Here is a 144,179-nt window from a genome sequence, read left to right on the forward strand (position 1 = left end):
AATGGCATAAGAGAAGGTATATAGAGGAAATACAGAAGAGAGTCTTAAGTTCTATTCAAATAGTGCTTCATTTCACTGGATCCATGGGGGAAATTTAACAACTCTGGCTCTCAGAGTTTTCAAGGCTAAAGTCCATGCCCAAATATTATATGGTGAACAAATTTGGCGCTGGAAAGACCTGAGGGAGTTAGAATGCAAAACAAATTTTTAAGGAGAATATTCACCCTCCCAAATAGCTGCTTTATTTAAGGAAGAGACAGGGGAGAGTGCTATTTCAACTAAAGCTCACTACCTTTATATTGATTATTGGCTGCATATTCAGCATATGAATCTACAGCATCTTCCAAGGTTATGTCTGGAGGAACAGCTTAACAAGACACTCCCTACCATTCCCCTTGCTTTTGCAAATCCGTTGTTCTTCATATTCCTTGGGCTTCTTAGAACTTGACCTGGCTTGGGTGTGAAATCTCTAATCAAGCTTAGAGCAGTAGATATTTGCAAACAACCAGTCATGACAGTTGTCCATACAATAAATATGTCCCCTTGGCTTTCTCATTTAAAGGGTATTCATAATTACAATAAATATTTTGAATAATATTTTAAGGAGGGCTTATGTAAACAGCCCATTTGGAAGGGAGTTATGCTGGTATTGAGAGACATAAAACAAGAAAAAAGTATGTGAAAGAGACTTCTTATGACCTAGATGAAATATTGTCATTTAACCCTTGTTACTTTATTTTTGTATATAGTTTCAGAGGGGCAGAAGGGTGATTTTAGGAGACAAGTTAATCTCATGTTTTTAGTATTTGTATTTTTAAAATTTGTATCCATTTTTTTAGCCGTGTTGATTTTAAAACATGGATTTATCTTTTATGTTATGACCTAAGGCTAAGAAATTTAATTCCCATATTAGTTTATATGGGAATATGGCTTTGAAATGAGACTACCTTATTTAGCAATTATCTCCAGGCTGATTTGCAAGCTGCCATCCCTCCTATAAACAGATTCCATTTAGTTGCATAACTGGCCTGAATTATAACAGATCAATTAGCTGCTGCAATAAAGGTGCTTTGTCTGGGACAAATGGTTTCTGGGGAGGGAGTTTTATGGGTTGAGAAAATTACTGCACTATTTTGTTTAATTTGTTTGAACATTTAATGGGACATCAAAGGTGCCTGAAGATTTTGGAAAAAGACATTTAAGATTAAAAAACAACAACAATCCAAATAAATAAGAATACCACTTTGGAACACGGCTGCTATTCACAGAGCTTTTGGACCTGTGGTGACCATGACATACAAGGATTAATTTTCAGGCTTTTATTGCTTTGTCAAAATCTTAAAATTTCTCAGCTGTTCTTATTTAATATTTAAAGTAGGGAATTTTTTAAAAAGTCTGATACCTCCTGCAAAGTAAATTCCTGATTGTGAATGTAAAAAATATCTGCTGTTGAGATTGCATTCTTGTTGCCTCTGTTATGTACTGACCTAAAGAGAATTTTATTGTATTAATATCAGTGTACCATAAATAAGGAGGAAAAAATCCCTCCTTTTAAATGTTATGGGGTTGATGGAAATACACAATACCACACATGACCTTACACACCATGTGCACAATTAACATAGAGCTTATATTGTGTTTAGATCCTTGTGCTGACCCTTTACACTGGGATGAATGTCAGTCAAAGGTATTCTGTGTTTCTCAGCATTTCTGTGAACATACAAAAACTCTATTCCAGATTTTATTGCAACAATTTGCCCAACTAACTCCTCAGTAACCCAGATGTAACATTTTCCAGTTTATTATCTGAACAGGTAACATTCTTATCTCAGAACTTCAGAACAAAAACAAAAAAGCAAATGAGACACCCAACAATAAATAAAAGTAATCTTAATAGTGATGAAATCATCATTTCAAATTGTATGAAAACATGTTTTTCAACCCTTAAGTGGACACTTGGACTCCTTTTTTTAAAACTGGAATATGTTCACACCTATAAATCAATTTTTATAGTATGAACACCTATAAACCCTTAACTACAGTATAACAGAGTAGTAGTATAACATGAAAATATGTTCATATATTTCACATTGTATTTTTGCATTAGGTATATTATTATTAAGTGTACTATACATTTAAATATCCAGTACCTTACAGTGGTGGCATGAACTGATGTTTTTCTATCATTGCAAGATATTATCCCATTCTCACAAAGCCATAACTGTAAATGCTTTTGGCTCCTACTTTCAGACAGAAACATCATGCCTGTTTATTGCACACAGCGAAGAACTGCATACTGCATCATACCAACCAAGCTGAACGTTAATGTAGTTGGGTGAAAAGTTTAGCACTGATTCAGCACATGCTGTTCTTGTCCAGCTTTTTTCCAAATATTACAGTGATCAAATCAATATTTTATCATTAGAATATGATTAACTAGCACCTGAAAACAGTATTGCGGGTTTCCATTATTTTCCCCAATATAACCATCTCCACTTGTACAACTTAAAAGATTCCCCCTTCCTCTGCCCAATAAGCTTTCACAACTTCTGTTGCAAATATTAAAGATTTTCAGTCCATTTAAATTTGAAATGTGTTTTATAATTTATATTCTGGCTTTTCTTTACATAAAACAGTTTTTTAAAAAAATTATATACAGTACAGCAAAGCACTTCTAGTATCTAGTTCTGCAGTTGTTATTTAATCTTGAAGTCTTCTATCATTCAGAAACCTCTAGTACTATGATCTTATAGTTTATGATGCCAGCTGAGCTTTCTTGATTATTTCCTTGAGATGGTTTTATTCTAATGTGATTAAATTTAGAATTCCCTAACTCTCCCTGGTGTTTTTATACTATCTGTTCTTTTATAATGCCTGCCTAAATATATCTTCAAACATCTCAGTATAAAACAAACAACTTTTACCCTCTTGACTTAATATCAGCAATAGCAAACAGTAACTTTTTGTTTTAATTTAAAACAAATTAAATTATCTTTGTGATGTCCTCTGGAATAAGTATTTATGAGGTATTAAAAGTACAAAATGAAAAAATCAGTAATCAAACTGGATATAGTCATATAAAGAAAATGAACCCTGAGAAGCCTTTGTTTGAAATGGGATGCGCGGTCCTTGTGATGGATGTGTCTGACTACTTAAGTTGCATAGATGTTACCCGAAATGCTTAAATGTTAAAATTTTCAAGAATATAGAGTCTAACTTAAGGTCTAGATTAAAGTTCAAAGCCCTCAACAGAGGAGGCCCAAGCAGCCTGAGAAATGTTGTAACTTGATTGTTCCCACTAGTATGACTAACACAACATGCATCTAAACAACAAAGTCCCTCAACAGAATGAAGTTCATATACAGGTCACACTATATAAGCTAGTCTTCCTTCTGAGGATCAATCATATCACTGCTAGTGTGGGCATAAGGCTATATAGACTATGATTAATCTACCATTGCAATCTCAAACTTCCCTGTATACCAGGGATTGGCAACCTATGGAATGCATGCCAAAGGCGGCATGCAATATGATTTTGAGTGGCACTCACACTGCCCGGGTCCAGGCTGCTGGCCTCGGAGCTCTGCTGCCGGCCTGGGGTCCTACCACCAGCCCCCTGCCACCTGGGGTCCCGTCTGCCAGCCCCGCTCATCATGTTGCCAGCCCCGGGTCTGGACACTAGTCCTGGGGGCTCTGCTGCCATCCTGGGTTCCTGGCTGCTGGCTTGGGGCTCTGCTCCTGGCCTTGGCCCGGGGCTCTGCAGCCGCCCCCAGTGAGGGGGCAGTGAGGGGTACAGACAGGGGCAAGAGGGGGCACAGCTCAGCACCCCCACCTTAAAAATTGTTCCAGCACCACTATACTGGGATATTTTTAAGTCCTGATTTGCTGCTTACATCACTATCACATCACGTGGAACAACACATGTTTGACATTGTGCGTGCCGTCTGTCACAATTTTTTTTTCCACTGTAAATTGAGGGGTACATTTGACAAAATGTCAGCTCCTAAGAAAGCAAAGTTAGATGTCCATTTATTTCAGCCTTCTTGGACAGACATATTTGGATTTATTCAAAAGAAGGACTGTGCTGTTTGTGCTTTCTGTTGTGAAAGTGTTTTTTGTCGCACATCAAGTGTTCAACGACATTTTCAAATGAAGCATGAGAAAACCTTTCTGGACGAAGCAGACAAGACTGAATTGATCAAAAAGGCAGTAGCAGGATATGAGAAGCAAAGCAGGTTTTTTTAAATGCTTAAGTGTAAGTAAAAATCAAGCCACAGAAGGAAGTTACAAGATTGCACAGTGCATTGCAAAAAACAGAAAGCTGTTTACAGATGGGGAATATATAAAAAGCTTTTCTCAGCAGTTCGGTGGTTTTGTTCAATGATTTGCCAAATAAAGATGAAATCGTATCTAGAATAAAAGAACTGCCTGTCTCTGCCAAAACAGGTGAGAGACACATAAGCAAAATGGCAGAAAACATTAATGACAAGCAGACAATTGCATTAAAAGACACAGCAGTGTTTGGCATTGCAGTTGATGAGAGCGTGGATATAAACGAAGTTCCATGTTTGGCAGTTGTTGCAAGATATTGTGCTCCCAATTAAATCCAAGAGGATTTGTGCATGGCACAACAAAAGGGGAAGATTAGCAGAAACTTTTGTAAACCATTTTGAAGAATGAGGAGTTGACATCAGAAAAATATTTTGTGTGACAACAGATGGTGCTCCTGCCATGGTTGGAAAACAGAAGGGATTTGTAAAGTTACTTGAAGATCAAATTGGCCATCTGACAGTCAAATTTCACTTTCTCATCCATCAAGAAAACTTGTGTGCTAAAATTTCTAATTCAGAGCTTAATAATGTGATGAATACAGTGGTGCAAATTGTGCATTTCCTTGCTGCTTGATCTGCTTTGACTCATAGACAGTTTCAAGCACTGCTAGAAGAGATGGACAGTGCTTATAACTACATTCCACTTCATAGCAACATTTGATGGCTAAGTTGTGGCAAGGCTTTGGTGCGCTTTGTAACCTGTTTTGATGCAATCAAGGCCTTTTTGTTGGAAAAAGGACAAAACTACCCTGAACTGGATGATGACAAATGTAAGTGACTGTGTAAGCTCATGTTTCTAACTGACATTACCGCTCACCTAAACAAACTCAACCTCCGTCTCCAGAGTGCAGGGCAAATGGTCTGGAGCTTTATGAAACCTGGAGGGCATTTGTTGTAATACTAGCAGTTTTTTCTCGAGCTATTCGAACTTTGACTTTCCGCTACTTCTAACACATAAAACAGCTATTGACATGTTGCACTGTCAGTGTCGATAAGATTGGAATGTACATGCAAGAACTGGAATCAGAATTTTCTGACTGATTTCAAGATTTCCAGCGATTTGGCCCAGTGCTTTCTTTTCTAATTAAACCTGAAAAGTTCAATGAAAGTGACTTGGATTTGTCAGTATTTCAGTGGATGGGTGTTGAAGATTTTGAAATGAAGCTCATTCAGTTAAAAAACTCAGGATTGTGGGTATCGAAGTTTGGAGATGTGTGGAGCGCACTTGAAGCTACCAATAGAGATCCTGGGGCCTCTATTCTGGGAGGGGAGACCCAGAGTGAGGGGTACTGTGGTGGGCAAAACGCCTGGGCAAAGAGCACCATGGTCTGGGAAGGACACAGGGCCAGCAGCAGGCGAGATACTGGCCTGTATAGGGCACTCTGGGCTGGAAGAGCTAATTCCCAGGACAACCAGCAGGAGGCGCTGCACCTGTGAGTCATTGCCCTGCCACAAGGTCATCTAGTCAAATCCCCTGCTCAAAGCAGGACCAACACCAACTAAATCATCCCAGCCAAGGCTTTGTCAAGCCGAACCTTAAAAACCTCTAAGGATGAAGATTCCACCACCTCCCAAGGTAACCCATTCCAGTGCTTCACCACTCTCCCAGTGAAATAGTGTTTCCTAATGTCCAACCTAGATCTCCCCCACTGCAACTTGAGACCATTGCTTCTTCTTCTGTCATCTGCCACCACTGAGAACAACCTAGCTCCATCCTCTTTGGAACCCCCCTCCGGTAGTTAAAGGCTGCTATAAAATCCCCTCTGACTATTTTACCTCTCCCCACACCTTAGTGTCATCTGCGAACTTGCTGAGGGTGCAATTAATCCCATCATCCACATCATTAATAAAGATGTTGAACAAAACCTGCCCCAGCACCAAGCGCTGGGGCACTCCGCTTGATACCGGCTGCCAACTAGACATCGAGCTGTTGATCTCTACCTGTTGAGCTCGACAATCTAGCCAGCTTTCTATCCACCTTATAGTTCATTCATCCAATCCATACTTTTTTAACTTGCTGGCAAGAATACTGTGGGAGACCGTATCAAAAGCTTTGCTAAAATCAAGATATATCACATCCACCTCTTTCCCCATATCCACAGAGCCAGTTATCTCATCATAGAAGGCAATCAGGTTGGTCAGGCATGACTTGCCCTTGGTGAATCAATGTTGACTGTTCCTGGTCACCTTCCTCTCCTCCAAGTGCTCCTTGAGGACCTGCTCCATGATTTTGCCAGGGACTGAAATGAGGCTGACTGGTCTGTAGTTCCCCAAGTTCTCTTTCTTCCCTTTTTAAAATATGGGCACTATATTTGCCTTTTTCCAGTTGTCTGGGACCTGCCCCAATCGCTACCAATTTTCAAAGATAATGGCGAATGGCTCTGCAATCACATTAGTCAACTCCCTCAGCACCCTTGGCTGCATTAGATCTGGACCCATGGACTTGTGAATGTCCATCTTTTCTAAATAGTCCTTAACCTGTTATTTCACAACTGAGGGCTGCTCATCTCCCCATACTGTGTGCCCAGCACAGCAGTCTGGGAGCTGACCTTGTCTGTGAAGACTGAGGCAAAAAACGAATTGAGTACTTCAGCTTTTTCCACATCATCTGTCACTAGGTTGCCTCTCCCATTCAGTAAGGGTCCCTCACTTTCCCTGACCTTCTTCTTGTTGCTAACATACCTGTAGAACCCCTGCTTGTTACCCTTCATATCCCTTGCTAGCTGCAACTCCAATTGTGCCTTGGCCTTCCTGATTACACCCCTGCATGCTCTAGCAATATTTTTATACTCCTCCCTAGACATCATCCAAATTTCCACTTCCTGTAAGCTTCCTTTTTGAGTTTAAGCTCACTGAAGATTTCACTGTTAAGCCAAGTTGGTCGCCTGCCAAATTTGCTAATCTCTCTGCACAATTTTATTGTAACCTCTCACTTCTAAATAAATATTATTTTTGTTTTTGAGGAATTTACTGCTTGCTGCCTATTATTGATCAGAGGGCTGTATCCGTGTCCTTCAAGGGGAAAGTTAGCTGACCTTGGTTAGTGGCTTTTCTCTGGAAAATCCACAGGGCGGGCCACAGTCTTTACTTTAATACTGGAAGAGGCAAACTGAAAATAGAGTTTTAAATTAAAAAGATAGTTGGGTTCAAATCTTCTGATAACAGTACTATCTCTGAAAAACAGCATTGACCTACACAAATCCATAAGTATGGTGAGAAAGAGAATGCATGCACCTCTGGAAAACGTTTCCTTCCCCAAAATTATTTCATCCCCTGGACAAATCAAAATGGTCAGGTGTATTTCCTGTAGTTTGAAAGAAGTTATGAGAAAGTTACAGCATATAAAATAGCAAACGGTATGATGATAGCAATGTAAATACAAAATAAAAAAGATTACCAATTATCACACTTTAGGGCATAAACTGATCACTGTGAGTGGTCAGGAAGAAACTATGGCATAGCACAATTTGGTGTATTATGAGAGGATAGGTCTTCCTCAGAAATATTTAGCATTAGCCATAGCAGAGACATTACTGTACTACAGTAGGTTATTATTTGTACTGCGGTAGCATGTAGGAGCCCCATCAGAGATAAGGAATCCAAATGTGCTAGTCACTGTATAAACATAAAAAAAGAGCACCGTTGCCCCGAAAGGTGTACAATATAATGGAAATACTAGTTTAATTCCAGTATGGCAGTGCACATGTTCACATCACATCCCTGCTTCTCAGATAGTATTGTCGATCTTTTTAAAATTCTGTTAAATTACTTACACCTGTCATAATAAAAATCTCCCTGACTTGACATACTTTCATATAAAAGTACAATGAAATTGAATTATTTTACCATTAAATAGATTAACCTTTTGAATGTAGTGATTTACAAGCTTACATAAAATTTTATCGTTACTCATCTTCACTATACCATTCTCTTTTAGGTGAAAAAATCCCCTACAGTAATGTAGAGAAAGTGACAAAGCATAGTCCAGGGGATATGGTGCAGAAGTTTGAAGATGTGTAGACTCATGTTTTATTGCTGCTTATGCCACAGATTGGTGAGCTCTTTATCTTGGGCCCAAGTTGATGAAACTGTTGATAATTCACATGGACAATACCTATTTTTAAAAAGGGTCCAGCATCTGCCTAAGGAAACATAGCAGAAATGATCATTTTAAGTGTTTTCTTGGAGGAATAGGTAACCCTTTAGAATATACCACCATACTGTACTATTTGGGGAGACTTTTTGTTATATATCCAATCTGGCAGTACTGTGGTTCCACTCTGTCCATCAGGGATTAATGGTAATGTAGCAAGAGATTTTTGCCTCTAGCTGATTGAATTACCTTATAAACACCTTAAATAAAAGCTTGCAGAAAAATCTCAGAAGGGGTTTCCAATTTGGCAAAATTATAACTTTTAATTAGACAATTAAAGAGTGGGGATAATATCAGGACCCTTTGAAATGCATGAAACAGTAATTAATTTTAAGATTAAAGTTTTAATTAAAAAAGAATTAATAGTTTAAAATGAGAAAATCCAGTAATGGCAGCTACAGGGATGATGCAATGGAGGTACATTGTTGCATCATTTCCAGATGATGCAATAGAGATACACTATTGCATCACTTCCGTTGGGGAACGACTCAGCAGAAAAGCCCTTCCATAGGGATACATGAACGTTCCTGTCACATGTAGGTACACATGACTGGTTGGGGCTAGTGGGTGGAGAAAAGAAAATCTGGAAGCTGATTGCCTGAGCCTGGGAGGCCAAGCAGTATATAAGGCTGACCTTGTAGTGGGATTGGAACCTTGAAGGAGAGCAGAAGCTGTGAGATACCTGCAAGGAAGAAGCCCCACCTGAGAAGTAGCAGCAGCAGCAGCAATATAACTCTACAGAAGAGGACCTACCTGCAAAGGAGCAACAGAAGCAGCAGCAGCAGCAACCATAGAATTCCAAGGCTGCCACAGACAACGGCTGCTCCAGCAACCCAGCCAGCAGAGGGCTGCAGCAGCAGCTACTCCAACAGCCAAGCGGGCTTCTGTCTCTGCCACTGAAGGACAACTTTTACCTCAGCAGCACTGAGAGGCTACCTCAGCAGCAGTGAGGGAAGGAGCAGACTGAAGGGGACATTGACCCTACTGAAAGAACAGACGGCTAGTTTGTTCTGGGGAGCCTTCTGTATAACAGAGACAAGCACCCTAGTAATATCCTGGAAATTCCTTTAGGGTGGGCCACTACCTTAGTGACCGTGTTGGATAACTTGTAAATTAAGGTTTTAAATTAAAAGCATTATTTTTAGGTAGCATCATGGGCTTAATATAATTGGATCTAAATCTTTCAGTAACAGTAAAGTTAAAGGAAGAAGAAAATGGAAAAGAAAGTAAGAGGGAACTAGGACAGAAACTTGCATTTCATGTGCATTTAAGTATCTCAAACTCCCACTCTCTTCCAGAATACTGCACACATTAGAAAAGTATTATTCCAGAGCAGTCAGTCAAATTGTATTGGTGTTCAGGTGACAGTGTTTAAAGAGGATGCACAAGAGACATCAACTGTTAAGAAGAAATCAAAACAAGAATTTCCTTTCAAGATTGGGGTTATCAGATCCTGAATTAAAAAATCAGATTGCAAAAATAATGAGTAAGGGATTGGGGGGAGGGAATGAAGGTGCTGGTACAATCAGAAAGCACATAGAAGAACAAATTGCTGCTTAGTGAAAACCTCAGAAGTGAAAATATATACCATTCCAATTTCTAAGGGTCCTCCTGAGACATATGTTGATTTACACAAACACTGAAACACACACCCAGAAACGAGCATGAGAGAATTCTTTGAAATAGCAAACATCCCATCAGTACTGGAATCAATTGATAATGGGTGTTGACACAGGAATTCAAGAGAAGATGCATATGCCTACATGAATAGAAGTGGATCTATTCATTGAACATGATGGCTGTCTGCAATGCATGCCTGATAATCACAGACATGGTGGCCAGGTGCCCAGGATTATATCATGTCTCCTACACCTAGTCAATATTCAGCCTTGTTGTCTAGGCACTTCATTGCTAGCATAATGATTGTGGGGACTGGCTGATGGTATGAAATGCTTCCTCTCCCTATTCTGAAACAACGTTGCCTCTGGATCCCCATATATCTCATCATATATCCCTCTTTGAGGACGCTAGAGTGCTTCCCAGAGATGAAGAGGTTGAAGATGATATGGACGAGGCAGCTGTACCTGGGCCTGTGGATACACATTGGTCCTTGGACATGAAGGCACATGTGGTGGAGACTTTCTTCATGTAGGGAACTGCATGCACCTGATCCATGCTCAGTTCCCTATAATATAATTTTGCCTGGGCATAGATTGGCTCTGTTACATTTGTGCTCACACACAGGATACCACCAACTGTTGGGAAGGAAGGCAGTGCAAGTCATGGATCTGATCACAGTAAAACACCAAAATATCCTCAATTTGAGAGAGCAGGGAGAACAGTCACTGTAGGCTCTGGCCAGCACTATGACAGATTATAAAGACATATTTCAAGGAGATGGACACCCAGATGGCAAACTAAAGTTAGAAATAGACTCCAATGTGAAGCCTGTGAGTCTACCAAAATGTAGAGTTTCATTAGCCTTGGCGGAGCCACTGAAGAAGGAACTGGCAAGCTTGCAAAGAAGATGCATCATTAAACCTGTTGAAACTAGCCAAGAGTGGATCAGCAGCCTTGCAGTGGCAAGAAAACCTTCAGGTAAACTGAGGATCTCCAGTGAACAAGGCACTGAATAAAAGTCCCTACCCTTTACCAACAACTGGGGACATATAGCCCTATTTTCCAGGGCAGACGTGTTCACTCTTTGTGATGTCAAGAATGGGATCTAACTTCTGATAGATTGAGCCAGATAAGTCATCCAGCCATTTGACAACCTTTGCTACACCTTTTGGCAGGTACTTCTGGATACAAATGCCTATGGGCATCAGCCTGGCCCCAGAGGTGTTTTGGTGTAAACTGAACCAGGTACTAAAGGACTTCCAGGCATTAAGACTGAGGCTAATGACATTCTTATTGTAGGCGAAGGAGATATCAAGGAAGAGACAATCCAAGGCTATATACCAAGCTGCAACAACGCCTAAACGGGTGCCAGAAGCAGGATATGAGGATGAATGCAGATAAGCTGAAGAGAACTGAGGTCCACTAAATCAGACATCTGTTGACCTCCAAGGGATTCCAGTCTGATCCTGAAAAATAGAGCCATTACGCAAAGCAAAGGATGTGAAGGAAGTCCAGCAATTTGTAGGAATCTTTCCAGATTCTGCTCACATCTATCAGAAACCTGTGAACCTTTGAGACTTTCAATATACCATGATGCAGCCGTGGAATGGCCAGAGACCCAAGAATAGGCATTTGAAAGAGTAAAGAAAATCATTAATGAGGCACCGGTCCTAAAGTACTATAACTCTGCAGAGCAGCTAGAGCTACAGTGTGTTGCTTCAGGAGGAAGAACAGGAGCAGCACTGATGCAAAGCCTGTAGCTCACAGCCTTTGGTAACAGAGCCCTGACAAACACAAAGTGGATATGCTCATAGAGAAAAGAAGCCACTTACTCACTGGGCTTTTTGCAACAGACTGATTCTATCAGTTCACCTTTGGGCATCTTGGGTGCAGTCTGATCAAACTCTGAGACATCATCATAAAGAAGATACTGCTAAGTACAGCCAACTGACTGCAATGTATGTTATTGAGACTCTAGTGCTATGATTGGAGGATAAAGTACTGGTGGCAGATAACCTGCCAGAGTATAACACAGATAGCTCTGTGAAACAGGAGACAAGAGTCTATCAACATGCTACCATACCTTCACATCTTTGATGGGAGGCTCCAGGCAATCCAACAAAGGACCAACCAGGATGAAGTGCTACAGGCAGCAAAACGACGAACTCCAGGGTTGGCCATAACACAAAGCGCAAGTGCTACAGGAAGTTACCCTATACTATCAGGCAAGATACAAACTGTGGGTGCAATACAGAATTTTGTTTAAAGGGTAACAATCCCAACAGATTTAAGACCCAACATGAGACAGATACACACTTCACACCAGGCCTGAGATGAGCCAGTAAGTGTATTATGATGTTGGAAGGTATTAATGGCTATCATCAATCACAGACCTGTTAAAGCTGATGGCTGTACTGAGCATTCTTTAACCAGGCTAAATGGAAGGAGCAATTAAATGTCCCTTTGTCTAGTGACAGTTGAAACTATACAAGCCACTGCCCAATGCGCTACCTAGAATAGCAAGGCCTGAACAGAAGCTAAGCCATGTGGGCTGAGGGGTTTCCCTGGGAACTGATTGTAAACACAGGTGTTGGGGCATTGATTGGTTACAGCTGTGTGTGAGACAGAGGGCAATCAGAAAGCTAAAAGAAAACCAGCAGTCAGGGAGAGAAACAGTGGTGAGCATGTCTCTGTGAGGAAGCCAATTATACAGAGGATTTTTCAGCTGCTTTCTGTATGCCGAAAAGGCTGTTCAGCACTAGGTGCTGGCCAACATCAATGGTGCTGATCTGTCACCATTAACTGAAGCAGAGAAAAGATTGAGATTTGGGCTTATGTAAATTAGCAAAATGGGAGTGGTGACAGTGAAACATAATAAGGTGTATATAAGTATGTAATTTGTTTGGTAATTATAAGAATTTAAATAATTAATAAAGATAGTTTTAAGCAGTCACAGTGGGGAAAACAAAATGGTGAGCACAAGGAATCAGAGTGGTGAAAACCAAAATAGTGACCTTAGACTGTTCAGCCAGTGACAGGCAGGCAGACTGGGTGAAACAAGGGTCACTCCTGAAGGGAGGGGTCAGTCAGGTAGAAGACAAGTCTTCAAACAGGTCTAGTTCTAAAGGTGCAGGTTTTCAATCAGGGCTTTAGAACCACATTCTAAAGGGCTCAATGCTGATTAGTGGATCAACTGTATATAAGCCAGAGTGCTGACAGCTTTCTAAGTCAGCCTAAAGCAAGTGGAAATTGGCTTATTTCTGGAAGTAATTGGCTTATCATTTCTTTAAGTAGCTTGTTGCTTGTTTGGGGGATTTTCTGGGAGGTGGCTGCTGCCTCTTTTTTTTTTTTTTGATTTCCTGCAGTACAGTGTGATTGGCTCGTGGCTTATTAGCTTTTTTAAAAAAAAAGCTTTAATAGCTAAGTGCTTCTGTTTTGGGTTTTTTCCTTTTGCTTTTGGGCAGTTTGGAATTTGTTCCTCCTGAGTGTCAGATTGCTGCATGTGCTTGCTTCTTGCATACCCTGCAGTGCCTGCTCTCTCTCTCTCCACTGACCTCCTGCCTCGACTACTATGTAAAGGGGGGTTGGCTGGTTTGGTACAGGGAGGGTTGTGATTTGAGGGGGGTACGGATAGCTGTTGCATGTGCTTGCTTGCTACTCACTGCGTGCTGCATGCCCCCCTGACTACTCCATGTGGCTGGCTGCCATGGCCACCTGTACTAGTGGGTACAGGGTGGTTGGTTGGTCTGGTACAGGGGGGTTGTAGTACTGAAAAAATACTTTTATTTCTATCTACTGTAACAATGGCCAATATTGTTTGTTGGTACGTGGATTGGCTTGTTTGGGGCTTGTTTTGAAGGCAGTACAGCTTTATTATCTTGTGAGACTTGGCAACCACTCATTGGAATGAGAGGAAGGTGCACTGGAGTGAAAGGAATAAACAGATCAGAAGAAGAAAAGCAACTAAAAGAGCTAAAAATCAGAGAAGGCAGAAGTAGCAGCAACACCAGGTTTTGACAGATCAAAAGACCCTTTCAGAGAGAGTCAAGATATCAGAAGAAGTAAGCCTAATGATTTTTAGCCTTCAATTGAAGCATGTATTTGTATGCATATGCCTGAGTTAATAAAGCTAGATGGCCATGTGTATATGTTTAATGCAGAATGCTGATAGCAAGGCATGTGACTGTCCATTGCATGCAGAATGTAACCAATCAAAACTTTGTTAATTGTATAGTATCATAGTATCGGGTATTTGAGTATTATAATACTGAATATTTGAATATGTATATGTTGATAGAGTTTGTTGGTATTCTAATTAATGCTGTTATGTTTAGTTTATTCTTTCAGTATATGGATTAGACTTATTGTATTAGGGAATATTGTGTTAAATAAATATTATTTTGTTTTTGAAGAAATTACTCCCTGAGTGTTAAACCTTTGAGAGGAAGACTGAATCCATGTCCTCTCAATTGGGTCGTTAGAGTAGAAAGGCCATTGTGGGGTAATACCAAGGGAGAGCTTCTTTTGTGTGCAAAGGGTATTGTGATCAACAGGAGACTCTACAGCCTTATAAAATCCCAACCCAACCCTGGGAAAAGGTTGGAACAGGCCTGTTCACTTTCAATGACAGGAAATACATTGTTTCCTGTTTCTCATTTGTCAGATGCTTTCACAATAAACCTTTTAAAAATTATCAAAGAACAGAAATTCAAGGGATAGCGAATATTGGAATCAAATGGTTACATATAAAACAATCATAACACACTTTCTCTAGACTAATGTTAACTAACTTGGCATTCCCCATCTCCTACAAGGTAGCTTACCCTAAGTTCTTTCCTCTGCATTTTCAAACAAAGTCTGGTTTAGGGATGCCAAGCAATTAAAAAAAATTAATCGCACTATTAAACAATAATAGAATACCATTTATTTAAATATTTTTGGATGTGTTCTACATTTTCAAATATTGATTTCAATTACAACACAGAATACAAAGTGTACAGTGCTCACTTTATTTTTGATTACAAGTATTTGCACTGTAAAAAAGAAAAGTAATCAATTCACCTAATACAAGTACTGTAATGCAATCTCTTTATCATGAAAGTTGAATTACAAATGTAGAATTATGTACAAAAAACTGAATTCAAAAATAAAACAATGTAAAATTTTAGATCCTGCAAGTTCACTCAGTCCTACATCTTGTTCAGCCAATTACTCAGCCAAACAAGTTTGTTTATTTGCAGGAGATAATGCTGCCTGCTTCTTGTTTACGTCACCTGAAAGTGAAAACAGGCGTTCACATGGCACTGTTGTAGCCAACTTTGCAAGATATTTACATGTCAGATGTGCTAAAGATTCCTATGTCCCTTCATGCTTCAACCACCATTCCAGGGGACATGCGTCCAAGCTGATGATTGGTTCTGCTCAATAACCATCCAAAGCAGTGCGGACCAACACATGTTCATTTTCATTATCTGAGTCAGATGCCACCAGCAGAAGGTTGATTTTCTTTTTTTGGTGCTTTGGGTTCTGTAGTTTCCGCATCAGACTGTTGCTCTTTTAAAACTTCTGAAAACATGCTCCACACTTCATCCTTCTCAGATTTTGGAAGGCACTTCAGAGTCTTAAACCTTGGGTTGAGTGCAGTAACTCTCTTTAGAAATCTCATATCAGTACTGTCTTTGCATTTTGTTAAATCTGCAGTGAAAGTGTTTTTAAAATGATCAACATGTGCTGGGTCATCACCCTAGACTTCTATAACATTAAATATATGGCAGAATACGGGTAAAACAGAGCAGGGGACATACAGTTCTCCCCCAAGGAGTTCAGTCACAAATTTAATTAACACATTTTTTTAACAAGCATCATCAGGATGGAAGCATTTACTCTAGAATGGTAGCCGAAGCATGCAGGGGCATATGAATGTTTAGCATATCTGGCATGTAAATACCTTGCAATGCTGGCTACAAAAGTGCCATGTTCTCACTTTCTGGTGACATTGTAAATAAGAAGAGGGCAGCATTATCTCTTGTAAATGTAAACAAACGTATTTGTCTTAGCGATTGGCTGAACAAGAAGTAGGACTAAGTGGACTTGTAGGCTCTAAAGTTTTACATGGTTTTGTTTTTGAGTGCAGTTATGTAACAAAAAAAATGGACATTTGTATGTTGCACTTTCATGACAAAGAGATTGCACTACAGTACTTGCATGAGGTGAATTGAAAAATGCTATTTCTTTTATCATTTTTTAAGTGCAAATATTTGTAATCAAAATATATACACCTCTACCTCAATATAACATGACCCAATATAACAGAAATTCGGATATAACACAGTAAAGCAGCGCTCCAGGGTGGGGGGGCTGCGCACTCCGGTGGATCAAAGCAAGTTCGATATAACGAAGTTTCACCTATAACGCAGTAAGATTTTTTGCCTCCCGAGGACAGCGTTATATCGAGGTAGAGGGATATATATATATATATATAATTTCAATTACAACATAAAATACAATATATATGAAAATGTAGAAAAACATCCAAAATATTTAATAAATTTCAATTGGTATTCTGTTAACAGTGCAATTAAAACTGTGATTAATCACAATTAATTTTTTTGAGTTAATCATGTGAGTGAACTGCCATTAATCGACAGTCCTAGTTTGATACCCCTTTCATAATTACAAGCCTGCCAGAAGCCTGTCCTCAAAGATTGAAGAAATAATTGGGAGTTCAACCTGCACCCCCTAGTAATAATCCCCAAATCCTTGTTTTAGTTTGGAAACAGGATAAACCTCCAGCAGCTTGTTTCTGCTTGTGTGTTTCCTTCAAGTTGATTTCATATCCTTCTATTAGCATTTGATTCAATATTTAAATGTGCCTCCGTTGTAAATTTTAGAATACTTCATTCACATGTACTTCCTGTTTAGTGAAACCATTCTGAGGCATGTCACTTTACATGCTTTAAAAACATAATTTATGTAGGGATACATAACTCCTTAAATATCATCCATACGTCTTGTAGAGATTAAGAGGGTGGACCCATATGACACATGCTTTCATGAGACCTTGTATGATATTCTTTTGGTGAAACCAGGAAAGCCCTGTACCCTTATATATTCCAGTTCCTTCTAAGAATTGACATCCAGAGGTTCTTGGGGTGTCAGGAGATATTTAGACACTTTGTGACCCAAATATCTCCTGACACCCCAACAGCCATCTCTTAAAAAAAGAGACATGATAGTGTTTTGGGGTATCTGCACATTATAAACCAACCATCTCATATGCTCAGCAACATGGGCATTTTCCATGTATACAGACCAAATGAAGTCTCTAGATCTACAACAGCCATTGTGCAAACTGGTGCCACCCATCAACTATTTTCTTCTCTTCCACTGAGCTGCACCAGCAAATTCAACTTCTTTTGACAGCTCTGAATCACCACCTCTTAGCTCATGCTGCCATCCTCAGAGGGAGAAACACACTTTCTGGAACCTCCCCAGTAGTGGAAATATTTAAACTCCCCAGACAGAAGAAAGATCTATTGGCCCCTGCAGACTATGTGTATGGATGGCACAAAGCTGCATCCTGTTAATGTGCATCTAGCAGGAAGTACATTGCAGAAGTCAGGAGTGCACAACAAATTGCATGCATAGATATGAAACTACACTTGTCAGTTATGCTGGTAATGTATCTAAAATTCTAACCAAAGGTAACAAAATTGCCAGTCTGGTTTAATATGTAGAAGTATTTTCCTATCTTTTTTGAGATCAGAACTGCAAAATTATACTCATGTTGTAGAGTATTGTGAATTACATTTTATATTTTCAAAGAGATATTTGACATGCATCTTCTAAATGAATGAAATAAGGTGGGTGAGGCAGTATCTTATATTGGACCAACTTGTGGTGAAAGAGACACACTTTTGAGCTAACACAGAGCTCTTCAGGTCTGGAAAAGGTATTTAGACCCTCACCTATAAAGGCAAGGTGGAAAAGACTGTTTAGCATAAGGCATTAACTGGTTTTAAAAGATCATGCAAGGTGAAGTGGGCAGTTAACACATCTGCAGTCAAAGGAAGGTTAGCATGTTTCAGATTGTTGTAATGAGCCATAAACTCAATCTCTTTATTAAAGTTCATTATTTTTAGTGTCTAATGGTGAATTTATGCTCCCAAGATCATCTTTTGAAGGAACTGTGCAGGGGTTTTTTTTTGAGGATGAGGACAACATAATCAGACCTAGAGTGATCATTCTGTGAAAACTCTTCACCCAAGGGGGATATGGTGCTTGCGTCTTTTATCAGTGATTGACTGAAGAGTTCTATGTACCTCAAAAGCTTGTCTTACTCACCAACATAAATTGGTCCAATACAAGATATGACCTTACCCACTTTGTCTAATATCCTGGGGCCAACAGGCCTCCCACAATACTGCAAATCTCTAAACCTGTGTTTCCCTGCCCGGCATCCTGACAGAACGGCTGGCTGGGAGCAGTGACACGCACACCCCTTAGCTGGTTTCCTTCCCCAGCGCAGGGCTCCCCCGGGCCGCGCCCGGACCTCCAGCCGTAGCTTATTTGGGAGGGTTTTTCCTACGGCTCAGGTCTACCCCCAAGACACGGCCCCCGCCCGTCCCGATCTCGGCTATAAGGACCCAGCCTGCTCCCCTCTGCAGCCGCGCCCCGAGGCAGCCGGCCGGCCCGCTCCAGAGCTCGCAGGGAGCGCTCAGCTCGGGGTAGCGGCTACCACCGCCCCCTACGCTGCGGCTACAAGGACCCGGCCCACATCAGCCCGGCCGCACACGCTCTACATTGACCTCTCTCCCCGCTCTACTAAACCGAAATGCCTGTGCAGGCGCGGGTCTCCCTTGATATAGTCACTTCAGCGCATGCGCGTCGCTGCTCTCTCAGTCACTTCCGGTCCTTCCCATATGTTTCCGGGTCACGCTGCCGCTTCAGCTTGAACTGGAATCGATTCGGTTTCACTGTCAGATCGGTTAGTTTTGTCCCCGGGGGCCCCTTCTTGTCACCTTGGTGACGGGGTTCCTGTTCCCCGTGGGTGCTGCCCCCGTGGCTGGGCCTGGGCCTGGGCCGGGTGATGGGGTCAGAGGGGAGGCAGTAGGTGGCTTGGGCTGTGGGGGAGAGAAGGAGGAAGGATCAGTCTGAGATCGAGCCGTGCTGGGGTGGGTAATGGAAGGAGTTATGGGGGGGGGGCGCGGTGGGTAAGGGCGGTAACTTTGGTCGCGGGGGGGGGAATTGTGGTGGGTCACAGGGGACATGGGGGTGTTGGTCTGGGACTGAGGGAAGTGTGGGTGTAGTTGGGTAATGGGGGGATATTGGTCGGTGGAGGAGGGCTGTAGTTGGGGTGTGAGGCTGTGGTGCCATTGGAGTATAGGCCTAGATACCCAGCTCAGGTTGCTGAATGAGGCAATGTGCCTTTCTTTGAGGCTAAAGATTCCAGAATAGACTTTTAAAATTTAAATCAGGTTTTTTATTTAAATAACTAATTTTTTCTTGTTAAAAATCTGTTTAAAATGAAATCTGAATTTAATGTAAAATATGTTATGGCCTAAACTTCTCATGATCTCTTAAAACGCTTAAATAAAAAAATAGTCTGAATTCACAAGTTTCTATCAAAAACTTAGAGTTAAAGGCTTCCTGTCTGTATAAAAGAAGAGTGAGGGATGAAAACATTTTATTTTGAGGTCAAACTTCATAAATATGGCACAGTAGGCCATGTACTGTATAAAGGGCTTCATCCTGTAGTAGAGGACCCGGGAACTGTACTACTGGGTGCAAGAGACCTGCAACGGCATCACAGGCATTGGAACCTGTTCTGTGACTCCAGAGACCATTTTGTATCTCATCAGGGTCATTCACTGAGCTCACCTTGGCGTTTTCATACTCCCATTTTATAGCTTCTCACTACCTGAGCTCTGATTGACTCAATTATCAAGTTATGAATATTTATAATTCCACCCATCATGGAAAGTTTCCAGCTCATGGAAAAACACTGATTTTCCCGGTAACTGCAGCCCTTGCTTTTGAGTGGTTCTGGGCATTCAAGTAAATGTCCTTCCTCTGTCTTCTTGCATACATGCACAGTGATACAAACAGAAATTCACTAATTTGTCAACCACCTCCTTCTGTCTCTACACAAATAAATCACTGCAGTGAAAAAGCAGAATTTGTGGAAGTGCTAAACCAGCTTTTGACAGAAGTAGCCTCTTCTCCAGGCATAGAATAAATTAATTAGTCCAAATGAAGAAAAGACTCAAGTTGAAAAATCAGTTGGGAGTTTGAAAAAGCAGGGAGATATATCTTTCTCTTCCAGTCTATGAATAAAAACAAGGAGAGGGGGAGGGGGGCGAGAGCTATTAGTTTTAAAAGTTTAAAGGACAGCTTAAGTAATTTAGGATACTGTTTCATTTTCAAGAGACTTAGGCGTCTAGGAACTTAAGCTCAAGTAACTTTCAATTAGGCCAGTGGTTTTCAAATTGTGGTCCGTGGATCTCCTGGGGTCTGCAGGCTATGTCTAAGATTTCCAAAGGGTTCTGCATCTCCATTCAAAAATTCTTAGGGGTTTGCAAATGAAAAAATAATGCCTGGTAGGGTGTTTGTCCTTACCTCTCTATATAAGGAACAGTTGCTTACTCAGAAGGGGGAACTATACAAAAATGAGGGGGTTAGTTAAACAGAAGTTAAAAGGTACAGTGACTAAAGTGAAATCCCTGCAAGCTGCATGGGCGCTTTTTAAAGACACCATAATAGAGGCCCAACTTCAATGTCTACCCCAAATTAAGAAACACAGTAAAAGAACTATAAAAGAGCCACCGTGGCTTAACAACCATGTAAAAGAAGCAGTGAGAGATAAAAAGACTTCCTTTAGAAAGTGGAAGTCAAATCCTAGTGAGGCAAATAGAAAGGAGCATAAACATTGCCAGCTTAAGTGCAAGAGTGTAATAAGAAAAGCCACAGAGGAGTTTGAAGAACAGCTAGCCAAAAACTCCAAAGGTAATAACAAAATGTTTTTTAAGTACATCAGAAGCAGGAAGCCTGCTAAACAACCAGTGGGGCCCCTTGATGATCGAGATACAAAAGGAGCGCTTAAAGAGATGATAAAGTAATTGCAGAGAAACTAAATGGATTCTTTGCTTCAGTCTTCACGACTGAGGATGTTAGGGACAATCCCAAACCTGAGCTGGCTTTTGTAGGTGACAAATCTGAGGAACTGTCACAGATTGAAGTGTCACTAGAGGAGGTTTTGGAACTAATTGATAAACTCAACATTAACAAGTCACCGGGACCCGATGGCATTCACCCAAGAGTTCTGAAAGAACTCAAATGTGAAGTTGCGGAACTGTTAACTAAGGTTTGTAACCTGTCCTTTAAATCGGCTTCGGTAACCAATGACTGGAAGTTAGCCAATGTAACGCCAATATTTAAAAAGGGCTGTAGAGGTGATCCCGGCAATTACATACCGGTAAGTCTATCGTCGGTACCGGGAAAATTAGTCGAAACAATAGTTAAGAATAAAATTGTCAGACACATAGAAAAACATAAACTGTTGAGCAATAGTCAACATGGTTTCTGTAAAGGGAAATCGTGTCTTACTAACCTATTAGAGTTCTTTGAAGGGGTCAACAAACGTGGACAAGGGGGATCCAGTGGACATAGTGTACTTAGATTTCCAGAAAGCCTTTGACAAGGTCCCTCACCAAAGGCTCTTATGTAAATTAAGCTGTCATGGGATAAAAGGGATGGTCCTTTCATGGATTGAGAACTGGTTAAAAGACAGGGAACAAAGGATAGGAATTAATGGTAAATTCTCAGAATGGAGAGGGGTAACTAGTGGTGTTCCCCAAGGGTCAGTCCTAGGACCAATCCTATTCAATTTATTCATAAATGATCTGGAGAAAGGGGTAAACAGTGAGGTGGCAAAGTTTGCAGATGATACTAAACTACTCAAGATAGTTAAGACCAAAGCAGATTGTGAAGAACTTCAAAAAGATCTCACAAAACTAAGTGATTGGGCAACAAAATGGCAAATGAAATTTAATGTGGATAAATGTAAAGTAATGCACATTGGAAAAAATAACCCCAACTATACATACAATATGATGGGGGCTAATTTAGGTACAACGAGTCAGGAAAAAGATCTTGGAGTCATCGTGGATAGTTCTCTGAAGATGTCCAATCAGTGTGCAGAGGTGGTCAAAAAAGCAAACAGGATGTTAGGAATCATTAAAAAGGGGATAGAGAATAAGACTGAGAATATATTATTGCCCTTATATAAATCCATGGTACGCCCGCATCTCGAATACTGTGTACAGATGTGGTCTCCTCACCTCAAAAAAGATATTCTAGCACTAGAAAAGGTTCAGAAAAGGGCAACTAAAATGATTAGGGGTTTGGAGAGGGTCCCATATGAGGAAAGATTAAAGAGGCTAGGACTCTTCAGCTTGGAAAAGAGGAGACTAAGGGGGGATATGATAGAGGTATGTAAAATCATGAGTGATGTTGAGAAAGTGGATAAGGAAAAGTTATTTACTTATTCCCATAATACAAGAACTAGGGGTCACCAAATGAAATTTAATAGGCAGCAGGTTTAAAACAAATAAAAGGAAGTTCTTCTTCACGCAGCGCACAGTCAACTTGTGGAACTCCGTACCTGAGGAGGTTGTGAAGGCTAGGACTGTAACAGTGTTTGAAAGAGAACTGGATAAATTCATGGTTGTTAAGTCCATAAATGGCTATTAGCCAGGATGGGTAAAGAATGGTGTCCCTAGCCTCTGTTCATAAGAGGATGGAGATGGATGGCAGGAGAGAGATCACTTGATCATTGCCTGTTAGGTTCACTCCCTCTGGGGCACCTGGCATTGGCCACTGTCGGTAGACAGATACTGGGCTAGATGGACCTTTGGTCTGACCCGGTACGGCCGTTCTTATGTTCTTAAGTGTGAGAGGTGTAATTACATCATGTTGTCTTCTTCCAAGCATGACCTCTTCCTCAAATCAGACCAGAATACCTGTGTATGTTAGTTATGGATTAAAACTTACATTTGTTCGAAATCCAGGGCGTACTATATTCAGTCCTGGACCAATGCCAGAAAACACAGCTATAGAGAAAAAGGTGATATACTTTTGAAGTCTAGTATCTTGTGACACATCTTCACTTCTTATCTTTCCAGTGGGATAAAGCATTTTCTAGCTTTAGCAGGTCATTTGCTATTGGACCTTCATAGAATCATAGAATATCAAGGTTGGAAGGGACCTCAGGAGGTCATCTAGTCCAACCCCCTGCTCAAAGCAGGACCAATCCCCAACTAAATCATACCAGCCAGGGCTTTGTCAAGCCTGACCTTAAAAACCTCTAAGGAGGGAGATTCCACCATCTCCCTAGGTAACCAATTCCAGTGCTACGCCACCCTCTTAGTTAAAAAGTTTTTCCTAATATCCAACCTAAACCATCCCCACTGCAGCTTGAGACCATTACTCCTTGTTCTGTCATCTGGTACCACTGAGAACAGTCTAGATCCATCCTCTTTGGAATGCCCTTTCAGGTAGTTGAAAGCAGCTATCAAATCCCCCCTCATTCTTCTCTTCTGCAGACTAAACAAGCCAAGTTCCCTCAGCCTTTCTTCATAAGTCATGTGTTCCAGCCCCCTAATCATTTTGTTGCCCTCCACTGGACTCTTCCCAATTTTTCCACATCCTTCTTGTAGTGTGGGGCCCAAAACTGGACGCAGTACTCCAGATGAGGCCTCACCAATGTCAAATAGAAGGGAATGATCACGTCCCTCAATCTGCTGGCAATGCCCCTCCTTATACAGCTCAAAATGCCGTTAGCCTTCTTGGCAACAAGGGTACACTGTTGAGTCATATCCAGCTTCTCGTCCACTGTAACCCGTAGGTCTTTTTTTGCAGAACTCCTGCCTAGCCATTCGGTCCCTAGTCTGTAGCAGTGCGTGGGATTCTTCCATCCTAAGTGCAGGACTCTGCAATTGTCCTTGTTAAACCTCATCAGACTTCTTTTGGCCCAATCCTCTAATTTGTCTAGGTCCCTCTGTGTCCTATCCCTATCCTCCAGCCTATCTACCACTCCCCCCAGTTTAGTGTCATCTGCAAACTTGCTGAGGGTGCAGTACATGCCATCCTCCAGATCATTAATGAAGATATTGAACAAAACCGGCCCCAGGACTGACCCTTGGGGCACTCCGCTTGATACCGGCTGCCAACAAGACATGGAGCTATTGCTCACTATCTGTTAAGCCCAATGATCTAGCCAGCTTTCTATCCACCGTATAGTCCATTCATCCAACCCATACTTCTTTAACTTGCCAGCAAGAATACTGTGGGAGACCGTATCAAAAGCTTTGCTAAAGTCAAAGAATAACACATCCACTGCTTTCCCCTCATCCACAGAGCTAGTTATCTCCTCATAGAAGACAATTAGGTTAGTCTTGCCCTTGGTGAATCCATGCTGACTGTTCCTGATCACTTTCCTCTCCTCTAAGTTCTTCAGAATTGATTCCTTGAGGACCTGCTCCATGATTTTTCCAGGGACTGAGGTGAGGCTGGCTGACCTGTAGTTCCCCGGATCGTCCTCCTTCCCTTTTTTAAAGATGGGCACTACATTAGCCTTTTTCCAGTCATCCAGGACCTCCCCTGATCGCCATGAGTTTTCAAAGATAATGGCCAACGGCTCTGCAATCACATCCGCCAACTCCTTTAGCACCCTCAGATGTAGCGCATCTGGTTCCATGGACTTGTGCTCGTCCAGTTTTTCTAAATAGTCCCGAATCATATACCTTAATGATATAATTATGATTAAACCTGCCAGTCTTTTGTTTCCACTTCCTGACATTGATATCACTTCTTAGTTAACTTCAGGCACTCAAGTTCAACCAATTATGGAAGAACAAGAAGTTCTCAAAAAAAAATTGTTCGTAAAAATTACTTAAAGGTAGCTCACCTTGTACTGACAATGCTATGCAACTTTTGATTTTTTTTTGCTTTCTCGGATAATCATAAAACAAGCTACTGGCCATGGCCCCATTTTCCACTGGGGGACAGATCAAGTGTCTAATCCTGCAAGCATTTATGTGTGGGTTGTCCCCTTGAACTCATTTGAGTTCATTGGAAGTATTATTTCATATAACTGTGTAAGTGTTTGCAAGATCAAGGTGTAAGTCTTTAAAACTTTGGGATCTAGAGTACTATGTTTAAAAAAGAAAGTGTCTATCCTCTCATTCTCTTACTCTTTCACAATTTTGCCCTTTAGAGTAGGTTTTTTTTAAATTAATGGACCAAGTAGGTTATGTTTACTGATCAAGTTTTGTTTCCTGGTCTTCTGTAGCCTTTTCAGTGACCCAAAATGTTGCAATTTGTTGTCCAACTGGAACTGGAGGGAAGACAGATGATTTGAAATCCCCACTAAAGTCATTGACTGAGTGCATAAATACATAAAAACATGCTTTTTGTCTACCCTGCATTATATTCTAGAAATGTGAAGCTGGATTTTTAGATCTGCACAGTCTTTTAAAATAACATCTAAGGGTAAACTAACCCTACCTACATTTTTGTTCTATTTCTCATGTTATGAGACTAATAAAACTGTTTCAATGTTTTTCACAGGTTTAACCTCATTTTTTTCCTGTAAGCTGTTCACCATCACAATGAGACTGGTAATTCTTGATGACTATGATTTGGCAAGTGAATGGGCAGCCAAGTACATTTGTAATCGTATTATCCAATTCAAACCAAGTCAGGGAAGATATTTTACGCTTGGCTTACCAACAGGTAATACGTTTTTTGTTGTAAACTCATGTAATTCAGTAACTACAGAAATGTGTGGTGCCTAATTAACCACAGCGATAGGTGTCTTAGAAATTAAATAGGTACATAACTGTATAAAAGTTCAGACATGCCTAAGTCAAACATTAAATGTTATGTTCTTGTAAATATTTCTGTGTGTCATAGTTTAGAAAAGTGAAAAAAACTTTTTTTTCCCCTGGGGAGAAGGATGAGGTTTATCACAACTTTAAATATGTAATGACACTGGGTTTACAAACTAACATGGTAGTGTAATTTGACTTATGAAGAGTTTATGCTTTATAGCTTTGCAAATACATCTAAAAATGTCTTACTGGCATACAAAACATCAGAATAATAAGCTTATTTTATACAGGGAGCACACCTCTGGGATGCTACAAAAAACTGATAGAATATCACAAGAATGGAGATCTTTCTTTTAAATATGTAAAGACTTTCAACATGGATGAATATGTAGGTAAGTTATGTCTCAAATTTTAAGAAATATGACCTATTCCCCTTTTTTTCTGCATTAAAGCTATAAATCAGTGTTTTGTTTTTGAATAAAGCACAGGACTGAGAGTTATGACATTCATGCCTCTGCTGCAAGTTTTGTGTAACGCTAGGCAAATCTCTTTAACTTCCCTGCCTCAGGGTCTTCATTTGCAAAATCAGAATAATACTTACCCAATTTAAGTGGATGTTGAGGCTAAATTCAATGTTTGTGAAGTGTTTTGAAACTCTCTTATGAAAGGTACTTAGGAACAGATTATTGGGCCAAATTTTCCCGTCTTATATTTTGTATCATCATGTATGCCTGTACAAAGTGAGTGTAAAACACTATCCACTTTGCACTCTTGTATACATAAGGTGCATGAAAATGGAGAATCATATCCAGTCTATAAAATGCTTCAGTTTATTTGATCCGGTGAGACAGAATTTAAGAAATTTACTGCATATTTCTTGTCCACCATATGTTTTTATGTCAATCTGAAAGTTTAATTTTAGTAAAATCCATTTACATTTTGCTTTAAATGTTGTTTCCAGGGCTTCCAAGAAATCATCCAGAGAGTTACCATTCTTATATGTGGAATAATTTCTTTAAGCATATTGACATAGATCCTAATAATGCTCACATCCTTGATGGGAATGCTCTAGACCTACAGGCAGAGTGTGATGCATTTGAAAAAAATATTGAAGAAGCTGGGGGAATTGATCTGTTTGTTGGAGGTATGAGAAAACACTCTAGCGATGATCGCTTGTCATGGTTTTAATACATGTATTGAATCCCTTGATGTCAGCACTTCCAAAACGTATCTAAAAATGTATTTCATTTTGAAGCAGACAGTTTACAAAAGGGAGGCTTCTACTACTAACATGGAGAATCAGTTTGAACCTGAAATTATAGAATTGTTACTGTCCACATTTTAATAACTAATAGTGTACTAGTTCTGACTCTTGCCTTATTTTTTTCATTAATAAGTAAGGAAACTCTACCATGAATCTTGTCTTACAATATTTGTAGCCTTATCAGAAACCTTGAATAATTGACTCTTTTTTGTCTTGTTAAGGCATTGGTCCAGATGGCCACATTGCTTTCAATGAACCAGGATCGAGTTTGGCTTCAAGAACAAGGTTAAAGACTTTAGCAATGGATACCATTTTGGCAAATGCTAAATACTTTGATGGAGACTTATCTAAAGTGCCAACTATGGCACTAACTGTTGGTGTCGGTACAGTGATGGATGCTAGAGAAGTAAGAACTCATTGTTAGTTTAATTTGCGTGTGTCTATATTCAGGATGCTACGGCAAAGCTTCATCAGTATAATTACACGCAATGTTACTTTTTGTCATTTGATTATCATAGAGCTAATGTGAAGGATCTTGAAATGAATAAATCACTAGTTAACAGTATATTACTGAATCTGCAACTAGATTTCAATACTTTTTTTATTATTATTATTAATTAAAGGTTTACTTAAACTGGGCATCTGGTAGTAAGCAATTATTAGAAGTTTTTGTGGCTTCTTTAGAATGCTACGAATGGATAAATTTCTTAATGGTGGCCTGTAGTGTTCATTCCTTACAGCATAAACATGGCAACAATATCAGTCTAAGAATTTAGGTGGTCCATTAAAAAGGCCCATAGGGAGTAAAGGATCCTTTTTAATAGTGCCTGATTTTTCAGACTTTTTTAATGTTAATACCAATAATACTCTGCTCTTCCAAACCATTTCTGAACCAGTTCCCCAGCACTGATTTGCGTAAGTGGGGAAAGTGTTTTCTGTGTTATCTCAGGGTGAAGTTAAACCAATATAATTATACTAGTATCACCCTGTGACACGTTATGGTATTCTGGGTTTTTTTCAGTTTAGCTTATGTTGCTTTAGAAGATGCTTGTACTACACAAAAAGTACCACACTTACAGCAGAATAAGTTTGTGAGCATGAAGTGTGTCAGCATCCGAAGAAGTGGGCTGTAGCCCACGAAAGCTTATGCTCAAATAAATTTGTTAGTCTCTAAAGTTCCACAAGTACTCCTGTTCTTTTTGCGGATACAGACTAACAGGGCTGCTACTCTGAAACCTGTAGAACCTGTAGAATTCTTCATTTTAAAAAAAATCAAAGTGTCTTGGCCATATTCTCATTCATATTGTCCACCTAAATTCACCCTATAATTTTAATGGGGAGTTACAGAATTAACCACTCTGAAACTGTTGCTTAAGTTTCCTGTGCTGCTGTTACTGTTTCTTCCCAGAGGTGGCTATTTCAGTGATGACTAAACTAATCCTGTGTATAGTTTCTGTATTTTTTTTAAAAGCTCCATCTGATTTTATTTTATATAAAAATACTGTAAGCTTTTTATTATAAGGAAGATTTGTACAGCCATCTGTGGAACTGTGAAATAAGTGTTGTCAGGTAATGTTCTGAATGTCTTCTTGGACTGGCTTACTGAGACAATAACTGGTAAAGTTACTAGGACTTAATATCTTAGCTTTTACAGGTCACCTTTAGTAACTGTATAGTTAGGGGCTGTTGCATGAAAGTCTAAAACAAAGGAGTTTTCTGTCATACTTTCTGACTTTCACTAAGCACTACAGTAATAATAATAATGAATACTCTGGGTAATTCAATGTTACGTTCTATGATATGTGTGTGTGTAGATGTGTCATCTTGAATGCGGCACTTCTGGCAGTTCTTGACCATTAGATATCACCTTTTTCGGCTGATGTCTCATAATGTGAAGTCACATGGGAACATGTTAGTGCTTGGATATTAGATATGATGATGGGCACGTTAAAATATGCTGGTATATTTTTCTCTGAAAAGTGGTAGATTTTCAGTAGAGTGTAAGTTAAAGAACTGTCCATCTTAAGATGTTTAAATATTGTAGGCTTCCATTATCTAACTAGTAATTAAAAACTGATTTGGGAATTTAAGGTAAATGGAAAACTCACTCTTTTTTGTGTGTTGGTTTTTTTGTGTTCATCTTCCAGGTTATGATTCTCATAACAGGTGCCCATAAAGCTTTTGCTTTGTACAAGGCAATTGAAGAAGGGGTCAATCATATGTGGACAGTTTCTGCTTTCCAGCAGCACCCTCGCACTATCTTTGTATGTGATGAAGATGCTACTTTAGAACTAAGAGTTAAAACTGTGAAATACTTCAAAGGTGAGCACTGAATTGAAACAGAATATGTTCTTGTGTGACTAATAAGTTAAAAATGACTGGGGGTTAAATCCTAGTCTCCAAGTGCATCATGAACAATTGAAAATAGTTGCCATATTCAAATATGAAATGCTGAACTCTGTATTTGAATATAATATAATACAGTGGCTAAAAGGCTTAGCTGCGTTCCTTTCATGCAAGAAGCAAAATACAGAATCCTTCATTAGTATGTCTCTCGTGTAAACTTTCTTTGAATGTAATCTATTAGCCATGTGTTCCTCAACAGCAGCATCTTGGAAACTTGACTTTACAGCAGGGCCAGCTCCAGGCACCAACAAAGGAAGCAGGTGCTTGGGGCGGCCAATGGAAAGGGGCAGCACGTCGGGGTCTTCGGCGGCGGGTCCCTCAGTCCCTCTCTTTCTCTTAGAGCTGCCGCTGAAGAGGAAGAGAGGGAGCGAAGGACCTGCTGTACCACCGACGATTGAGCTGCCGCCAAAGTCCTGCTGATCGGCTTTATCTCCTCCCCGCCCCCCGTCCCTCCCTTAGAGGACATAGCTTGTTGCTGTAACTCATTGATTTCAGAAACGCTGGAAAGTGAAATTCAGGTTATAGAAAATTTGATAAATAATGGAGATTAATCCCAAATCATTTCAAGCTGCTGCTTCTGCTATGGTTTGCTGTATTTTTCCATTTGACTTATTTGTCATGCACAGTTCAGTAAACCAGAATTTTGAAGTTGCTAAGGCCCAAATGTATTATTCAAGCCTTTGAAATCATTTGTGAAGACATTTTGCCTACTATGTGTTTTCCATAACTGAATCTGCACTATGTAATCTAGTGAGATTCCTATGTTGGTTTTGTGTGTCAATAATTAGATCGAGTATATTTAAAGCTTTTTTTCTTAGCACTAATTGCACTACCTTGTTTATGTTTGATCCTTAATGCACTTTCAATGAATGACTTTTAAAAATTATACTTATGATGTAAATTGCTGCTTAAAACAAAAGTTGTTTCACAGCAATTAGGTTTGTTGTATTCTCTTACTGATTAGGCTATGGATGTTGAGGATAAGAAATTAATGTAGTCATTTTCCCAGTGTTAATGTTATGATAGAAAGAAATTGAAGTTTATTTTTTGAACCTCTTTCTCTCCATGAACACTTACTATTTTGAGGTGTCCATGAGATCTGGGATGCTGGCTTTTTAACTTTAATTGAAAGTATTTTTTTCTTCCAAACACACAATTCCATGGACATTTGTCAACTTAAGAAAGGCCACACTTTGGGATTTCCAAAAGCCACTGGGTTTTCTTTTTACAATATCATTGGTAGCTCACTTCTTGACTTAAATTATGAGTATCTCACTGCTCTGTTATGTGTATATTTTGGCTATTTGTTGAAAAAGTAAATTTAGTGAATATCAGCATTGAACTTCTTTGAATGTAGTTTTTATCATTAGTCTTTGTAATCTAGAATTCTAGTCAAGATTGCCTGGACATACTGAATACTAAAACTGCTTCCTTTGACTCAATGCACTAGTTAGCATAGTTCTTGATTAATAATCTTGTCACTTACAAACATATAAGCATTGTGTATATGAAAGTGTTCATACTTTTTCTTAATTACTCTGATCAGTTACACTATAATGTACTGCTTCTTTGTGTTTGTAACTTTTTGAAATATTCTTAATCGTGTTAAATTTACAACCTCAACTTATACATGGGGAGACAGAGGTGGTTTTCTCACTTCAGGCCACAGAGGAAAGGCAGTGTTTTCCAGGATTAGTAATTAGGAGTTTTTGAATTCTGGTCTTCTGATTATTAACTCTTTTCGGGGCCTCAATAGATATGTTTCAAAAATGACTATCCTATTTGTTTCACTTAGCTACCACTCTTTCACCATCTCCAACACTTTGAGTCATTTTTGTAAAATTTGGTTCTATACATCAAACTATAGCACAGTAACATCTGCATTATTTGTTTACAGAGGTAGTCAATAGCAACTGGAGCAGCTAGTTCTAATGGTAGCCTCTCATCATCTTTTCACTCATTCATAACTTTCCAAAAACCTCACCTTTTGGGCCGCAATCTTCCATACTTGATGTCTAATAATGTTTTTTTGAAAGTACATGGGTGGGGGGAAGGGGAACTTTTCATTTGCCTTGGTTGTAGAATGCAAAAAATTTATGTATGCCGAAAACACATAACCAGACTCTTAATCCGGTTACAGCAAAAACAGTTGAACTGTGAACAGTGGCATATAAATAATCCTCATAGGAGTGGAGTGAATGCTTTAAGTTCTTAAACTTTTCAGAGCACGTTTAAAATGTGTACCATGTATAAACACAGAAAACTTGTGACTCTGTAGGGTACACTTTAGGAAAGAGGGGCTGTGGTTGCCTGAACAACTCAGGAAGTGCATACTTTCCATAAGAGGTTAACAGGAAAGTAGACAGTCCAATTGCTCTCTCTTCACTTGGCCTTTATCCAACCCATCGAGTAACTTAAGCCTCTTCTCCTCCAGGTAATGTTTTAAATGCATAATCATTTGAATCATCTGTTTCAAGTACCTTGGGCTTTGTGCCCCAGAATGGACTGGGACTTATAAAATTAGGAAACTTGAAATTCGTAACCAGGAAGTGGGTCTCCAGCTGATACATCTTGGGAGGGTGATCCTGATGCTAAACTCTGCTGCCTCTGTGAAGAATGGATCTTCACTCTGCTCTCATCTAATAGGTGGAGCTTGTAAATATCAGACTTGTGCCTCTAAATCAGGGGTTCGGGACCCCTCCGAGGGTCGCAAGGCTATTACACGGGGGGGTCGTGAACTGTCAGCCTCCACCCCAAACCCCGCTTTGCCTTCAGCATTTATAATGGTATTAAATATATTAAAAAGTGTTTTTAATATATAAGGGGGGGTCATACTCAGAGGCTTGCAATGTGAAAGAGGTCACCAGTACAAAAGTCTCAGAACCCCTGCTCTAAATGTGCTCTTCCTGAAATGCACATCTACTAATGGGAAAATTAAATATGCTTCGTAAAAGCAGCAGTGCAGTACTTATCAAAAAATACTCTTTGTGCCTTCAGGAAACACAAATTGGGGCATATGCTCCCCCTCCCTCCTTTTTTTAAAACAGAAAATCAGGAAATCAAATGCAAAAAGTGTAGATGCATCTTTAAAGTATGGCTCCACTCTGAAGAACAACACACAGGGAACTTGTTGCCAGGAGATATTGTGAAGGATAAAACGTATAACCACATTCAAAGAATTAGATAAGTTCATGGAGGATAGGTCCATCAATAACTATTAGCCAGGATGGTCAAGGATGCAGTGCCATGCTATGAGTGTCCCTAGCATCTTTGCCAGAAGTTGGGAGTGGATGACAGGGGATGGATCACTCAATGACTGCCTGTTCTGTTCATTCCCTCCGAAACACCTGGCATTGGTCACTTTTGGGAAGACAGGATATGGGTCTAGATAGACCATTAGTCTGACTCAGTGTGGCCATTCTTATGTTCTAAGAGTGGCTGTAAGTGTCATTGTGGATTTCTCTGTGTATCAAACATATGTAGTAACATATTCATACTTACTTTTTTTTTTAAACTGCTTGCCCTACAAATACAGCCTCGGCTCTGGGCTTGGCTTTTTCCACCTCTCACATCAGCACTAGTAATAAGGGTTCTTCAGAATAAGTAATATGCTTAGCTAAACCTGAGCAAGTCCACTATCCTCAGATAATGTGTACAATCATATATTGCCTTCATTAGGTTTGCACAGAAAGAACTGACTGAAGTTTAGTAAACAATTCTCTGGATCAGGCACAAAATTGAACTTTATCTTTAATTTGATTTCCTAAATGTGCCAGTGCCAAAGTGTTAACACGAGTGAAAATTAGTAAAAATTGCACGTTGACATTAAATGAATTGATGACCCTGAATGACATTAAATGAGCAGATGGTGCATAAGTAAGTTCTTCAATATGGTTCCTTTTCAAAGTAATCCATTATATAAGGTTACATACTTGAACATTAAAGGAAATACATATTACTGTTTCTGTAGCAACAGTTAATTGACCACTTCATATGCATGTAGTATGTTCTATTTGTGTATTCTTGATCTTTCAGATAATTGGTCTTTGTCTGAGAGTTTGATACCATAAGGTGTAGTAATAAACATCTTCGGCCAGTAATGTTAAAACAGTGTGTTATGAGCACATCAAAGTATTGTATAATCTTAATCCATAATTTTTCATTGCCAGAAATTGAGACTCATGCAGCAATATTGTGCACTCTGTAACTTGGTCACAAATACATAGCTGCTTTTGTTAATCTTTATCAGTGTGTACTTAAAATTAAATTGAAACAAGTCTTAAATAATGGACCTGCATGCATATCTGATAATTGATTACAGAATTGTTACATTCCCCATTCATGTCCCTATTCAGTTACTTCATATGTAGTACTGGTATAATGTCCATGAATAACACAGGAACAATATGTTGCTCCTTCTGCCTAACTGAATTAATATCTAGGTGCCAGTATAGAGTTGATTTTTCTTAAGTGCCCATTCTGCTCTTCTCTACTTCAATGCATAATATTAATGTATATACCTCTGTGAAGTTAAAAACAGCAAGTAAACAATGTAGATAGAAAATGTGTGCTGATAACTAATGTAAAACTGGCACTGTTGCTTTTTCCCCCCAAGGTTTAATGCATGTTCACAATAAACTTGTGGACCCGCTGTACAGTATGAAAGAAGAAAACTGAAGGAGGAATTGAAGAACTCCATGTGGGTAAACAGCAACATTTTTAGGTAGCAGACAAAGTTACTGCTATGCAATATGCTGAAACTGCTTAAAATGGGAAATCTTAAGTACTGTATTTTTTAAAAAATCCAGTATCTATACATTTACATTCCATCTCTATACATTGTTGTATTGTGCATTTTGTTTTAATATTTTGTAGATGTGACTTCATTGGCTGCCACAGTAAGTAAACAAGAACAGAGTAAACGTAAATGGCAGTTACATATTATGAGAAATAAAAACAGAAGTGTATTCTTAGCACAGCAATGTACTGTTTGACTGGGTGGGAGAAAATTATATTTTAGCTTAAGCAAAATTCCGTGGCTCCACCAGTGCAAAATACACTTCTAATTTTTTTGTGTCTCAATATAGGCAAAATGCTTTTGGGCTTTCACATGTCAAACATTATGGACTTGAACAGATGCACAACTTTGGTTATGAAGTGCTCTGTTTATATCTAATACACATTGAACTTTTGCACTTTGGTTGCCTTAAATTAATCTTATACCAATAGCTTCTGGGCGTTTAAGTCCTACTGTACAATACTCGGGCAAATAAAAGTATGAAAACTGCCTAAAAATGTAGAGGACCCTCTCAAACAATTACAATAACTTATTCTTCAATTATGTGCATATTATACTTCTGCCATAGCACTTTTGTTACATGTTTCAAGTTTATTTAGGAATTTTGTATTTTGGTAATTATGAACTCTATAGATAATGAATACATTCAGTATGTTCCTTTTTGGAGATGAATAGCCTAGTTACATTAATTATGTTGTGATCCAATCATTGTAAAGGGAGGTTAATTGCAGTAAGAGTGCCTAAAAATCCAAATGGCTAGTATTGAAACAAGTCTGACTGTAAACAGAACCACTTTGCATTGGAGATTGCCATAAATGTTGAACTGTTACTAAGAATGCCACTCTTTTCTACCGTTACTCCAAGTAAAGCTTAAATTCACAAAAACCTTACCATGTTTGTTTTGTTTTTGATGTGAACTGTAGTCTGAGAATAAACATTTCAGGTTTCAAAAACAGGTTTAGTGAAAGGGTAGCGTGCCTTTCTCTAGGTATCGGCAAAGCTAACTTATTGTGCCAGACCAGCTCCTTTATACCAGCAGTAAATTCCCTTTTAAAATATCCACTGAAAGAGATGGGCTGGATATGAGTGTATGTTCCTCTTCATCTATTGTAATATTTAAAAAGTCTTGGCTTTCAAAATAGTAATTTTCTACAGGGGAAAAACTGAAATCCATTCTTTAGCCATAAATGTAGATTTATAGTTGCATAGGCTTCGAGCAGTCTACCAACTTCTTGTTAACTATAGTTATATAGAAACTAAATGCAAAAATAACCTTTCCTTTGCTGAACTGGTTGAAAAATCCTACTTTAACACTTCCAGAAAGACTTAAGTGTGATCCACCCTACACTGACCTGTGCGTGAGAGAGCTGAGGATTTTACATGCTTCAGATTGTTTTTTTGTGTAATTGCAGCATTCATCTACTACAAGGGTTCTCAGACATAGGGGGTTATGACTCCTTAAGAGGCTCACAAGGTTATTATGTGGGGGGTCAAGAGCTGTCACCCTCCACCCCCAAACCTTGCTTCACCTCCATCATTTATAATAGTGTGAAATATAAAATGTTTTTAATTTATAAAGGGGTGGAGGGTGTCATACTCAGACGCTTGCTGGGTGAAGGGGGTCACCAATACAAAAGTTTGAGAACCACTGATCTACTAAAACTGGCCAAACAGCTGCTGGTTTATGCATACAGTTTTTCTAAAATTGCAGCCAGTGAAGACAAGTTGTACAAGGTTGTGAAAAGGATTAATTTCAATCCTCCTGCTGAGAATACTTCATCACAGTAATGGCAACATGATTGTTTTATAGCTATAATTAAACACTGACATACCACCTCTTTTGGCGGTGCTTGGATTAAAACAGGAGGTCATGTGTAAGCTCCAAATCAGTTAACTTTAAAACATTGCATGAAGCAAGTTTTCTAATTGAATGAGTCTGCCTAGAATCTTTTCAAAGGACACTTGTCCCTCAGTTTGTCTGGACAGCAGCAAGTTTAGCTGGAGCCTAGTACAGAATAGTTAGCTTCTCACCTGAAAGAAAAAAAAAACCCTCTTTGCTGTAGTGATGTGCTATAACACTTCTACAAAGCAAGTCTGTCCCCTTCAACAGGCGAGAATTAAGGAATTCATTCCTATAAGCGTGACAGTTTTCTAAACTCTGTTTTAGAGGTTGGTACTAAGATGAGGCATGTCATACCATTTGCTGAATGTGAGTGAGCTCCCTCTACAGGCTGGACTAGAAACAAACTAAAGACTAATTATGCAACAACTCCCTGCCCCACATACATTTTTGAAACAGACATCAGATACTTCAGAAGCATCTCATACTTGTCTTTCACATTCTTGCCATAACTTAGGTGTATGTCTTCACTTTGACCTAGACAAAGGGTATGCCCTGTGAGCTGCCACCTACCTGTACCCATGAAGTAGGTGATAGGAAAGGGAGTTAAATGGGATCAGTAATGCCCAGTACCTAGTTTTCTGCAGTTGCTGTTTTCAGAAGCCTTAAGGTCTCCTAATATTGGGCCAACTGTCTGTTTAAGAGAGGAGCTGTGTTGAGGTGTATGATTTCTCTCCTAATTGTCAGTTCCTAAATAATGTATTTTACACTTGCTGATGGAGTAACCGTCTAGCTTCTGTTTCACCAATGTGGAGCTGGTGTGCCCTTTTCCTTGTACTTACATAATCAATTATATTGCCCTGAACTTCAAAGAATGTACTTCCAGAAATTTGAAATCCAATATGCACCATCTATTACAGGGGTCAGCAACCTTTCAGAAGTGGTGTGCCAAGTCTTCATTTATTCACTCTAAAAATAAGGTTTCACATGCCAGCAATACATTTTAATGTTTTTAGAAGGTCTCTTTCTATAAGTCTATAATATATAACTAAACTGTTGTTGTGTATGTAAAGTAAATAAGGTTTTTAAAATACTTAAGCTTCATTTAAAATTAGATTAAAATGCAGAGCCCCCGGACCGGTGGCCAGGACCCAGGCAGTGTGAGTGCCACTGAAAATCAGCTCGTGTGCTGCCTTCAGCACGCGTGCCATAGATTGCCTACTCCTGATCTATTTGTTGTGTGGAGAGTTAGAAAAGTAAGCTGGGGGTTGGCTACACCTGCAGTGCCTTGAAGCAAGCTCCTCCTGGGACTGGATTCCATTTCACCCACAATCATTCTAGTTGAATTTCATTGTATACATTACAAATTAGTGTATGGTAATAAAATCTGAAATGTAGACTTCAAGTACATTCTTCCAATTAAAATTCATTCCTCATATAGCTGTAACCAGCCGTACAAAATTAAATACGACAAGTCACGCAAACATACCCCCAGCAATATGTTATACATTAACCTCATCCTGCCATTTGCCCAGCAAAAGTTAGATAGAAGCATCAGAGTTGGAGAGTTTTGGTCTCCAATTATTTTTCAGATTGTCTCTTTAGAACACTTATAAAGGCATCTTTTGGCACTTCCACATTGCCAATTTTCCTCATCTTTTTCTTTCCTTCTGCTTGCCTCTTCAAAAGCTTCATTTTCCGTGTAATATCTCCACCATACTATTAAAAAGGAAAGATGTGTTAACTTGGTATATTGTATAGATAGTACAGTGTAAAAAACATTAAGAGCTATGCTATACAGTATCAGTAGCTATTTAGCCATCAGTTTTTGAAAAGACTAATTATATTAGATGTAACCTAAGGTCAATCTAACTCCCACCACTCATGCTAAATTACCAATATTTAAGAGGGAGAAGAGGAGCCAGTGAACAACCTGTAATTTAACCATTTACACAGGCAGGAGCTGGTTTCTTCCATTATCTCATTTGTCACATGAGCCTGTCAGGAGAGGCTACATTGGTTTGATATCTACCATGACTAAGGAAAGTAAAGAGTTCTTCTGTAACTCATCGTGTCCTCAGACCTCTGACAAGCATAATCAATTTTTTCTGTAATTCTCTCTAGTTCTGTGAACAGTTAGCACTACATTCTTTAATCTTTATTATCTTGGTTGAGCAGTGAAAAAGCCAAAGTCAAGCCTAGTCACAACCAGTCTATACAGGGAAACTCACTCACCCAAGTCATTTGGGAAAGACTGGGGGATAGTGAATCTGAGACTGTTAGGTATATAGTAGACATGCAGCTTTGAAAAAAAACCTGTCAGTTTCTCTAAACCACTGTGTAAATATAGTGCAAGCAGACACAATAGAATTGGGAAAATTGTATTTTAGAATGAAAATCTAAAAAACATAATTGTATAAATAAGAGGACCTTGTCACTGGAGCTTGAACATGAGAGGGACAAGTGAGCCAGAGAAGAGCAAAGTACAAAAATGAAACTGTGGTATGGAGAGGGTCATGGGAGAGTAAAGAGATGGACCATACCCCCCTAGCTGGGCCACTGAAAGCGTCTATATTCAAATATCAGAAATCCCCCCACTCCCCAAATTGAAAAATACCTACACATTTTGCCAGAACATTCTTTCTGTAAGCTTTCACTCTGTAAGAGAGAAGATATACTATCTGTATACATCAGTACAGTACATTTCCAACATATGAGCCCTAATATACTCCAAGAAGTAGCCGGTACTAACCCAAATTTATGTTTTTGAGGTAGTTTTTCTAGGATGCTTGGGTATTGTTACACAAATCACCAGTGTTTCTTTTAAAATCCTCTAATCCAAGTCAGCTAGGAGGCTAAGCCTCAAACTCTCAGATATTTTTGAATTCTGGAAGCATCTACTAAAGGGTATATATAAAATAACTAGCACAGTACAATCCCTTTTCTAGTTAACGATCTTACCTGTGATTTATTTCAAATTGATTTTAACACTCAAAAGTTTACAATACTGTTACTAAGCAAAAAATAGAACCTAATGGAGCCAGTGGCACAGTGTTATTGTAAATAAATGGATAACAATGCCCTACCATCTGTATGATTAGCTTATTAAATGTGTGCTATGATTCTTACTATTCATACATTTTAGCATATATTACAGCAGTGCTTCTCAATCTATTTCCACTTGGGACCCAAAAGCCACCCAGGGTTACTTACTACTACCCAAATCCCACAGTCCTTTGCAGCAACAAAAGCTGACTGCACTGGGGTCACGCCAAGAAACCATGGTTGGTTTGGAGTGGAAGTACTGTAGGTGCTGGCAGGGAACAGCTGGCTTGCAGAGCCTGCATTAGACTTTCCTTGGAGTGAGTATGTGGAAACAACTGCCGTTGCTCAGTCCCTGAGGTCCTAGTGTTCACCACGTATTCAGCATGGTGACCTGATTTTGTTGGTGGAAGACTATTCTACCTGTCCCAGAAATCACTCTCTTGTGATTTACTGTGCTCGATCCATTAAGAAACATTTTCTTATCTGGTTTTATACTGAATAAAATTACAATATGACAATTATTTCTTCAACTTCATTGACATCAAAAGAATATTAGATTCAAATCTGAAGATCAAATATTTGTTTTATTCTGGGAGATTAGTACTATATAAATGAGAGAAAAATGTAGGCCACAACAAGTAATTTTCCTAGTGGCTGCAAATGAGGGGCAGTACCTCCTGCTGTTTCCACCTAAACAGGCTAGATTTTACAACAAAAGCTGTTTGTTTATGGCTGTGGGGACAAATTTTAAAAATATTTAGATAAATAAGAAACATTTCCTCATCACAATATCTTAAAAAGATAGCTAAAGCCAGGAAAAAAAAAGATGTAACTTACGTTTCTCTTGCAATGACTTTGCTGCCAAGAGCAGCCTGGATGGCTATTTCAAACAACTGTCTAGGAATAGCATCTTTTAAACGTTCACACATGGCTTTGCCAACAGCATATGCTTTGTCTCTGAAAAGGAAATTTACTATTATTTTCTGAGAGAATAAACTTAAGAGAATTATCATTAACGGTTTTCTAGACAGTAAGTATTGTTCCTAAAAAGTGTCTATTTCCCTATTAAAATCAAAGATATTCTGATCATAGCATAATACTCTATCCAAGGTGAGGAGAAAGACTATTGCACCTGCAATCTATCAGCTCATACAAGATAATATGATTACATTAACAAAGCACTTTTCAAATAATCTTCAGTAATTAAATGTGTAGACTGTTATAAAACATGTATCATATTGAACCCAAATAACTTTAGTATAGTTCAGAGCATTTTGATGTAAGGTATACAAATTGAGAATTCTAGTCCTTTTTTGACTTCCTCAAATCCCTGGACTCTACATTAAAAATTAATAATGCTATTATAGCAAAGAGAATGTGTCTGGCTAGCCTGAGGGTATGTTTGGAAGAAATTCAACTTGTCTCAGTGGTTTGAGATGGGAGGAAGGTAAGAAGTGTGGGTGATAGTGTGTTGAAGGGGAACACATTTTTTGGGCGAGATGGAAAACTTCAATTGGCATGCTTGTACATCTTTTTAAAAAAATGTATAGCTCAAACTTTGGCTAGGAGTTTAATAAACTGAAATAAAAGGGCTGCCTCTATGGATTGAGGCATAATCCAGACACAGCTTTAAGAATATTATAATTTCAGTAGTTATTTCTTAGATTTTTATAAGGGGAGGGGGATTTTTATCTATTAGAGGTTTAATAGGTTAGTACAGTTCTCTCAAACATTTACTCACAAAACAGTTACATTCAGAAACATTTTTAAATGTTTCTCTTAATTTATTAGTAGACATTACCTAAAGGCATTCTGCATTAGCACATATTTCAGATTTTGAAGGCAAGAAATGACAAGAGATAGCAAATTTACACTGAAAAGCTCCAAAAAGGTTAGAAAACAAAGGTACATGTTGACAGTTTTGTTATGGTCTGAAAACAAAGAAAAATAATTTTATATTGTCCTGTATCAAAACATTTTATAGCAAGCACTAGCTGAAAATATATGCTTTAGAGTTTGATAATGTAAATAGCAACATTTGGGCTTCCCTTTATCTGTACAATAGATAGATGCAGTAAAATAAATAGCTGCAATTTAACGCTATAAATATATATATTTAAGATGTGGATAGGTATGTATATTTATCATAGGAGATGCTGGTAGCAATCCCTGTATTTAGGTTACCTATACTTTCCATTATAATATATGCAATCTAGTTACAGCATGCGGAGAGAGATTGAAAAGATGCAGCGATAAGGGGAAATGATACTGAGTGGGATTTAAGTATCAGTTTTAGGCTAACAGAAACAATGATTTCAAGGTTAGTTCTGATGAAAGGAAGCAGTTCAGGAGTGAGTTCCCAAATAAACAGGGAAGTGAGTGTTTAAAAGCAATAATCAACTATATAGAGATGCAGGCGAGAGATAAAATGCCAAATTTTTAGGAACAATGTGAACAAGTGGGAAAATGAGTAGGAATAGGTTTAATGTGAGAGACTAGGGAACCCACAGAAAATTCTGAAAGCCGGAAGATTAAATCAGATAGTTGATTGCAAGGATGAATGAAACAATCTTCCTGGAGTAAGACAGTTTGGCTTTGTTATTCTGACCCTCTGAAGTTAAGAAATCAAAGAACTTAGGAAAGACTGTAGTTTGTCATAACAGAAAATAACTAAAGTGTAAATATGAATTTCAGCAACTGCAGATTAAAGTTCAGACATCCTGGAAGAAAAAGAAAAAAAAAGAAGAGGAGAATTAAGGACACTACTAAAGATAGTAGTTGGAAGAACAAGTGGAAAGTTTTATAAAGACTCCATCAGAAATGACAGCAGCAAATAGAAAGGTAGGATTCTACCAAGAAATGCAGAAATCTGGAAACACCAGCTTCCTTGTCGTAATTACATTTAAGAAACCTGGTTTATTAATATAGAACTTAGTATAGTAAATGTTATTTTCTGAGATAATGGGGATGTTTCTGTCTCCATTTTCTAAATGTTTACCCTATATGTGACCTCCTATTTTCCAGTATTCTGTGACCTCTCTTCTCACCTTTGAGGCCTTCAAACTTTTTCATTTTCCAAGTCTCATTGGTGAATTTACTCCCCTCACAGCTCAAGACCCAACAAACGGTCAAATGTGAGAGAGACTATCTTAAAAACAGAACAGAGACTCAACATGAGGAACACAACCAAAACATCATGTACTGCAGGAAGTTGCACCAAGATGCCTGACTTTACAATTTATACATTCCTCTGCAACTTCAAAATGCTGCATCTAATGTCTCATTACAGAATTAAACTGAGATAATATTAAATGTACATGACATTGACGTAATCTGGAGCATGAAACAACTGAAAACTTTCAATTGTGTACCTTTCGTAAGTTTGATTCCCTTATTTTCAACAATCCTCTCCACAAGATCTGCCCCCCCCCCCTTTTTAGTCTTTGCCCTATTTTAAACTCTCTTCAAATGATTAACACTTTTTTCCTTAATGTGAACCTTTTGCTTATAGGCAATTACCCTATCCTCCTCTTAACTTCTGCTTCCTGTTTTTCTAGTTAAGAATTTGAATGTCTTTCTAAAATCACAAATATGTGATTCTTAATTCTCTCCTAATTATAAAACATCTCTCTTCCTTTGCAGATCATTCTTGAAGGTGGTTGAATGATGAAATCCTCATTGCTCTTTCACCAATATATGCTGAAAATATAAAGAAGAAACCTTTTTATTCACTGATTGGGATGCTCCAGTTAATCTACTTACTTATGTACAACAGTTCCCAATTCTTCAACAGAGTTCCCATTTAAAAGAATATCCATTTTGACAAGGTCTGCTGCCTGGTATCCTGCATCTTCATAATCAAAACTAAAGGGGAAAAAAAAAAAGTCAACTTCAACCTTGTAATTGATACTATATTCTCTACTCCAGGAATCTTTTAGGCCTTTAGCATTTGTTTTGTATACACATTTTAATAAGACACTTGTATTTTCATTACAGGAGGGTACTGCCATTTTTAACTGTATTTTAGTAAATCCGTTCTCTCTCCAAAACTGAATTATAAGTACACTGACAGCAAAAAATTGCTCTAAAGCACAGGCAGGCAGGCAGGCAGCACCCTTTCTTTTAGCTACTCAGCAGCGGTTTGTCAGGACCCACCATCCCCACTGGATTCTCTAGAAGCCACTCAGGGATACCAGATTCTTTCCCACCAAGCCAACATGACAGCAGCAGTGTGAGGAGCTTCTTTGGACCAACCTTAAAGCCTCAGCTCTTGAAGCTTCCCCTCCAAGTCGCTGCAGCAGAGTCTTTATACATTCTGATGTCATGAGAATCCTAAACCTCAAAACAAACTCTGAACTGGTTTTTATATGCACTCCATTTGACTGATCGGTTGCTCTCCTCCTATTCCTGTCCGGTTCCAATGCTCAATTTGCTGCCAGACCTCCCCCTCTCTCTCCCTCCCCCCCCGCCCCAGCCATCACGCTTCTCCCCATCTCTCGCCTTCATTTCCACCCCCACCACACCCCTTTTTAATCACCTCCCTCCATCCTCCTCTGGCTCTCCTTCCCCTTCATTTTTCTTTCTATCCACCCTCTCCCATTCCGTTTTCTTTCTTCCTACCAGTTCAGCCACACAACACACACAGAAAAAAACCCCCAACACCCAATCATAATCCTATATTCATAAAACATATTTAAGGACAAAAACAAAAACCTCACCACAACATTCAGAACCACCAATCTTGCAATCCTGTCACTGTAAATCAAAGAGTTCTCTCTTGCTACCCATTGAATTATATGAACTTTGATTAAACTGCAATCTTTTTAGGCAGGGAACTGTTATTCTTATGCCAGTAAAGTGTCTAACACAACTGTGGATATTAAAAAGTAAATCATGAGACCAGTATCAAAGCATAATGCATCTTACTACCAAATCTCCTGAGATCAGATTTCAATAATAAGAGGCACGCAGCGTTTGTTGGCTTAAATCCCATCTATCTAGCAACATATTCCTTTCAGCTAAACTCCCAAAGGCTGCTGGTAAGTATCTGCATATTTTTATAGCTACCAGATGTAAAGATTATTTTACCTGAAGGAACAAAATTTCATCTCAATATGCAGAAAATTATTTGCTTAATTCCCAGAACAAAGTTGAGAATATACCCCTTCATCTGGGTTTCAGACTTGTATTAATGAATTAACATTTTGAAAGGTTTCCTTCTCACATTGGAAAGAAGAACTAATGAATAAAAGTACATTATCAAGGGTCCCTTTGACAAGTAGATAATGCTAGTTCTCACATTACAGTACACTGGACACTTGCACAATGTACAGCTGGCAAGGGGATAGTTATATATCACAGTAAATTTTGTTAACTGATTTCTAAGCTGACTGCCACTGATTTTTATAACATAACCTGATTTATTAGGCTGGGATTTTCAAATCCCTGCCTGCAGGTCTAACTTAATGAAGAACTGATAACAGGAAATTCCATTCCCAATAATGATCACAGTACCCAAAATGGGTGGAAACTACTGCACTTCCACCTTATACAAGGTTTCTCTCTACAATGTGTGTGTCATTTAGCCATTGCTATTTCAGAACTGGTATACAAGAAAAGTGAATGTCAGGAGTCTATAAGTCAGGTTTCTTCTGTTCTATTTCCATTTCTGTCAGTGATGTACAGTATGGCCGTGCCTCTATGCCTCAGTTTGCTCATCTGCAAAATGGGTTTAATATCTTCCTATTCCACAGGAATGTTCTACAGCTTCTATGAAAGAAGCTGTTTTAGTAGAATTTTATTAACATTAGATTTTAATAATTTTATTTCTAACATTGTTATACATTGCCCTCACTAAGTATGCAAAATATTCATAGCGCACACACACACACACATAAAATATTATAAACAGACAGACAATTCAAGATCTCCTACATTTCACAAAATCTTATTTTTGGTGAAACATTCAACATCTACTGGTAACCTTCTTCCCACCCCCAATTTTTTTTTTAAGCTTTCTGGTAGCAGTCTGAGCAAAGATGCATTTGTTTTAATCAAACATGACCATAACAGTCAGTTTATCCAATCCTTCAGTGTTGTATCCCTTGTCCTTGCCATATCCCCATCCCCACCATCTGTCATCCATTTCTCTGTTATGTTTAATCTACATTGTAAACTCCTTGAGGAAATGCTATTACACATGGATATGCTTCCCTGAATACAGCGTTTAAAGATAATGAGCTGAGCACTTACTTCCCATTTGTGCCTTTGAATATCTCACCCAAAATTCTTAAACTGTATTTTGAAAAAGAAAAAAAAATTACCTAGCATATCCAGAAGAGAGTGATTTCAGAGCATCATAAAAATCCACCACAATTTCATTCAGTGGGAAGATATATTTCAGCATAACCCTGTGCTCATCAATGTACATCATGTCCCTCTGAACAGCCCTGCGAGTCTAATAAATATGACACTTTTTAGAAAAATTTCGCAACACAAATACAGAACAAACAGGCAAATATGGGGCTACTAGTACACAGAGAGGTTTTGGCAACAAGCCATCAGACAGTTTGAGTATTTTTTTTTTAATTAGTTTTGTTTAGATTCCCAGAATTCATTGAGAATTACAGCATCATAATTCAAGAAGTGGCCATTTGTGGACTAATGGTCTAGAGATCCATCCCATGCATATATTTCCTGATGCCTCTTGCCTCATCACTGAAAATCTTAAGAGCTTCTGCTCCTGCTCCCTAATTTCCTAATCTTGCAAACAGTTCTTCGTGAGTGGGCTTTACACCTACAGGCAGCCCCAATAAAGTCAAGGTTGTTAGACACAGGAGAGCTACCCAGGCAGGGGGGCTTGTAGGATCAGGGCCCAACTCCTTTCAATAGTCTTATTTTTATGTATTTATTTTACTATACAATGTCTTCATCCCATATATACTTTGGGCACTAATGTAACAGACATAGTAGTATACTATCCTGAATTATGTATACTGTAATTTTGTATACTACAGAGCATTTTGTGACAAAGTTTGTATATACAAAACCATATAAAATACTGCATTTAGGAACAGTGTTTTCTTTATTTTTAATGTACCCATATTTTTTAAAAAAAGCAAGTAAAATATTGCAAATGCACGGAGGTGTTTGGGTAAAGAATTAAGCTTTTAATATGTGTACTGCAGATGAAATCAAGGAAAACAATCTATTTTCTAGCAGAATGGGATTATTTCAATCAATGACTACACTTTCCATCATTCTGCTTTGTTCCACATCTGTACATGGCACAGTGAGGTAAAGCATACTATATCTACAACACTTGTCAGAGAGACAAGAAACTGCAAAACTCCTCAAGTTAAGCAAGGAAAACTGCTGTTATTCAGGTCCGTGGATAGAAATTATGTTTCATTAAATTACTCCTACATACGCTGTACCTAATACCACCAGCATCTCCCATTGGTGATTCCCCTCCTTAATAGTGAAACAAACTACCAGAATCTTTTAAGAGCTGCAGCAATTGTTCAAAAAGACTCTCTGGGGTTGAGCTTGAGCAGCCATCTTTCACTGGATGATCTTGTATGCAGTGTTGTAGCCGTGTTCATCACAGGACATTAGAGATGCAAAGTGGGTGAGGTAGTATCTTTTATTGGACCAACTTCTGATGGTGAGAGAGAGAAAGTTTCGAGCTACGCAGAGCTCTTCTTCAGAAGTTAGTCAAATAAAAGATGACCTTATAATTCAGAAAAGTGATGTCTCTCATACCTGACCGTTTTAAATCTTGATTTTATTGAGAGAGTATTATTACTAAACATTCCTATGGTGCCCATTGCTGTGGTATCTAGATACCACATGTGGTTTAACAGTGCAATCATAAAACTAAAATTCTATACAAACCTGACACAGAGTTATTATTTTTCCAATATAATCATCGGGTGTTATGATAGTCCCCAAAACGGTTGGTTCCAAATATTCTGATACTGAAGATTTATCAGGAAACTCAGCAGGGTTGATAACAGTAATCTCCTCTTTTCCGTGCTCCTACAAAAGGAAAGACATCAACCAAATCAAGAACTTGCTTCCACAAGAGTCCCTTTACAAGTACTTCTACTGAACTTTCCTCTAATCAGTGGTCAGAGAATAAAGACATTTCTGGAAATTTATTTATGAAAATAAGAACATTTGCATTATTATTTCTTGTTTCATAAGTTTTTGATGTTCATTAAGTATAAGGAAGCAGCAACATTAGAATGTTAAGCTACCTTTGAAACCTCATGTATTAATGATTGTCTGGTACAGTAAGGCAGGTAACTATGTCCAATATCAAGTAGATTAAAACACAAAATTTTACCTCTATCTTACTATTGTGCCAGATGTAGTGGACCAAAATACAGTGTTTACTTTTTAAAAAATAGGCATCATGACTGTGATCCCAATTCTGCAAGCATTTCTCACACAAAACTCCCAGAATCAAGCCCTTTGTCAACAGAAAGTTAAATCAATGTTTATTTTGAATCAATAAAGCATTGTTGCAGAGCATCTATAACCTCTCTTCAGAATGTTGTGGTGGCTTACAATAGACTAATGTATAATTTTTGTTCATTCTAGTTAATTTAAAATACACTGAAAGTAAAGGGGAAGGATAATCAGTGCTCAATTTTCCAATTTATTAAATTGAGTTAGTTTTAATTGTAAAAAATCTACAGGGGTGTTACAATGGATGAAAAATTATCACATAAAACACAGACTCAGACTTTAAGGTCAGAAGAGACTATCATTATCATCTACTCTGACCTCCATATATATAAATGACTTTTTATACTGCGCTTACGAATATCACTAGGTCCCACCCTATGTGTCAGTGGGAGTATTTCTACAATACTTTTCCCATTTAAAATACATGAAAAAGTGGGGAAAGTATCACAAAATTCCATGTTGTGAGATTATATAAATTTTATTGCAATTGTTTGGGGAAACACTTGTGGGTAATGTGATTATCCCAAATTCGTGGCAAATACGATTTTAAAGCACTACTGGACATCGCATTTCAGTCAAAGACATAAAAGTACTTGAATGGCATATTTTTAAATGTCAGCCATCTAAATTAGTATATTTAGATACTGAACTGAAAAACTGATTTATCATCAATTCGGAAGTATAGGAATAAAATACAATGTAATTAAAATCTTCTAAATACCATACAGTCTTGTGTACCGTCAATGGTTATCATAATATGAATGTTAGATTAAAGGAGCAGCTGAAATGTAAGAGCACTGTACCTCCGCAAAAAATAGTTTTAAAAGCCGTTCTTGTTTTCACTATGAAAATTCATGCACTGTCCAGGCATAATGTAGAAAGATTATTATGAATACCAATGAAGAAGAATTTCACACAAAAACTACATTAAAAGACCATTAAGGCTGAAAGATGATCAGTGAATAAAGCATTTGCTCAATATTTATTTTTTAATCCTTGTTGTTCAATATGAGGTCCCCTTGTTTTCACTGCATAACATCCAATCCCCACACTGAAAAAGGGCACTTTCATTATTCACTACATATTGACTAAATTCTGCAACAAGTAGGAGGCAAGAGTCTCAAATGCTGAGTTACAGATTAATGCTTTACACTATTTGACTGATGGGATTCCAGACTTTTAGATGGTATAAAGATTTGGTTCTGGTTTTAAACAATTTGAGATAGCAGCCACCAAAATCAGTTAAAAATTGAAGCTGCTGGGAAAAGGCAAGATGATACTCAGAACATGTTATTTTTAAGCTAGATATCTTGACCTAGTAAGCTAAGAAATTAATGGTACATTTTCAAGCTGTCCAGCACTGTATAGCATTCATTTTTATAGCCCTAATGGTTTGCAAGACAATGGATCTGAAATCAGTCAATAGTCTCATCACTCCAGGAGTGTTATTTTATCATTGGTCTTACAAGTTGTGGACTTCAGGCCAACTTAACTTTTAATCCTTATGACCTGCACTTTTCTGAAACAGTCACCCTTCAATAGAGGGGTTGTGTGTTATCAAAAAGGATGCATAGAACCACATGGACTATGATAAGAAATTGCTTCATGGCATGACTGTATTTCTCCCCTCACTTTGAACTCCAGTGAATGCCAATTTTAGTCACTTTCAGGAAAGTGAGAAGAGATGGAATCCCATTGCATGCTATGTTTTTGTGCTGAACTGTAACTGAAAGGCTACAGCTCAGAAGAAAATGCAATTTCTATATTTTGCATAATTGTATTGCTAGAACCATTATTTGTGGAACCCATGATGAGGTGTATTGAAAAGTAAATTGCTCTCATGGAACAGGTACCCACTAATTTTAAATTCAAGTCAATGGAAAATGTATGAGTTCTTGAGCAGCACGCTGCAGAAGTCCTTCACTTTACACGAGATAGCACTAAATTCATGAACAACTGAAAAATTTGCCATTTTATTCTTGACTGTATTCCAATTAAAATAATTCCGCTCTGTGTCTCCTGCCAAAACAAAATTATACAGATGAATCACAAGAGTCTTTTCATAGTTCAATTCAAATCTTGTTACAGCTTTTTGGGAGAGAAAAATGTGGGAAATATTGTCACTGGGAGGAACTGCTATCTGTATAATATCAGTCTCTCAGCACTAAGATCCAAAGTCACTTAGAGACAGGATCTCCCACAGGCAGCATAATGTAAACTTAATTACATAAAAATAAAAATGTTATTTTGAGTGCTGGATTTCATAGCCTGAAGTTAGGAAGTACCAGAATTAAAGTTACCTGTCTGTGCAACATTAATTCTGCCCTCTTGTGCAGATGCATTATAATGTGGCTCTTGAGTTACATGAGCACAAATTATGTTTTCCCATTTTACAGACATCTTAGCTGAGTAGATAGATTTGGAAAAAAAATTATAAACAGTGTGACTGAATGGCCAGCCTGACACTAGGATCCTGCCATATGAGAGACCTATATTCTAACCCCAGTTTGTGTAAACTCTCAATGGATAGGAGGCCTTGTTCAATAATAAGGATTTTGAAGGGCACAAGTCAGTAGAACAAGCGAGACTTGAGCTCATGTCTCTTTGGTTCCCACCAGCAATTGGTGCAGAATCTATATTATCGGTGTCCCAATAATGTTCTGTGTGTGGCACGTGAGCACACGTGCCATGCCCACGGAATTAATATAATTTTTTTTTTGTGTGTCTGTGAAGGAGTTAAGGTTGCTACCCACAAAAATGCCAGATACAAACCCACAAAAGCAAGGAAATGCAAAGTAAAGCCACAGACTAAGAGAAATAGCTGAAACACCTTCACTTTTGACCTAATATGAATAGCTTGCCCCTCCCACCCACAAGAACACAATTTACCATTACCACAACTAGTGTAATACCACATGCCACACATTGCAGCCTTAATTCTGCCCTGTTTGCCCCCTTCTGCACACATCCCTTTTCCAGATGTTTTCTCCAACACTAGCAGTTGTGGATGTTTGGTATGCTTAGAGAGTAGTTTAGCAAGGAGCAGTGTATGCTGAAGGGTGGATAAAGGGAGTCTGGAAGGTTGGCATCTGTAAATGAACAGTTACAGTTGTGATGTGTGGTCTATAATTGTAATTGTGATAATGTACCTGTGGGCGCAAGGATAAATTATATGTACTGTTAGGCGGCTTAACTTTTTGTTTCCTTGCTTCTATGGGTTTGTACACCAGGCATGTTAGGTGTGTAGCAACCTTAACTGCTTCCAAACAAAGTCTGTGTATTACCTGCCTTGTTTTGTTAAGCTCAGTTGGAAGTTGACACTGGATGAGGGGGTAGACATGTGGGGGGCAAAAGTGCAGGGGAGAGAATCCTTTATCTGTCAGCAGCTCCACAGGAACGCTTCTCTGTTGCAGTACAAAATCTAACAGAAGAGCATGTCTCCATGTGGAGAAGGTTTTTCCTCATCAATCAGGTTTGCATGCATCCATCCCCACGGATAAGGTTTGCATGCCCCCACAGACATGATTATGGAGTTATGATGAGGCACTAGGGCTGTCGAGTAATTGCAGTTAACTCATGTGATTAACTCAAAAAAGTAATCGTGATTAATCGCACTGTTAAACAATAGAATACCAATTAAAATGTATTAAATGTTTTTGGATATTTTTCTACATTTTCAAATATGCTGATTTCAATTACAACACAGAATACAAAGTGTACAGTGGTCACTTTATATTATTTTTTATTACAAATATTTGTACTGTAAGAATGATAAACAAAAGAAATAGTATTTTAATTCACCTCATACAAGTACTGTAGTGCCAATCTCTATCGTGAAACCGTAACTTACAAATGTAGATTTTTGTTACATAACTGCATTAAAAAACAAAACAATGTAAAACTTTATCACCTACAAGTCCACCCAGTCCTACTTCTTGTTCAGCCACTTGCTAAGACAAACAAGTTTGTTTACATTTATGGGAGACACTGCTGCCCGTTTCTTATTTACAATGCCACCTGAAAGTGAGAACAGGCCTTCGCATGGTATGTTTGTAGCCAGCATTGCAAAGTATTTACGTGCCAGATGCACTAAAAATTCCTATGTCCCTTCATGCTTCAACCACCATTCCAGAGGACATGCATCCATGCTGATGATGGGTCCTGCTTGTAACGATCCACAACAGGTGACATTGTAAACAAGAAGCATTATCTCCTTCAAATGTAAACAAACTTGTTTGTCTGTGTGATTGGCTGAACAAGAAGTAGGACTGAGTGGACTTCTAGGCTCTAAAATTTTACATGTAAGTTCAACCGTCACGGTAAAGAGATTGCACTACAGTACTTGTATTAGATTAACTGAAAAATACTATTTATTTTGGTTTTTTTACAATGCAAATATCTGTAATGAAAATATAACGTAAGCACTGTACACTTTGTATTCTGTGTTGTAATTGAAATCAATATAGTTGAAAATGTAGAAAACATCCAAAAATATTTAAATAAATGATATTCTATTATTGTTTAACAGAACGATTAATCGCTATTAATTTTTTTAATCGCTTGACAGCCCTACCAGACACACATAGAGCATGCAGAGTTTTTCACAGCAAGACAAATGCAGGGCATAAATGGCAATTTTCAAGAGCTCATAACTCAGCAAATTCCGTACATGTGCACATGGAGCCAGCAAAAACACTCCCCTTGTTCCCAGGACTATCCCCTGCCAAATTTCATTGCTGTGCTGCAAGCTACAGAGACACTAGAGTTCTTGTGGGGGAAAAGAAAGAACCCACAGCCTGAAGATTTTTTCTAATGTATAGTGCTAAGGAACCTAAACAACGGAGAGAATGCTGCTGCTTCACCTATAAGAAGATACTGATCTACAATTTATTTTACTGGTTTAGAAAATGTTTTAGGCCGATGTTCATTTCAAGCTCCTGTAAATATATTAAAATACCTTTATCAATTTTGCTGAGGAAAGAACAGCCTTATATGGAACAGTGGGTGCAGTCAAAATGACAGATGCATTGTATTCTTGCTCCAAGCGCTGATTAAAAACTTCCAGATGTAGAAGACCAAGAAACCCCAACCTGAAAAAAAAATTGGTATTCAAAATGTGCACTGTATTCCTATGGTATTATTTTACATTATTAATACAGTACTAGGAGACTAAATGATTTGGCAATGTCAAGCATGGTAAAGGCAATCCTTAATCCTGACTATGACTAATGACACCTGTGCTCTTTGACTCCAGGATAGAACTGAGCAAATAATTGTCGTTTGTGGTTTGGCCAGCAAAGGGGGTGGGGAGAAGAGGGGACCAAAAAAACCCCAAAATTTTGTTTGCGTCTGGAATTTGTCAGCAAATCAAAAAATAGTTTCATTCCAGGAAGCTTCAGAACAGCATGTGAGAGTGAGTGAGAGAATGAATGTGGTCTCTTATAACCTTTAACCCAGTGGTTAGGGCACTTGCCTGAGATGTGGGAGAGACTGGTTTCAATCCCCACTCTGGAGCAGGGCATCTCCACCCACCCTGATGAGTATGCTAACCACCAGGCTATAGGCAATTCTAGAATGGGTTGCTCTCAATTTCTCCTATTCTATTTTGTATAAATACTCATTGCGCCAGAGAGCAAAAACGGCTCTATAGCCTGGCGATTATGACACTCATCTGGGTGGTAGGTAAAGTAGGTCAGAGATATGGATTCAAATCTCCTCTATACCCAATTGTGTTATAACCCTTAGACCAGTGGTTAGTGAGACAGAGAGAGAGACACCCCCCTTCCTTCCCTTCCCCAAAAAACTGAACTTTTTCGTAAATCCACTATTCATCTGAGAAATTTCTCCCACATCTACTCCAGGGCTTCTCTTGAAGAAAGACTGCCAATCAAGACAAATTGTGTGCTGTACATGAATGTGGACTAGAAATAAGATCAAGTACTCACTTTAGGCCTAATATCAATTAGAATGAAAATCCCCAGAAATAAAAGACCTATACCATCAACAAGTCCCCATATATATTAAAAGACACTTCCTAAAATAAAAGTGTAGTAATTGTAGTCTCACCTCCATCCAGCTCCTAAGGCAAGGCTGCTATCCCGATGAATAGTGACACTGGAATCATTTAGTGTCAGTTTTTCTATAGCACTTTTCAGGTTGTTATATTCCGACTGGTCTACTGGGTACATTCCTGTAGAAACACATTACGCTGTTCACATTCAATCAAACTTGTCATGATAAAGAACCTGATCTAGCTGAACCAGTTAACCCTTTTGAGCCATTTAGCTACATCTTGACAGAGTTTATCTTTCATTTAAATCCCTAAATATAAGTAATGTAATTAATAGGGAATACCTTTCTTTCATTCCAATTCACCTGTCCTACAGAAATATGCATCCCATATGAAAGAGTTAAAAAGAACTGAATGTCCAGAGATGGTCATATTCTTAGAAATTCACCATGATGAGGTGAATACATTTCAATGCAACTTTAAAGTTTTAGAATTACTTCAGATAGAGCAGGGGTTCTCAAACTTTTGTACTGGTGACCCCTTTCACATAGCAAGCCTCTGAGTGCGACCCCCCTTATAAATTAAAAACACATTTTAATATATTTAACACCATTATAAATGCTGGAGGCAAAGTGGTGTTTGGGGTGGAGGCTGACAGCTCGCAACCCCCCATGTAATAATCTCGCAACTCCCTGAGGGGTCCTGACCGCAGTTTGAGAACCCTTGAGATAGAAATATCATGAAAAATTGTTACAATTCAAACTCGACAAATAAGATTACTCTATGGGAAACTGAATGGCTCTGAAAGGTACACCCACACATTTTTGGCCTATTAACACATTTGCAGCATTACTGAAGGGCATCTATCAATTGTAAGGGATTAATACTCAAATACCTCCCAAGCAATAAAACAACATCTGTAGTTTTAAATAATTCCTGCTGTAACCTGCCCTACACATATAATTTATACCACATAAACAGAATTAATGCCTTTCGATGAAACGCTCCTTCCAAATACATGTGCAGCACAAAAAGCAAGAAAGTAATGTGCCACATCAAATCATTAAAAGTGAAAATATTTAAATAGTGAAACTGTCAGAGTGACAAACAGTTCACATAAGTAGTGCTAGTTACAGGATCTGTTGTGCCTCTATGACACAGCCATGTCTTGGTAACAGTGTAGATTGCTCTGCACCAAGAAGCTCCTCTCCTGAACACAGGTTACCTCCTGGAGTTCTCTCAGTGTAGAGGATATCTTAGCACTGCTATCCTCCTCAATGGTATTGGTGCTGGTACAGGTCTGAAGGACAGTGCAGAGGAGTGAAAATAACACGGCCCACCCTCTCTGGTGCACACTGCGAGGCTGAACATGGCAGAAGTACCACTGTACTACTTTCTCCATTTACCTGCACATGCAATCTGGGCCATAAAGTGTTTACTGTATTTTCCAATTAGAGCTTTATAGGAAGTATTCATAATCAGATTTCATAAAGCACAGTCATGTCTTCTAAAGAATGTTTATGTTAAATGTGCTTGCTAATATTCCTTAATGAGGGAGCTTAGTCTGGCCAGATTTAAAAGCCAGTTACTAACAAACACTGGAGCAGTGAACAGTATCTAGAAACAGAAAACAATGATGGCTACTGAGGCTCCTACTGAGGAGAGGAGAAGAAAGATGGTTAGATGCAGAAGCTGGGGGATGTACATCATCCTTGAGGGAGTATCTGGTGGAAGCTACTTATGTGTGAAACGTCACTTGACAGAGCTCATGGCAGAGAGGATCCAATGATTAGAGATGAAGCTGGAGATGATGACGGAATTTAGAAGGGGATTTGAAGGTATAATGCAGAAGAGGACAGAGAAGGTGGTACAGCAACTAAAGATCTGTGGACAAATGCCAAACAAAAGGAGCTAAAGGGAGGACTGCCAGATCCATGGAAAAAATGTAACCATAAAGACAAAGCAGAGGAAGAGACCACCTAGAGGTGGTGAAATTGAGTCGAGTAACAGTTTTGCTGCACTGGAGAATGACAATTAAAAACAGGCAGAAGATGTGGTGGCAAGAAAGAAAAGAAAGGAAACCAGTTCCTGCAGAAAAGAGGAAGAGATGATGGACCTGAGCCTAAGGAAAATGGAGGATAACATGCAAGTATTCATACTATTATCAGGAACAGACAGGTCTATGTGATCAGGGTCCCTAAACTCAGAAGAATTGACAGGCCTATAACCAGAACAGATCCAGAGAACAGAAGAGCGTGCTATGTCCCAGAAGCCAGGATACAATATGTGGCTGTGAGCTGAAGAGGATCCTGATAGAAGTGGGTAAAAATCCACTAGCTGTACTGCAAGTCAAGATGAAGGACGCTGCTAGATTCTCATCGAAATAGATCAAGTATGACTATGCTCAGCTGAGTAAGATGCTAAAAGAAGTTTAAGCTCAGGTGATTTTCAGTGGAATACTTCTGGTCCCTAGAGAAGGAGGGAGAAGGCATGACAAGACAATTAAGATCAACAAATAGCTCAAGGATTGTTGCAACAAGGAATGTTTTGGGATGATCTACTATTGGGATGCATTTAGGGAAACAAGACGTTTCTCAACTAATGGACTCCACTTGAGTACCTGGGTTTAAATTAGATGTGGGAAGAAGGTTGGGAGAGACTTGTAAAATCTCCATGCCTGGCATCAATACACAGAAGCAGGAAAATCAACTAAATGAAGACACGGTAAGGGATAATGGAACACCACAAGCCAAAAAACTAGGTGAGGTCCAAGGGAAACAACTGAAATGCTTGTTCAAGAATGCAAGGAGTTTGGGGAATAAAATGGAGGAACTGGTACTACTGTTGCAGGAGGTGAAACCAGAAATTATAGGGATTACAGACACATGGTGGAATAGCACTCATGACTGGAATATAGGTATTGAAGAGTATGTGCTGTTAGGAAGAGAAAGAAAGAAAGAACAAACGAAAGGTAAACATGGTGGGAACTGTACATCAATGAAGCTATAAACCATAAAGAAATACAAGTGATAGTATGGAAAAAACAAAATCTATTTGGGTCACAATCACTTTGAGGAAGGATTGTAAAAGAGGTGTGTTGGGATAGTGTTATGGGTCTGTTATAGTCTCCTCTCCACCAAGGGTCAGACTCGGATATGGATAGCAATCTCTTTAATATCAGCGACAGTTTTGGAAATTATATCATAATGGGCGACTAACTTCCCTGATACAGATTGGAGAATAAATACAAATAACGCTCTTAGGGCCCAGTTATTCCTGGATGTGACAGATTACGGTTTTCTTCATCAAATTGTCACTGGACCAACAAGAGGTGATGCAAATTTAGACTTAGTTTTAGTAAGTAGAAGAGCTGGTTGTAGGAAATAGCTTTGGATCAAGTGATCACAAATTGATATATTAAATAGAAGGATAATCAAAACCAGGTTGTCAACTACGTTTTTTTATTTTAAAAGGGCAGATTTTAACTAATAACCTTAATTTCCCAAAGAAGTCAACTGGACTGAAGAGCTCAATGACTTAAATGTGGAGGCTTGGAATTTCTTCAAATGAACTATACAAAAACTATCTGAGAAATCTGCATCCCAAGGAAGGGGGAAAAACTTGTAGGGAAAAGGCTCCAGGTCCAGTTGGATGAATAACCACCTCAAAAAGGTTAAGAATAAGGGGAGGCCTATAGGGATAGGAAAAGGGATTACCAGCACAGAAAGATACATAATGGAGGTTAGAAAATGCAGGAATAAAGTGAGAATTTCTAAAAGTCAAGCTGAATTAGCTCTTGCCAAATAAATTAAAATAAGAGGGTTTTTAGTTATATAAATAAAAAAAAGAAAAAGGAAGGATGATGTTGGCAGCTATGCAGTGTAGATAGGAAGGAGACTAAAGATAATCTAGGTATGGTCCAAAACCTAAATGAATACTTTGCCTCAGTTTTCAATTATTACGATCATATGGAACATGTGCATGAAGGCACCATGACTGATGAAAATGAATGTCCAGAAATGGAAATTACCACAATTGAGGTGGAAGAAAAACTTAAGAGCTTGATGCGTTCAAATTGGGTGAAAGGAGAGTGGGGAAAAACAGGTAACTTCCCTCCCAGAATACTGAAAGAACTGGCATGTGAGATTGTGAGTCCAGTAGCAAGGATTTAAGGAAATAAATCTATCTACTCAGGGGTAGAACCATATGACTTCAGAACTGCTAATATTGTACTTATTTTTAAGAAAGGGGGAAAAAAAGTGATCCAGCAATTACAAACCTGCTAGACTGACCTCAGTGGTATGCAAGGTTTTAGAACAAATCATGAAGGAAAGAATAATTAAATTCATATAGGTTAATGGTAAAGGGTTTACCAATGGTAGATCATTGCTGGACTAACCTAATTTCATCTTTTGAGAAAATAACTTTTACTGCACTTTGCTTAACTAAAAGATTGAATATAATTGGAATTCAGTAAAGCATTTGACCACACATAAAATTATTAGTTAAATTAGGGAAGATGGGTATTGATACAAGCATTGTAAGGTGAATAAGAAATTGGCCAAAGTGGAAATAGCACTGGGTTGTGCTGAAAGGTGAATTATTGGACTGGAGAAAGGATACTAGTGGAGTTCCTCCAGGATCAGTCTAGGGATCAATCTTATTCAAAAAATTTTTTAATAACCTTGGCACAAAACGTAGGTGTGCACTAATAAAATCTGCTGTTGATATAAAGTTTGGGGGCATCATTATACAGGAGGATCAGATTATTACAAAAGATTATCTGAATGACCTTGAAGACTGAAGTGACAGAAATGGGATGAAATTCAATAGTACAAAGTGCAAGGTCATGCATTTGGGGTCTAATAATCAGAATTTATGCTACAACCTGGTGGCTCATCAGTTGGAAATGACAGAGGAGAGAGACCTGGTGTGTAGGTCAATCAGAGGATGATGAATCTGTGAAAAAGGTAAATGCAATCCTAGGACATATTAGGTGAGACGTTACCAGCAGAGAGAGAGAGAAGTATTAATGCCATTGTAAAAGGCATTGGTCAGACCTCATCTGGAATACTGTGTACAATTCTCATCACCCATGCTCAAGAAAGATTAATTCAAACTGAAACAGATGTAGACAAGAGCTACTAGGATGAACAGAGAAATGGAAGGAATTTTATGAGATGGGACTAAAAGAGCGTGGCTTGTTCAGTCTCGCAGAAAGAAGGCTGAGAGTGTATATGATTGTTCTCTATAAATACATTAAGGGAGTAAGTACCATGGACAATGAAGAGCTATTTAAGCTAAAGGATAACGTTGGGACAAGAACAAATTATATAAAATGGCCATGAACAAATTCAGACTGGAAATTAGAAGGTTTCTAACCATCAGAAGGGTGAGATTCTGGAACAGCCTCCCAGTAGTAGCTGTGGGGGCAAACACCTTAGTTTTGAAAGAGCGGGACACATTTATAAGTGCAGTTGTATGACAGGTTTGCCTGTGATGGTGGGGGATAGAGAACAGCAGCCCTGGTGCTCACTTCCAGTTTATGTTCCGAAAGCTCATGCTTCAGGATTCAGCCAGCCACTTGCAGGGGTCAGGAAGCGACACCTCCCCCCGCCCCATGTGCCCATATATTCTGGAAAGATTTTTAATCTTCTTCCCCTGAAGCATCAAGGATGGCCACAGCTGGAGACAGGATACTTGGCAGGGTGGGCCAGGGCTCTGAGGTGGCACCAAGCATTCTCTCTCTCTGTCTCTCTCAGGTGCTTTGTTGGCTGGTTCTTGCTTATATACTCAGTCTAACTGATCATCATAAGTGGGGTCAGGAAGAAATCCCCCTTCCCAGGTCAGACTGGCAGTGACCTTGGTTTTTTTTTGCCTTCCTCAGTAGCATGTGGGTGTGAATCACTTACCAGGATTATTTGTGTATATATCTCATTTAATCGTTTGCCTGCCACTGCAGGAGCCTCACACACTGGTGTAACTCGGTCTGTCCTATTCTCTTGCCTCTGGCACTTAATAGTCTAGTTTCCTATGGGTCTCATTTATTTTGGTCTCATTTCCACTGTTGGATTTAGTGTGTGGGTCCTGGGTGGTGGTGGCGGCCTATGATATGCAGGAAATCAAACTAGATCAGCAATTCTCAAACTGTGGGTCGGGACCCCAAATGGGGTCACCAGGGCTGGCTTAGACTTGCTGGGGCCCAGGGCTGAAGCCAAAGCCAGAGAGCTTCAGCCCTGTGTGGTGCGGCTCAGGTTGCAGGTCCCCTGCCTGGGGCTGAAGCCCCTGAGCTTCAGCTTTGGCCCCACTGCCCAAAGCGATGAGGTTCAGGCTTTGGCCCCCCACCCGGGGCAGTGGGGCTCGGGCGGGCTCAGGCTTCAGTCCCCCCTCCTGGGTGTGTGAATAATTTTTGTTGTCAGAAGGGGGTTGCGGTGCAATGAAGTTTAAGAACCCTGGACTAGATGATCTAGTGATCCCTTTTGGCATTAAACTCTGTGACTCTATACATTATTCCATTAAAAAATGTTAGGACATCATTAAGGTTTCAAAGATAAACCCTCAAAAGTTTAAGACATGCTAGAATTAACTGTTTTAATGGTTGTGCTTAACATGACCCACATATCAAGAGCACACAGAACCAGACTGTAGTGGAATTCAGCATAGCTCATGATTTGAAGGAGCAGAATACTCGACAAAACAGCAGGGGTTCCATGGTGCCAGGCAAATTGTTGTTGTAAAGCAACTACATATGTATCAATGAGTTCCTGCTCCATTCCTTTGCATTTCAGATGGGCAAGCCATTCCTTCCCCTCAAACACAGTTAAAGATGCAAATGGTCAAGCAGCAGCCTAGCAAAAGCTTAAGTGCCTGTGAGGAGAATAGAAGACACTCAGATTTTTTCCAACTTCAAAGGAAAACAATTGTCACAAAGGTAAGATTGATCTGAAGATTTTAAAGAAAGGAAGACTTGTATGTGAACTCCCTATCCCTGAAATTCTAGGGTTTTTTGTTTTTTTGATTTTATTACTTTTACATTAGATCCACAGTCATTTCATAAAGATATATTTTAGCTTCATATCTTGGCAAACAAGATCTGGACTGCAGAAGCACACTGCAAATTATCCCAAGATAATTATCTTATTTTATAGCCTCCAACATGATCATGCATCTGAGGAAGTAAGTGAACTTTTTCCATTCTCTCAACACAGGTTCAGAAGATAATTAATGTGGCTCTTTTCTTCTGCTGCTTTTCCTTACAATTATTTCCCCATCTTCTGTAGACAGAAATATTGCCTCCTGTGAACCTACTAGAGCAGGCAGTGACAGAAAGTCAATGACACTTAACTTCAAGCACTTAACTTCACGTGCTTGAAGTTAAGCACACACTTAAATGTTTTGCAGGATCATTTTGACAACCAGTTTTGGTCACACATTTAAAAAAAAAAGCGTGAAACAAGGGCTGCTAATGATAAAATAAGGCTTTTCCCATGGAAAATGGTTCATAATAGACAGTAGAAATTGCTTATCAGGAGGAACGAGTCCAAATTAGTGACACAATTCTTGAAGAAGTTTATTTTCAGACATGACAGGCCTATGTGAGCTAAGATGATCCTCCCATAGTGAAAATAAGTGTTAGCCTCTTATTTAAAAGCAATCTGCAAGCTCTCTTAGTCTTGTCTAAGTCAAACACAGGGAAGTTTTACAAGGTTATACAGGCATCACATACCACTCTAGAGTAACTCTGCTAGTGTGCTTTCTTCAAATCCCCTTAATATGGATGCATGTTCTTAAATTTCAGTTGCCTGAGTAGCTCTCCTACTCCTGTATGTAACATAAAACTGCTTCCAGTTTTTGAATCAATATACTCCTCACCTGCAAAGACCATTGGTTTCGCTGATTTAAAGCCAGGCAAAGGCTCCACTGGCTGCTTATGTAAATACAGCGTGTCTCCTATTTGGGCTTCCGTAACCTCTTTCATCCCAGCAATCAGATAGCCCACCTGTCCAGCATATCTAAATAAAATTGGCATTATGTGGAAATATTTATCTTGTTTAACAACATTTCAAGTTTCTGCCTCTGCAGTTAGCCCCCTCAGGAATATAAGCACATGTTCTCCCCCAAAGTGCACATACTCAACCCAAATTGTTCCATCTTTAGAGACTCTCTTTACAGATGGATCTAAGACCTAGTTACTATTCGAGGTTAAATGTCTATTTGAGGCTGAGTTTTTGGATTTCCAGCCCTACACTGTTTCAAGGCAGGGGCTGGGAGGTACTTTTCTGACATGTAGGACACAAAAGCCAAAGCAGTATCCACACACTACAAAGCCAGTTTCAGATACAAGGAAAGGACTGCTTGGGCAAGGAGTAATGTCACCCCTCTGTTTGACCTCAAACCCCAGTAACTACCTGGGTTATGGAAGCAGGTGGATCACCATTGTATGCTGCTGATGGTATGGGAATCCAAGGTAGATGGTTAAATGTAGAGTTGTGCAGTCAGCAAAGCAGGTAGTTCAGCCTTCCCCAGCTTCACTGAAAACCTCTGAGAAGGGCCTTTAATCAGCATTCAGCTGCAAATTTTGTCAGAACTTACCTCCACTCTTTGACTATGGTTACCTGCTTTCCCTCACGCTGCAGGGGAGATGAACTAGTTTCCAACAGCAGTTGCACCTGGAGACTTACACTAAAGGCCTTCCCTGTTTGGGTAGATAAACAGCTTCCTGCCTCACTTGCTTTGACCATCAATCACAGACCACTCTCCATGCTGTTCTGCACTGCACTTATGCACAGAACTTCAATGGGTGTCCCAGCAGCAACTATAAGATGATGCCCCCACCTTCCACTCTTACCCAAGATAGCCTCCATAGGTGAATTGGAGGCTCAGACTACATGTTCAGCATGCTATTCAAGCACTGCTCTGATGGCTTTTGTGCCCGAGATATCAGATCAGTGCCCCCAGGATAATAAAAATTAAAAAAAACCCTGAAAAACCCAGTGTAGAATTTACTTTTGCTCCATAACAAGTGTGAGCACCAGCGTTATGAGTGCTTTCACAATAATTAAAATACCATCAGCACTTAGGCTGCCCATTTAGCTCTAGACACCCTTTAAAAAGAAATCATGTTTCCCTACCTTAAATAAAGAAAACCTCTACCTATTTTTACACCTAAAATGCCCATTCCCCTAATTCTCTCTTCCCCTAGTATATAGTCTCTAACACCAAGCAGATGCCCATGATTGTTAAAGAAGCTAGCAGGAGGCTCCCAAGCCAAATGGCCTTTATTCTCTTCTCATTATTTTATCTCAAGGGATTGTGATTCACACACAGGAGTAGTTATGCATTCTGAAAACCTTTTAAAACTATATTATTTTAAAATACAAATCAGACTTCAGGATTTTTAGAGGGTGGCTCATTTCATTTTGTTCTTTCAGTTTTATTACATGAATGTGATATCACATTGCCAAACCTCTTGGTTTGATGGCAATGCATTGTGTTGTCTAATGGGAGGCACAGTGTGTCCTTGAAAGGAAAGCTTTTATCATCTATTACACACTAAACACATGTGTGAATTGATTGATCATTAAAGGTGCAGGATTGATAACTCAGGATGCTGAGGGTGTTTTTCCAAAAGTGCCTAAGTGATTTCTGATCATAAGACCCATTGAAAGTCAACAATGTTTTTCACTCCTAAGTCACTTAGGCATTTTTAAATCATCTTTTTAGTTGAAGAACCGATATACAATGAGCAACAGCTATGCAGTAAATTCATAATCTAAACTTGTGCTTAAGTCGTATTGGTAAGGAGACCAGCTCTATAGATGAAAGGGTAGTTCTGACACCAAACCCATTCAGTCCTTGATTTCTCTCTGCTCACACTGCAAAGAAGGGTCCCAACAGTGAAGTTGGTGATCTGCATGTATGTGTTGTGGACACTTGCTTACCAGAACTGACTGAGAATAGCAACTCAAGCCATGAAGCTCCTAGACAAAGAATTTCAGAGAGTGGGATTTTCAAAATGCTCAGCATTGGCCTAAATTTAAATGGAACAGTGAGAAACAATGCTAAGTGCTTTCAAAAATGCACCCCAACCCCGTCTCAACCACCCAAGGCTAAAACTGAACAGATGATCTAGAGATTCAAGACATTATATCTGATTATTCTAATTCTAATTTATTATGGTTTTTCCTCCAAAGAACTTCTTACTTACAATTTATGAGTTGGCTGTTCATTTGGCATCAGAATTCCTACTTCGTTAACTTCATAGGTCTTCCTTGTGTGTGCAGACATAATCTTATGTCCTTTCTGAACCTCTCCACCAAAGAGCGCAATGTTAGCTATGACACCCCTGTAGTGGTCGAAGGTGGAATCAAACACCAAGGCTTTCAATGGGTCACTAATGTTAACACTGGGTCTAATAAGAAAAATGAAAAAATACATTTAATATATATTAAATAAGAGCATAAACTGTAGACTATTTTTCATTGAAAGTCAAATGTAAATTCATCTGTTTTAAAACATTCAAACAAAATGTTCATACAAAAATAGATGCTAGTCTAAGTGCAGAAAACAAAAATCTTGAAGCTGTGTGAAATAGGAGATTTGCTATTTATGGCATACAGAATATTATGAGAAGATTTTTAAGCCATTCCACACTTCCGTTTCTGATCATAAATCTATGCCAGCAGACTGATCTCTTAATAATATTAATGTTCCAAATTAAGCATATATTTTGTTCTTGTCGTTGAGCTTTATTTCATGATGGCAGAAATTAATTTTAAACCATTAAAGTGTTTTCCCCCCCACTAAAGTTCTGATCATCAAGAATATCACACTGATGCAATTCTTCCACCCCCACTGACTTCATTATCGTTTAGGTTCTGTTTGGCATTTATCAATGTAGATATTACCTAATGAGAAACAAACAGAATTAAAAGCAAAATGCTGATTTAAAGTTGAACTGGGATTTGGCAGCCTTTCTTGTCATGCTGACAATGGTCAAATTCCCAAATAAAAGTCTCAATTAAACTGCAGTTCAGGTTGTAAAAGCTGAAAATGTGTATTGGTAACTCGGGGCCCTGGAACAATTTTAACTAAACAATGTAATCCTTAGAAGAGAGAGTGAAAATCTAAAACATTTGATTAAACACAAATATTTCAGAAATTTGTGTTTCCCTGAATTGATCTCCAGTTACTTATAAAATAATATCTGGGGAAAGTACATCATTTCTAAAAAGGAAATTTAAATAACCAAATCACAAAAATTGTCTTGCTTTCCCTCTGCTCCCTTGTTTGTGGGCTTACACCAGTAGTGTTCGAATGTAATGGATTTTCTCTCTCTCCATTTCATATAATATCACCTATGTTAATGGTTTTTGTGTTATATTCATCTTTAATAATTCTCATATATACCGGGGGGGGGGGGGGAGATACACACACGGTTGAAAGGATTTACCAAGCAATGAAATATCTCTTTTCTCCAAATTTCATTTCTGAAAATGAAATGAAATCTTGTCCTAGTCACCTCAAAAATAGGAATCCTGCCCTCCCAATCCAGTAACAGGAAACCACAAGTGAGAAATTTCATGCAGAATGGATCTGGTATAAGGAATTTAAAAGGTCAGCTCAAAAATCTGTCTAGTTATCAAAAGCTAGTTACCATCATAAATAAGCCAAGTCTACCACTGGCTCCATAAAACTCATAACACCAAAACTTACGGTGGAACCTTTTCAATAACTTCCTGAAGCACCTTTTCCACATTCGTTCCTAGTTTAGCAGAAATCTAGAACAAGTTCAGAAAAAAGTTTTATTGGGAATAAGTCTGCTGATATACATTATCTATTACACTGAAAATGAATGCCATCTTAATTTTGACATGTTAAAAGTATGATGCTTAGCTACAGACTCAATGGGCAAGCTTTTGAGCATATTAACTCAAGCCTTTGTTAAACTATTAAAGGAACCTGATAGGTCACAAACATTCCATAATAGAGAAACAGACACATCTCATGCAGAAGGAAAGACATCAGGGAAAGAGAACATGATAGAATCTGGCATACACACAGTACAGGAAATAATTTCAAAATTTTCCATGACGCCTCTATCCATTAGTCCCAAAAATCTGATACTTTATTTGAAAGTGTCTTCGTTACTCTTCTGTTTTCCAGATGGACGTTAATCTCAAAAAGGACCTTTTCCCTCTCCTTAACAGAGTAAGAAGAAATATACACTGCATGCCAATAAATAAATAAATAAAACAAACCTCAGGAATTGATTTACTTTTTTTAAAATAGAGGGGTAGCTGTATTAGTCTTTTTTTTTTTTTTTTTTTTTTTTTTTTTTTTGAAGAGTGCACATTTTTCATTTGAACTCCAAACAGGATTTTAAGAAGTCTAATGATCAACCAGTTGTTAAACATCCAGATTTTTAAAAAATGTTTAAGAGATCTTACCCTAATACATTTATCCTTAGAGATATCAAATAGCTTTTCAATTTGTTTCTCAACCCTTTCAGGGTCTGCATTCTTCAAGTCAATCTACAAAACAATATTCTTGTTACACATTTGAAATACAAGTCACACACACACACACACACACACACACACACTTCTTGCATGTCAGAATTCTAGGTCACCAAAATAAAATTAAAAAAAAAAATGGGATCATGAATACAGCAAGTAAATAAACGGCTGTCTTTACCAGAAGGATCCTATTAAAGCACTCCCTAAAATGAGTCTTAAAACAGTCCTCCCATCTTTTAGAGACCTGCATAACAACAATTCTTGTAGAATACTGCTAACAAGATTGCTAGTAAGGTATAGACAGGGCACAAGTTTCAAAACAGCTTATAAGCAATAAGTTCTATTTGCTTATTCACCTCTGGCAAGACTTTATTTTTTTCCCTTTGGTGCCTTTGAAGGGGATGCTTTACTATAACAAAAAATGATTAATAAAAAGAAGGGAGGTAGATTTTGTACCTCAGTTGGAAAAAATCATGTGATGTTGCAAGTCTGCATCTAGCACAAGGGTAAAACACTACCCAGCCTTATTTCCAGCGCAGATATTGAGAAAATTTTACATCTACACATTTCATTTCACTTAACTAGATAATCAATAACCTATCTCCTGCTTTTCCACCCACACAACCCTACAGGTAGATCTTGTCATTTGTGGAGTGTTTTTCTTAAAAGCTCATTAAAGTATATTTCTTGAATATTGATTAGGTGACAAGCCAAATACTCTCACGCATGTATCACCTTTGAAAACAGAAGGGGGGCGGGGGAATGAAAAGCATGCTGGAATACAATGTACACCATGGTGGAAGTTAAGTGATCTTTGTAGAAAGCTGGCTGTGTGATTTACCAGAAATTAAAATAAAGATAGAGAATTTTGTAGCAGACTGACGTACAGTGTTTTAAATCATCACAATGGGCTGCAATGTTATTAAGCAAATCTATCAAGAAAAAGTACCATCACATTTAACATTAATTTTACCTTTCTTCATAGTTTCTGCAGAGGTAAAGGACTGAACAGAGCAAGGGAACACCATCTCACCCACAATGCTGTTTTCTTGTTTCTCCAGACTAAGATTCAGGCCTGGTCTACACTAGGAGTTTATGTCGAATTTAGCAGCGTTAATTCGACTTAACCGTGCACCCGTCCACACCAGGAAGCTACTTAGTTCGACCTAGAGGGCTCTTTAGTTCGAATTCTGTACTCCTCCCCGACGAGGGGAGTAGTGCTAAATTCGACATGGCCATGTCGAATTAGGCTAGGTGTGGACGGAAATCGACCTTAGTAGCTCCGGGAGCTATCCCACAGTGCACCACTCTGTTGACGCTCTGAACAGCAGTCCGAGCTTGGATGTTCTGACCAGTCACACAGGAAATGCCCAGGGAAAATTTGACACGCTCCGGCGCCTTGTGGATGTTCTGCAGGACCGCAGGCAGGACAGAGCCCCCCTGCACTGTATCTGCAACCGCCCTCCCCCACCACAAAGTCCCAAATCCCCCTCACCCAATGTAACAAGGAGGGGCGACAGGGGCCGTGAAAACTGTCACTGCACCCCTGCAGAGTGCACAAATACAAGAAGGCTCTCATTCCCTAAATGTTGAGAAGTCCTTCCCTTCCTGGCTCACCGAAGCCCCAATCCCAGTTTCATCCCCTAACTGTGTAGTTGATTATTAAAAGTAGTTTGCTGTTAATTACTATTTCTGTCAAGTTTTTCTACAGAGGACTGTCTGTGGGGGGGGGGGGGGGGAAGGGGGTTGTTAATTGCATAGGACAGTCACCTTTACCAGGGTACAGACACGGGGGCAAGATCAGCAGCAGGTCACACACACAGTGCAGTCAGTAGGCACCCTGGTCGGTCTGGGAGGTGTTTTCCATGTTCTGTGTGGGTGGGGGGTACATGACTTTGTGGCATGGGAGGGCGGTTACAGAACTTATGCAGCGGTCCTTGTCCCGGACCACAGAGCCACGCAGCAGGGGAATCTGTAACCGTCCTCCCCCGCCACAAGGTCACGTAGCCCCCGCACACAGAGTCCCGAAAAGGAGGGATGGCAGGCTCCGTTGAAACAACCAGTCCAGCACTGCAGACCGCTCTAGGAGCAAGAGCCTATCATTCCTCGAGTGTAGAAGCGGTGTTAACATCACTGCACACCCTACCCACCACAGTCTGCATCCCTGTTTCAACCCTTTAACGCGAATTCATTAATAAAGAAAACGTTGTTAATTAACAATGTTCCATTAACTTTATTTTTAAACGTGTGTTGGAAGGGGGGAAACGTGGTGAACGGGGTATGTAACTGCAGAAGAAAGTCAACAGTAACTGAAGCCGGGGCAGGTTCAGCTTCTCTGTAAAGAAACTGAACAGTCACAGGTCACACTGCTCACTGAGGAACCTAGCTTTCAAAGCCTCCCGGATGCACAGCGCTTCCCGCTGGGCTCTTCTAATTGCACGGCTGTCTGGCTGAGCGTAATCAGCAGCCAGACGATTTGCCTCAACCTCCCATCCCGCCATAAAGGTCTCCTCCTTGCTCTCACAGAGATTGTGGAGCACACAGCAAGCTGCAATAACAATGGGGATATTGGTTTCGCTGAGATCCGAGCGAGTCAGTAAGCTCCTCCATCTCCCCTTGAGACGTCCGAAAGCACGTTGAATGATGACAGTTACCCAAGACCACCCTCGACACATTTTTCCCCCCAGCATGCATTGTGGGGAAATCCCAGAATTCAAATGGGCAGCGGGGACTGCGGGAACTGTGGGATAGCTTCCCACAGTGCACCGCTTCCAATGTCGACGCTTGCCCCGTTAGTGTGGACTCACAAAGTCAAATTAGTGTCCTTAGTGTGGACACACAAATTCGACTTTGTAAGGTCGATTCCACAAATTCGAATTAAGTTAAATCGAACTAATCTGGTAGTGTAGACATACCCTCAGAGTGAGTCAAGCTCAGAAGTGATGCAAGTTACATGTTCCTAAGTACCGTATGTTAACATAACTTACACCCCAATGAGCTAAAGATGCACAGTAAACGAGGTGAGGGGACAGTTTAACTTACACCCTCCAGTTTGGCTTTGCCTTGACTAGGATTTAAGGTGTGGTGTTAAAACACATTAGCTAGAACTCTGATGTGTCCTAAAAATCTAGCATAGACAAGCCCGTATAAACTTAACGCCCACTGTGTGGGGAATCTTTCATTGCTGTCACCCAAGTAAAGTTTTTACCTATCATACTGTGTAAAATGACACCTTTCACAGTGTCTAAAATTCACTGCAAATAACTTAAAATACTAATATACCATATTTATTACAGATTGGCAGCTTAAACTACACGTAAACTTCACTCCATCTTTTGTTGCATCCTTCAATTTGGTGATACATTTCTTGTATTTCATAATTTTGTCATGGTTATGTAAAAATTGCTATATATAAGTCTAAAACATTATTACCTTGTTTATAACAGGAATTATTGCCAGTTGTGCTTCAAAAGCAAGATAGAAGTTTGCCATCGTTTGTGCTTGAACACCCTGGAAAGTATTCATAAACAACATTTTATTACCCAATACTACTATGTTCTGTGTTTAGGGTATTAACAGATAAGAAGCCTATTTTCCTATTACACACATCCCTTCTTTTGAGGAGGTATTATTTTCTTTAATTGGTTTTCAATAATATACTTAGATAATTGTAATATAAAAACATGGAAGTAATGTAATACTAAATGTATTAATGCTGAAAAATAATTCCTTTCTACAGTACTGTATGAACCCAGTCCTGTTTAAAAGATAATTGGATGACACTTAATATTAAGGTTCGGTTTATAAAAGGTTAAAAAGTAATAGATATTTTAATAAAGCAATTGTCATAGAATCCAGTAGGTCAATAGGTTGCTAATAATCACCTATAACACCTTCTACTGATGTACTTATAACTAGAGCTGTACAAATAACTGATTTGTTAGTTGGTGCAGAGGAACACACAATTTGGGCAAAGACATCCTTTAAGAATGAATTTATTAAAGGGGGAACTATATATCCAAGTAAAGAGGATAGGAAAGATGTAAATAAAGTACAGATAGGAGCTAGTGTGGAACAGTCAAATGAAATACAGTTCCATTTAAACATCACACATGAAGGCAAGCAATTGAATATTGACAAAATGTACAAGTGCCTATATACAAACCTAGAAGTCTAAGTACTAAGATGGGTGAATTGGAGTGCCTAGCATTAAATGAAAATAATTGATGTAATAAGAATCCCGGACACTTGGTGGAATGAAGATAATCAATGGTATACAGTAATCCCAAGATACCAAATATACATGAATGACAGAGTGGGGGAGGAGTGGCACTGTATGTGAAAGAAAGCACAGAGTCAAACAAAAAAATCTTAAATGACTCAAACTGTACCACAGCATCTCTAAGGATAGAAATTCCATGCTTGAACACTAACAGCATAGCAATAGGAATATATTACTTACCACCTGACTAGGTGGATGACTGACTGTAAAATGCTCAGGGAAATTCGTGGGGCTACAAAAACAGAAAACCCAACAGTAACAGATTTCAACTATCTTCATATCGACTATGTACATGTCAAAGGGATGCTGACACTATAAATGACTGCTTTCTGGAGCAGCTTGTCCTGCAACCCACAAGAGGAGGAGCAATTCCTGATTTAATCCTAAATGGAGCAGAGAATCTGATCCAAAGGTGAATATAGCTGAACCGCTCAGTAACAGCATCTATAATGTAATTAAATTTAAACATCCTTGGGGGGGGGGAAAGGAAGGGGATGAAAAAACCCTCACCACAGTAGCATTTAACTTCAAAAACGCGGATTACACAAAAACGAGGAAGCTACATAGACAGAAATTAAAAGGAAAAAAAGTCATAAGGGTGAAATGCCAGCAAACTGCATGGAGACTATTTAAAAACACTGTAATAGAGGCTCAAACTAAATGTATACCCCAAACAAACAAAAAAACCAATAAGATAACCAAAAAGGCCACCATGGTTGAACAGCAAAGTAAAAGAAGCAGTCTGAGGCAAAAAGGCATCCTTTCAAAATTGGAAATCAAATTTTACTCAGGAAAATAGAAAGGAACAAACTCAGGCAAATCAAACATAAAAGTATAAGATAACAGGCCAAGAAAGAATTTGAAGAGACAGCTGGCTAAGGACAGAAAAATGAAGAGCAGAATTTTTTATTTTTATTTATTTTTTAAGTACAACAGAAGCAGGAAGCCTGCCCAAAAATCAGTGGGGTCATCAGTGGACTACCAAGGTGCTAAAGGAGCACTCAAGGAAGACAAGGCCATTGCAAAGAAGCTAAATGATTTCTTTGCATCAGTCTTCACTGAGAGGAAGTGGGGGAGATCCCCACAGCCGAGCCATTTGATGTCTTGGGTGACAAATCTGAGGAACAGTCATAGATTGAAGTGTCAATACAGGAGGTGTGGGAACAAATTGATAACTTAAACAATAAGTCATCAGCACCAGATGATATTAACTCAAGAGCTCTGAAGGAACACTAATAGGATATTGCAGAACTACTAATTGTGTTATATAGCCTATCGCTTAAATCAGCTTCTGTGACCAGCCAGATACCCAGGCTGAGCAGCTGCCAGCCAAAGGAGTGGCTGCAGGCGAAACAGCCAATTAGGGCGGTGGCTGCAGACAATTAAGGTGGCAGCTGGACCAGCCAGTCAGGGCCCAGCCGGCCAATATAAAAGGAAGCTGCAGACCAGAGTGAGTTAGTCTACTGCAGGGAGCCCTAGGGAGAAGACTGGCATCCTAGAGGGCTACAGTGCCAGAGGATGGGCAGGTGCTAGCAGGGAAGAAGCGGCCTGGCTGTGGACTACCAAGCTGTTGTGAGAAGTGGCTGGGCTCTTGTTGGAGAAGTCCCCCTGAGGGGACCAGATGTTGACACGGCTGGAGGGCTGTGCCATGAACCAGATGACGAGAGAAAGGAACTATAACGGGTGCGGAGGCGAGGATGGGAGAGCTGCCACCATCACCTGAGGGTGCACCCTCTGGGACTGAGCTAATTCCTGAGATGCCCAGCAGGAGGCGCCAGTGTGGTGAGTGACCTGGTAGCTAAGTCACACATTTTTTTTTTTTAATTTTTTTTTTAAAAAGCTCCAGAGGGGATCCTGGCAATTACAGGCTGGTAAGCTTAACTTCAGCATCAGTCAAATTGGTTGTAACTATAGTAAAAAACAGAATTATCAGATACTTAGATGAACATATGTTGGGAAAGGGTCAACATGGCTTTTATAAAGAGAAATCATGCTTCACCAAGCTAGTATAATTCTTTGAGGGGGCTCAACAAACATGTGGCTAAAGGTGATCCAGTGGATATAGCATACTTGGACTTTCAGACAGCTTTTGACAAGGTCCCTCACCAAAGGCTCTTAAGCAAAGTAAGCAGTTATGGGATAAGGGGGAAGGTCCTTTCATGGATCAGCAACTACCTAAAAGATAGGAAACAAAGAATAGGAATAAATGGTCAGCTTTCACAATGAAGGGAGGTAAGTAACAGGGAACTCCAAGGATCTGTACTGGGACCTATGTTGGTCAACATATTGAAAAATGATCTGGAAAACGGGATGAACGGTGAGGTGGCAAAGTTATCAAACAATACAAAATTACTCAAAATAGTTAAGACCAAATCTGACTGCAAAGACTTAAAAAAGAATTTCACTAAACTAGGGGACTGGGCAACAAAATGGCAGATGAAATTCAGTGTTATGTATAAATTAATGCGCACGGGGAAAAAATAATCCCAACTATACGCACAAAGTGATGCAGTCTAAATTAGCTGTAATCACTCAAGAAAGATTTTGGAATCATTGTGGATAGTTCTCTGAAAACATCCACTCAGATGCAGTCAAAAAAGCTAACAGAATGGTAGGAACCATTAGAAAAGGGAAAAATAAGACAGTGAATTATGATATTTTCTATCTATATGTATTCAATATATTCATAAATGATTTGGATCATGGCATAGAGAATACACTTAAAGTTTGCAGATGATATTAGTGTTTGAAACATGGTTATAACAGCTAATAATCGTTTAACTCCTTATAAACTATTTATAAATGAAACCTTAATATAAAGTGTGACAGATAATTGTACAAATCAATCTAATTTCAGTGTTCTATAACTCCATTATTGGGAAGCACTTCAGATTTCAACTGCACATCTTATTTGAAATTAAAGTTTAATTAAACACAGTTTAACACTATTTATCTGCCTACAACTACTGACTTAAGTGCGCTTTCAGAAATATAGCAAGATCTAATGTTCTCTGATATCCTGTTGCTTTAACAAGATGAATTTTCCTGTAAATAAGTGTTTACTAGATATCTATTCTGGCCCTCTAAATAGGCACAAGCACAAATGTCATCAAAGTTATGTTTTTAGCAATACTATACTATAACTAGAGTTAGAAATGTCTCCCCAAAGCAAAATTTTAAATTCAAAATCTCCAACAGTTTGAAGTGCTGTTGACTGTATCACAAAAAAATAAACAAAATGAGTATACTCGTCTTACACTGGTCTGATTTGCATTGTTACTGCATTAGAATTCCAGAATCAACTGGGCTTTATCCTGTGAGTTGCTGAGCACTTCCTAGAAGAAGCTGAGTGCCTTCAACTCCACAGACTTTACTGGAGCTGAAGGCACTCATCAGCCCAGAGGATGAGTTCAGCACTTTGTAGGTAGCAGGGCACTAATCTAGCAATATTACTGGTTAAGCTTATTTCATGATCATTTCATAGGACGAGCGTATCCAGACACATCTAATTGGTAGTTCCTAAGTCACTTTCTCATTCTTTGTCTGAGTGACAAAGTGGCAACAGCGCTTTTTCCAAAGGGCAAAAGGGTAACAAAGTGGAAGTTTAAGCGACTTAGGAAACCTCATAAGGTAATACTTTTTACTACATAGAACAGGAGAATTTGGAACTCTACCTCATTTGCATCCACTACAAGAATGACACCTTGACAGGCAGACAGTGACCGTGATACTTCATAGCTAAAATCTACATGACCCTGTGAAGAAAAATTGGTATTTAGAATGCCAAGTACAACTTTAACTAGAGTCATTTGCAGTAATAGTCTCTGGTTGATTTCATCTATATGAAATTAACACATCAGCTCAAGACTCTGTGGAGGAAAAATATTCAGGATTAATTTACTAATTTAATACCACAGAATAATGGGCAAACCTAACATTTCAAAAGAGTATGCGTATTTTAAAGTAAGGACATTTAGATTCATATGATTTTTAGCAATATTTATACTTAACTTACTGGTGTGTCAATGAGATTTAAGAGGTAGTTCATTCCTTCATAATTGTAAAAGAGAGATGCAGTCTGTGCCTTAACTGTGATCCCTCTTTCCCGTTCCACTTGCAGTTTATCCAGCACTTGTTTATTTTGGTCAGTTTTAGCAATTGTTCCTAAAAACACATGTTTTAAAAACTGAATTTTACACAAGTATAATTTTGCACTGTCCAAAAGGAGTGTGGTAGCTTCTATTTAGTTTTTTATACAGACCATTGCAAACTATTGAGTAATCCAAGGGGAAAGGATTCCTTCCCCCAAAATTTAAATCTAGATCTAAATGGTGACTTTTTACATAAGAGCAAAGCTTGACAAATCCACTTTCCAAAGGCACACAGGGCACTTTCCTTCATGAGTGGGCCTTATCTATCAGTTTAAGCAGAATCTAAGCTTTCAATTAAAATAAAATTGTTTCACGATCTTGTGATTACAAAAATAACTTCTTGTAATGTGAAATGATACAGTATTATCTTTCTGAATCTACAGACACCCTGGGGGAGGCTTAAGACCTATAAATCATACTCCAGACCATAGCCTGGGAGTTCCTTTGGGGTCGGGGTTGAAGGAATCCTTCCTCCTCGGATCACTCAATAGCAGCACAGTTCCTCCATGTCTACTAGAAATCCAACCTCACAAATGAAGCAGCATCTCTGCTACTTTCACTCTTTCTACTTGAGGCATGAAACAGTCAGCAGATCTGCATAACAGAGACTCCACAGGAACCACACTGAATTCTTAATGTGCACACTGCAGAGCCAGGTCAACAAATGGGTGTGCATTCCCAGCATAGACTTACCCAGAATATAATATAACCATACTGATTTCACTAAAAGCGACACCTCCATAGTCATGAAACAAGGTCCACTATTTCATCGTAAGAGTGATGTGAACTAGAGCAGGTTGAAACATTTTCATCTAAATGAAATTTCTGTGTAACGTGCTGTATGGTTAACGCATAAATGTTTTGTAGAGATGTAGCATTTCCACAAAAAATTTCCAGGAAGGTTTTTAAGCCTGGGGCACATAGAGGGAAGAACTCTGCTCTAAATCAGACAGATCAGAAAGATGAACCTGGGTCTCCCACATCCAAGCCCAGTACACCAAGGTATAAAGTGTATGATGCATACATTCCCCTGACCATTGCGTTTTCACAAGACCATACAAAAGATTTTTTGCTCCAAAGTAAGTCAGCTCTATCTCCCACCATCGAAATGTGAGGGATAACACAGGTACTTCATGGTTAAGTTTTACCTCCCAAAACCATCATCTTAAGTTTCCAGGTTTCAACAGTTCCCTTCTGACTGCCCAAAATTTTCCATGCCCTTCAAACTCTGACTATAAGTACAATAAATATTGTAAGTACTGACCTACTTATCGTTTGTCAGGAGTTGCACAGAGAACACTACATTTCTAAATATAATCTATTCATCCCACTCCCCAACACATCTCCTCCCTGATTCTTTTTCTACCCTCCCCTTTTGTTTTATTTTGTCTAGTTGAGATTTGTTTGCAATACACCAAAATCTATATTGCTGTACAACTGATGGTGTATGTGCATGAGAAGCCCAGGACTAGAACAGCATGGATATTAGAGATGCTGTGGTAGAACTGTACTAGGAAGTCTGCACAGCGCCTGCCCACATGAGAAGTAAAGGTAACTAAAAACACATCTAAAATCACAATGCTTACCTGTAATTTCCAAGAGCCTGTCTGCTAGAGTGCTTTTGCCATGGTCTACATGAGCTATGATACTGAAATTTCTAATATTTTCAACAGGAAATATAGACATATCCAGTTTTTCCTGAAAAACATAAAAAGTAGAGATTCCTATTCACAAAGAGATTAGGGTGTAATTTCACAAATCAGGATGCAGAATACCTGTATACGTGAATAGGGTGACCGGATGTCCCGATTTTATAGGGACAGTCCTATTTTTGGTTTTTTTCCCTTATATAGGCTCCTATTACCCCCCCCCCCCCCCCACCGTTTGTCCCGATTTTTTCACACTTGCTGTCTGGTCACCCTAATACATGAAACTAGTAACTCCTCATTTCTTTGGTTTTTTTGGAACTTGAAAAATAGTTTCATCCTTATTTCTCCCCCATCTCCTCTTCCTTTGTTTTTCCCCTCAGGGTTTGCATTGCCACTCATGTCTGTTTCCATAACTTGTACAAACATTTGTGAGATTAGTCCATGAACAGCTACCATTAAATCTATTTAAATTTTTGTCCCCGATAGAACATTCATTAGAGTATTTTGAAGCAGCTTTGCAAGTCTTTTAGCATTCTAAAATAATTCTGAGGACAAGCTAGGGAAAAGGGTAACTAGTGCAAGTGTTTCAGACACTAGGTAGCTGAGATTAGGCTATGGCTCACCTCTTCATTCTACCAAGTTTCATTTCCAGCTGCAAAAGTGTAAACTGAGAAAAATTACCGTATTTATCGGCGTATAACACGCACAGGCGTATAACACGCACCTTCATTTTAAGGGGGAAATTTCAGGAAAAAAACTTAAATTTCAAATAAAGGACTTTGAAGCAAAATAAGGGTAGCTCAGAACTTGTTTTATTAATATTATTACCACTTATAAGGTAAATAATGTAAAAGGACAGTAAAAACAACTGTTTTAACAAAGAAACTTGGATATTCTATATTTTTACAAAAGTTTACTCAGAAATCGCTACTATCTGGGAAACCAAGAAACTCTTCATCTTCACTGCTATCTTCAAAATCACAATGAACACTGCTGCTTTCACTGCTACTATCTTCATAAATCAGATCATCTTCTTCCCCATCCAAAGCATTACTTATGCCACATTTTTTAAAAGATTTGATAATAATATCTTCTTTAACTGCGTCCCACGAAGTCTTTATCCACTGACACACTTTTGAAATGCCAGGTCTTTTCATTCGCCCAGATTTCGTAACTTCATGTTGGCTTTCATCACACATGTATTTATTCCATTCTTCACGCATGAAGGCTTTGAAGGGCTTATTAATGGAAACATCCAATGGCTGCAATTGTGATGTAAGTCCTCCTGGAATGACTGCTATTTCTGTTTTGCACATTTGAAATTCTCTCTTTGTTGGTTCTGTAAGATGAGATCTGAACGAGTCCAGTACTAACAAGGATGGCTTCTTTAACAAAGCACCTGGGCGCTTCTCCCACACATTTCTAATCCAAAGCCTCATGCCTTCTTTGTCCATCCAACCTTTGGGGTGAACATGCACCTGTATGCCACTTGGAATTTTCTCCTTAGGAAAAGTTTTCCTTTTAAAAATGACCAATGGCGGCAGCTTGTTTCCATCTGCAGTGACAGCAAGGACCACAGTATAATGATTTTTTTCATGCCCTGAAGTTTTAATTGTTACTGTCTTGGCACCTTTTGCTTCCACAGTTTTGTTTGAAGGAACATCGAAGGTGAGTGGTACTTCATCCATGTTGCCTATTTGACCAATTTCAAAATTTTGTCTTTTCCTTTGTTTGATAATAAAGTTATGAAAATTTATTATCTTCTCTTCATAATCGTCTGGCATACGCTGGGAAATCCTGGTTCTTGTTCTCATCCGAAGCTCATGCCTCTTCATAAATCTTTGGCACCATGATGCTGTCCCTTTGAAATCTTGTATTTGCAACTCTTTGCTGATTTTCACTGCTTGAATGATGATCATTTTGGTTGATAAAGCAATACCAGCTTTTCTATGATTAAGTACAAACTCCTTCGCCTGTTCTTCTAATTTTGGCCATTTAGCAATACCGCTGCGAAAATTGCATTTTGTTTTTGATATTGTCTTGAGTTTTTCTTCCATTTTTCGCCACTCTCGTATTGTGCATTCTGTTGGTGGCTCTCCAAAATGCCTTGCTGCAGCCCTATTTCCATGTTGCTTGGCATATTCCACGACCTTTAACTTGAAACCAGCTGTATACGCTCCACGCTTTTGTTTTGAATCCATTAGGGATACCAGTAGTAGGGAAATACCCTAAGTACGGTAATGAATGCAGTTTTTCAACTGAGTTTAGCGTCGGAATGTCAGGATGAGTCACACTGCAGTGGTATACGGTACTTTTTACCTAAGTTTAAATTAAAAAAAGAGTAAGGTAGTATCAGGGGTGTGTACATTTACCGCTACTCTGTTGTAATATCTGTGCATTGTAGCATGGCTGTGTGTAGTGTGTGTTGTAGCATGGCTGTGTGTAGTGTGTGTTGTAGCATGGCTGTGTGTAGTATGGTAATGTGTTTGTATGGTATGGTAAAATTAAGGATGGCTCAAGCGTGTTCAGATCGAGCCCCCCAGGAAGCCATCACTGCACACCGCCAATCATAAGTAGTGAGGCATTTCCCGAACGTCAGCTTCACATACACACGCTACCTATGATTGACGGTGTACAGCGCTGGATCCTGTCGGGCTCGATCCAAACACGCCCATTGCCTAAAAGGGGGAGTGGAGCAAATAGACACACACTCTGCTTTGCAGGGATGGGGGAGAGGGTCCTGTGTATCACTTAGATCCCATCCCCCTATCAAGCAGTACCGTATTTCTTTGCTCCCCCCCCCCCCCGGCAGATTTATTGCTATTCAGGTCCTCTTTAAAACCAGTGCACACTGCTGCCTAGCAGGGAGGGGGGCCTGTCAGCTAGTGTGTGTCTCTTAGCTCCCAGCTCCCATCCCCCTGTCAGGCATTGTTTCTTTGCTCCCCCCTGGCAGGCTTCTTTTGATACTCTGGTCCCCTTTAAATAGGTGCACACTGTTGCCTTTGCAGGGAGGGGGGCCTGCCTGCTAGTGTGCATCTCTTAGCTCCCCCCTTCCCCTGTCAGGCAGCGGGTGACGTCACTCACTTATTTTTTTTGTACTCTACTTGTACCTGACGGGTACAAGCTCTCCTGCCTCAGACAACTCTCGCGAGGCTGAAAACTCTCGCGAACCGTGCAGAGCGTTACCGTGGTTACGCTCCGCCGGCCGCGAGAATTAGACGTGAAGAGGAAGGCGCGGGTTGCCTGAGCAGTTACCGGTACCGATGGCGGCTACTGATCCACGGGCCGCTCGGGAGGGGGACGGGGGCTCGGGCCGGGTCGGGCCACGCCGCTCGGGAGGGGGGCAGGGGCTAGGGCCGCTCGGGGGGGAGGGGGGACGGGATCTCGGGCCGCTCGGGAGGGGGTCGGGGACTAAGGCGGCTCTGGCCGGGCCGCTCGGGAGGGGGGCGGGGGCTAGGGCCAGGGCCGCTCGGGGGAGGGAGGGAGGACGGGGTCTCGGGCCGCTCGGGAGGGGGACGGGGGCTCGGGCCGGGTCGGGCCACGCCGCTCGGGAGGGGGGCAGGGGCTAGGGCCGCTCGGGGGGGAGGGGGGACGGGATCTCGGGCCGCTCGGGAGGGGGTCGGGGACTAAGGCGGCTCTGGCCGGGCCGCTCGGGAGGGGGGCGGGGGCTAGGGCCAGGGCCGCTCGGGGGCGGGAGGGAGGACGGGGTCTCGGCCGCTCGGGAGGGGACGGGGGCTCGGGCCGGGTCGGGCCACGCCGCTCGGGCGGGGGGCAGGGGCTAGGGCCGCTCGGGGGGGGGGGGGGCCGGGCTCACGGGCCGCTCGGGAGGGGGTCGGGGACTAAGGCGACTCTGGCCGGGCCGCTCGGGAGGGGGGCGGGGGCTAGGGCCAGGGCCGCTCGGGGGAGGGAGGGAGGACGGGGTCTCGGGCCGCTCGGGAGGGGGACGGGGGCTAGGGCGCCGCTCCGCGCCGCTGGGGGGGGGGCCGGCGCTTTTCTTTTCTGCCTGGGGTGGTTATATCGGCGTATAACACGCACACATCATTTGCCCCCTATTTTCAGGGGAAAAAAGTGCGTGTTATACGCCAATAAATACGGTAATTCCTCTACACAATTAGTCTTTTGGGAACAGTTCCTCCAATAATTGCTAAGTATCAATTCTATTCAAAACTACCAAGAGGAAGGAGGGATAGAGGGCAAAGAAAAGACACACAAATAGCTTTTCAAAGACAGATTGGTCACCAACTTGCCAGTTCAGGCACTGGAGGGAGAAAGTTAGAAAGAGGTGACAGATGGAAGAGGACCAAGTCACCTAAACCAAAATAAAATAAATCTGGAGATGGTCCTTGCGTATGACCCTCTGTATATTTTAGTCGAAGAGTGTCAAACTTATTCTGGAGCAGACTGAATTCCACTTTTAGCTGTAGTCAGAACCAGGGTATAAATTGAGGCCAGCATACTATGAACAATCCGAAGTGGAACACCCACTGATATCAGCAGGTACGGTATAAAGACTCAGGGAAGACTCTACCTTTATGTATTAAGATTTTAATTAATTATTCAATATTTTATTGACCCATTCAGCAAGAAAATATGCTCAGCTTCATGACCACTCCTATTTTTGTCTCTCCCTTCCTCATACTCCTTTGGTTCACTACCTCCTCTGCTTCTTTCTCCCATCTACATCTGCTTTCCGGCAGCAATTTACCCCCACCCAACCCTTTCTCCATCCTATCTGCTAATACATGCAAAATAAAATAATGCTGCCTTTTAAAGTGACAGTCTTTGGTATTAAAATCCCAATAAGTTTAATTGAAGTTGTGGGGTGTTAATACCTAACAGCTACTATTTCGAACTGTCTGCAGACTCAGGAAAAACAACAATGTATAAATGTTTACATTTAGAAAATACATTTACAACTATGACAAACTTATTTTAACCTTAATAAGAGTTTAAATTCTGCAGAATATGACTATGCAGCAGGCTAGGTAAGGACATCAAGTGGTCAATCAAGTCCTTTTTGGTAGGATGTTATACATTTCTGAAACAAACCTTGCTCTGTGGCTGACTTGTGCAACTGTGTCTCAGAACCAAATTATGTAAAAGTCTTCCACTGACTTCCATGGGTGCTATCCGTATAAGGACTACAGGATCAGACCCTAAGTCTCCTATATATATGGCATTTTGTGGGCCATGTAACAGGCACTATATTATACATGCTGTAACTCATTCCCCCCCGCCCCCCAAAAACACAAAACCATGCACTGTTTAAGGCAGGGATCGGCAACATTCGACCCACCAGGGTAAGCCCCCCTGGCAGGCCAAGCAGGTTTGTTTACCTGCCACGTCCGCAGGTTCGGCTGATCGTGGCTCCCACTGGCCGCGGTTTGCTGCTTCCAGCCAATGGGAGTAGGTTGACCAGACAGCAAGTGTGAAAAATCGGGATGGGCTGGGGGGTAATAGGAGCCTATATAAGAAAAAGACCACAAAATCAGGACTGTCCCTATAAAATCAGGACATCTGGTCACCCTAAATGCAGGCTGCGGGAAGCGGTGCGGGCCAAGGGATGTGCTGGCCACCGCTTCCCGCCATCCCCATCAGCCTGGAGCAGCGAACCGAGGCCAGTGGGAGCTGCGATCAGCCGAACCTTCCGACGCGGCAGGTAAATAAACTGGCCCAGCCTGCCAGGGGGCTTACCCTGGTGGGCCGCATGCCAAAGGTTGCCAATCCCTGGTTTAGGGACTGCTTAGTCTCCAACTGCACTGAATTAGAGTAACGTTAGAAGCAAAAAGCAGTATTGCTGCTGGAATATGCTATCACGTTATGTTCAGCAGAAACAATGGGACCTGTTTTTGTTTCTTCTTTACAAGGGAAAAAGTGCATAAAAAAACCTCAGAACAGTAAACAGATAAGCTACCCTTCCATGTCTATTGCCAAAGATTTTTGGACCCTTTTAAGCTATGGTAATACTAGCACTCTGCTTTGTTTTAAAAGTATGCAAATATTGACTAATCACACCTCAAATACCCACAAATTGAGTAAGACTTCCCATCTCACAGACAGGGCAACAGATGAGGTTACACTGACCTCCCACCTAGCAAGTGAGTGGGAGAGCCACAATTAGGACTCAAGTACCTAGGCTCCCAATTTGAGCTCAGACCATTAGACATAGTTGAGTTCAAACTTTATTTTGAACCAGAGCAAACAATATTAAAATCCAACTGACTGAAAATAGGCAAGCACCAAAAAAACAATTTTGGAAAATGACTGATATGGATCAAATAGGGTGAGTTAGGCCTTCTTGCTAAGAGTAGAATTAAAAGTTGAAGGGCCAAGAGACATCCAGTTGGGTTAAAAGGGATTTTCATCCTCTACCCGACAGTAGTACAAGTTTTCAAATATTGTATCTATTTCAAACAAAAAAGCTCATCACCTTTTGGGAACTGTAGGGTCTGGAGAACACAACATGAGCCGCAGGGCATTTTTCCATGCACGGCTGAGAGCATAAGAAAGCTGCAGCGTTACAGGCGCGCCGCAGCCTGACCCCGACCCCCGCTGCCCTGGTCACACGCGACAACATGCTGTCCCTGGGGGCAGGAATCACACGCAGCCCGCCCGGAGGCAGCGGCCACGCGGGGCTCAGCCGCGGGCTCCGCAGAGCCGCCTCCGCACCAAGGGAGCTTCGGGATCCATCCAGGGACACTCCAGCGGGACCTGCCCCGCCCACGGACAGCGGCGGGAGCAGAGTCACACTCGGGCCCAGGGGAGCGAGCCCGCCCCCGGGCCAGCCGCACCGGCTTGTTACCGCCTTACCCCCCCCCGGTCCCTGCACCGGGGGCCCGGCCGGCTCGGGCACACGGCAGCGGCGCGGGCCGCAGAGCTCCGGCTGGGGCTGCGCTCGCAAGACCGGGAGCCGCGGGGGGCGGGCGGCTCTCGCCGCCAAGCTGCACGAGCCAGGCGCTGCCCAGGGCCAAGGCTCCAGTCCCAAGCCAACCCGGCGCGCGCTGGTGAGAGCCTGACCCGGAAGCACAAGGGCGGGACTGGCGGCAGGAGGGACAGCGGCCTCTGTAGCACTGCGCATGCGCCAAATCGGATTTAAGGGCAGTTGGCGACGCAAGCAGCAGCTCATTTCTCCTGGTCCCGGCCCTGGGGGCACCTCTGCCCTGCGGCCTTCGGGCAACCCGCGTAAAGGCGACGTACAGCTCACGCTCCTGGGGGTGCGTGTCCTCACCAGGGACTGACCTTAGAGGCCCCGTGTGGGGGCGGGGCTGAGAGCCTGGGCTCTGGAGTCCATCGCAGCTCCCAGTCCTCCCCCCCCCGCCCCTCAGGGCCTGGCTGCCCCGGGGCTCCTGGCTCCACGCTGGTTTCTCCCCCCATTCCCTGCTGGGCTCCTGGCATCCCCCTGCTCTCCGGACTGGCCCAACTCCGCAGTCAGCAGCCAGGCGGGTTGCAGAGATGCGGGAGCAGCCCTCTTCCAAATGGGAAGTTAGCCCTGTTAGTGACCGGGCTGGGAGCAGGGGGGACTTTCTTGTCTATTTTAGGGCTCCAGGGAATTGGACAGGAAAGTCAAGAAAGAATAACAGCCGACAGCTGGTGTAAGTAACACAGTGTCTAGGTGTTTCAGAGTAGGTGCCGTGTTAGTCTGTATCCCCAAAAGGAACAGGAGTACTTGTGGCACCTTACATGGACACTGTATTGCCCTGGGTACACTGACATAAGCCCTACACCTCTCCTGGAGGTGGAGTTATGTCCGTGTAAGTAGGGCACTTACGTTAGCAGGACCAAGACTGTAGCGTATTCACTGATATAGGTCAGCATAAGCTAACTTTCATTGAACTAACGAGTGTAGACCACGGCTGAATTATAACTGCTCTGCATATGCACCCCTTCCTCATGGAGCTGTGCGCATCATAGCTGCGTTCACTAGGCCCTGCTGCTTCTCCCATCTGGGTCACACAGCAGGTTTCTGAAAGGGAGGCAAAGCTTCCTATTGGATTGGGCCCCCACATGCAATTTAGGCAGCCAAACACATATCTTTCCCAGTTTGGGAACCACTCTGGGTCTTAGGAGGGAGATAAGTATCTGGATGCCTATCATGTGGCAGTAGTGTGCATGCTAAGATGGTCCAATAGAATGAGGCTACCATGTCCCTGTCCAGAGGCAAAATCATAGGGCTCTACAGGGTTAGGTGTCAGCTAAGTGAGAGTTTTGTGGACCATAGTGGTACCTAAAAATGAGAGTTAGGCACCTCAGTCCATTTGTGGATCCCACCCAATTCCCTGACTAGAGATCATTATTCCTTTTTTAATAAATCTGTTATTTTTAAATACAAAACATGTTTTGATAAATACAAAGAAAACAAGTATGTTTAGCATACCTAAGGTGGTTTTGTTTAACTAATGAAAAACAATTTAAAAATGCAATTTTTGTGCACTTTTAATTGAATGCCTATTTCCATCCAAATGCAGCTTGACACAAATCACAAGCACAAAATTAATCATCTATTACATAAATGCATCCTTCACCATTACTAAAATAATAAAAATGTAAAAATGAAGAATCTGAATAAATGTATAAAGCGACAAAGAGTCCTGTGGCACCTTATAGACTAACAGAAGTATTGGAGCATAAGCTTTCGTGGGTGAAAATTTCCATTACATGCGTCTGACGAAGTGGGTATTCACCCGTGAAAACTTATGCTCCAATACTTATGTTAGTCTATAAGGTGCCACAGGACTCTTAGTCTGGATCTGTAAAAAGCAACAAACACGGCTACCCCTCTGATACTTGAATAAAGGTATGTTAATCTAAATAACTGATTAAATAAATTTGTATAAATTTGGAAAAGAGAAGACTAAGGGGGGACATGATAGAGGTATATAAAATCATGAGTGATGTTGAGAAAGTGGATAAGGAAAAGTTATTTACTTATTCCCATAATACAAGAACTAGGGGTCACCAAATGAAATTAATAGGCAGCAGGTTTAAAACAAATAAAAGGAAGTTCTTCTTCACGCAGCGCACAGTCAACTTGTGGAACTCCTTACCTGAGGAGGTTGTGAAGGCTAGGACTATAACAATGTTTAAAAGGGGACTGGATAAATTCATGGTGGCTAAGTCCATAAATGGCTATTAGCCAGGATGGGTAAGAATGGTGTCCCTAGCCTCTGTTCGTCAGAGGATGGAGATGGATGGCAGGAGAGAGATCACTTGATCGTTGCCTGTTAGGTTCACTCCCTCAGGGGCACCTGGCATTGGCCACTGTCGGTAGACAGATACTGGGCTAGATGGACCTTTGGTCTGACCCGGTACGGCCTTTCTTATGTTCTTATGTTCTTATGTATAGCAGAAGCAACATTTAGTTTAAAGGCTATCTTTAGTTGTAATGTTACTGGATGCCTTGACTTCTGTTAAATCATACTTTATAAATTCATTAGTAAAATTTTTAGTGCAGCAGTGAGAATGAAATTCTTCTATACAAGAGAGAGCTTATTTTGGCCTTAATCCACAAATGGTACATACATGAATAAGGATCCATTAAGTGGATCCCCTTTCAGGATTTGGGCCTATTTTTATAAAGCATTTCAGATGAAAGGTAATGAAGAAATATAAGGTTTATTAAAATAATATATAAGAATATGTACAAGAAAGTCTCTGCTGTAGAAAACTTTCCTACATATAAATGGAGAAATAAGATAACTTGGCCCAACTGTTAATTCCTCACTCTGACATCATATTCTTCCAAAACAAGGTACGTATTATGGACCGTCTTTTTGGTAGAAATCCATTTGAAGTATTACATTTAATTAATTTTTAACATTTATCTGTTAACTACAAAGAAAATATAGGCAGTGTAGAGTAAATGTGAGTCAACATTCTAAATAGTTTTTGTTTTCAATTTCAAAAAATAAAAATGCATAGTATAAAAAAACTAGGAAAGCACTTTCTCTGTTCCTATGTATTAAAGTAATATACTTTTCTTTATTACCAGGATTCTCTTAGCTTCTGGAGCTGTCCACAGATATGTTCTTGTGATCATTTCTGATTACATTTCCTTCAGTGTTTTTGAGAACTTTACACTGGTTTTATACTATACATAACATAGTATAGTATGTTTGAAATAACTTGGTAATAGACTTTCACTGAAATACCATCAGTGAGACAGAAATCCTGGTGGAGTGTGTTCTTCTCATTATTTGCCAAATCTCTTGTGTTATCAGATAGTTACATACTGTTCATAATTGTCTCACTATTGTCTTGCCCCCCCCCCCCCAATCTGTTTGTTTGCATCCACCTGTTGTCTTTCATCTTATACTTGTAAGCTCTTCAGGACAGGGACTGCCTTGTTTGTATTTTTTAATGTGCCTTGCACAATAGAAACTTGATTCCTGATTAAAATCCCTAAATGCTGCTACAATACAAATAATAAATAATAGTTTGTTACCTTGAAAGCATTTAATATTTTTAAATATTTTTATCTGATGTGTTATCTGTCTACACCTAACCCAAAGCATAGCTATTTAAGCTTGTCCATTCTGCTTTAATAGTTTTCTTTAAGTACTCTTGTAAAAAAAAAATTGTCACTCATGTCTGTTTTTCATTATGTTAATTATTGCAAATTGATCTTATCAAATCTTTCACATATTTCAGACCAGCTTGTGGTGAGGTGTGTGTGTGTTGGAGAGATATCATTTTAGTATAATTTGGTGTCTTGTTTAACCTTGAATCTTATAGGAACCCTTCAAATCCTCCCCTCCCCCAGTTTAACCCTTATCATATATTTTTAGTGTCCATGTGTTTTTCTTACATGGAAATATTGTATAAATGTTTCACAGAGAGCGGTGAACATCTATGAGCCTAATTTCTCTAATTACTCAATTTAGATATTTGATTTTCTATTCTCACTTGTCCAATCTAATCACGATTTCAGCTGTAATTGCATAAAATGTTTAGGTAATACCAGCATGACACACAAATCTTTGCAATTGTCTTAGTTGAATCAAATTCTTTGTCTAAAGACATGTCAAATAAAGCAAGACATACAGTATGTTTTGAGAGTAATGCCATTTTAGAGACAACTTAATAGGAGGAAGATAATGATTTAAAAATAAAATTGTAGACTTTCATTTTAACTTAGTTATTTGGCCTAACAAAGATCATAATAGTATAAAACTATATGATAAAAAGAAGCAAAAGCCTCACTGTTGCCTTTAATATCTATAACAAAGTAAGGACTCTTGAGATGTTTGTTTTAACAGTTCTGCCTGCTCCGTATGTTTACCCTTGTTAATTACTACTAAAATTTGCTAGCTGTTTTTCCTTCTGGAAAACCATTGATGGGATATTTGAAGTTTCTATGATACTGAGCTCCAGCATAAACTCAGGGTAGCCAGAAATAGCTATAAGGCTATAGAATACCTTCCTTTTAAATCCTACTGTCACCATCTTCAGGCCCTACAGCATGACTCATCTCATTCCCATAATCTTTTCCCAAGTAACTATAAAGCAGATATCTGCAAAGCTGTATATGAAATTCCTGTTTTTATTGCATTATATTTATTACTTAAATAACACTGCTCTAAAGCCAAAATGCTTCTGAAATAAATGTAGTCAAACTTTACTAATTCTGGGTCACTGAGAACGAAAATAATGCTTAAAATTGTTGATTGGCTCTAGTTTTCAAGTTATGCTATTGGGTCAGTATATACGACCCTTGACTTGGGAATAGCGGAGGATAAGTGAATTATAAAGGGAAGGGATCTCAATTTAAACCAGAAATGACACACATACATCTTTGACTGGATCTATGAATAAATCTATGACTGGGTTTGGACAGTACTTGCTTTTTAGGCAAAACAATGAATGATGCAATCTGAAGCTGGTATTGCGTCATACATGATATGAATTGCATCATGTTATTCCTAGAAGTCATGGATGATGCAATCATAACGAAGCTTACATCACTCTGCTGAACAAATTGCCCTATATCAGCTCTAGAAATCATACAGTGTCGTGCTCTCTTATTTGTCAGTGTTTGATTTTGCAAAGGGACACATTTCTGTTTAGCCAAAGTGAGCAGAGACGCCTCGTACTTGTGTGAACAGTGCAGGTAACTTCTGCTATGTTTGTGGTGAAGTGACTTTTGCATCACAAAAGCGCAGTTTAACCACTATGGTTAAGAAAGCCTATCACCTTTATTTTGGCTGCAAAATTGGAGATCAGGACAAGAGGTGGGCCCCACACATATGCTGCAACACCTGTGCAACAAATCTTCACCAGTGGTTGAACCGGAAAAGGAAATCTATGCCTTTTGCAGTGCCAATGATTTGGAGAGAGCCAACAGATCATACCAGCAATTGTTACTTCTGCATGGTGCCTCCAGTTTGGAAAGGTGTGTCAAAGAAGAAAAAGTGGACTGTGCATTATCCAAACATTCCATCAGCTATACGCCCAGTACCCCACGGAGAAGGACTGCCGGTTCCTGATGCACCAGAATCATTCTCACTTGAGTCAGACAAGGAAGAGGATGAAACTTCTGGTCCTGAACCATCAATGTCACAGGACCCACATTTTCTCCCATCCTCCTCCTCTGAACCACACCTCATAACACAAGGTGAACTGAATGACCTTGTCAGGGATTTGGAACTACCCAAGAGTAAGGCAGAGCTGTTGGGCTCCAGACTACTGCAGTGGAATCTCCTAGCAGGTGATGTTAGGGTTTCCATGTTTTGTGACCGTCAAAAGGATCTTGTCCCATTCTTCTTCATGGAAGGTGATCTTGTAGCCTGCAACAACATCGATGGTGTGATGGCAGCCCTCAACATCGTTCACGATCCAGATGAGTGGAGACTGTTCATTGAGTCATCGAAGACGAGTCTTAAAGCTGTTTTACTGCATAATGGCAATGTTTTGCCATCAATTCCAGTTGGTCATGCAGTCCATATGAAGGAAACCTATGACAACATGAAACAACTTTTGAGGTGCATAAACTATGACCAACATCAGTGGCAGCTTTGTGGCGATTTAAAGGTTGTTGCTCTCTTGCTTGGTCTGCAGACTGGATACACAAAGTACTGCTGTTTTCTCTGCGAATGGGATAGTCGTGCAAGAGATTCCCACTACATCAAGAAAGATTGGCCACTCCGACAGTCATTGGAGCCTGGGAGGAAAAGTGTTCAGCATCCACCACTTGTTGAATCAAGGAAGATTTTGTTACCACCCTTACACATCAAGCTGGGTCTGATGAAGAACTTTGTCAAGGCCATTGACAAAACACAAGCAGCTTTCAAGTACCTCCGTGGAAAATTTCCAAGGTTAAGTGAAGCTAAGATAAAGGAAGGTGTCTTTGTTGGTCCTCAGATTCGTGAACTTCTTCGAGATGATGCATTTGACCATGCACTGCGTGGCAAGGAAAAGACGGCATGGAAAGCCTTCCAGTTAATGGCAATAAATTTTCTCGGAAACAACAAGGCAGACAACTCCAGGTTGTTGGTGGAAAACCTCCTCAAGGCATACAAAAGCCTTGGTTGCAACATGTCACTAAAGATACATTTTTTGCACTCTCATCTAGATTTTTTTTCCACCGAACTGCAGAGCAGTGAGCGACGAGCACGGTGAGCGATTTCACCAGGACATTGCAACAATGGAGAAACGCTATCAGGGCAAATGGAGCCCATCAATGCTTGCAGACTATTGCTGGAAAGTGAAAAGAGATGCTCCATTTAATGAATACAAGAGACAAGCCAAGAAGCGCCGAGTAGACACTGAATAGGACTAAACTACGTACATAATAGTTTTTTGCCTTTTGTTTCATAATAAATTTTAGTTATATAACCCTTTTGCTGATTTTTAAAGTGTTACATAAACAGGACAGGTGAAATATTATCATGTAAAGCAACCATAAACACATGAAAAGACCTAGGTTTACAATTTATGATTAAAACTCTACTAGCTACACAATATACATAGACATAAAATGTAAAAACTTAAATATCTTAGAAACAGTAGCCAATCAGTTGTTTTAATTGTCATATTTGAATTCAGCACATCAAAATACATAATAAATATCACATTTTATCTCTGAAGCAGACGACTTCTCAAAAATTGTAGACCAGTGTAATACAAAATATTGTAAACAGACAGTATTGCCCGGATTTTGTGGCTCGCTGAGTTCTAGTGCAGAGGGTGCACTTGTGCTTTGCATAGTAGCACAGGGAGCATGCAGTTGCTCAGAGCATTCACTAGTGTAGCTCAGTAGTGTGTAGATCACACCAAACTCAGCTAGTAATTGGATAAGCAGACCCACACAGATCCATGAGATGATATGGGGAAGAGAAAGGTGTTCTGAAAATGGAGAATGGGTATGACAAGGGCCATGAATCCAGAAAAGCATGATCCGTAGGGTACAAATGAGTATATCAGTCATTTTTCTGCTGCATGTGGATAAGTTAGATGCATTGCAAATGTTGGTTTAACTGAATGTAGTGATGCAGAACATATATACACACTTTCACTGCAAGAGCCATCCAGTAATAGCTGGTACCCTACACCAAATGTAACATGAGAACAACTACCCACGTTTCATTCAACTGAGAACTCAGTATACAGCAGTATCTGGTCCCAAAGTACATACAGTGGATATTGTCTTGACATATCGTAAGACTGTTCAAGCAGCAGAAGAGTACAAAGTCACCAGACACAGTATTTGAGTGTGTTAAAGGGATGTGTTCATGCGTTTACATAGGCCAATGGGGTGAAGCACCACAATGCTGTGTACACAACATAGTATCTATATGAGATCTGAGAGGAGCCCAGAAAAACAGCTCCCACAGGTGAAGCTAAATATTGCATTCAGAAGACCAACACACAATCATTACATGTGCAAGTAAACACTACAATATGTATATCAAGGATCATGGCAGGAGGTCTGTGAGGAGATGGTACAGTATACAGCATTGTATAGCTACACAACAATCTGCACCAAATAATCATATTACAAGGTGCAGTATTTTAAACACGTAAGCATGGTAAGTGGGTAGCAAATCACTGAGTGGGGCAGAAGCATGATAAGATGGTAGAGAGTCATTGTCATGTCATCCATCTTCACCTACCATTGCTAGGGCACATAAATATATAGTATATAGGCAATACTGAGATTGTTAGGCAGTTAATACACAATCACAATACAGAGCAATACACAATCATAAACAATCCATGAGTAAGGTCATAAAAATATGTCCCATTCAAAAAGAAAACTACACATGCTAAAGTGTTAGAGAGCAAGATGCTTCCCTACATATAAATTTACAAGTGGTACATGGCTGGAATTTAGGGTCTTTATGATCCTATTATGTTTGATGTGCATACCACTTCAATTAGCATATTCTGTACTGCACCAGCCGTTATTGGGGATATGAAGGTACTGTAAATAAAAGTTGTCTATGTAAATTGTTTTAGTTATGTTGCATAACATGAAATCAGCTACATGTTATGAAAAATTCTGGTACTTATTGATATTCAGGATTTAAAATGTAAAATCCACAATATTTAGGATACATTAGCTAGGTCCATACCGTGTAATGCAAATATATATTGATTTAATTTCCTGGGTAATTCACAAGGTAAAGGTAAAGGTAGCACACACTGATGAAATGTTGAAAGGACTGTCAATTATTGGAATCAAAGGGTTTAAAATCAATTAGTATTCAATATTGTGCTCATCAGTGCAATTTCATTCTCATCGTGTATGTCTATACTACCTGCCAGATCAGCGGGCAGCGATCGATCCAAGAGGGGTTGATTTATCATGTCTAGTGCTCTACAGTTGACTCCTGTACTCCACCGCCGCAAGAGGCACAGGCAGAGTCAACAGGGGAGCGGCAGCAGTCGGCTCACTGCAGTGAACACACTGCGGTGAGTAGATCAAGGTACGTCGACTTCAGCTACGTTATTCACCTTGGCTGTTGGGTAAGTTCTAGGAGTTCTCTTGTTCCTGCTCTTTGGCCTCCAGAGTAGGGAAGGCCAATGTTTCTTCCTCACCCACTCAAGTGTGTGTGTGGGCAGGGGCTGCTGCCATTTTCCGAGGGAGTAGGGGCCTGCACCTCTCCCCCTGCCACTCTAAGGGTATGTCTACACTACGGGATTATTCTGATTTTACATAAACTGGTTTTGTAAAACAGATTGTAAAAAGTCGAGTGCACGCGGCCACACTAAGCACAGTAATTCGGCAGTGTGCGTTCATGTACCGAGGCTAGCATCGATTTCCGGAGCATTGCACTGTGGGTAGCTATCCCATAGTTCTCGCAGTCTCCCCTGCCCCTTGGAATTTTGGGTTGAGATCCCAGTGCCTGATGGGGCAAAAAACATTGTCGTGGGTGGTTCTGGGTACAGCCTCACCTCTCCCTCCGTGAAAGCAGCAGCAGCCAACTGTTTCGCGCCTTTTTTCCTGGGTGAACTGTGCAAACACCATAGCACACCAAGCATGCACCCTGCTCAGCTCAAGACAGCAATCAGGTTGTAAACACCGCGCATTCTCGTGCAGTCTATGCTGAACCAGGACCTGCAAAACCAAGCGAGGAGGTGGCGGCTACGGCAGCACGGCGATGAGAGTGATGAGGACATGGACACAGAATTCTCTCAAACCGCGGGCCCCTGCACTTTGGAGATCCTGATGGTAATGGGGCAGGTTCTAGCCATTGAACGCCGATTTGGGGCCCGGGAAACAAGCACAGACTGGTGGAACCGCATAGTTTTGCAGGTTTGGGATGATTCCCAGTGGCTGCGAAACTTTCGCATGCGTAAGGGCACTTTCATGGAACTTTGTGACTTGCTTTCCCCTGCCCTGAAACACCAGAATACCAAGATGAGAGCAGTCCTCACAGTTGAGAAGCGAGTGGCAATAGCCCTCTGGAAGCTTGCAACGCCAGACAGCTACCGGTCAGTCGGGAATCAATTTGGAGTGGGCAAATCTACTGTGTGGGCTGCTGTGATGCAAGTAGCCAAAGTAGTCATTAAGCTGCTGCTATGAAAGGTTGTGACTCTGGGAAATGTGCAGGTCATAGTGGATGGCTTTGCTGCAATGGGATTCCCTAACTGTGGTGGGGCGATAGATGGAACCCATATCCCTATCTTGGCACCGGAGCACCAAGCCACCCAGTACGTAAACCGCAAGGGGTACTTTTCAATGGTGCTGCAAGCACTGGTGGATCACAAGGGACATTTCACCAACATCCACGTGGGATGGCTGGGAAGGGTTCATGACGCTCACGTCTTCAGGAACACTACTCTGTTTAAACGGCTGCAGCAAGGGAATTACTTCCCAGACCAGAAAATAACAGTTGGGGATGTTGAAATGCCTGTCGTTATCCTGGGGGACCCAGCCTACCCCTTGATGCCATGGCTCATGAAGCCATACACAGGCAGCCTGGACAGTAGTCAGGAGCTGTTCAACTACAGGCTGAGCAAGTGCAGAATGGTGGTAGAATGTGCATTTGGCCGTTTAAAGGCACGCTGGTGCACATTACTGACTCGCTCAGACCTCAGCCAAACCAATGTCCCCTTTGTTATTGCTGCTTGCTGTGTGCTCCACAATCTCTGTGAGAGTAAGGGGGAGACCTTTATGGCGGGGTGGGAGGCTGAGGCAAATCACCTGGCCGCTGATTACGCGCAGCCAGACACCAGGGCGATTAGAAGAGCACACCAGGAAGCGGTGCGCATCAGAGAAGCTTTGAAAACGAGTTTCATCACTGGCCAGGGTAGGGTGTGACTGCTGTGTTTGTATCCCCTTGATGAACCCCCCCCCTTGATTGACTCATTCCCTGTAAGCAACCCACCCTCCCCCTTCGATTACAGCTTGCTTAAGGAAATAAAGTCACTATCGTTTAAAAATGATGTATTCTTTATTAATTCATTATAAAAAGAGGGAGAGAACTGACAAGGTAGCCTGGGTGTGGCTTGGGAGGAGGATAGGAGGGAAGGAAAAGGCCACTAAAAAAATTTCACAATAATGACAGCCTTTTGGTTGGGCTGTCCACGGGGACGGGGCTGGAGTGGGCGGGTGCATGGAGCCTCCCCCCACGCGTTCTTACACGTCTGGGTAAGGAGGATGTGGAACATGGTGAGGGGTGAGGGTGATTATACAGGGGCTGCAGCGGCACTCTGTGATCCTGCTGCCGTTCCTGAAGCTCCACCAGACACCGGAGCATGTCAGTTTGATCACGCAGCAGCCCCAGAGTTGCATCCCGCCACCGCTGATCTTCCTGCCGCCACCTCTCATCTCGAGCGTCCCTCCTGTCCTCACATTCACTGGCATCTTTCCTGTAATTTGATACCACGTCCTTCCACTTATTCAGATGAGCTCTTTCACTGCGGGTCACTTCCATGATTTCCGAGAACATTTCGTCTCGTGTCTTTTTTTTCCGCCGCCTTATCTGAGATAGCCTTTGGGATGGAGTAGGGAGGCTTGAAAAATTTGCAGCTGCATGAGGGAGGGAAAAAAGGGAGAAAAGTATTTTACAGAACAATGCTTACACTCTTTCACGGTGAACAACACTATTCACCTTACATAGCACATGTGATTTCACTACAAGGTCGCATTTTACATCTTAATATTGAGTGCCTGCGGCTCTGGTATTAGAGATCTCACAGATGCAGGTCCGGGCAGCAGAATTCGGCTTGCATGCAGTCATGGTAAGCCATTGTCTTTCGGCTTCTGCAGCCTTCATATATCCAGCGCCCTCCTTTACCAAATAGCAAACAAAGCCCGTTCAGTGCTGCTTCTATCCTGTTAACATGCAGCAGCAGAAACCACCCCCCCCCCATCCAATTCTCTGGGATGATCGCTTTACCCCTCCCCCCACCGCGTGGCTAGTATCGTGGAAGATCACTGCTAAACACCCCTCTCCTTCCCCACCCACCGCGTGGCTGGTAGCAGGGAAGATCCCTGCTAGCCAAACGCAAAAAAGCTCAGCGCTAATCTCACCCCCACACCCCCCCCCCCCCGCCCGCTTGGCTACCTGCAAGGAAGGATTTCTTTTAAGCAACAGGCAAACAGCCCAGTAGGAATGCCCATCTCTGTCCCCTTAATTAAATTCCTGAATTTCAACCAGGTTACCATGAATGATATCACTCTCCTGAGGATAACACAGCGAGATAAAGAGCGGATGTTGCTTGAATGCCGGCAAACACCGGGACCATACGCAGCTAGGTTTTGTCATGCAATGATACCAGATTACTTGCTACATGCATGGCGTGGTCAAGTGTCCTACCATGGAGGACGGAATAAGGCTGCCCTGCCCAGAAACCTTCTGCAAAGGCCTTTGGAGTACCTCCAGGAGAGCTTCATGGAGATGTCCCTGGAGGATTTCCGCTCCATCCCCAGACATGTTAACAGACTTTTCCAATAACTGTACTGGCCGCGAATGCATCCCAAGTCCTCAGGGCAAATTAATCATTAAAAAACGTGTGCTTTTAAACCATGTCTTATATTTACAAGGTACACTCACCAGAGGTCCCTTCCATGGCTTCATTGTCTGGGATAGTTGCTTGGGAGGGCTGGGAGGGTAATTCCGTCAGGGTGAGAAAAAGCTCCTGGCTGTTGGGGAGAACGGAGTGCTGTGTGCTCTCTGCAAGCTCGTCCTCCTCTTCCTCCTCCTCATCTTCCCTGTCCGCAGAATCCTCAGCCATGGCTGAGAGTACCACCCCCACCTTGGAATCCACAGACAGGGGTGGGATAGTGGTGGCGGACTCCCCTAGAATTGCATGCAGCTCAGTGTAGAAGCGACATGTTTTCGGCCCTGCCCAGGACCTTCCGTTTGCTTCTTTGGTTTTCTGGTAGGCTTGTCTGAGCTCTTTAACTTTCACATGGCACTGTAATGAGTCCTTGGTGTGGCCTCTCTGCATCATGGCCTTGGAAATTTTTTCAAATGTTTTTTCATTTAGTCTTTTTTGGAACGGAGTTCTGTTAGCACGGAATCCTCTCCCCATACAGCGATCAGATCCAGTACCTCCCGTGCAGTCCATGCTGGAGCTCTTTTTCGATTCTCAGGAGACTGCATTGTTACCTGTGCTGATGAGCTCTGCGTGGTCACCTGTGCTGATGAGCGCTCCACGCTGGCCAAACAGGAAATGAAATTCAAAAGTTCACGGGGCTTTTCCTGTCTACCTGGCCAGTGCATCCGAGTTCAGATGGCTTTCCAGAGCGGTCACAATGGTGCACTGTGGGATAGCTCCCGGAGGCCAATACCGTCGATTTGCGGCCACACTAACCCTAATCCGACATGGCAATACCGATTTGAGCGCTACTCCCCTCGTCGGGGAGGAGTACAGATATCGGTATTAAGAGCCCGTTATATCGATATAAAGGGCTTCGTTGTGTGGACGGGTGCAGCGTAAAATCGGTTTAACGCTGCTAAATTCGGTATAAACGCGTAGTGTAGACCAGGCCTTAGAGGGAGGATAGGATCACAGGGACAGAGCCATGGGAAGCCATGTCATGGTGTGCTAAGACACCAGAGTACCTTAATGCTGCCCTAATTGTTAGAACCCTGTTGTCAGTGTGAAAGGTAAATAAGTGGAAATTTGCAAGAGAAGGCTGTGATGTCTTTTATCTTGGTGATCAGCATGAATATGCCACCTTGAATTAAAGAAAGTCTATGGGAATAGTGAACATATGTGAAAAGGGAAGAGTGGCACAATGTTTCGGGTACCAAAATGAGATAGTCACTTAGCTACTTATAAAATACAAGACCTTACCAAGTTCCCACATGGGAGACCATCAATAGACACTGTAATATCCCTAAATGCAGAAGCTTTACCCTTTAGGCATCAAAATTCCTCTTAGCTGTACCAGAGAAAATTAAGAAAATCAGATATTTGATAAGCAAAGGGGAAATCAGGAAGGTCTCTCATACGTGGCATTCATTCTCTACAGTCCATTTGGTGGAACATCAGCATATCAGAGTTACTTTCTAATTTACTTTCTAGCATTCATAATTCCAGCACATCCTAGTCAGCCATACAGAAGGCTATTTCTTCCTCACACCCCATGAGCTAACCAGTTTGGCTTAGAATTGGTTAGAATTCCTTGGGTGTGCCTAAAGAGCGTTGGCATATTCTTCTGGATTTGTGATTTCAAAATAGTTCAAACAAATTTATAGGCTGCCTCATTTTAACAAACTGCATACTGAAGAGAATATTTGACCAGTAAACATTATTGATTAGAAAAAATTTATTGCTAATGAATCCTCTTTTGCATAGTAATGTGACACTTTAAAGTGGGTTTTCATCCTTGTGTTATCGGATTAATCTTTCAGGAAGGTTCTAAATTTTACAAATATTTTGTAACTGATGTATCATAGTGTACATAGATAAATCAGAAGTGTAACAAAGTAAATTTTCTTATATTAGACATGGCAGTGAACCAAAATCCAGGATCTGAACACTTCCAATCTTTGAAAAAACTCGAATCAGAACTTTGTGGAATAGGTCCATATGAGTCATACTCTTGTTTATAGCTATTATTAAAAAAATGTGGTTAAGTGTAAAACATTTTTAGTTCTTTATTATTGTTTTATTTCAATTTAATGGCTATCCTTGCCACTGCCCCCTCACTCCCCCCCCCAAAAAAAAAATCAAACCTCTAAAACTAACATAGTAGGTTCAGTCTGAATAGCTTGTGTAGATTTCTTTACTGTTACGAATAAAGATGGGGGAGACAAAAGAATGCAGTCTCTTCCATTGTCCTGTTAAAAATAATAAACTATAAAAACAATTTCTTGCCTTTACTCTACTTCTGGTTTTAGATCATTGATAGAAGTAATATATAGGGCAGTCCTGAGACTCTATTACTGTTAGAGAATGGTGAAAGGAAAACAGATAAAAAAGCCTAGCAGGATTATGAATAATCCTAGGGATAGGGAAGATATAGAATTAAGGGGTTTTTTTGGAGCTCCTTAACCAGGCATTTGAGCATTTAAGGAGTGGAATGCTACTTGTTAACATTTTACTTCCATTTCAGTATGAACTTAGACACCCAAAACTATATTGCAATTTAATTAAAATAGAAATTATTTTTTATTTCCCTTATCCTTTCCTTTGTTAAAACTTGTCCGCTTTAAGTGAGGTGCTGCCCTCGTAACAGTTTGGTGATTACCAGTTATGTGTTAGCATTACAGTAAGAAGGTGATGGGAAGTACTTTTATTACATATGGGGAAACTGAGGTAGACAAGTCAATTTATTTGCTCAGCGCTATAGGAAATTCATTTTCAGAGCCTGAATTAGAACGCTAGTGTTCCTGGCTTCTAGACCACAAAACTATCTCTGTCTATCACATCCCAGTTCTTTTAGCCACTTAATAAATACATGTCAAACTTTTTAAAACTATTTGGGGCCTTATTACACAAAACCTTGGCACTGCACTTACCTTTCCTTATCCTCTCAAACAGTAGGATAAGAAAAAGATGTACAACAAAGTGTTGATGATGATATCTTTAAACTGGCTAGCATTAATCTAAGCTATAGAACCAGATTCTACCTTTACATACAGGTAAACAGTCTCCAGTGATGTCAATGGGAATTATGTCTCTGAAGAAAAAAAAATAGTCTCTTTGATTTTTAAAAGCATGTTTTCCAGATCAGATGTAACTAATGTTATTGTACATCCATGTCATCCCAGTTACTGACTGTACAACTGGAAAGCAGATGTTCCAGAGTTAATAGGAAGGGGCAAAGGCGGAATGGAATAAAAGATCAGTCCTACAAGTGTGCTAGAGGGAATCTCAATAAATAATTTGTTAAAAGTTAATAATTCTACCACATCCAGCTGCAGAGTGCATTAATTAATGAAGTGGCAGCACCATAGACTGCCCAGCAGCTGAAGAGATTGAGGGCCAACCAGTTAAAAATATTTTGGGATGTAGATCTCTGGTTTGCTGAACAGAATCTGCAACAACAAAATGAAAACATCTTCTACATCCTGAGTCTCATTTCACTGTGCAATATGGATATTGCTAGTTCAAATTTCCTTTTAGTATTAAACCTTAGAATTGATGCCTCTGTCAGTGTACATACTGATTGTTGTAATTACCTGTCCTTCAGCAAAAGCAAACATTTCTGATGGGCTATTGTTCTTTTGAGCATCATTGCTATCACCAGTATGCAAGGCCTGGAACTGTATCATGAAGATGCTAGAGTCTGCTTAGTGATGCATCCTGTTTTAATTTAATCTACAGATCAATCTACTTTAGGTATTTCTAAAATGCCTGTCACCATAGTCCCAATATCCAAGATTAAGAAGTGTCAGAGTCTATAGAGAAAATGATGTTCTCTCCCCATTTCCTGTGAACAGGAGTGTGCGATTTTAAATTATAAGGTTTTATATTATTTTGTTGATGGTGGGGTTTTTTGGTAACGTTGTGTATAGGCGCTATTCTTTGGGTAATATTACAGGTGCTATTCTTTCTTTAAAAGGTGTAGACATAAACACAGTCAGACTTGAGATCAACTTGACATCTACTGGCAAGAAGTTCCATAGTCATTGTCCTGCCCCTTAGGGCTTGTCTACATGGAATAATGAGCTCTACAGGGTGTGATCTCTAAAGTGCACAAATACTTTAACATACCTGCTGGTGCCCTTTAACGTAGTGCTGTTTGAAATAGCACTACATTAAAGTATATTAGGGAGCCTTTAATGCACACCAGCAGGTTCTACACAGACCAATTAGTGCACGTTAGTGTGCTTTAGAAATCACACCCCATAAAGTGCATTATCAGACCATGGCCACAGATCCCGACAGTCTGAGCTTGGACTTTCAATCTGAATTGTCCTTGTGAACTATATTTGTCTTGCAGGGTCAGAAGGGCCCAGAGGTAGTCAATCATAATCCATTTAAGATCTTTATTAATTAAGTCCAGGACTTTGAAATCTGCCCTGAACAGAAAGGGGAACCAGCGGAGTTTGTGAAGCACAAGTGTAATGTGTTGGCACCTGCCTTTGTTTCATATGAAGTATGCTACTATATGCTATTCCAACTTCGGCTTTTTTTGTGGGGGGTTGTTCAACATCAGGTAGAGGTAATTGCAGTAGTCTAAGCCAGTGGTTCTCAACCAGGGGTACATGTCCCTGGGGCTATGCAGAGGTCTTCCAGGGAGTACTCATTTCGATATTTACCTAGTTTTACAACAGGCTACATAAAAAGCACTAGCAAAGTCAGTATAATCTAAAATTTCATACAGACAATGGCTTGTTTGTGCTGCTTTATATACTATACACTGAAATGTAAGTGCAATATTTATATTCCAATTGATTTATTCTATAATTATATGGTAAAAATGAGAAAGTAAGCAATTTTTCAGTATTAGTGACCTGTGACACTTTTGTATTTTTATGTCTGATTTTGTAAGCAAGTAGTTTTTAAGTGAAATAAAACTTGGGGTAGACAAGACAAACCAGACTCCTGAAAGGGATACAGTAGTCTGGAAAGGTTGAGAGCCATTGGTTTAAGCTGTACATGAAAGTTTGTATGACAATGTCTAGGTCCTTATCTGTGAAAAGTGATGCAATTTCCTAGTGAAAGATGTAAAATCATTACTTGCTGCTGTTGCAAACTCTATGTTTATATCCCACAGTTTTGCATCACCTCATTGTGTTAGGCCATAGTAAGTGGAAAAGCCTATGAAACAGGCATCCATGGCTCCACAGGCACTTGGCCTCTCAAATAATCCATCGTTGGAAGTGTACAATACTCTCCCTGCAAAAATTCCAAATACACAATCCAGAATGGTTCTCTACCAGTTGTGTTCCAGCAAACTGGGGAGGATACAGAGAAGGAGAAGTGTAGAAACCTCGATTTTACTCACGAGTGTAACATCTTCATGGGGAAGGTGATAAACAAAACGAGTACTATCTTCTGCACGGGTCTGAGCAGTGCCTCACAATATGTGAAGATAGCCACTTGGAGAGCTGGCTTGCTTGCTATGAATGCTACAGGAAGGACTTCTATCAGTCAGTGAGCTACAACATAAATGACGCCATAAAGAAGGAGACTGGGAACCATTACAAAGCCATACATGCCACAGGTGGTGGCCCATGGCAGCAATTGCTCCTGATCCACTGGGAACAGCTGCCTTAATTTAGTTGGTAGCAGTGAAGGGAAAGGTCAAAGGAACTGAGACATGTTCATATGGAGTAGCCAATGGCAAAAGGCCAGTCAATTTTGACATGGAAGTCTGATAGTTGGGTTGGTTGATGATAGTTCAGAGATAGCCATGCTTGGTGACTGCACACTCATACAATTATCAGCACCCTACTTACTCTACACATGTGGTGCAGAAAATTGTTAACAGCATTTTTGCTTGTTGGTACCAGGAGCATTTCTCCCCAAACTATATTTTGCCCCTCCCCTTCTCTGTGACCCTCCTATGTCTGTACTGGAAAAACACCATAAACTAACTAATCAGTGTCTGACTATCATGGCAACTGAAGGCTTGTGTAATGTAAGGTGTGAACAAAGGCACGTAATCCCACAGCAGTGATGCAGCGCACACACCTGTCATTCTGCAAAGCTTGTGGGCATGGTAATGTCCTGATTTTCTGTCACTTTGCACAGAATATTTTGGTGGCAGTAGAGGGTGATCCTTTGATCACTGTTCCTGATGTGGTACATTTGACCCTTTGGCACATACACAGCAAGCATGCCATGTTTCATGACACCACTGAGACTCACGGGCTTTGAATCTTGTACAGAAATTGTGTCCCAGTTTACAGTCCAAGAGATACCACTATCTGAGACAAAGACATAGAAAAAAATGTGCTGAATGGCCATAAGAAGGTTTCATATAATCTGTGTATATGCCCTTATCCTTATATATTTTTAATATGTGGGCCGCACAGAGGAAGTGGGTCTCTGAGAAGTATTTGAATGAGGAGAGTGCAGAAGTCAACCACATTCCCAGGCCTGTGCATGACACTTGGCATTATGGTGGCCTATGCAGAATATAGATATTGATTTTGTGCAGTACAGATGCAAGTTTCAAATCCACAAAGGAATCCAGCCTTCTCATGTACCCTCTTCCAAGTATATCACTTCAACAGGCTTTTACACTCAACCATTTAAGCCAGGATCATTGATTTTGAGGAGGGCTTGTCAAGAGACAGCAAAATAAATGTTACATGCATTAGTGTCAGGACATACTGAAATCAGAGGGAGCTCCAGTGTCTCTGAAAAATCAGGCTAATTATTTGGGTACCTAAATATGGATTAAGGCAATTAAATTTAAATATTCAAGCTTGAAAAACCGTGGCCTTGGGATTTCATTACTGTGCCCAAGGGCCCACCTACATAGAAAAGTTTACCATACTGGGAGAATGTCCTTTAGTGCAACAGTCCCCCAACCATGGTATAACACAGTTTGATTCCTATAATACAGTCATTATGCTTCTATTGATTAAATACATCTTTAAAGTAATTCTCCAACCAAAGTTATTGGAAGAGGAAAGTATTGTCACACCTTCTTTTCTTTAGGTCTTCCATGCCTGAAATGGAAACATAAATGACAAATTATGACATGGTCAGAGATTTTCATTTTGCTGCTTGTACATGAGGTCACATTATGTGGGGGCATTTGGGAGGATCAAATCAGTAATCTATGAGTGCATATGATCCATGTCTGAAGGAATAAAATCCATGTTCCCTGCTATTTCCATTTAATTCCCTCCAGACACAGATCAGGTCAAGGTCATTAATCCCTATTTTAATTGCTTTTCTCTCAGAGTAAATTGTCTGTGTTATACAGCTAGATTTATCCAATGGACAGAGGCAGTCAATTATAATCTCAGATTGCTAGTAATCCCAGATATGAGTCACAAGTAAACCAAATGCTTTTGAACATTCTGAAGAGGGAGGATTGTTTCTAAGATATCTATCTATCTATCTATCTATCTATCTATCTATCTCTAGAGATAGATAGATAGATATAGATATAAAAGATATCCCAAAGGGATGGCTTGAAGGATCCTGTCTGTCCAGAGTGGTTTGATTCTTAAAATCCTACCATTTTGTGGATGATTATTGCAACACAATGTGTTTTTGTTTTTTTCAGAGAAAGTTTAAGCAAAGATTTCCCTCACTCAATCTTTCTTAAGCTTATGATGGTTGGCCTATGATCGGTGACTTTCCTACAAGTAGGCAATATCTATTTTGGTTAGATTGCATGATCTTCAGGGCAGGTACTCTGTCTGCCACTGTTTTGGGAAACAGCACAGTTTGGGGGCATTGCTGCAGCCCTAAATGATAATAATCAGGAACTGTTTAACATGTTTTCTGAAAATAACTGAGTTTTATCAGATATGTCTGTTTTGAAAGTGGTAAATTGATACAAACCGGACCATAAATTGAGCTTTCTTACCTCTTCCTCTTCTTTTAATTGCCAGCAAAGTTTAAACTCAGACTGATTTCTCTCTCATTTGGAACCAACTCTAGCAAAGTTTACATTGAACAATGATCATTTTAAGAAACATTCCTAAGTGCATTTTTCCCACTGCCAATTTTGCCTCTGGATATTCACACAGCCAACATGTTGTTTGTCCTTTGCTGCAAATAACTTAGTCTGCTCTATGTGGATGCTCTGAATGCTCTGACATAATTGTCTGTCAAACTTTTGCTATTGACTTTTGGCCAGTTGGTGTGATCCTAATGGCATGGATATCAAATGGTATGGATATCTAGCAAATTACATGTGCTACTGTAATATAAATAATAAATACACACAAGAACTACATTAAAAATGTTAAGATTGTGTGTTAAGCATTCAAAAGCTAGGAAATGTCAGAATTAAGTGTGTCCATGCAACCTTAATTTGAACAAATAATGCAAACAAATACAAGTAATAAATAAGAATAATTGTGAGTACGCATTATAATATAGTCTGTAATTGCAAGATCACATACTGTTTTTTCCACAACATATTTTTCTCTAAACTCATTCTCAGTAATGGGTGAACTATTCTTGCTGAAGCTTAAAAAAACATTCAGCTTGAGGCAGACACTTGGTTTGGGAAATTTTCAGCCTGAGCATTTAAGATTTGGCAAAGTTTAAAGTAACAGAAAACCAGCTCTTATAATGGAGAGTGTTGGTCAACCTTATCTATAGATGGTGCTACCAACTTATGCCTTTGCTGACAGTGTGTCCTACTGCAATGCCAATCTGTTATTTGGAATATGTTTGATGAGTATTGTCATAAATAAACAGATCAGGGTTAAGGTCTTTTTTACCTGTAAAGGGTTAACATGCAGTACCTGATGACCACCTGACCAGAGGACCAATCAGAGACAAGATTTTTTCAAATCTCTGTGGAGGAAAGCCTTTGTCTGTGTTCCCTGTTTTGCTCAGAGGGCTCTCTTTGGATCTAAGAGAGGACAGTCATGTCTCCAAGTTCTCCTGGAGTAGTTTCTACTAGTTAATAGTGAGTATTAATTAGAAAGGCGAATTAGGCTTTTAAGTTGTTTTCTACATTTGCAATTGTGTGTTTGCTAAAGGAAATTCTTTATTTCTGTTTGCTGTTACTTTGCTTTCACTGAGAGAGAAAGGGGGGAGGGGGAATTCTCTCCAGAGATTGATAAGTTTAGACCCTGTATTGTTCTATCTTGGATTACAGAGACAAGTTACTTTCTTTTTATTCTTAATAAATTCTTTTCTATTAAGGACTTGTTTGGTCTTTCCTTGGGTGGATTCTCAGGGAAAGAGAAGGGGGAGGTATCCCTCTGTAGTTAGATCCCGGTATCTCTCCTAGGAAAAGGGAGGGGGGAGGAAGCAGGGGGAATGGTTTATTTCTCCTGGGTGTAAGAACTCCATGGATTTGGGGCTCTTGGAATCCCCTAGGATTTTGGGGAAGGACTGTGTCTCAATCCACATATCTGATTGAGTGGTGGCAGCTTACTAGATCTAAACTAGGATTTTAGTTTAGAGGGAAACCAAGTCAGGTCCCCACATTGGAGCCCAACAGCTCCAAGTGGGGGTGAGACCTATGACATGGTGGCAGCAGTGGGATTTTTTCTGAACCAGAGAGCCATTGCTATTCTCTTCTCCTAAAGCAGGACTGCAGGTTAGGAGGGAGAGCTACCCCGAAGGCAAACAGACAAGGTTTTCTAACTGGCTTTGTTAGAAGGAGTTTTTTCAGCTGGGCTAAGCTGAAGGGAGCTTCTTCTAGAGCAGGAAAGCAACCTGAGAGAAGAGGGAGTTTACAAGTATTCAGTTTCTAACTGGTATTGTTAGAAGGAATCTTCAGCCAGGTTGGCTGGAGGGAATTAAGTTTTCCAGCAGGCTTTGTTGGAAGCAGTTTTTCTTTCGGGTTGCTTGGACAGGCAGCTTGAGGAAAAGGGAGTTTTAAAGCAGTTTTTCAGGGTTAGAAGGAATCTTCAGCAAGTTTGGCTGGAGGGAATTAGTTTTTCTAACCAGGCTTTTGTTACAAGAAACACCCTGCTGAGAGGGTACTTAGCAATTGCAAAACAGAGTTGCAAAACCGGTTTTCTACCTTCTTGGAAGCCAGGAGGGGGAGATTGTTTTTTTTTTTTGGAAACAGATTGTCAGCTGGGTTTAGCTGAGAAAGATAAGGTTTTCTAACGGGCTGTGTTAGAAAGGAATTTTTTTTTCTTCTTTTCTTTTTTCTCCTTTTTCTTTCTGTCGGCTTAAAAACAGCTAGGGAAGAGGTGTAAGTTTTTCTAACAGGCTTTGTTAGAAGGACCCCTACTGTGAGGTACTTAAAAATTGCTAAAGGCAAGTTACCAAACCAGATTTTCTAGTTTCTTGTAAGCCAGCAAACAAGCAAACACCAATTGCAAATCAAAAGCTTTTGTTTCTTTCTATTCAATCACGAGTAGACAGGGTAGGAATTGGGAAGCAAGCAACCCAATTCCCTGAAGGCAGAAGGGTGTGGCCAGCACCAGAAAGCACAAAGACATGAGTACCAATCAAACAGCTAACCACAAGAGAGAGCTGAAGAAGCAACAAGCCACAAAAGCTGACCACAGGAGGGCGTTGGAGCTCCAGAGGGAGGCCCACCAGCAGGCCCTGGGATTAGCAAGAGCTAACCCACATGTTCCAGCCAACCCTAACAGTCCTTCTCCAGGCATTGTTCCCCATCCCAAGAAATTTCCCACCTACATGGCAGGTGAGAACACTGAGGCCTTCTTGAAAAAATTTAAAAGGACCTGCCATGGGTACAGCATCCCTGAAGACCAGTACAAGGACAGGCACTCCCATCCCTGTTCCTGAGCCATCCACCAGGACCCGGTCTGTGTTACCAGAGACCCAGACCAAGGTGGTGGAACCGGATTCCATGCCAACAACTACAGCAGCCATAGTACATCCAGTCCCAGGACCGGAACTGGAAGAACAACCAGCGGCACAACCAGCGCCAGCACTGATGCCAGCGCTTGCAACTCCACCGCCAGAGGGCGCCAACGGGCCTAAACTGGCAAAAGCAGCAGACAACTCTACCCAAGAGGCTCAGCCAGAACCTAAAATATCACCTTGTGCACCAGCGGAGAGCGGTTCACAGTCAACGGAAACAACCTCATCACCTACATCGCTTCCAGAGGGACCAAGCCCAAGTCCACAGTCTACGGAGGAACTGGTGTCTCCAGCTTCAAGGAAACAGTTCCAGACTGAGCAGGAAGCCGATGACAGCCTTAGGAAAGCTTGGGCGGCGGCACGGAGCAACCCACCGCCTCTCAGCTCTTCTAATCAATCCCAGTTTGTTGTAAAACAAGGACTTTTTATATAACAACATCCTTTCTGGTGGACACCAGAAAGGCCAGAATCCTCAAAAACAGTTGGTAGTTCCAACAAAGTACCGGTACAAGCTCTTAAGCTTGGGCCATGACATCCCAGTGGTCATTCTGGGGTAAACATAACCAAGGACAGGTTGGGGAAGTCCTTCCACTGGGAGGGGATGGGCAAGGACGTCGCCAAGTATGTCCGGGCAAATGCATAAAAAGTGTTGTTCAATGTCAAATACCTTGTTGTTTACATACTTAGTAGTATATGTAATAGTGCATGTGTTTTGTTAATCTGTTTATTTTAAAGTTCTAGAAAAAAATCACCGCCAGTGTGGTTCCCCCACTGTCTGCGATTTGGGGGGCGTGTCATAAATAAACAGATCAGGGTTAAGGTCCCTTTTACCTGTAAAGGGTTAACATGCAGTACCTGATGACCACCTGACCAGAGGACCAATCAGAGACAAGATTTTTTCAAATCTCTGTGGAGGGAAGCCTTTGTCTGTGTTCCCTGTTTTGCTCAGAGGGCTCTCTTTGGATCTAAGAGAGGACAGTCATGTCTCCAAGTTCTCCTGGAGTAGTTTCTACTAGTTAATAGTGAGTATTAATTAGAAAGGCGAATTAGGCTTTTAAGTTGTTTTCTACATTTGCAATTGTGTGTTTGCTAAAGGAAATTCTTTATTCCTGTTTGCTGTTACTTAGCTTTCACTGAGAAAGAAAGGGGGAGGGGGGAATTCTCTCCAGAGATTGATAAGTTTAGACCCTGTATTGTTCTATCTTGGATTACAGAGACAAGTTACTTTCTTTTTATTCTTAATAAATTCTTTTCTATTAAGGACTTGTTTGGTCTTTCCTTGGGTGGATTCTCAGGGAAAGAGGAGGGGGAGGTATCCCTCTGTAGTTAGATCCCGGTATCTCTCCTAGGAAAAGGGAGGGGGGAGGAAGCAGGGGGAATGGTTTATTTCTCCTGGGTGTAAGAACTCCATGGATTTGGGGATCTTGGAATCCCCTAGGATTTTGGGGAAGGACTGTGTCTCAATCCACATATCTGATTGAGTGGTGGCAGCTTACTAGATCTAAACTAGGATTTTAGTTTAGAGGGAAACCAAGTCAGGTCCCCACATTGGAGCCCAACAGCTCCAAGTGGGGGTGAGACCTATGACAAGTATACACTCTGTGACCTATGTCAATTCTGATAAGGCTGGGCCCTTTGCATTATGATCCTGGAGGGTCAGATTCCTGCAGTCTCTGCTCTCTCTGGTGTCTGATTTGGCACCCTACTGTGCAATAATGGTTAAAGACTTGGTTCTTGATTGGTATCATAGAATCATAGAATCTCAGGGTTGGAAGGGACCTCAGGAGGTCATCTAGTCCAACCCCCTGCTCAAAGCAGGACCAAACCCAACTAAATCATCCCAGCCAGGGCTTTGTCAAGCCTGACCTTAAAAACCTCTAAGGAAGGAGATTCCACTACCTCCCTAGGTAACCCATTCCAGTTCTTCACCACCCTACTAGTGAAAAGGTTTTTCCTAATATCCAGCCTAAACCTCCCCCTCTGCAACTTGAGACCATTACTCCTTGTTCTGTCATCTTCTACCACTGAGAACAGTCTAGATCCATCCTCTTTGGAACCCCCTTTCAGGTAGTTGAAAGCAGCTATCAAATCCCCCCTCATTCTTCTCTTCTGCAGACTAAACAATCCCAGTTCCCTCAGCCTCTCCTCATAAGTCATGTGCTCCAGCCCCCTAATCATTTTTGTTGCCCTCCGCTGGACTCTCTCCAATTTATCCACATCCTTCTTGTAGTGTGGGGCCCAAAACTGGACACAGTACTCCAAATGAGGCCTCACCAGTGCTGAATAGAGGGGAATGATCACATCCCTCGATCTGCTGGAAATGCCCCTACTTATACAACCCAAAATGCCATTAGCCTTCTTGGCAACAAGGGCACACCGTTGACTCATATTCAGCTTTTCGTCCACCGTAACCCCTAGGTCCTTTTCTGCAGAACTGCTGCACAGCCATTCGGTCCCTAGTCTGTAGCAGTGCATGGGATTCTTCCGTCCTAAGTGCAGGACTCTGCACTTGTCCTTGTTGAACCTCATCATATTTCTTTTGGCCCAATCCTCTAATTTGTCTAGGTCCCTCTGTATCCTAGCCCTACCCTCCAGCGTATCAACCACTCCTCCCAGTTTAGTGTCATCTGCAAACTTGCTAAGGGTGCAGTCCACACCATCCTCCAGATCGTTAATGAAGATATTGAATAAAACCGGCCCCAGCTCTGACCTTTGGGGCACTCCACTTGATACCGGCTGCCAACTAGACATGGAACCATTGATCACTACCCGTTGAGCCCGACCATCTAGCCAGTTTTCTATCCACCTTACCGTCCATTCATCCAGCCCATACTTCTTTAACTTGCTGGCAAGAATACTGTGGGAGACTGTATCAAAAGCTTTGCTAAAGTCCAGAAATAGTACATCCACTGCTTTCCCCTCATCCACAGAGCCGGTTATCTTGTCATAGAAGGCAATTAGGTTAGTCAGGCATGACTTGCCCTTGGTGAATCCATGCTGACTGTTCCTGATCACTTTCCCCTCCTTTAAGTGGTTCAGGATTGATTCCTTGAGGACCTGTTCCATGATTTTTCCAGGGACTGAGGTGAGACTGACTGGCCTGTAGTTCCCTGGATCTTCCTTCTTCCCTTTTTTAAAGATGGGCACTACATTAGCTTTTTTCCAGTCATCCGGGACCTCCCCCAATCGCCATGATTTTTCAAAGATAATGGCCAATGGCTCTGCAATCTCATCAGCCAACTCCTTTAGCACCCTCGGATGCAGCGCATCCGGCCCCATGGACTTGTGCTCGTCCAGCTTTCCTAAATAGCCCCGAACTACTTCTTTCTCCACAGAGAGCTGGTCACCTCCTCCCCATACCATGCTGCAGAGTGCAGCTGGGAGCTGACCTTGTCTGTGAAGACAGAGGCAAAAAAAGCATTGAGTACACTAGCTTTCTCCACATCCTCTGTCACTAGGTTCCCTCCCTCATTCAGCAAGGGGCCCACACTTTCCTTGACTTTCTTCCTGTTGCTAACATACCTAAAGAAACCCTTCTTGTTACTCCTAACATCTCCGGCTAGCTGCAACTCCAAGTGTGATTTGGCCTTCCTGATTTCACACCTGCATGCCTGAACAATACTTTTTTACTCCTCCCTGGTTATTTGTCCAGTCTTCCACTTCTGTATGTGGTTCCATTTCTTTTCATGTCCATATTGCTTGTCCACATAACTCCTTACACAGTCATATTAACCCTCTCTTACGTCTCTGGTTGGAAGGAGGGAATACCGCATATGTCTGTGTTTGCTTGAAGCTTTCACCCCACCTGACATATTCTTTTTAGTGACTACCTGACAAAGTAGCCATGAACTACATATGTACAGCTCATGGGCCATCCTTGGTTCATATTTCTCCTACCAGTGATTCAGTTTTGACTGACTGTTTTCCTTCCACTGTAACCTGCATTTTATCTGTGCGTTCCAATTTTTGACAAGGTCAGGGTCCACTCAGCTAAACAGAAATTCACCAGGAGTCCCAGATTAATCAGTGAAAACTGTCTCTGGTGTTTTAGATTTATTCACAAGGTTTGGGTTCTCCACTCCCCCCACCAGGTGGAACCAAAATAACACTAACTAACAGTCTCTAGCCATATTTGGTTCACAAAGTGTAACATTGTTTAAATTCTAAGCAAGCAATATAAACACAAAGTAATATATACAAAGCATCTTGTGTCTCCAGAGTTCCCTGTCCTCATTTACAAATAACCAAGTTGTTTTTTTTTCCCCTTGAAAGCAGTCCAGCTCCTTTACAAGGCTCTGAGCCCAACTATGCTGATCTGCCCCTACTTAAATTCAGGTAGGAAGCTGAGATTTTACTCCAAAATTCCCATGCTGCTGTGCCTCCCCTTAGGAGTATGAGTCCTGTGTATGTATTTTTTCCAAAAATTAGAACAAATCTTCTGTAGTTTACACTCCCTTTGGGCAACTCTTAATCCATTGATTATTAACACAGACCCCCTGTAGCTGCTGTTTTCTAGCTAATGTAGTATACAGTGTTTGTGCATGCTATTGTAAAGAAATCATTACAGTGATACCTTAGAACAGGGCTGCCCAGAGGATTCAGGGGGCCTGGGGTGGGGCCTGGGGTGGCCCCTGCCGCCAAATTGCCGTCGAAGACCCAGCACTTCGGTGGTGGGTCCCGGGGCGGAAGGACCCCCCCGTCGCTGAATTGCCACCGAAGACCTGGAGCGGAAGTAGCTCTGGGGGCTCGGGCCCCGCGAAAGTTTTCCGGGGCCCCCGGAGCGAGTGAAGGACCCTGCTCCAGGGGCCCTGAAAAACTCTCATGGGGGCCTCTGTGGGACCCGGGGCCTGGGGCAAATTGCCCTACTTGCCCCCCCCTCCCGGGCGGCCCTGCCTTAGAAGTCTCATAACCTCAGTGGAAGGGTATAAGAAACTTCCATTAAAATGCTACCAAGTCTCTTGATCCCAATACAATTTCAGTGGGATCATTATGATTATGTACGATGTGTTATTCAAGCAGTTGTGAATCCATTAAGAATGTTGTGAAAAGCAAAAATACTATGCAGCCTATTTTTCAAACATTAACTTGAGTATCTTAATAGTGTTTTTCAAAATAATGTCACAGCTTTTCCTGCAAACAGTCCCAGGAGTTTGTTCAAGGTTTCTTCTAGAAACAGTCACAGATTATTTGGTAAAACACCATACCTCTATTAATAGTGGATAGAGCACTGGACTGGGACTCAAAAGACATGGGTTCTGTTCCCAGTCTTCCATTAGCTTGGTGAGTGACCTTGGGCAATTCACTTCACCTCTCTGTGCCTCAGTTACCCCATCTGTAAAACAAAGAGGGTACTTACTTCCTTTGTAAAGCACTTTGAGATCTATTGATGAAAAGCACTTATTATTTTTATTATGAATCTATTTGAAATATTACTTGTATTACTGATTATTTTAATATACATGTAAATACAACATAAAGAGAAAACAATTACAATAGAAACAAATACACTTCAAATATTAACCATGCTGTTCTTTTCTTCCCTAAATATAAATCTGTTTTACATTCATAGAGTGCAATAGAGTTTAGGGCCAGAAGGGATAATCTACTCTGATCTCCTGTATATTACAGGCCACGAACAGCACCCAGCACCTGCACACTAACCCAACAACCAAAAGTAGACCAAAGTATTACAGCACAGAGGAGATGAGGCTATTATGTGCCACAGGCAAAGAATAGGAGGGACTGAGGTGCACCAATGCTTGAGGCCTCTGCAATGGCAGGGAAATGATTAAGTGAGATCTAGTCAGATAATACGGGCTAGCAACCCGCGCCCACACATTAGAGAGCAAGGGGACTGCCCCCCCCCCAAGGTCTCTGTCAATCTGACTTGGGGGGAAAATTCCTTCCCAACCCCTCATAAGGCAATCAGTTAGACCCTGAGCATGTGAGCAAGAACCAGCCAGGAAAGCAGCTGAGAAAGAGAATGCTCAGTGCCACCTTAGAGCCCAGTCTACCCCACCCAGTGTCCCATCTCTAGGCGTGGCCATCCCTGGTGCTTCATAGGAAAGAGACCAAGCTCCCTGCCACCCACCAAAAAAACCAAAAACAGAATAAATTTTTGTAGGAGGCAGAGAAACTCCTCCCAACTCCTGCAGGTGGCCGGCTGAAGCCTTGAAGCATTAAAGTTCTTCTGGGGTTTATATTCACTTTCTCCTTTATATGCTTATGAACTGATGTATGTGGTCATTTAATTTCCTCAAATGTAGAACACAGAAACAAATATATTCCCAGGGAGTCAAAAGGGATAGACTCTAAGGGGGCAGCACAAAGGAAAGGATCCAGCAGAAAAGAATCCAGTCTTCATCACCGATTTAATTGAAGTTGTTAATGGTTGCATAGGCCTTGCTGGAGCCCTCCCCTATCCTCTCCTAGGCATGGTTAACACTATGAACCAAAGGCAGTGAACCAGAGGTGTACACTGAGAGGGGAAGCAGGGGCGCAGGTCCCCCAATCAGAGGGGCACAGATCTCCTCTGGGGCTGGGGCGGGAAGAGCAAACTCCTCTGGCCCTGGACCAAGGCAGGAGATGACAGCTCCTCTGACCATGGGGCCGCGAGGTGAGAACCAGCTCCTCTGGCTGCCAGGGAAGGGGTTGGGGGAAGCCAGCTTCTCCGCCTCAGGGGCACAGAAAGTGCCCCTCCAAAAGTGGCCACATTTTTATTCCTCTGCATTCCCTGAGTGAACCAAAATAGACCTTATCAGAATAGTAACATCTATGTATCAGCTAATCAAGTAAGCACATTCCTGATAGGGTAGGATGGTACAAGAGCACACAACCCCTCGCAAAGATAAGGATGGGATGACAGGATAAGGGATCAGGCTATTTTTTGTGAACTATGATGTACAAGATGGTAACAACATCTGGAGTGTAATATGTAACTTGTTTGTTTCAATGTATAAAATGAGCCATTTTTGTATTGGCCTAGGGGACAAAAATCATGTTATGTTGATTGTCATGGGCATATATATGTTAGAGTACCTGTAGCTTCTGTGGTGCTCTAGGAGGATGCTTTGTTGACAATAAACCTGGCCAAGCACCTTTGCCACTGAACTGAGCCTGAGGTCTTTCCCTAAGAGTAACATCAAGGTCTGCTGAATCCACAAGCTCCAAGCTACGCTGGTGCAGCTAATGCAGGAGTGCCATGAACAGCAGAGGAGCAACGCACAGGCACACAGCAGCACTAACAACAGGTGGTTCCTCTGCAATTTTTAGCCCCACAACCCAAGCCCTGCCAGCCCAAGACAGCTGAGAAAGGCCAACTGCAGCCATGCAGCATGGGGCTTGCTAAGCATCTCTAGTCAATCATCTAATTTCCCATATCCTTTGTGTATGCGTCTGCCTTGCTTTATAAGATCTTTAGAGCAGGAAACCCATATCTTCTACCTGTGTATTCAAAGTCTATCAAACTGTTTGTGCTCTGTAGATATTCATAAGTGTGAAGTTACTACTCTGGGTATTTCTGCAATAATTTGTTGACCCTTAGCATATATTCAGTTAGCAGGCATATGCTGGGAATAAATAATAATAATTTAGTATGCACTTTATATGGTAAATAAATAATTCTGTAAATAATTATTTAATAGCAGTATTAAACTACATAACTATTAAATAATTAAATTACCCTATGTTCTATGGTGGCAAATTTTAATAATGTTCCATTTATAAAATTATCAATATTGCCTGTAAATGTAAGTAATTAAACTTACTTTTCACTATTGAATTATTCCTTAATGTGATTAATTGAATCATTTGAAAAACCTATCGAATAACTGATCTGATAATCATAACTGATTCTCCATGCTAACAAAGAAACATAATATTGAATATAGTATAAGATAGCACCTTTATAACCCAAATAATCCATTTCGATCATCGCTCTCTCTTGTCCTCACTAGAGCGAATAGAAATGTTTAATTACAATTTTTCAAAAACAGATTTTTTTTACCATTTTCATTTTGAAAATTTCCCTGTTTTGCCTTTTGCTCACTGAAAAAATGAAAATTTTAAAATGTCTGTTTTTGAAAACTGAAATACTTTGTTTTTTCCCCTGTCTCTTTTTAATTTTGTCACTGAAGAAAGGGTTGGCGGGAAGAGAGAAGGTAGAAAACATAAACAAATTTTTTTGAAAACCAATACCATTTTGATTTTCTTTTAAAAAAAAAAATCTCATTTTTCCCCCCAAAAAACATGCTTGTCATTTCTAGTGGCTCCAGTTGTCACCTTCCCTTGGAACAGACAATAAAATGTTCATCCTTACATATGACAGTCTGTTCCCAAGTTATTAACATTCTCCATACTTATGAATAGAAGAAGTCTCTAGATTAGATAGATATTATGTGATGAGGCCTGCACAGGTAATTACTTCTGTTTTAAAAATACATCCAGTTGTATCATTGCCTCCTTTGTTGTGGCGAGTCGGTGGTGATTCAGCTAATATTTGTATAACTGCTGGGTACAGTAGTCCCATCACTCAGACTCATTGCCTTGGAGCCTTTTTAAACAAGATAACATATTGTGTTTATTTTACCTCAGACTCCCTTCCATCTTCTGTTTAATACTTCTCTCTGATCCCTTCTTAGTCTAAGATTATTCTTTCAAGAATGGTTCTCCATGTCTTCTAACCTCTCTTTGAGTATTCTAATTTCTTTTTCTTAGATTTTAAAGCCAGAAGGGGCCATTGGGATCATCTAAGCTGACCTCCTGCATAACACAGGCCATAGGATTTCCCTGATTTAATTCCTGCTTTATATCCAGTAGCTGTGGTTGTAGAGCATATCTTGATTTATAATGTCTAGCGATGGAGAATCCACCATAAGCCTTTGCAAATTGTTCCCATGATTAATTGCCTTCACTGTTAAAAATTTGCACTTTATTTCTAGTCAAGATCGTGTCATACCTTTCTCTGCTAGACTCTATTACCAAATTTCCATTGCCCATTTACATATGTGACCAAGTCACCTCTTAACCTTCTCTTTGATAGACTCAAGGAGCTCAATCTATTTAGTTTATCACTGTAAGGCATGGTTTTAATCTTTTAATCATTTTCATTGCTCTACGCTGAACCCTCTCCAATTTTTCAACATCCTTCTCGAAGAGCGGGCACCAGAACTGGATACAGTATTCTATTGGTGAGCGCACTGGTGCCAAATAACAAGTATAACCTCCCTATTCCTAATTGATATTGTTTATATATCCAAAGATTGCTTTAGCCCTTTTACCTGCAGTGTCTCACTGGAAGCTCATGTTCAGCTGATCATCCAGCATGATCCCTAATTTTTTTTTCAGTCACTGTTTCCCAGGATAGAGTTTCTCATTCTGTAAATATGGCCTGCATTGTTTGTTCGTAGAGATTTGATTTCAGAGGTGAGTGCATTAAAATGCTTATTGTCCCCTTCATTATTTACCACTCCCTTTAATCCTCCATAGCGGAGGCCCAGTTCTCACAGGTAGCGGTCCTGAGTGGTGCTGAGCACCTGCCTCTCCAGTGGATTTTAATGGGAGTTATGGGTGCTCAGCACTTCTCAGTATTAGGTTGTAAGTTACTTCTCAATGTGGAAAAGTCTCTCAGCACTATATTAAAATTAATCCTTGCTCCTAGCTGGAGGGTTGGGGTTTTTTGGGGGGGAAGTGGGGGGATGGGGAGTGGGGAATGTCCCATTTTGATTGACTAGGGTAACCAGATATCCCAATTTTATAGGGACAGTCCCGATTTTGGGGTCTTTTCTTATATAGGCTCCTATTACTCCCCACCCCCATCCCGATTTTTCACATTTGCTGTCTGGTCACCCTATGATTGACACAAATTATTTTTTTAATTTTTCAGCATAAACTGACTTCTAGAGTGTCAACATCAGGCGATTTGGTGTAAGTGCATAAGAGCCCTGCTCTAATCTGCTGATACCATTCTGGAATTTGTCATCTTTTTCAACCTCAGACTGATACTGTTAACCAAGCAAGCACTATTCCCATGAATTAGCACAGTGCTTGTGTGCCTATGTAGTCATGCAATAATGAAGTTTCTATTGATGATGTCCAATGTGAAATTCCATTTGGCTTCCCAGAACTTGGAAGATTTCCTCATACTAGTTTGACAAAATACTGTCATTGTGAGATTAACTTTAACCACATAATTGTAGAACTTTGGCAAGCTTTAGTTATTGTGGGATTCCATAAAATAGCGTAAAATTTGGGATTTCTCTAATACAGGTCTCAACATCATTTTAAGGTACACAGGTAAAAAAGTTTGGACATACCAGTAAGAAAAGGAGAAAGAAACAGTTCAAAAACACAAACTCTTATTTAAACAAAGATTTGAATACAGTGTGCTGTAACTCCCCCACGTGGATGGTGGAGGCACAAACTAAAAGGTTCCGATTTCACTCACAGTAATCCTGTTTGAAAAGATTACAAAATGCAAACTAGGAACCTTTTAGATCTCACGTGCAGCATCCACACAATGGAGTTACAGCACTGGACTTTGGTGCGCACTGCTATCCACACTCCCATGATCAGAACTGTGGGGCAATGTAGACAAGCCCTGAATAGCAGCCCTAATAAATATTAGTTTAAATTACTTTTGAAAACCCTTTTAATTAGCTGAAACTATTATATTTTTCTCTTACTTTCTCCTATCCTTCACCTCTCAACTATTTTTCGGGAGGCGTATATGCAGTGAAAGTGTAATATGTCAGGGTTTTTTTTTAAATGAAATGGCACCTATATTATGCAACTTTAAAGCACTGTAGGGCATGTATTAATGGACCATTAATACACCTCTTGTGAAATTGAAGTAATCTGGCCTTTAACCTTGAATAGTTTAAAATGCACCTGAGGCATAGATTAATGACCCAGTAATACTCCCATTTAATGTCCTGTTCCTTAATCAGCCCGAGTGCTCATCAAGACACGATCAGGTAAATGGTTCAAGAAAGGCAGAGATTGTTATGATTGGCTAAATATCTGGTGCTAAAATGCATGCCAATTGAAAGTTATCTTTGGGGATTGCTTAAGTACCCTATTTGTAAATCCTTATCATACTAGAAGTTTTGTAGCAACCCAGATTATAGAACACACATCCATATGTATATTCATTTATGCAGCATTAATGAAAGTTATATGCATGCTATATATTATTACTATTATAGTAGCACCTAGAGGCTTAGCTGAAGACTTCATTTTACTGCATTTTATATAATCATGTAGTAAAAAAAAGAGGCTTCACCCCTGAAGATTTTACAATCTAAGTTAAAATTGGGTTTTAAAATCCTAGAACTTTTTTTTTCCAATGATTGCTTAGTATTGTTGTTAGTGAACTCTTGCATGTGGTATTAAATGTTGTCCATGATACTGATAGGTTCTTTTCAATCATTTGCATCTGTTCAAAGGACAAATTTAGAACATTATAAATAGCACAAGTTCATCTCTGTTAATGCAACAGCATATCATAGTTGTTTTTCCAACATGTAAGTTCAGTGTACAGGAGGATTTTTTACTTAATATATTGAGAGGTATGTTACCTACATTTATTTCCAAACTGTTCAAAAAATTGAGTGTATACCTTCTGTAATACATGGATTTTAGTATACTTTGAAAAATAATGGCTTGTGAAATTATTTCATACTTTAGAGCAATGTGAAAAGCATCTCTGCATAAGATGTGCTAGAAATTAAATATTAAAAGATTTAGATTGTGTTCTAAGATTTTATTACATTTGAGTTCCTAATTTTTATTGTGCATAACTCAGAACTAGTGTCAGATTTCTAATAAAAAAATGTGTTACTCATTTTCGCAAACATAAATCAGTTTTTCCTAAATTAGGGAATCCTATATGATTTGTGTATTGTTAAGAAAACACTGATATATGATGTGATTGTTACTTTAAACGTTTCTGATAAGTGAAAGGATCAGGTTCTAGCAGATTAATCTGATTATGGGATGTAATATGAAACTTTTGAATACACAGTTCATGTGCACCCCAAGGAATTACTGATATTTTTAACTTTTACTTTAATGAGTTGTTTAGGCAAAGAGCTTTTCTGTGAGCAAGATGTGCTTGATACATGGAAAGGCTAGGCAGCAATTGTACAGTAATCTAGGTGAAAAGCATATTTTGAATCAGGAATGTGGGATGACAGCAGAAAGCAGGGCCAGGTGAGGAATGCAGAAATAATACAAATCCTAAATCAAATATTAAAATCCAGTAAGAAGTCAAACAAATTGGACATGGTCATGGTTATGAGTCAGGCTGCTTAACTTCTATAAATATTTTTAAGAGTTTAACCTTTTAAATGCTGGCATTTTCTAGACTGCTTGCCAAATTAGTACATTCATTTACACATTTGGGGCAAACTCTGCTCACCCACTGGCTCTGCATTGCCTAAGTCCCTGCATGCACACGAATTAATGCAGTTCTTTTGAGCAGGAACTGCACGATTTTGGGAGGCTGCACAAGGGTCAACATCTTTGCCAGTCATGGGATATCAGCATATTTGTACTAATTGTACAACAGAGACTCAGTCTTTAATCTAGTGGTGGGCCCATTAAAGAAAATAGGATTACAAATGTGAGTAAGAGTGCAGGTTTGGAACCAGTATATTGGACCATAGTTACTTGTAATTAGAGTGGGAGAGGCACCTCAGTCAAATTTGAGAGTGCAACTGACTTACTAATGCAAGATGTATACAGTGTGTAGAATATTTTATTAATTTCTATAATGCCATAAACATGCATGACACTTTACAGAACAAATAAAACATAGCCCCTATCATAGGGTCAACTCACTGCTAGTTGTGCCTCCTTCTGATGATCCTTAGGATTAGCTCTTCCAGCTGCCGCATCCTCCTCTGGCGGTGTCTCTCTCATCATCCTCTCATCCTGCTGCCCCTCTCACTCCAGGAACTTCAGCCTCCACCATGACTTGGCCCTCCAGGTGGGTCACCCTACGTATTCCCCTTCCTGGGGTGATGTAAAAAATCTTTCTCAGACAAACTGTTCCAGGCAGTCTGCTGTCCTCTGCTTGGCCTATGCCACAACTGGAGGGGCTGGTAGGGGAACTAATGTAAAACCAGTGTAAATGAGAACTGGTTTTGTATATCTAGTGTATTACCCAAATTAGACAATATTTTATCCCTTTTTAGATCATAAAAATAAATACATGTCCTCCAATTTCAGTACTCCAATTGGAGTATGATATATAGAAATCATATAATCAAGTTCTGTAACATTTCCATTTCCCAATTTTAAGCAGACCATTATTTTATGATACTTACGCAGTATATTAAAACAAGCAATACTTAGAAAATAGTTATATAAACTATACAAACTGAACATCAATAAGTTAAGGCTAGAAATTAGACGAAGACCACAGGTTCTGGGCCCACTACAGGAATGTGTATGGGGGTCAGATTCTATCCCCTGAGATATGCAAGAGGTCAGTCTAGATTATCATGATGATCCCTTCTGGCCTTAAAGTCAATGAGTTATTGTCTTCAATTCCCAAACCACTTGTTTTTTTTAAAAAGTAATAGCTCATCTCACTGAGTCTCAGACATGGCCATCATTTTGTTTTAAAATAAGAAAATGAATCTTTCTAAACCAATGTTGACTGAGATGTTGCCTATGAAGATGACTAATTACTGAGTTACTTTTGATATTACTGCCAGGCAGGCAATCATATGAGATTTCTTCAGAGTTAGTAATTTTTTTCATCTCCTTAAGTTTTTAAAGTAATACACACTAGCACACATGAGAGCTGGCAGGTAAGAAATTATTTCTGCGGTGATACCAAAAGTGAGCTCAAATTCAATTTATTTCTGTCACTTCAAATTAATGTTAGTTCACCCAGAGGAACTACACCTCTAAGTTTTAGGCACTAGAGTTTACCATTCGTTATTTCTATTTAGTACTTCTAAAAAAAAATAGAGATTTACTTTAATGAACATTATTTCATCAATATTATCAATCTTTTTTCCCCCAGAATGTCAAACTTTGAGCAATCTGAATCAGACTTTTACCAGTCTAACTATGCCACTGATATTCAAGATCAAGGTTATAGTGATTCAGGGGCCCATAAAAATCTTTATGGAAGCCAAAAGTAAGTACCCCATGTAAGAAGAAAATATTGATTTATTTTTTTTAAAAGGGGTTTTCATTCAGCAATGAAGTACAATGTCTAATTGCCAAAAATGATGTCAGAATGTTCAATGGCATTTAAGGTTTTATGTGACTAGCCAAATGGATGCAGTAGCAATAAGAACACAGAGAGAGGCTCTGATAGAAGGAAGACTCTGGGAGGTTCCCATCATCAAGATTTCCAAAAATGATGTTCATAGAATCAGAATATCAGAGTTGGAAGGGACCTCAGGAGGTCATCTAGTCCAACCCCCTGCTCAAAGCAGGACCAATCCCCAACTAAATCATACCAGCCAGGGCTTTGTCAAGCCTGACCTTAAAAACCTCTAAGGAGGGAGATTCCACCATCTCCCTAGGTAACCAATTCCAGTGCTACGCCACCCTCTTAGTTAAAAAGTTTTTCCTAATATCCAACCTAAACCTCCCCCACTGCAACTTGAGACCATTACTCCTTGTTCTGTCATCTGCTACCACTGAGAACAGTCTAGATCCATTCTCTTTGGAACCCCCTTTCAGGTAGTTGAAAGCAGCTATCAAATCCCCCCCCTCATTCTTCTCTTCTGCAGACTAAACAATCCCAGTTCCCTCAGCCTCTCCTCATAAATCATGTATTCCAGCCCACTAATCATTTTTGTTGCCCTCTGCTGGACTCTTTCCAATTTTTCCACATCCTTCTTGTAGTGTGGGGCCCAAAACTGGACACAGTACTCCAGACGAGGCCTCACCAATGTCGAATAGAGGGGAATAATTACGTCCCTCAATCTGCTGGCAATGCCCTTACTTATATAGCCCAAAATGCCGTCAGCCTTCTTGGCAACAAGGGTACACTGTTAACTCATATCCAGCTTCTCGTCCACTGTAACCCCTAGGTCCTTTTCTGCAGAACTGCTGCGTAGCCAGTCGGTCCCTAGTCTGTAGCAGTGAATGGGATTCTTCCATCCTAAGTGCAGGACTCTTCACTTGTCCTTGTTGAACTTCATCAGGTTTCTTTTTGCCCAATCTTCTAAGTTGTCTAATTTGTCGGTATCCTATCCCTACCCTCCCGTGTATCTACCACTCCCACCAGTTTAGTGTCATCTGCAAACTTGCTGAGATTGCAGTCCACGCCATCCTCCAGATCATTAATGAAGATATTGAACAAAACCGGCCCCAGGACTGACCTTTGGGGCACTCCGCTTGAAACCGGCTGCCAGCTAGGCATTGATCACCAATGATCTAGCCAGCTTTCTATCCACCTTATAGACCATTCATCCAGCCCATACTTCTTTAACTTGCCAGCAAGAATACTGTGGGAGACTGTATCAAAAGCTTTGCTAAAGTCCAGAAATAGCACATCCATTGCTTTCCTCTCATCCACAGACCCAGTTATCTCCTCAGAGAAGGCAATTAGGTTAGTCAGGCATGACTTGCCCTTGGTGAATCCATGCTGACTGTTCCTGATCACTTTCCTCTCTTCTAAGTGCTTCAGAATTGATTCCTTGAGGACCTGCTCCATGATTTTTCCAGGGATTGAGGTGAGGCTGACTGGCCTGTAGTTCCCTGATCCTCCTTCTTCCCCTTTTTAAAGATGGGCACTACATTAGCCTTTTTCCAGTAATCCGAGACCTCCTCCAATCACCATGATTTTTTAAAGATAATGCCAATGGCTCTGCAATCACATCCGCCAACTCCTTTAGCACCCTCAGATGCTGCGCATCTGGCCCCATGGATTTGTGCTCATCCAGCTTTTCTAAATAGGGCCAAACAATTTCTTTCTTCACAGAGGGCTGGTCACCTCCCAGTGCAGCAGTCTGGGAGCTGACCTTTTTCGTGAAGACAGAGGCTATGTTGTCATAGCAGATGGGATTTTGCCCATGCCCCCCCCTTACTCAGAGAGTTTGTAGAGGCAAGGTGATCTACTAAAAGCCAGGTTAATCACTCTCCCCCATTCCCTTTGGGCTCCCTGACAGCACAACTCCTTTGGAATCCCCTAGCCACCACTGCCTATGGGAAATACACCCCACAATCCCTTTCCCTGCTGCCTTCAGCCAATCATTTCCCCAGCTGCATATCCCCAGCACTATTGCAGCTAAATTTCATGATGCCAGGGAAACAATTCTCCAAGTCTGCACAAGTGATCCAAGGATCAGGCCCCCTCCATGTTACAAATCACAGGGAATAAGAATGGTTTGTGGGTTAAGACTGGGGATCAGTGGATCTGTGATCAGCTCCCATCTCTGGGTGACCTTGAGCTAATCACTTTATTCTTTCAGTACCTCATGCCACATCAGCAACATGGATTTTCCCCACCCTTTGTCTGTCTTCACTATCTAGAGCATAAAGTCTCTGGGGCTGTTTTACTATAGATATGTGCAGTGCTAAGGCCAATGAAGGCTTAGTCTTGGCTGGGGCTCTGGGCATTACAGGAATACAAATACACTATATAATAATAGTTAGGAAATAATTGGGCCTCATGATATTAATACAGATTTTTAATCACACATTGCTAGAACTTTTTACAGGTGTTTAAGAAAAACATACATTCAGATATAATTATATATATTCCATTAAAATAGATAAATAACTTGAGGGTGTCATTGAGGCTGCAAAGTAAAAAAAACCCAAAAACTCAGGTTGACCCTGCAACCTTAAATGCCCTAATGTGCTCCTGTATTATGATCATTTGTAATCATGAAATTAAAGCTAATTTTATACTGGGAACCCCTTCCTTATTCAGTGTGCTGGGTGAAAGAGGAAGGAGTGCAGTGTATTTAGGTGGGGAGGGAGCTGGTAGTCTGTTCACAAAGGAAATACACCAGTGGACAGCTTTGGATTATTGTGAGGTTGATTGTCACAAGTTGCCTGTTTGACTGACTACTTACCCAGATGTCTAACTGTACTGATTGTTGTAGGTGCCAGGGACAGGAGTTGCCTCAACCTGATGCTTTTGTTCCTCTAGAAATGCTTTCGTCTTCTCAAAGTTACATAGGCCAGATTTTGCAGCCAACATACAATCCAGAGTTTTTATCTCACTCTAGTTATGCTGACAGTTTTGACGAAGAACCTCCTTTGCTAGAAGGTAAAGAATTGAAATATTAACTTTGTGTGGTTACCAGCTGTGTATATGGTTCTTTTTGCTAACTCATGAAAGTCACTAGAGAAACATTAATATCCAGTAGAGCCACCGCCCCCAATAGTTAGACTTGATATTGGCCTGTACCTCTCCATCACTTCAGCCAAGATCCCTGAATCCTGCAGGATGGACATCTGCCAGGAGCTGGATCCTGCAGTTCTTGCACACTCCAAATACCCTTTAGTGGGGATTTCAGGATCAGGTTTAGAGAAGAAAAAAAGGAGAGTGTGTCCAAGTTCCTGCATTGCATACATGCAGGCAGAACTTTGTACCAGGGCCCAGATCCAAGTCACATATTAACAGGTATTAGGTATTGTCCTAAACTGGAAGTAATATTAGATCCCCTAGCCTCTTCAAAATAAATACAAACAACCAAACCTCACCTCCATTTACATTTGCTTTGACATACCTTGTCTCAAAACCAGACTTCTTAAAAATTCACTTGGTAAGCTTTTGTATAAGAACTGTAACTCTTGGCTAGTTGACAACACACAATCAAAATCCTTACTTGTGCACTTTAAGAAATAATAATCAATCCAAGACTGTCAAATCAGAAAAAATTACTGTTGATTTGTTATCTTGTATTTCTAACATATTCACATGTTTATGATTGGAAGGGCAGTGCCACAATTTGCATAGAAAATAAAAGTATTAATTCATTTTTATGGCACATAGATCATATACTTTACTACCACTAGGTGACAGCATAACAATAAATTTTGTATTCAGGCTTCATAGCAATTTTTCCCCTCTGTATTTATATCGCACAATAAGACATCATGTGAGGGTACCTATAATTAATAAACATGTATTATAATAAAGTTTGCATACCTAGTAATAAATTTACTAGTTAAAAAGACTTAAGGCAGCTTCTTTCAGTGGAAAACTGGAGAAAGTTTGTGCACCCTGCATACTTTCAGCTAGTTGACCATTAGACTGTAAAAAAGGTACTGTTTATTATAAGCAAGGTATGTTCAAGCCTTAATACTTGTAGCTAATAAACAGGTGAAGATTTCTTTCTATTTACAGAAATATTGCTGCTTTATGAATAACAAATAGATAAGAGTAAAATTGGATTATTTGTCACTGATTCAACATAATGAAGCAAAGTAAATTCTAGGCACATTCAGCTTGATACTGCACCATTGAGGTCAATGGGATTTTTACCATTGACTTCCATAATAGCCAGATTGTTGTGCCTATTGTAAATAGAATGTAGTCCCAAACCTGCAAGCAGCAAGCACCACACGCAGTTCACCTTACAACAAGGATGTTTTGATCCACAACGTTCCAGAGGTGTTCAGATCTGGGGCATGGGTCAGGCCCATTTCCAGTTAAAATGTATATTTACAGTAACATAATTAGAGTATAGACAGTGCATGCAAAATATCTGGCCTCAACGTTCTCTCTCAAAAAAATGGCCTGGCAGAGTGCAAAACATGGACATCTGCTTTTTGAATTGGGTGTTGGTCCCACAAATGCTGGCTATCCAATTCCAATATTGCCCTAACCCCTACTGGAGCATCACAGGAAAAAAGTTACTCCTGAGAGTTTGAATATTTATGCAGAGATTAAGGATGAAATCCTGGCCCCGCTGAAGTCAATGACAAAACTCCCATTGACTTCAATGGGGAAGGATTTCATCCAGCATCGAGTGATCCACAGGAATAATTGTGCAAGTGTAAAAAGCCCATAAAATCCTACGTATGTTATTTTTGCTTTTCCTCGAAGTGAAGTGTGTCATGTTTTTAAATGCCTCTAGCAGTACAGCATTAAGACACTTCTCTTGTCAGATTTTCACAATTAAAGCATGTATCTCTGATGTCCTCAATGTTCTAAAAAGCCTTGAATTCTGCAGTTACTGCTGATCAGCATATTATTTGAGGTCTCAGTTAATAAGATTTTAGAAACATATATATTGTAAAAATAGGAAAACCAAACATGTGAACAGTGTTGTCAGTATTTTTGGTCCATCACATAAAATTCAATTTAATAAATTAATCATCCCAGCTTGAAGTCAGAATTCAGTCCTAAAGACACTGTATGAGCAGCTGGAATCAGAATACATTCTACTGCATTCTTATTTCCTTTGGGTGGAAGAAAGCAGCTCATTTTGTTACTTTGGACTTGTGTATCTAGTGGATTTGTATATAAAAGCTTCTAAAAATCATGGATAATTATGGAACTTTCCTTTTGCAGAACTTGGGATTAATTTTGATCACATATGGCAGAAAACATTAACAGTTCTAAACCCAATCAAACCAGCGGATGGCAGCATTATGAATGAGACAGACCTGACTGGACCTATGGTTTTCTGTTTGGCCCTTGGAGCTACATTGCTACTGGTACAGTAAGGCAGAAGTCATGAGATTGTAAAGTTCATAACTGTAAAATAACAACTGTGTGCAGTTTTGGAAGATGCTGAGCAGGTACAAAATGAAACATTTGCTTCAGTGTCTATTGAGAGTGGATATAAGAACATCTCTTTGCTGTACAGCTTATACATACAGTATTTAAATATAAAATTACACCTTGATGTAACACAGTAAAATGATTTCAATAAAAGTATAAAAGCAGGGCATATTTTCTGGGCATATGTGCCTATATATAGAGAGATTTTATACAATGTATGTGTCAAGAGGCTCCACTCACTCACAAGGAGTCCACTGCATGGAGCAGTTTGCAGGGTCAAGACCTACGTTACAGTATTGCCAACTCTAGCCATTTTAATGTGACTCTGTCCATATTGGGGTGTTTTTACCTGTCTCATGAAAACATGATGAAAGGTGCCAAGTCACAATTTCCCCCTTATTCAAAATGGCACCATCTCCTATTATTGTCAAAGGGGCTGAAAAAAGCAAGATGGCCACCATTTCCCTACAGTCTATCTGCATGTGGAAGTCAGACTTCTCCTAACAAGGTTGGCTGCCACCTCCCCCTCTTTCCAGTGTGATTGAAGCCATCCCCACAAGCAAAATGGCTGCCACTTTGTGGTTCAAGGGGCTAAACAAGACACAGGGACTGTGAGAAGCAGCAGAGACACTGTGAAAGTTGGATGGGGAGAGTGAGAGGGAGCAGAGCACTGGGGAAAACAGAAAGCAGGTTTATGAGTTGCAAGGGAATAGGATAAAGCAGGGATTAGATGTGGAAGAGGGAGGCTGGGGGAGGTGCAGAGGACAGTGATGGAGTGGGAGACTGAGGGGATAGAATGATAGCTCCCCCAGCCTCAGGGCAGTGGTGGGTATGAGGAGTCCCTCTGAGCAGCCAGGGGAAGGCAGCATTGCCCACTCTTGTAAATTGTTCGTGAGTCACAGGATTTAGGAGGTATGATGTGAGAAGCTCCTCTGATCCCATGATTTTCAGAGCTGGGCAAAGTTGTTTGTAAAAGGCTTGGAGCTAAGGACACAGACCTGTCCTGCCACCGAGTCCTGCTTTCCTTTGTGGGCTTATAGCAGAGAAAGGGTTCTTAGGCAGCAGGAGGCAAGGGAAGGGTGAAGTCAGAGAAGGTGCTGCTTGGTCCCAGGTAGAGAAGTCATGGGGCAGCAGGAGGCATCAATAGGAAATGGCTGGCAATTCCCTTATCTGAGGGGTGAGGAGAGGGTAAGTGAAGTCTATATCTGAGCAGCCAGAGAGGCATGCAATTTTGTGTGCATTAAAGGTTGGCTTTTCAACCTGCAATTATCACACACACATTGGCAGAGGAATAGAGGAGAGTTAAAGTCAAAAGACAGATGAAAAAATGTGATTTGATTATGATTATTATTTTTAAATTGCATGCTTTTTTGGGCCAGTCTCATGATTTTTGAGACTCTGACTCACGATTTTTGATCTGTGGGGGTTGGCAATATTGAAATTGGAATGAGAATAGGAAGATGTTCAAGCATGACACACACCCTCAGTTTTGTTGCTATTGAAAAATGGACCTCTGTCAATATTATTGTGGGGAAGGAAATAATTCTTTAAAATATCAACTTGTGCAGCTACTTGTCAATTAATGTTGGTAGTACTTTTTTTCCAGATTTCCTTGCAAGCAAAAAAAATGGGCAGTATTTAAACTTCTTCCCTTCTTTCTTATCTCCCCCCGCCCCCATCTCCTGCCTCACCCCTCTCTACCAACTAACAGCTTTTTGATAGCAGGAAAGCTGAACCAGAAGCTACCAAAGACTCCTAATTCAACTATTGATCAGAGACAATGGGGCTCCCCATTGCTACTAAAACATTGCACTGGTTGTTGGCAACTGTTTCTCTGAAAGGGAGTGGAAACACATGGCAATTTTGAGGAATGGAGTGCTTCCCTTGCAATGGAGCACTCTAATTCGGGGGTGGGGGCTCTAATTCTCTGTTTCCTCTGTGATAAACTGCTGAATCAGAAGAATCTTACAGATCCTAGGAATATTTGTGCAGTGCCTTGAACATGCAAACTTCAATATAAATAATGACTATTGTTATTTCCAGTTCAATTAGACATACCCATACTAGCTCGCATCAAGCTACTGTGCTAAAAGTAGAAGTGTAGCTACTAGATGACCTCCTGAGGTCCCTTCCAACCCTGAGATTCTATGATTCTATGAGTATCATAGGCAGCTAGCCGTCCAAAGTACAAGCCTATCCAAGAACTAGCCCAACTCACCATCCTGGCTACACTGCTATTTTTAGTGCGATAGCTTGATCAGAATTAGCGCAGATACTTCTACACCAGCTGGAAATTACACCTCTGGCTCCAGTGTAGAATACTGTGTCTTTCTCCATCCTAATAGATACCATGCTGATATTGGTTAGGGCACCTTTCCTCTTCTCAAACCTCCTAGTAGAGCCCTTTAATATTAGCCTAAAATATATGCATATTTTTAAAACTCTAATTGCTACAGCAGATTACTAACAACTACCACTGGAGTCATTGCAGGTTTTTAATAGGTTTAATTTTTTCAATTGTTTGGGGGAATAGTTTCTACGGATCAACTGATAGATGCTGTATTGCAGACAGATGCAACAACAATAATCAACTAATATTTTATATTGTTTGTTTCAGAGTATTTAATTGACACAGCCCTACTTAGAAGCTTAATCTAAGATTAACAAATTACTGTGAGAGAGACAAAAGAAGGGAGGTTAGCAGCTAAATGAAAATTCCACTTTGAGCACTGTTTGATTTATAGAGAATTTATGTCTGGTGAAGTAGAAAGGAAGGGAAAAAAGAGGATATAACTGAAGATGATGACCCTGATTTTCTTCTCAAACCGTTTTTGCACAAGTGTAGCTCCCCTGAGTTCAGTGGGGATACTCCCGGTGTACATGAGATCAGAATCAGGGCCTACTAGTTTGGCAGAATTTGAATTGGAATGTGTTAAATTTACTACACTCGGTCTTGCGGAAGGAACAAAATAAAAATAAAATTAAAATATTGGGCCTGGATTCTCCACTGCCTTTCATCCTGTGTTCTCAGACCTGTGTAAGGTGGGTAGAAAATGCTACCACTTGTGTAAGTGCATGTAGAAGTTTGATTTGGTGGCATTTTATACTCACTCTTCACAAATGTGAGTATACAGGGTGCAGAGCAGTGGATACCCAAGGCCCCTGGGTCTGATTCTGCTGTCTGTCACCTCCAACTGTAATGAGATATAGAGCTTTTTACTTCTTGGTCACTGTTTCAAATCTGGCACAGATCAGTGGTGCCTGCAGCTTGTTGCTATCTAATCTAAAGACTGTTGATTGGCCTATTGGAAATGATGGTGGTGAGGTCAGTGCAATTTCTATTCCATTCTAATCCATATAGGTACTTATACCATGCTCATCACCATATTATCTGAGCACATTCCAGTAATGTGTTAAGCAAAATGACTAACATCTCTCATGTTTGTTCTCTCATCCTCTCTCCAGGGGGAGAATTGTGTGTACAATAGAATGTCTTGTTTGTGATTTTTTTTACTATCTATATCTATATCTATCCATCTATCTAAAAATGTATACTCATGTTGCTGTATGTTTGTGTTAAAGAAAGCAAGTTCAAAGAAATGTGCCTTTCACTTGAAGTGGAAGGTGGTATGGTTCGTGATGGCCCTTAGTTCCTTGAGGAGTTAGTTCTACAATCTTGAGCTGGCCTCTGAGAAAGTTCTGCCTCCTGCATAGACAAGCTTTACCCTTATGGTAAGAAGTTCCATTGTGCCAGAGGCGCAAAGTTGATGACTTCAGGCTACATCCTAGAACTCTAATTATTTCCTAAAAAAACAGTTGTCAAAATCTCAATACTACCCCAAGAGCCAGCATTCAGTCCACTTGTTAGCAGCCTGAGAGGCCAGACATTTCATGGGGAATGGGTACTGAGCTGCTACTCTCACATCTAGAGGTGATTCATCTAAATTAGAGTTGAAACGGCGTGAGTAAATTTGTCTGTGGCTGCTGCCTATATTGTAGTTGCTTTGTGGATAAATTAGAAGATAAGTCTCCAGAGCTGTCAGGCCGGGTACCTTTCACACGCATTACATTGACTAAAAAGAAATTCTGAAAAAGAGCTGGAGAATCACTTACTAAGTGGAGCAAAAAAAAGATTTGCTGATAGTTACTAGAAAGATTAATGTGGCAGGGAACATATACCATGGAGCAGCGGAATCACAATACTTTGTGCTATACATGCTAGGTTTGGGTTCAGGAGCAAACTGTGACTCCCGCATGGTAGCCAAGGAAAGGAAGGGATAAATTCACCCTGAAATTCAACATATTTTCCCAAAAGGTTCACAAACTTTTATCGAGCCTGGTCAGAGTTTTGGGTTTGTAGCGGAAAGAGACTCCAAGTCTTGCCAGGTTTGGTGTGAAAGATTCAAACTGCGGTAATGAAAGGGTACATGATGTCCCCAATGCACAAAGGAAACCACAAGTGTTACTATCTACTAAACAGATTGTGGCCTTGGTAATTTTTAAGAAAACAATGATACATATTACAAAAAAAAGTAGGTCATCCCCACTAACCAATCTAGCATGAAATGTCTCAAGTGATGAGGCTCCCACCACTTTTCTTGGGAGACCCACAGCCTCACATCTCCTAGTCCCAAGATTTTCCTGATATTTAACCTAAAGTTTAATTTCGTTATTTTTATCTTACAATTCCAAACACCTTCCTGAGTCTCCCTAACCAGTTCCTGTCCTTCCTTGAAGCCTGATTACTACAAGGAAATGTAGAATTGGGTCCTGTATTTCTATCCATTCAATGCAAATTAAAATATAAATTATTAATGAAACATTTATCTTGGGATATTTTTATTTGAGGGGAGAAAAAATCCCCAAATACTGGCCTTGATTCTGATCACACATAAAATGGCATAAATGAAGTCAGTGTAAAACTTGTATAAGCAGAAAGAGGATCACACCTCATGCTTTCATTCTGTTTCCTCCCAGTGTTTCATGATTTATGGTACATGTATGCTGTTTTGTACTTACTCATATTTATTTCAGGCAGGAAAAGTTCACTTTGGCTATGTATATGGCATCAGTGCTGTTGGGTGCCTAGGAATACATGCTTTACTGAACCTGATGAGCATAGCAGGTGTCTCATATGGCTGTGTTGCCAGTGTACTGGGCTACTGCCTGCTACCCATGGTGGTCCTGTCCAGCTGTGCAGTCTTCTTCTCACTACAGTAAGTATCAGAGTATAATGGCAAAACCCATAAGGATTACTGTAATTAAGTCTAGTGTTACACAAAAAATTTAATGCTAAGACTAGAGGACACTTTCTATTGCCAAAAATTGGAAGGAAAATATCAGTACATGAAGGAACTAAAAAGAATGTTAGTATTTTCAGATGGAAATGGACAAAGTGTGTGTGTGAGAGAGAGGGTTTGAGTGTAATTTTAGTTCTAGAATGGCTCAGAGATCTGTCCCACTTTATATGAGCCCCAAAATTTGGTGAATTTGGATAAATAGTTCCAGTTTGGAACGACAGTATCTTTATTTAAAACAAAGTCGTACTCAAAACTGAGGCCGCCTCTGATTTGACAGACCTCCTTTACTCTGTTTTTTGTTTTGTAAAACCACAGCAGTAGTAGTTTAAATCGAGGTTTCAACTTTCAACCAGGGTGCTGGTGTTGGCTTCAGAAAATCCCCAAGCACATACAATACATTTGTAATATGCTGTAAACCTACTAAAAGTCTATCTTTAGAAATCCAAAAATATTTACAGTGGTAGCTCTTAAAACTTGACAATTTTATCAGAAATAGATAAGATTACATCAGTAATGTTCCCTTGTGTGTCCTTACTTACAACAGGAAATGCCTTAAATACTACAAATACTGAGGTCATCTAACTGCAAGCTATTAAAGGCAACTGGCCGTTTTCAAGGAAACGTTTATTTGTTTTTTAAATAGAGCTGATCAAAATCAGAAGAGTTCTTTGGTCAAAGTTTGAAATTTTAATGAAGCATTTTGTCAATTTCTAATTTTAAATTTTGTGAATAGCTTTAGTTTGGTCTCTTTTCACAGAAAATTTACCTAAGATAATGGACAGATAAGATACAAAGAGAGAGAATTCTGTAATTGAAACCAAGCTCATTCTCTTAGCAAAGATAGCTGTTAGGTCATAAACACGAAAATTATCTGTTTCTTTCATTTTTTTTAATGCAAAATTAGCAATTTCATTTTAACTTTGAATGAATCAAAATTTGGGACAAGGAGGGTGCAAAGTGGCACAAAAGAAATGGCCAACACTTTCAAGCAAAAATGTGTGAAACAAAATTCAATTTTTCATAGGGCTATTCATGTTAATCTAAGATGGCACTGTGCGTAATCACAAGCTGAGTACATTTTCTAGGGGTAATAGTGTCTGATAAGAATAGACTTAAATAAGCAGTTTGCTGATCTCTCCCCTCCCCCTTAGAAACCCTTCTTTAGACAAAATCCTTGAACAGAGGTAATATCCCATTTACTTGGGCTGCGTGCTAAGGCAAGTGAGTATGGGGCTGAAGAATGGAATCCTCGGGCCCAGTTTGCAGCAACTGGTGCAAAGATGTGGGCACATCTACAGGCTATGTGAATACGTGGTCAGCAATTATTCCCCAACTTTGTGCTCTGGTCAATAGGTCCATGCTGTGTGCAGATCTGAAGTTGAAAATCTTCCATGTCCCACAAATCCCCTTCCATGTTCCTGTGCAAATTGTACCTTAGAGCTTGGCTCCATGGCACACAAATGCAGCCTGCCTGAATAGGCTCTGTTGTCCAGTCCTTCAATTTTCCTTGCATTTTGAGACTTTTGTGCCTGAGGATTTGGCCTTCATAGACACCACTGGCACCAGGGCCATATTAGTGCTAAACCATTTATTCCGGCAGGAATGTGCTGTTAGACTGAGAGCTGAATCTTTAAGTGCACCTAAGCAGCTCTTGGCTGACTGGGGCAAAGGCGACTTTATGCCATCTTTCCATCACTATCAATCCTGGAGCCAGCCGGGGTGGCCAGTTTGGCTCCCAGTGCAAAGTAAAGCAGCCACAGTTCTACTCTAAATTGCACCAATTTCTCAATGCCCCCAAAGTGCTATTATGCTAGATGGGAATTGCCACTGCACAGCATGCACCTGCTACATCCTTTCTGGTTTTGTTCAATATCTTCATTAATGATCTGGAGGATGGCGTGGATCGCACCCTGATATGGTAGATATGCTGGCAGGTAGGGTTAGGATACAGAGGGACCTAGACAAATTAGAGGATTAGGCCAAAAGAAATATGATGAGGTTCAATAAAGACAAGTGCACAGTCCTGCACTTAGGACGGAAGAATCCCATGCACTGCTACAGGCTGGGGACCAACTGGCTAGGCAGCAGTTCTGTAGAAAAGGACCTAGGGGTTACAGTGGACGAGAAGCTGGATATGAGTTAACAGTGTACCCTTGTTGCCAAGAAGGCTAATGGCATTTTGGGCTGTAAAAGTAGGAGCATTGCCAGCAGATCAAGGGATGTGATCATTCCCCTCTATTCGACATTGGTGAGGCCTCATCTGGAGTACTGTGTCCTGTTTGCTTGCCCCACACTACAAGAAGGATGTGGAAAAATTGGAAAGAGTCCAGTGGAGGGCAACAAAAATGATTAGGGGGTTGGAGCACATGACTTATGAGGAGAGGCTGAGGGAACTGGGATTGTTTAGTCTGCAGAAGAGAAGAATGAGGAGGGATTTGAGAGCTGCTTTCAACTACCTGAAAGGGGGTTTCAAAGAGGATGGATCTAGACTGTTCTCAGTGGTACCAGATGACAGAACAAGGAGTAATGGTCTCAAGTTGCAGTGGGGGGAGGTTTAGGTTGGATATTAGGTACAAGGTTTTCACCAAGAGGGTGGTGAAGCACTGGAATGGGTTACCTAGGGAGGTGGTGGAATCTCCTTCCTTAGAGGTTTTTAAGGTCAGGCTTGACAAAGCCCTGGCTGGTATGATTTAGTTGGGATTGGTCCTGCCTTGAGCAGGGGGTTGGACTAGATGACCTCCTGAAGTCCCTTCCAACCCTGATATTCTATGATTCTATGATTCTCCTGACACACCTCTAGTGTGTGCTCTATGCCAAGGCAGAGAAGGAATGATGTAAGAGCCAGTGTGAGTGATCACAAGTGAGTGATACAAGACTTTGTCTTTTCTCAAGCTCATATTCCCTACCACACATGGCCTCTAGAGACCATCAGGCTGTCTTGGTAAAAGAGCAAATCTGCATAGCCCCATTTAAATCATAACATATTGTGCATGTTGATTTTAGCTGCTAGGGGACTTCTGTTCACTTTGAAATTTAAAAGCTCAGAGCCCAATTTTGCTTATAGCCCTGGACAAAGTAGTTGGAAGCTTGCTAGTCTTCCAAGTAGTACCATTGATGGAGCTGTTGTTTCCATCTGAAATGGAGCAATCAATTTTGCTTGATGTTTTATTATTTTAATTCACTGCTCAACCTTGACTTTCATTACATAAGTCATTCCTTGTTTGTACCAGTGACTACTGCCTTATTAACAACAAGATCTTAGACATGAACGAGACTGTGATAAGACTTCATTCTGCACATATTAACCAGTGGATTCTCTTTGTTTTATTTTTGCTTCATAGGGGGATACTTGGAACCTCATTAGCTCTGATTATTATTGGATGGTGCAGTCTGTCAGCTTCCAAAATTTTTATCTCTGCATTAGCCATGGAAGGCCAGCAGCTTCTCGTGGCTTATCCCTGTGCTCTACTTTATGGTCTTTTTGCACTTCTGACTGTTTTCTGAAATGTACTTTGTGGCAGCCTGATTATTTTCTATGTCTGTGGGTGTTTTTACTTTTAATCCTCCTAGATTCACATGAAATTCCATTAACAAAAATAGATTATGATTTACCTTTTATTTTCTTAATGGATCATGGATAAAGAAATAAAACCAGGACGATAACTTTAATAACGACATTCTAAAAGTCTCAAACCTTAAAAACATTTTGCTCAGATACTAGTAAAAATAAGGCATCTGAGGGATGCAAAATAAAATGTAATTTTAAAAAATGATATTGTGTACTTGCACTGTTTTGATGGGGATAATATATATTGTGGAAGGGGTAAGTGAAATGCAATAACAATGCAGTATTTTATAGGCATAGTAACTCAAGTGAAAAGTTTCAAGTAATTGTTTTAATGTAAGTAATGTTCAGTTTGGCATTTTACATGAATATAAAAAAGAATTCTTTCCTTTTTTTTAAAAAGAGGTTGAATGGCCTTTGTTTATAATGTTGAAGAATTGCCAAAGATGGACAGCAAGAGTGAAGTTGTTACAATACAATGTAAGCAAACTAGGAATGTCATCCTGTTTTTTGGGTTTTTTTAAGAAATGTGGCTCTGCAAAGCCTTGTTGTACTGTACATAATGTACAGTAATGCTAGAGTCTAAAATTGCCACTAAACCACTGCCTGCTGTCACTGCAGAAAAAACACTGCACAAAGCAAAGGTAACTACTAAATATGTCTCCTGAAAGGCAGAACTGCATTTGTGCAAGCAAAGTACAAATCTCACCCATTTTGTATACAGAAAAAAAATCTATTCACTGCTGTTAGTATTACAGCAACCCAACATTTTTGTAACAGTGCTGGAGCACTGAATGCATAAAATATTTCAAAAAGTACTATTGGGAGTATCAAGCCATCAGACGGGAATAAAGATGTCTGGGTATGCTTAACATTTTAAGAGGCAGTATCCTGTGTTAGTGAAAGAAACTGAAGAATGTAGTCATAAAAAGGCTCGAGAAACAACACTGTAAAGGCAGAACTGAATAATAAACGTAATAATAAACTAGATTGTAATCAATGTTTTTACCCATTTTTCTCTTTGAGGAATATTCATTGATTTTTCTCCAGTGTTTTCATTATTCAAAACTATTCAGTGAATTTTCTGCTAAATATTTTACCTCTGTGGATTGATAGTGAATAGTTGTGTGTAGGTATTCAGTATTCACTATCTGAACTGACTAGGGTCCCAATCCTGCAAAGAGTTATGTACATGTTTAACTCTGTGCTGTGTGAGTAGTCCCACTGACCTCAATGAAACTATTCAGAGTGTGTAAAACTAATAACCTTTGTAAGTCTTTGCAGGATCGGGGCCTGGGTTAGTTGTTGTTGCTCAGATGAGCCACATGCTATGTGTTTCTACTTCCTTATTGAAGGAGCCCCACAAGCACTTATGGCGCAAATACTTGCCTTTGCAAATTTAATAGCTGATTGCTGTGAATGCTTGTGAGGGCAACTTTGAAATTTGGTTTTGCTGAACTTCAGCACAACTTGATCACACTAGTGTTGTCAGGAAACAAACGCAAAAGGGGCACAAGCATGAACTGACCAAATTCTTGTAAAAATTCCACTGATTATTTATGGAAAAATATTTGCTGTATTCATCCACCTTCACCAAGAGGGAAAGATACATACAGAGCTTCACTTACTTCCCATAACACAGCAACAAGAAGACAATTCAAAGAAATAATTAAGGGTTTTGTGAGAGTTTTAGATGTTTTCAATTTTAAAAAATTAAACAATCAGAGCCTGATTCATAGTTGTCCTGCACATTGTATAGCCATTTCCACCAATGCAAAACAGGTGTAAAATGCTTCCATTCTCATCTGCCAGCATTTTATACCCACGCTTTAGGGTACATGACTACAGAAGGTACGGGGCAGCCGTGAATCAAGCCTTCCATATTATGTTTTTTATGTTAATAAACAACAAGTATAACTTAAGGAAATAATGGACACCTTGCAACTTTGCCATCAAAGGGCCATTGACAGAACAAATGCAAACGTGAAAAGAAAATGTGTGATATGAAGTGATGCAACTATTGTTATTTGATTCTACTTATTAAGCTCCAACACATGCTTTCCAAAATGAAGGCAAAACATACCCCAAAGAGCTTAATCCCAAGAGAAAAACGTGCAAAAGGTGACAATGGGAACCCGAGGAAAGAATAACTTGGCATTTGCTTGTACTTCTGTTTATCACTGTTGGTTAAGCACATGAAGTAGAGTGTGTTGTTAGAGGAGTTAGTGTGTCTATAATGCAGTGTGTCATTCTTACGCATCTCACTGTGCTTCATGGTTTTGCAGATTTAGGTCTATATTCCTCTTTACCAGTGTGACCAGAAGCCAGTGGATGTGTGTTGTAGGGGCAGTGACTCTCTAGAATCCCTCCCTTCCCTCTGAACCTGCAAAAGATTCTTTACCACTAGTCCATGGATTTGGTGGTTCCTACAGATTGAGACAGGCTGGGACTGGAAATACATGAATTGGTGACCACCCCCCTAATTTACTCATGATATCCCAGATTTTTTCCACCTGAAAGAAGCATTCCAAGGTGCCAGCATTCCTCTAGTCTCTCTGCTCTTTTTTGGTTCTCTGGTCAGTTTTACCAAGGTGTGTTCTATAGAGCCTTTAGTTAGTAATAACATCACTGTGCTACTCTCCCATATATAACAGCAATGGAATGGAAATGTAAAGAGACAATAGGTTGAAAATGATCAGGCCTCAAATAAAATCACTACAAAACATGCATGTGTGATGGCAGGATATTACCATCACATTGCTTTGTTTTGGACATGCTTCTCCCAAAACCAAACCAACAGCACTATACTTTTCCCCCTCTGGACTATTTGTACCATGCTATTTCATTTTCCCACATCCCTGCATAAAAAGGTTAAAAAGTGTGGTAGGCCATTAGTTTCAACTTGCTAAAGAGAGAATTATAAAATACCATTTGATCACTGTGTGATTTTTAATTCATGTTTTCTCCTCTCCTCATAAACAGACACAATTTTTGAACTGTTTTTTTGAGTGTTGCCAACTCCAATAGTTCAATAATCATGAGTCAGAACCCAGCCAATCATTAGATGAGCCTAAAAATCATTAGCTTTTACAAAGAAGTAAAAATCATTTTTATGGTCTATCTTCTGATTTCTGAGCTATCCTCACTATGAATGTGAAAATTCAACCTTGAATATTTACAAACTGCATGCACAAAAACCATGGTTATTTAGCCTCTATTCTCTCATTTCAAACTATGATTCCAACAGGGCACATACTGTGGACAAGAGGCAAATTGGCAGTCACGTTATAGGGATATGGAGGAAAGGTTCCAGAAGATTCTGTGGAAGGTATGGTAAACTAGACTGAGAAATTGTCAGGTAGTGTGAGGCTTCAAACCAGACTATTAAGTGAATGATGCTGTGGCCAGAAACTGATAGGTTTGTTACAGCTGATGCTACCCAAGAATGCTTTGGAGTGGCCTGCTGCTCCAAAAAGTGCATGTTGCTTTACTTTTCCCCTAAAGGAGTCAGAGATTTCTCTAAAATAGAATGGAGTGTAAAGAGAATCCAGAGAATAGCTCTGGGAGGGTGAATAAGGGGAGCCCCTGAGAGAAGAAGTTTGATCACAGTGACTACGGTTTTATTAACAAGAAGCTAATGAAAATCAGACAACTTGCTGACAGTAGAGAGAGTGAGCTCTGCCGATATTGACCTGAATTGTTTTCTAGTGCCTCTGTATATGGAGTCAAATTCTCTGATTTTGTAAATTGGGAAAACACCATTGACTTCAAAGAATCTGTCAGCTTACACCAGCACAAAATCTGGCCCATAATATTTTAGTGTATAGTTAATGTTAATTTGCCTGCATACTCTCCCTGAACTTCTGCAAACTCATACAGCATAATTAGTTTTTAAATAATATATAGGTTTTACTGCGCCTCTGTAATTAGCTCTTAAATTGAAGTCCTAAGCTTCTGTGTTTTAAATGCTTCTCCAATAGAACATGCTCTTCTCTCTTATTGACCTGTTTATTTATTGGTGTGTGTGTAATGTATAAATAGATAGATAAAAATAACAGTTGGAGCAACAGCTTTAGCTAAGGTTGCCTAAGCATTTTCATTCTAAGACCCCTTTTTCAGTTGCTTACAATTTTCTGAAACTTTATTTATTGTGCTGAACTTGTCCAGGTTTTGGGCCTGCTTCTCCACTGTCTTGAACCTTGTGTGGTCAATTACACCTGTGTAAAGTGATGAGAGCCAAGTGAGTGTAAAATACTACCAGACTGGTAGTGGGAAAAAAAGGTCCTTGGTGTCACATGATTTTACTTTTTCCAAGTTTGACGAAGAACTGTTTAGCTTTTTTGGAGCATACCAAGAGTAAGAAAGCACACTCTTCTCACTCAAAAACAGATTTTGCAAACATTTTAATACTTCTATCTTTGAACCAGTTGGGGACAAAAGGTTGAAATGAGGTTGAAGATAATAACCCTTAAGGAGAGAGATGCCTTTCATTTTGTAATGAAAACCCATTTGACTTTGCCAAATTAGGAGGGTTTGAAAAACATAGCTGGCACATCTGCAGTAGATTAAAGACAATAGCATTTTTAATAACTGCCAATACCAACAGAAGAGTGTTGCAGTGAGCATGTCAGATCTTTTTTGCATATTAAAAAAATCTGGATAAGTGCAACTTTTGATTACTGTGCAAGTGTTGATCACTAATTGCTCCATACTACTCACCACATATTTCCAGGTCTTTAAAATACACAATAAGTACACTCTCTATAAATGAGGCAAGAGCTCTGCGGTAGCCACTGGCCCAGATCCACAAAAGGGGCTTAGGAGTTACAGTGCCTAATGTTTAGGTGCTTAGCAAAACCACAGGAACAACACTGCAAACCACAATGTCTGAATAAGGTGCCTTGGCTCCATATATAGTGAATAGGGAGAGAAAGGCATTTTAAGCCTGCATACTAGCCAATGAACGATGCGGAGGAGAGGGGTGTGTCCTAAGTTCCACCCCCCTCACTAGATATAGGTGCCTATGTCCAGGCTACAGGGAGGCAACTGTCTTTGTTGGCAACCCACAAACTGGGAGAAGATAGGCATTCTGCCACCTATGTCATGTGCTAGGACCCGAGGACCAATCCATTAGGTGTGCTTAAAGACCATCTAATTCCATGTCAAACAGCTGGAGGAGGAGGATAAGGATTTAATTACAATCTTTATCTCAGCAGTTGGGGCACTTACCCAGCATGTGGGAGACCCCAATTTCAAACCTCCCCTCTGCCTGATGATCAGAAGAGATTAGAACAGGAATCTGCTACCTCTCAGGTGAACTCCCTAACCTGAGGACTATAAAGTCATTCTCAGTTGTCTGGTCCAATTATGATTTAATTATTTGATTATTTTATTACAATGGAACAACCTCAACAGGAGAGATTGAGGGAACTCCATATCAGAGCATTCCATAGCCAAGTGATTAGGACACTTGCCTGAAAGTATGCTGAACCACTCTAAGTACATTGCCTTTTTAAGTAGATTAGCAAGTTGAGACAGCTGCTGCTGCCAGAAAGCTCCCTCCCGTGTCCCCCCTCTACTCTGTGGAGATGGGGTAAGTGGGGAGCAAAGGGGAGGGGGACACCTTGACATTAGCACCCCTTTCCCCATCCTTTTGCACAGCTCGCAGGAGGCTCCCAGGAGCAGCTCCAAGGCAGAGGGCAGGAGCAGCACATGGCAGTGGGGGGAGGGACAGCTGAACTGCAGGTAATTGATAGCCTGCTGGGCAGCTGCTGCACAGAGAACTTTGGGGAGCGGGGAGCTGATAGGGGGGCTGCTTGTCCACCCTGGTTCCAAGCCCCCACCAGCTAGCTCCAATGGGCTGCTCTTCCTGCAAGCGGTGGACAAAGCAGGTGGCTGACAAACAATCTTATGAGGGAGCATTGCACAACTTTAAACGGGCATGTTTTCTAATTAATCAGCAACGTTGTAACCAAACAGTGTTACCCGGGATGACTTTAAGTGAGGAGTTACTATGCTGTGTTAAATATATGTTAAATTCTTTGCTTAGCTGTGATGGGGTATGATGGCCAGCCCAGATAGGGGTAATGAGGGCATGAGAGGCCAATTAGGTTACCCAGCATCACCTGAGAGAAGGGCTAGAATTAATTGAGAGTGCTGCCCATCTGGGGAAGAGCTGGGCCAGCACTGCAAAGCCAAGAAACTGACAGTAGAAGGGGGCTATAGAGGAAGGAGTCTATGGTGAGTCCGTGGAAGGAGGGAGGTTGTCAGGAGCAAGCCCAGGGGAGTGTAAGCAGTCGGATCCTGCCCTGCAATAAGGAGTCTGGCAAGACACTAGGAGAGGTGAAGTAGCCACAGGGAGCACCATAGTCTCCAATGGTAAACCCAGAGCCAGAAATGAGAAGCTAGGGAGGGATGGAAAGAAGGAGCCTAGGGAAATAGCAACAGGGATGAGGACTGAGGACCTGGATTGCTGGCTGTAGGGTCCCTGAGATGATGCCTGGTGTAGCAGGTAGGCCAGGGTTCCCCTGCCAGGCACTGGTATAGTAACACCCAGCCTGAGGGGCTGAATGCTGTCTGGTAACAGCACTTGGACAGTTGTCCTGTTGGTGATTTTTTTTTTTATTTACAAGCCTTGATTTAACTATTTAAACAGTCTTCTACCTGCATGGTTGTGGTTTATCTATATTGGTTGCCCCTAAGTGATTTTGGAAGAATAACATCTGTGACAATGACAATATGCTCACTGTGACCCTGTGATTTCCATGCACATTTTCTAGAGTTATGGTCTCATCATTAGCTTAAAGAAACCCAGTAACCTTGGTGCTGCATCACTGAACCAAAAAAAAAATGCAATTCATAGTGATCTCTACACAGTTGCAGTAATAAAAATCTTAAACAACACACACTGCAATGGAAAGATTTTATCTGTAATTAAAGAAAACAATCACACTTATTTTGCCATAATTCAAATATAATGGTATTAATGGTATTGAGCAAGAAGTGAACGCAGAAAAAAAACCCACACATTTTTAAAACACAATAATAAGGGTGGAAGTAAATTGAGTTCTTTTTGTAGCAACCAAAGGGAGATTTTGAAAGGCACAAAGGGCAGCTAAGTGCCTAAATACTAGTGAAAGTTGCTGGGAGGTGGGAACTTAATGCCCTTTTGTGCTTTTTAATACACCTCTGCTAATTTGTAGAAAAGCTAGCATACAGAGAAATAAAGAAATGGTTACCAAATGAAAACCTCTGCAACTGCTAAGCAATGGCATCTCTCAGTTTGCAGCTGATCCTGAGACTGGCAGAGAGAGGCTGTTTTTCTAAGCCGGGGGGGGGAGGGGGGATCGATCTAAGTTATGCAACTTCAGCTATGTGAATAACATAGCTGAAGTCAATGTACTTTTAGACCTACTCACACAGTGTCTTCACTGCAGTGAGTCGACTACTGCCACTCCCTCGTTGACTCCGCCTGCACCTCTCATGGTGGTGGAGTACAGGAGTCAACAGTAGAGTATTTGGGGGTCAATTTATCGTGTTTAGAGTAGATGTGATAAATCGACCCCTGCTGGATTGATCGCTGCCCACCGATCCAGCGGGTAGTGCAGACATACCTCTAGTCAGATAGTGCACTTAGGAATGCAGAGGGAACCAGCAGAAGTGCTCTACAGAGCCTCTAAAAGGTGTTCTGAGGACAGCTGAGTGAATAATGGATTTTCCAGTTCCTTGGGATTTCTGGAAAAATTTTGGTGTCAAACTTTTGGAAAAATGTGCAAGTTTTGGCAAATCAAAAAGCTTCAGTTGAATTAAATGTTTTTGTTAAAACTGAAACTAAACATTGTTTTTATTTTGAATATTTTTTTATTTAAAAAAAATAAAATTAAAAGGAACTTCAAAGTTAAGTTGTTTCAAATAAAATAATGTTTTGTTTTGAAAATGTCAAAATGAAAATGTTACAATTCAGGGCATATTTTCCCCCTCTGAGGTCCACCAAGTGGGCACCCTTTTGAGGCTCTTGGCTCCTTATGGGTCTTCTCTCATGGGTCGAGACCTATGTCTGTCTCCTTTCTGACTGCGATTTCTTCCAGGCTGCACAGTTCCATTCTTATACTGCTGTTCCCAGCAAGCCAGACCGCCAATACTGACCACTGTCTATGCTTTGCTCTCTTTTTGAAGGCTATGAAACTGTAACTGCCGGCAGTTAAGTTATCACACAACTCCTTGCAAGCAAGCACATATATTCATAAGGTGAAACCATTACAGAGAGAACATATTAAAGACAGTAAAAACTTATGTGCGTAGCTTACCAGAGATCACTTCCCAACTCCAACAAGGGCTCTGGTCACAGTCAGTCCTTCAAACCTCACCAAGGGCTTTTTCTGTGGTTACCAGTTTGTAATAGCCTTACCTCAGAACTAGCACACCCATGAACAGGTTAGCCTTTCCCTTACACAGCTTGGGCCCTTGTTCTTGAGAATCCAGGAACAGCAAAGAGTGGTTCTCTCCTCGGTGTGTAGCTATAAAAGGCTGGGTTTTTCCAGAACTGGAGGTGGGGAAATTTGCATTCACCTCCCTCTAGCCATTTCCCAGAAAAAAAACACTTGATGCTTCCCCCAAAGTCCATTCTTGTCTGGCCCAATGTTCAATACAGTCCTTTGAAGTTCATAATACTTCCCAGGTTTCACTTCACATCTCCCTGCTAGAGAGGTTACGTACAGTCCCACCTCACAATAATCCATACTCTATTCATTTAATACAATAGACTCCAAAAATATTTAAACTTAATTCAATAAGATTTTAAGAATATTGCAAGAAATTTTCATATCT

General features: G+C 40.5%; 3 protein-coding genes across 9 annotated transcripts; 2 read left to right on the plus strand and 1 right to left on the minus strand.

Moving 5' to 3' along the window:
- Positions 1-13,813: 13,813 nt before the first annotated feature.
- GNPDA2 (glucosamine-6-phosphate deaminase 2) lies at positions 13,814-47,250 on the plus strand. Of its 5 annotated transcripts, none has more exons than XR_006579583.1 (10): positions 13,814-14,165; positions 25,732-25,896; positions 26,285-26,386; positions 26,956-27,138; positions 27,480-27,664; positions 29,406-29,580; positions 34,280-34,363; positions 42,042-42,188; positions 42,457-42,723; positions 42,990-47,250. XR_006579583.1 is itself a non-coding variant. In XM_045017638.1 (7 exons), the coding sequence occupies exons 2-7, from the start codon at positions 25,773-25,775 to the stop codon at positions 34,339-34,341; spliced, it is 831 nt and encodes a 276-aa protein (XP_044873573.1). In that variant the 5' UTR covers positions 13,816-14,165; positions 25,732-25,772; the 3' UTR covers positions 34,342-35,358. The 5 variants fall into 5 exon arrangements, 3 of the variants coding, with proteins under 3 accessions (XP_044873573.1, XP_044873574.1, XP_044873575.1); XR_006579582.1 differs by having other exon boundaries at positions 13,815-14,165; positions 34,280-34,387; XM_045017638.1 differs by lacking the exons at positions 42,042-42,188; positions 42,457-42,723; positions 42,990-47,250 and having other exon boundaries at positions 13,816-14,165; positions 34,280-35,358.
- GUF1 (GTP binding elongation factor GUF1) lies at positions 37,403-83,197 on the minus strand. 3 transcript variants are annotated; one of them, XM_045017633.1, is made up of 17 exons: positions 82,863-83,197; positions 76,370-76,481; positions 74,648-74,796; positions 74,307-74,387; positions 69,783-69,860; positions 66,282-66,365; positions 65,548-65,612; positions 64,040-64,243; positions 61,705-61,844; positions 53,889-54,012; positions 52,780-52,912; positions 47,244-47,387; positions 45,671-45,804; positions 43,110-43,211; positions 40,185-40,304; positions 38,924-38,960; positions 37,403-38,021 (listed from the first exon to the last, which is right to left on the minus strand). In XM_045017633.1, the coding sequence occupies exons 1-17, from the start codon at positions 83,007-83,009 to the stop codon at positions 37,884-37,886; spliced, it is 1,992 nt and encodes a 663-aa protein (XP_044873568.1). In that variant the 5' UTR covers positions 83,010-83,197; the 3' UTR covers positions 37,403-37,883. The 3 variants fall into 3 exon arrangements, with proteins under 3 accessions (XP_044873568.1, XP_044873569.1, XP_044873572.1); XM_045017634.1 differs by lacking the exon at positions 74,307-74,387 and having other exon boundaries at positions 82,863-83,190; XM_045017637.1 differs by lacking the exons at positions 74,648-74,796; positions 82,863-83,197 and having other exon boundaries at positions 76,370-76,483.
- A 37,613-nt stretch (positions 83,198-120,810) lies between these two features.
- Positions 120,811-135,350, plus strand: YIPF7 (Yip1 domain family member 7). Its single transcript, XM_045017641.1, has 5 exons — positions 120,811-120,926; positions 123,856-124,022; positions 126,276-126,421; positions 131,523-131,704; positions 135,130-135,350. The coding sequence occupies exons 1-5, from the start codon at positions 120,811-120,813 to the stop codon at positions 135,290-135,292; spliced, it is 774 nt and encodes a 257-aa protein (XP_044873576.1). The 3' UTR covers positions 135,293-135,350.
- Positions 135,351-144,179: the final 8,829 nt, after the last annotated feature.

Source organism: Mauremys mutica, chromosome 5 (genome assembly GCF_020497125.1).
Source record: "Mauremys mutica isolate MM-2020 ecotype Southern chromosome 5, ASM2049712v1, whole genome shotgun sequence".
Classification (NCBI taxonomy): Eukaryota; Metazoa; Chordata; order Testudines; family Geoemydidae; genus Mauremys; species Mauremys mutica.

Coding starts and splice junctions, on each gene's coding strand:
- GNPDA2 (XM_045017638.1), top strand. CDS start 25,773: ATGAGACTGGTAATTCTTGATGACTATGATTTGGCAAGTGAATGGGCA. Junction 25,897..26,284: donor TACGCTTGGCTTACCAACAG/GTAATACGTTTT, acceptor TATTTTATACAG/GGAGCACACCTCTGGGATGC. Junction 27,665..29,405: donor CAGTGATGGATGCTAGAGAA/GTAAGAACTCAT, acceptor TTCATCTTCCAG/GTTATGATTCTCATAACAGG.
- GUF1 (XM_045017633.1), bottom strand. CDS start 83,009: ATGTTGTCGCGTGTGACCAGGGCAGCGGGGGTCGGGGTCAGGCTGCGG. Junction 74,388..74,647: donor TAAATCTCATTGACACACCA/GTAAGTTAAGTA, acceptor TTTTCTTCACAG/GGTCATGTAGATTTTAGCTA. Junction 43,212..45,670: donor CTCTCTTCTGGATATGCTAG/GTAATTTTTTTT, acceptor TTTCCCCTTTAG/TTTTGATTATGAAGATGCAG.
- YIPF7 (XM_045017641.1), top strand. CDS start 120,811: ATGTCAAACTTTGAGCAATCTGAATCAGACTTTTACCAGTCTAACTAT. Junction 120,927..123,855: donor AATCTTTATGGAAGCCAAAA/GTAAGTACCCCA, acceptor TGATTGTTGTAG/GTGCCAGGGACAGGAGTTGC. Junction 124,023..126,275: donor AGAACCTCCTTTGCTAGAAG/GTAAAGAATTGA, acceptor TTCCTTTTGCAG/AACTTGGGATTAATTTTGAT.